The sequence below is a fragment of the Pipra filicauda genome, unplaced genomic scaffold (assembly GCF_003945595.2).
Source record: "Pipra filicauda isolate LSUMZ 115617 unplaced genomic scaffold, ASM394559v2 scaffold120_size2142806_pilon, whole genome shotgun sequence".
Lineage (NCBI taxonomy): Eukaryota > Metazoa > Chordata > Aves > Passeriformes > Pipridae > Pipra > Pipra filicauda.
Genome location: NW_024103663.1, coordinates 889,487 through 1,014,184, shown reverse-complemented (window position 1 = coordinate 1,014,184; position 124,698 = coordinate 889,487). Strand labels below are relative to the sequence as shown.

The 124,698-nt window shown below is 46.6% G+C and overlaps 6 protein-coding genes and 1 long non-coding RNA gene across 11 annotated transcripts; 4 read left to right on the top strand and 3 right to left on the bottom strand.

Moving 5' to 3' along the window:
• Positions 1-572: 572 nt before the first annotated feature.
• Positions 573-20,027, bottom strand: AKAP1 (A-kinase anchoring protein 1). 2 transcript variants are annotated; one of them, XM_039387200.1, is made up of 12 exons: positions 19,844-20,027; positions 13,388-13,784; positions 8,596-10,291; positions 6,897-7,030; positions 6,256-6,382; positions 5,552-5,682; positions 5,289-5,466; positions 4,448-4,598; positions 3,738-3,805; positions 2,690-2,763; positions 2,352-2,417; positions 573-2,199 (listed from the first exon to the last, which is right to left on the bottom strand). In XM_039387200.1, exons 3-12 carry the CDS (start codon positions 10,265-10,267, stop codon positions 2,140-2,142), a joined length of 2,661 nt encoding a protein of 886 aa, XP_039243134.1. In that variant the 5' UTR covers positions 10,268-10,291; positions 13,388-13,784; positions 19,844-20,027; the 3' UTR covers positions 573-2,139. The 2 variants fall into 2 exon arrangements, with proteins under 2 accessions (XP_039243134.1, XP_027607457.2); XM_027751656.2 differs by lacking the exon at positions 13,388-13,784.
• Positions 20,028-22,633: 2,606 nt separating this feature from the next.
• NF1 (neurofibromin 1) lies at positions 22,634-102,786 on the bottom strand. Of its 3 annotated transcripts, XM_039387169.1 has the most exons (58): positions 102,650-102,786; positions 94,993-95,136; positions 94,212-94,295; positions 91,744-91,934; positions 89,450-89,556; positions 89,127-89,194; positions 88,812-88,887; positions 88,140-88,297; positions 87,410-87,583; positions 87,109-87,231; positions 86,737-86,811; positions 85,901-86,032; positions 84,985-85,119; positions 84,305-84,418; positions 83,874-83,953; positions 82,446-82,569; positions 81,689-81,832; positions 81,033-81,279; positions 80,644-80,717; positions 80,473-80,556; positions 79,329-79,769; positions 78,781-78,920; positions 78,215-78,337; positions 77,701-77,784; positions 77,063-77,179; positions 76,370-76,551; positions 76,054-76,265; positions 75,301-75,462; positions 74,485-74,588; positions 73,497-73,632; positions 70,432-70,494; positions 68,210-68,368; positions 67,301-67,398; positions 67,024-67,170; positions 66,394-66,540; positions 65,934-66,044; positions 47,343-47,775; positions 46,798-47,138; positions 45,852-46,054; positions 44,639-44,832; positions 42,936-43,076; positions 42,430-42,709; positions 41,068-41,282; positions 40,809-40,870; positions 40,571-40,685; positions 39,633-39,734; positions 38,930-39,070; positions 38,459-38,585; positions 37,777-37,908; positions 37,148-37,283; positions 36,176-36,333; positions 35,187-35,309; positions 34,387-34,514; positions 33,557-33,657; positions 32,743-32,885; positions 32,057-32,103; positions 31,151-31,367; positions 22,634-27,112 (listed from the first exon to the last, which is right to left on the bottom strand). In XM_039387169.1, the coding sequence occupies exons 1-58, from the start codon at positions 102,707-102,709 to the stop codon at positions 26,970-26,972; spliced, it is 8,502 nt and encodes a 2,833-aa protein (XP_039243103.1). In that variant the 5' UTR covers positions 102,710-102,786; the 3' UTR covers positions 22,634-26,969. The 3 variants fall into 3 exon arrangements, with proteins under 3 accessions (XP_039243103.1, XP_039243114.1, XP_027607318.1); XM_039387180.1 differs by lacking the exon at positions 35,187-35,309; XM_027751517.2 differs by lacking the exon at positions 70,432-70,494 and having other exon boundaries at positions 26,970-27,112.
• EVI2A (ecotropic viral integration site 2A) lies at positions 49,001-52,630 on the top strand. Of its 2 annotated transcripts, XM_039387185.1 has the most exons (3): positions 49,001-49,055; positions 50,780-50,868; positions 51,139-52,630. In XM_039387185.1, exons 2-3 carry the CDS (start codon positions 50,810-50,812, stop codon positions 51,914-51,916), a joined length of 837 nt encoding a protein of 278 aa, XP_039243119.1. In that variant the 5' UTR covers positions 49,001-49,055; positions 50,780-50,809; the 3' UTR covers positions 51,917-52,630. The 2 variants fall into 2 exon arrangements, with proteins under 2 accessions (XP_039243119.1, XP_027607321.2); XM_027751520.2 differs by lacking the exon at positions 50,780-50,868 and having other exon boundaries at positions 49,039-49,055.
• EVI2B (ecotropic viral integration site 2B) lies at positions 55,875-57,159 on the top strand. Its single transcript, XM_039387195.1, has one exon. It carries the CDS (start codon positions 55,897-55,899, stop codon positions 56,701-56,703), a length of 807 nt encoding a protein of 268 aa, XP_039243129.1. The 5' UTR covers positions 55,875-55,896; the 3' UTR covers positions 56,704-57,159.
• On the top strand, positions 58,734-62,660 carry OMG (oligodendrocyte myelin glycoprotein). Its single transcript, XM_027751518.2, has 2 exons — positions 58,734-58,988; positions 59,720-62,660. Exon 2 carries the CDS (start codon positions 59,726-59,728, stop codon positions 61,028-61,030), a length of 1,305 nt encoding a protein of 434 aa, XP_027607319.1. The 5' UTR covers positions 58,734-58,988; positions 59,720-59,725; the 3' UTR covers positions 61,031-62,660.
• Positions 102,787-104,586: 1,800 nt separating the features above from the next.
• On the bottom strand, positions 104,587-115,188 carry LOC120324446. Its single transcript, XR_005565766.1, has 3 exons — positions 115,070-115,188; positions 106,931-107,042; positions 104,587-106,000 (listed from the first exon to the last, which is right to left on the bottom strand). It is a non-coding gene; the product is annotated as an uncharacterized LOC120324446 (long non-coding RNA).
• A 170-nt stretch (positions 115,189-115,358) lies between these two features.
• On the top strand, positions 115,359-124,159 carry WSB1 (WD repeat and SOCS box containing 1). Its single transcript, XM_027751679.2, has 9 exons — positions 115,359-115,465; positions 116,101-116,269; positions 117,208-117,476; positions 118,359-118,490; positions 118,890-118,990; positions 121,089-121,261; positions 121,946-122,059; positions 122,801-122,908; positions 123,380-124,159. The coding sequence occupies exons 1-9, from the start codon at positions 115,426-115,428 to the stop codon at positions 123,537-123,539; spliced, it is 1,266 nt and encodes a 421-aa protein (XP_027607480.1). The 5' UTR covers positions 115,359-115,425; the 3' UTR covers positions 123,540-124,159.
• The last annotated feature ends 539 nt before the right edge of the window (positions 124,160-124,698 follow it).

The following is a 124,698-nucleotide window of genomic DNA, read 5'->3' as shown; positions in this document are numbered from 1 at the left end:
ACTGCCCCACCTCAGAGAGGGGGAAGCAAACACAACCCCCTTGTTTTAACCTCCCCTGGTCCTTTTTTGACCTGTGTATTTTCCCCTGCTCTTTTCCAAGCAGTCCATATTCAACTCCCTCCCATCTCCACAAACCCTTTTGCTTTTGTTCACAATGCAAAAAAAACCCCAAACCTAAAATATCCCCCCCCATTAATGTGTCTCTATAGGCTGAGAGTTTTGACTTCAAGGAGAGATCTCTATTACCTGCCAACACCTCCTTATTTCGGTTCATCTCACCCTACAACGTTCTGTCTCACTAAGGCTGAAAACCAGGCAGCTCACGACACAAGCAGGGAACAGGATGTTCTTCCATACTGCAGAGCCAGAAGAAAGCAGGGGACAACACCAGGAGAGCTGCAGATTCCCAACTTTGACAACTCTCAAAGCAAGGGAAAGCACCAAAATTAAGACAAGTTAAAACTTTTTCCATGAAAAATAAGAAGCAACAAATCCATCCCCACGGGTGCAGCCCAAGGACTCCAGGGCTGCTCTAATGGAGGCAGGAAATGAAGGCTCTTAAGTCATCACAGTTTGATTAAGACGGCTTAAAATTCGAGCTTTAATTGAAATGGAAAGAAACATTCCAAAAGGATATATTTTTAATAGATCTGAGTTACCAAATTTAGTTTTCATTGGAGGTTCCTGCAAACATGAACATTAAATCACAAGTGCCAAACTGGGGAGAACTCCAAGAAAGGATATAACCCTTCCCTATCGGGGGGATTGGACCAAAGGCTTGAGTGGGCAACTGTCCAAATGTGTGATGCACTGGCATGTTAACTCATAGGGTGTCAGCACATCCTTGACTCACCTGAAACAACTTCTGAGGCCTGACTACACCAACATTTTTCTGGCAAGTATCTTCTCTACCAGCAATAAATCCCAGCTCAATCCATATCTAAAATGATACACATTAGAGGGCATGTCTTTAAGAGCATTAAGTCAGCTTAAATTACTTGAGCAAAATTTTAAATATATAATAGAAATCTAAAAAGGAGCAACAAAAAAAATTGAGAGAGAACACCACTGCAAGAGTAATGCCAAAGTTGTTACTTTTTTTTTTTTTTTAAACAGATCTGTACAGCAACATAGCAAAGGATGCAGCGATCACAATTCCAACCAGACAGCAACCTAAGGGGGACACTAATCCTGATACAGCAGAGCTGAAACACTCCCAACATTTGGATGCTCCAAATTATTTGGCTACCCTAATGCACTCCAAACCAGTTCTACCTATATAGGACATTTTGGTGTGAAAAAGTTTCTGTAAAGTTCCCTTTGTTTCCAGTGTTTTTTTCTTGTACAAAATATTACAATGATTTTTTTTTTAATATATATTTACAGACTTGCACAGCTAGAAAAATATAAACTACAATTGGGCTTGGCAAGCACTTCTTTTCTTTAAATACATGATGTTTCAGAGCAAAAAAAAAAACTGTAGTGGTAACACATCCTGCACTCCAAGCCCCTGCAGGGAGAGCAGGTCAAGCCTAAAATCCATGATTGCAGTGGGACACGGGGAGTGCAGCGGCCGCCACTCCTCCACTCCCGGCGCCAGGAAGACAAGATGGATGCTGTTTGTGCGGGCTAGTGGCACCATGTAGAAAAATCCATAACTGAACATTAAATTCCTTAATCACAATCATTAATTACAGAGGCAGAGCCCATTTAAAAAAAGGACAACCGATGTAAGTTTTGGGAAAAAGCAGACACCGAGTTCACGGGGCACGACCGAGCGGGAGCCCAACCGCGGGGACTGACTCGGGGGGCTTCGCCTCGAGCCAGCCCCAAGGCTGGAAGGGGTGTTTTCCATTCAACTTTTGAGCAGAGGCCAGGGAGGAACTTTTTGCTTTAAAGCTACAGTATCTGTCATTATGGCTTTGAACACCCCCTCTCAGGAGATGAGGTATCTGTTCTACTGAAATGGTAACAGTTGAGTAAAACATGTTTCAATGGACCACAAAACTCCACAGGCAGGGCAGGTGTAAACGGGTCTTCTCAGGGGAAGTTGCCAAACCAAATTGTAACAGTGCAAAACAAGATTTTTGTCTTTTGTTTTTCTCGGCAGAAAGAGTTGTCAAGGCATCTGGGACATCTTTAGTAGTCAAGCCACCGAGCAAACCCTCTTTCCACCAGAGTCCTGTTTATTGACACTACCTAAAGGGAGGGGAAAAAAAAACCAAAAAAAAGAGTAGATAAGTGAACAAACCACCTCAAGAAACATCGGCAAGTTCATAGTGATTAACTTGTTATCCCTGATTAGGGAGTTTTCAACAGTACTGAAAAAATAACTATGTCAGTAAACCCACCTCATCCCCCATCAGGTTCCACAGCTGGATCAGCGGCAGCCCCGTGACACTGTCGTAATTTGTGACCTGCAAACAGAAAAACCTAAGTGTGCAGCAATTCTGGTCCTAATTCACTTACATGGACACCCACAGCCACTGCCAGAAGCACCTCAGCACCCAGTCCTGGGCAGTGCTGCTGGGAGTTTTCAGCCCCAGGGTTTCCCAGGAGCCTTGCCCAGCAGCCAGGCTGATGGGGCCTGGATTTGGGTTTAATTACAACACAGAGAGTGTGCCAGGGGCAGAGAGGACACCAGCAGCAGTCCCACCAGCAATAAGACTTGCCCAGACACCTCCTGTACCTGTGCCACGAGGACGGCGCCTCTGGTCATCTCACTGACGGCGGCGTCGGCTTCCGAGGAGAAGTGATCCTCGTCTGTGGAGAGAGGAGAGGACAGATGAGACCTTCCACAGGCTTTAAAGGCCAGCAGGGACTGTTGAGCCAGTCTCCTCTGGTCCCCTACAGACCCTGGGCCAGAGAACCCCCACCCCTGGCTGAAGCCATCGGTGCTGCAGGGAAAGGACAAGGAGCTTCCTGCAGCCACCAGCTGGGACAGTGTGAACAGAAGTGGCTGATGAATTAGGAGGCTTTAAAGACAGCAAAGTACATTTCTGCAGTATCTTTGAGATGCCATTAATGTTTTGAACCTCAATAAACTAAGCTCGGGTCCCTTAGGACTTGACTGACCCTGCACTGGGAACTCAGAAGTGTTTGTACCTCCTGGTATCCTGCCAGCCACAGGTTTCCCACAGGGAAACCTGGCCCGACCCCCACTCCTACAGCCACCCCTTCCCTCCCAGAAGGGCAGCTCTCACACACCAATACAGCACCCACCTCCAACATCAGTAGAAAAGAAAAAAAAAAAAAAACAAATCAAAATGTTCCTAGGCAGTGGCTGACATTCTCCCAGGGCTTGCAGGCTTGGCTTTTGAACACAGAACTATACAAATCAGTCATTTCAGGAGGAAAATGTCAGGTATTTGTCTGCAGATTAAAAACTGAGTTTGCATTTAGAGTGACTCTGTGACAGAAGAATCAGAGCAGTTACAGCTACTGCACCTACACCCTGCCAGTCCTGCCAACTTCCTGCTTACGACAGTAATTCATTCTCCCCTCCAAGCAGGAAAAAGCCTGGACATTTATCATCTTCCCCCTGCACTCTGACAGGTTATGCCATGCTAGCACACTTCGAAGAATACCATACAATTTTTCCAATCCTTCCCCTTGTCACATCCAATTGCACTGGCAATAGGAGGGGGAAGGTTTTGACAAAATCATGGCTTGGACACAGCTGGCATCCATGGAAACCTGCAGGAGAAGTGCCAGTGGTACATCGGGAGCTCCATTACCTGAAAGTGGCACCACATTGTCTAGTAAAACTTCTGCTCCTTGGAAAGGTAGTGTTAAAAAATCAGACCTTAAAGAAAAGAGGATCAATCAGTAAGAACATGGCTTTAAGTTACTTCTGCATTCTTTGAGGTGACATTGATTAATCAATTGCTCTGACAAGAATTCAGTTTTAAATTAACGACAGTCAAATAAAAAAAAAAAATCAGACTGTTCTCCCAGCAATCTCAGAGCAGCAATAAATTGTTTGATTAACATGCCAAGTTGGATCAGGCTCCAAGCAAAACCCACGTCCACCACAGAGGCTGTGCTGCTTGTCTCCCACCTCTGGGGCATAATCAAGTATTTAATGGGCTTGTGTAAGAAAATTCTGATCCAACACAATTCTCCAAGCCAACGGGGTGGGGCACTGAGAATTGGGAGCTTATTCCTAACTCATCACTCAACTACACTCTGGGGCCTCCTGGGGGCATCCTTTTACTCAGCTTCTATACTGAAGTGGCAGAATTTGCCATTTTCTCTCCCTCTCTCTCAAAAAGCCTTACAGGAGCTTGCTGTGCTCCCAGTAACCCACACCCACTGCTGAGATAAACCTTTCCACCATTTCCCAGTTCAGCTGTGGAACAACCTATAAGAATTCAAATGATACAGATGCCTGTGATGAGGACTTGAGCCAGATGTGGCCTCAGGCCGTGGGAGAGGAGCTACAGACCTGATCTGCCTGAGTGTGTCGACCTTCACTTTGTCGTATCCTCCGTAGTCCACGTATTTGAGCTCCACTTCATCGGTCTCTTCAAAGTAGTTGATGACTTGAGCCCGGAGCCATGCCCCATCCAGGCCTGGAGCTGCACAGATAATACCAACTGCAAAACCCCAGAGCACAGAGAAAAAAGGCTCAGGATAAGGAGATTTCCAGAAATCAGCACTTCACACGTGAGCAGTGCTGCACAGTTATCCACAGAGAATCAACAGCATTTCTTGGGCTGCTCCCACCTTCCTCCAACACCACCCACCCCCCAGACCAGCCCTGCAGCTGGGACACAGGACTGGGGGATTTTATGTCAGGTCTCTTTTGCCACTACCAAGCTGCTCTGCCCAGGCACCCACTTCCCTCCCAGCCTGTGGACACTAAGAGCAAGGTCTGTCTCCACAAAGGAATAAATAACCCCTTTCCATGTGATGCTTCCTTCACTGCATGCCATGTGCAGACATGGTGACAGACATGGACACTCTGAAGGTCTGGGAGTAGTTCCACACTTTGTCAGCAGAAATACCCAGGTGCCAGGTTGACTGGAAATAACCTGAGACAGGCTTGATCTCACTCTGAATTTCAACATGCAGCCAAGTGGCTCGGGAGGTACTCCAGGGATGAGGAGGGTAAGGGAGAGCAGAGCAACATCTGTATTCTGGCAACAGCTTAAAGATGAGATGACAAGTGCACTATCACATCCTCATCCACTGGGAAACTTCCCATGACTAATTCAGGGACAACAGGCTTTGGCACGACCCTCGAAGTTTCTCAACTGAACAACTTGTGAGCATCCATTACTTGCCTTCTACCGGAGTGGGCAGGGTTGGAATTTCGGGTTGGGAATAGCAGGCAAACATCTGCTGGTCGAGGCTCCGCAGGACGTGGAAGGTGGGGTGCGTGTGCTGCTGCAGGAACATGTGCCCTGCATCGACCTGGTGTGCCACCACCACCTCCACAGTCACCCCATCGGGGAGGAACAGCTGCCAGGGGGAGGAAAGGAACTGTCAGGAGTGCTGATGGGAAGCCAGGCTGCAGTCAGAGCAGAGCCAGCACGCCGGGACTCACCCAGGCAGAGACGAGGAGGGAATGGAGCGGCACCGGCATGGGCGGAGGGAGGGTGTAGATGTTGGTGAGACACAGCTCTTTGAACTTCTTGCCAATCAGGCTCAGGGCTTTTTCTACTTGATGCGAGGTCCCTGGAAGGCGAAAACCCCACACAAAGTCTGTAGCAAGGACATGCTGAGGACACCCCCAGCCCTGTCATATGAAAAAACACAACTACCAGGAGCCTCTTGTGCTACATCAACAGTGTAAATTTTAACAGACTGGTCGTGTAACCTGGTACCAGACCAGCATGTGCAACTCGGACTGCCAGGTCTCAGTTCCAACAGCTTTAGCCTCCAGGATAAATCCAATTCACTGGCAGATATTTTTCAGGCACAATTAATCTAACACCTTCCCAGTGCAGGCTGCATTTGCTGATGCCCATCCCATAGCTCCTCCTGCAAGCCTAAAGGGATCCTGCAAGAGGGGTCAGTTAAACTGCAGCGGCCAAAGATGCTAAAATGCATTCCCAGCTCTAGGATGGAGGGTTCGTGTGCCACAGCACAGGTGACCTGGCACATACTCCTGCTGCAACAGCACCGAGCAGAGAAGTTTTGTAAAGCACTAGACTCACAAAGCCACTAAACCCACTCAAATGCCTTACCCATTTAATCAAAGCCCCCAAGCTACACATTAGACCATGAAGAGACCCACACTGCACTCACCTTCGATGTGACAGACTTGGGAGTCACGGAAGTAAGGTAGTGTTGAGACGTAAATTTTGGCACCGGACATTTGCCTCAAGTAGCTCATAAATCTCCCTTGTTTGCCAATCAAACGGCCAACTAATTCCTTTGGGAAAGGGACAAGAAAGCAACAGTCAGGAAGAGAAACGTAGATCAAACATCACTGTTCTCTCTGGCTTGTATCACCACATTCCCAATTCCTGTAGCCTAGGCAGGATAAATACAAAGCAGTGCCGGACCAGTGCAGAGTTCAGCCGGTCTGAATCCAGGTAGATACAGACCAGTAAGCACAGCTCATTTGGATAGATCCCCTACTTTTAATACCTGTGTACCCTCCAAGCCTCCTGAATGCTTTCAGAGCATGGACTCATGGACTGGGGGGAAGATGATGGGAAATAACAAGTCCAACCACCACCATTCCCCTGGGGATAGCCCTGGAATGCTGCACCTTTACAGTTGTGTACTGGCTCCTCACTCCCAAAGGGAGCTAAATGCTTCAGTCCTCCTGCATTTGCTGCTGATCTCCCTGGGATGGCACCAAGCCAGTACCAGAGAGGGAGCACCAGGAGGTGGCTGGGCAGGGCAGGGCAGGATGCACAAGCAGCCCAGCAGCCGGTTACCTTTGGGACCTCGATCTCCCAGATAACGAAGTCGGGCTTGCTGGATCCTCCTTCCAGCTTGGCATTCTGGCGAGCCACTGTCTTCCTCATGGCACAGCCACTGTCCACGAAATCCACGCTGTTTGCATCCGAACCTACAAGGCAGGCACACGTGTCAGCACTCAGACAGCCCGGCTGCCACACACTGCCACTGCCACCCCCACAGCAGGGGCTGCACAGGGACCCCAGTGCCAGGACTGCCCACTACTAGGGGGCCCAAATTCGTCATATGCTTGAAGAAACAAGGTGCAAGAGCTGAACTATTTTGTTCCTAAACCACCAGCCAATAGCAGGAACACTTCTAGTTGGGAAAGGGTCAAACTCAAACAGCCTCCTCCTGGTCAGATCCCAGATACAGTCAAGTGTCACACGAGCTTGAAGCAGAAGCATGAAGATCCTCACCTGTTTGCAAGTATTCAGACCATCCAGTTAGAGACCAAAGAGAAAAATAAACCCAGCAGCTGCTTCACATTTGCCACATCTTAAAGGGTAACACAGCAGCAAGGCTAAGAAAGGCAAAGGGTGCAGTTGTTGGCCATTGACATCCTGGGCAGGGGGGAGGATTTCAGTCTCACAGCCCGGGTGTGAAGGTCAGCTGGATGACCTGTTATCCAACACTGTCACCTTATCAGTTTTACCTGCTCTATCCCCTCTCCCCACCCTTCAGTGTCTCAGTGCAGAGCTTTCAGCCCCTGCCATCACCAGGCTCCACAACTCACTCTAGGACCTTCCTGTCACACCTGCATTCACAACTAGGCAGCACCATTCTCTTCCTGGAGTAACTCTCACTAGTGAAAATGTTCTGTGGGTTCAATCTTTAATTGTTGGCAAACTCAATCCCCATGTCTTGAAACGAGCAGCATTCCAACTGCTTTGTAGCAATTACCAGAAACATCCCCTGTCATTAAGGGCTGTTGGCACCACAGGGTTCTACAAAGGATTTTAACATCCATCCCCAAGGTCACACAGGTTAACGTTTGCTCAGACAGCTTTGCAAGTACTCTGCCAGGCACACACCATCCAGGATCTACAAGGCAAAAGCCACACAGACAGATGGGAGAACTCCATGAACATTGCCCCCTGTTGGGATTTCTTGGCATGCACCTACCCTTCTGAGCAAAAAGGCTTCAGGGTAACTGCTCTGCAACCAGATGATTTTATCACAATTCATCAGAGCTCTGCCCTGGTTCATCCAGCAGCACCTCAGAACCTGCCTCACAGCTTCCTGTCAGCAGCAGCAGCCCATAAACACAGGTAAGCACCCAGGGCTTACCAGAGGCCACCCAAGCTGAAGTAGAACCATTTGTTTGAGCAGGTCTCACAGCAGCAAGGTGCTCCCAGCCTGGCCCACATCCACACACGCTCCATTTCACTGGGCTACCCCAGCACAGGCTCAGCCTCAGACAGTAAGCGTTGTGCTGAGAGGGGCCCAGCCTGCTCACCCCCCTGCAGTGTCCCCTGAAGATCACCCAGCTAACACTGGACCCCACAGACGTGGGAATCAGGAGAGCAAACACCTGCACATGAGGGCTCAGCATTCATCCATGGTCTAAGTTAAACATGAAGAGGATTTATCTAAAGGTGCTCCAAAGCAGAGGGGTTACAGCACATAAAATGCTTGCTCACGTGTGTTTTGTAGGAGGATTTTCAAACCCCTTACCTTCTGAGTGATCTCCATCCATCCCTGCCGCACTACTACACTCCTGGCTCGAGTCTGGCCCATCCTCCTTCAGGATCCCATTGCTGTATGGCACTGAGCTGTCTCCAGGCAGCCCCAGAGCAGGAGGGCTTTCCCTTGGCACCAAGCTCTGCTCAGCAGATGTGTCTTGGGCTGCAGAAGTGCTCAGTGAGTCCGACAGCTGGTCTGACGTGACAGACAGCACCGTGTTCTGCAGCAGGTCCTCTACACTCGTCCCACCTTCGGATGTGTGTGTGCTGTACCCGGAGTCCTCCAGGGCCAAAGATGACTTTTTCAGTGGCCCTCTGTGGTTTTCCACACGAGTCCGATCAACTCCCTGGGACTCCCTGCCCTCACAGCTCTTCACCCCACAGTCTCCTGTGTCTCCCTGGCCAGGGCTGGCTGCACAGCCGTGTGCAGGACAGCTGGAGCCTGTGGCACCCTGGCCCTGCTCCTCTGCCCGTGGGGGTGTGGGCAGTGGGGTCCCCTCGGCTGCCGCTCCCTCCGCGAGCCCCCAGCCCAGGGCAGCACCACTCCCTGCCCCCAGGGCAGCACCACTCCCTGCCCCCAGAGCTGCCTCAGCCCGGCCAGCAGTGGCCTGGCACGTCCGAGGGGACGCCTGGCCTGCAGAACCTGACAGCACTTCCTCAGTTGCTGCCAAAATAACCTTGGAAATGAACTGTATTGCTACTTGCTCAATTTTCTCAACTTCCTTGTCCAAACTCACTCCTCCAATCTTCTCTCTTTCCAACTCATCTCCTTTTGGCTGCGTGTCCTCCCGACCCACTGGCACACTGGCAATGGACTCGGGCATCTCCTCGTCCCTGGACTGCTTCAAACAGGCAGGCTCCAAACTCCCTGGTAACATCTTCACTGCAGAATCCTCGTGACTTGAGACAACTTCAGCTTCCTTACTGACAAAGGCTTGTGGGGCATTGGTTTCTTTCTCCAATCCCAAGCAATGGGCTGTCACAGGGCCAGTATCCGACTGCACAATTTCTGGCATCTGCTTTTCCTCAGGGGGCTTAAACGCAGACTCATCTGACTGCTCTGCATTGCTGATCTCCACCTCGGCTCCCAAAGACTCTTGTGCCAGGGGTGCTGATGGCTGCTGATCCCGGTCTGCACTGGGGCTTGACCCCTGTGCCTGGCTCAGCTCCGCACTCTCTGGGACCCGAGGGAGGGGAGCACGAGCAGGGGCACCGCTTTCCTCTTGGGATCCTATCCTTTCTAGTTTTTCACTGTCGTCCTCGTGGGTGCTGGGCTGAACTGTCGTTCCCGACAGGTCTGGAAGGTCCTGTGAGAGATCCGGCCTCTCGTGAGTTTGGCACAGAGGAGAGGGCGTCGTCGGGCCCGCGGGCAGCAGGGGGGTCAGCAGGGGGGTCAGCAGGGGGGTCAGCAGGGGGGTCGGGGGTCTGCGCTCCGGGCATTCCTCCGGCGCCGAGTGAGGCCGCCTGCGAGGAACACACGCTTCTGGTTTGGGGGCTGAACCGCTCTCTGACACTTCTTCCTTCTTTTCCCTTCCAATGGCTATTGCTTGTTTGTCGCGATAGCTCGCGTACTTTTTCCTCCAGGAATATATCCACCAGCAGCCGAGAAGTGCCAGCACTCCGGGGATGGCGTACGGGACGAAATTGCGGAAGCGCAAAGCCATCTTACAGAGCTTCAGCAACTACACCTAGAAGGAGAAAGAAAGCATGTTAAAATAGTCACAGGGAAGGTAACAGGAAGGCTGAAGTCTCCTAAGTGCCTTGAGGTGTTGCCATTTGCATGAACAGGTTTGTTTTCCAGCCACTCTCAAAATTCCCGTCTCTGCTCTGGCAGCAGGTCACAGAACAAGATCCCGACCCAAGACTAGGGATATCTGGACATTTCTCACCATTATACTCCATGATTTCACCTCATCTCACCTTTGCACTTAATTTCCCCTTGTTTCTCCTGCCTCTCCCCTGCAGGTCAGTCCTGCCCCCAGCACAGCAGGTTTCTCCAGCACTGGGCTGGGCTCACAGCCCAGCTGTACCACAGTATTCCATGACACAGGCCTGACACATGGCAGGGCTGCCCAGCTCTCCCCTTGAAAGGCAGCATCCCATTCCCCAGAGTTCCAGAGTCTGACAACACACACTTCTCTGAAACCTTAGGAACCCAGCTCCAAAGTTTGTTCTCCAAATTCACTGCCCTGACTCCCCATGGCCAACAGTTGTCCCTTTTCCTCTAGAAAGTCTGCAACTCCTTTCCCACCTGGACACCATGGAGACTCCTGACCCAGTCCTGCTCCTCCACTTCCAAGCCTCACCTGGGCCACATGAGACAGGGCTACCAGACCATCCCTTTTCCTTAAGGAAAGTCTGCAGCTGGAATGCAAAGCTTAACAGTTACCACATCCCAAACAGCCTTGTTGCAAAGCACTTAGAGTTTATATTTTCACTGCACAGGAATTAAAGCAAAACACCACGTGTTGGAGGATGCTTATATAGGCAGACCTGAAGCCAAACAGCCCTCGAGACTCCTGCCAATGAGCAACAAAAATAAAGATTGTTTGCAGGAGATAGTGAAGTCCTAGAAATGGGAACCATGCACTGGAAAAGAGCATTATCTGGTTCCTCTTTAGAAGCATGATACTTCTATGAAAAGAGAGGACAATCAAGGCAGTTGGCCCAATGCTTAGTCTGTCTCAACCGTAAAAACCCCTTCTGTTATCAGAGCAAGTGTCCCAACTCAGCTCCCAGTGCTCCTTCGGGCCTCGATCTTCACCAGGAGCTGATTACACATTCCAGCTGAGGGACAAAACCTCCCTCGGGCTCAAACCGAGTGTCAGAGCTCAGATAATTTAATATTCACTCCGGATTTCCCACCTCCATCCCACAGGAACACTCACATAGCTTCATCCACACTACCTCAGACCCTGCCTTGCCTCCACTCTGCTTCCTGCAGAGCCCAGACACTGAGGCACACGAATGAGGGACTAGAAACTTGCTTGTTCAATCCCAAATTAAAGGTCTGCTGCAGACATGATTTAAGGAGTTCAGTAATATCCCAGTACATCACAAATGAGGCATTTATGTTGTTCTACACAGGAAACTCGAGTGTTCGTCAGACATTCGTGTGTGATTAAATAAACTGGATAACTAAGAAGTAACTAAATCCCAGTTGTTCCCAGCCAGCTGTGTGCAGCCAGGGAGCAGCACTCACTGCTCAGGGCAAGCCTTCTGTTAATGGTAACATCTGGGATTTGTAATTAAAAACCCAGCAAACCTATGTATTAGTGTGGATGTTTGGTTTTTGCAAGTGGAAAGGGTGAAGCCTGTACATCCCCGAGACAAAAGGTCCCCGTTCACGCTGCCCAGCACAATGGCACATTGTGAGCCACCACAAGGGCTCATCTGCTGCACGCTGAAGTTGTTGTAATTAATGCAGAACTGCCCTACAAGCTGTCTCACAGGCACACCACAAACCCAAATTAAAGTAGCTCACATAAGTCCATTCCCAGCAAGCATTCCCGATTAAACAGACAGCCCTATTATTATCTGATTCCCTACTAAGTTGCACCAACTGTTCAAACAATAGTCCCACACAGCTCTGCAGCACAGGGAGACAGTCACAGGATGCCCCACAGAGGGACAGGTCTGTCCCAAAGTCTGGCAGACAAAACAGTTCTAAGAGTCATTTTGAACATTATCATTTAGGATAAAGATCTTCACTCCTCTGTGATATCTGGATGAGTGGGGACTGCTGCATTAGCTGACGGCTCCTCGCGACGCTCATTTAATTCCACGTTTTTAATTTACTATTTTAGCCAGAGCTGCATCACTACCAGCAATGGTGTTAAATGAGAATTCCACATCCTCCCATCAGCTAGAGCAGGATGAAAGGCAGTGCCCTGTGTGAGGTGCCAGCAGACATCCTGGAGTGCTGGGTTGGCTGGGGAACAGCTGACACCAACAAACATCTCCTTGCACAGACGTGTCAGAAGACTCCAGTAGCTGGCTCTTGCCATGCTGGTCACGATGCCTGAGGATGGCTGACTGAACCTGCCCAGCCCTCCAGCCAGGACACGGCTTCTCCTTCGCCTGCTCCCCAGGAGAGCTCCCAGAGCCCCACAGCCACTTCCCAACTCATTCAGGAGCGACCAAGCCATCTCTCTGCTGCCAATCTGACAGCCAGTTCAGGGCTGCAGGGGCAGCGAGATCATTGGAACACATGGGGGGAAGAAAGGCTGGGATTTTCCTGCCAGCAGCAGAACAGAAAATGGCAACTTGTCAAATCACATGCCCTCAAGCACTGCCAAGTGGGAGGGAGCCTGGCCCAGCAGGCCCTGCACTCTGAGCAGGAGGAGCCAGCTGGGAAGCACAGCAGCTCCAGAGGCTTTGGACAGGAGATGAGCAGCTTTGTAGGAGGCAGAATCAACAGGAAGCATTGGATCCCCAGTACTATTCCCAACAAGCACGGCCCCATCAGTCCTGCACCAAAAATAGTGGAGCTCACACACTGTATGCATTCACCCCACCACCAGCCACTTCCACTTCCCTCTGGCACGCCGGGAATCCAGCCCAAATGTCACACCTTGGATCATGGCACGGCTGGAGAGCTGCAGCCAGCACATGAGACTTCAGCCTGCTAAATAATCCCCACAGCGGGTCAGGATGGGATTAAGACACCAAGGGGAGAGTAGGGGTCAGTCAGCTCTCCAAATCTGTGTCCTGACTTGATTTATGGAAAACTCCTGGTAAAGAGCAGGGAGATGAGGACAAGAAAGAATGCACACATTACCTACCTTAGAAAAAAAGCCAAGGACAGTCAACGTACTCTACTTGTTCACATTAGAGCAGTTCTAAGCCACCTTGTTTCCTGGCCAGGACACAGAGCCCTTCAGCACACGCAGCCTTATAAGGTTAGAAATGTTCGCAGCACGAGGTTCCCAGGGAAGTCAGATAATTCATTCTCAGGGTCCGAGAGGAGTTCAGCGAGCACTCGCTCCAGAATTTCAGGGCTTTCCACGCCCAAGGAGGTCTGTTCCGAGGGCGAGCTGCTTCGAGTCTCTACCAAGAGAGAGGCCTGGATGACTCCCAAGTGACTGAGCCCCCATTCTCTGCAGAGACCCCTCAGCGCTGCCGGTCCCGGCTCCTCCGCTTCCCTCTGCCCCAGCACTTGAGAGGCTATGCTTCCAAACCCTGAAAGCAGTGGAAATCAAGACTGGAATTAAAGCCCGTCCTGAAGGATCACAGAGCAAAGGAGCAGGCAGCTAAATTGGAAATGCAGCTTCAACAGCAAGGCCAGGACACCTCCCAGCAAACCCTATAGTTAGCGATGCAGCGCTCGGGAAATAAATACTATCTGGGTGAAAGAGAACTGGACAGGCTGGCACGGTTCAAACTAAATGGGACCACGTGGGCTTTTAAAATTTTCCATGCTAAAAATAACCAATAGCACATGCTCTGCCTTATAGGAGGCATAAGAACAGGAGTTGACAAAAACCTAAAGAACCGGAGGCCCTACTGTTAAGATTTAAAATAAGAAAAGCTCCTGCACAGAAGCAGACATAAAGCCTTACATAACCTCCCCCTGGTATGAGGCATGTTTTCATCGAAAGTTGAACTGGCATGTGGCACTGCCTTATCTAACTGCAGCTTCCCCGGGTTTCATAGAAGATGAAGGAGGCAGAACTTGCACAACGGAGGGACCTTCTGCCAGGTCCTGCTGGAGAGCACAGGGGCTTTCTCCATGCAGGGCAGCATCCCCAGGGCTGACCTTACAGAGGGAGCTGCGAAGCCACAGCAGTCTGCCAGCCCTTGCACCACACGCTGCAGATCAGGGTGTCCCTTGGCCACCAGACTTTACAGCCTTTCCACCTCTCTCCTGCCCAGCCTGATGTACCACCATCAAACCAAACATCACCCAGAGCCAGGAGCTCACACAACATGACTCAGGAGCTGAACACTCAGAGACAGGCAGGAGCCAGACCTCCGAGATCTCAAACTGTATGACACCTATTTTAAAAAGAAGCCAACAGGGAAGTCTCTGTATACTTAACTAATTAAAGGTAAGTGTTCTGCAGCAATTTCTGCTTCAAACACCAGCACTGAAAGACTAGAACAGCAAGAGATACCCCTTAAGCAACACCACCTTTTCACAGGCCAGTGAACGTGGGCTAGGAGCTCAAGAAACAGGCTGCTCTGCAAATGAAAAGCCACTAATGAAGCCACTCCACAGTCTTAAAACATTTAAGAACCAGCAGTCTCCTATTTGCAAAAGCATAAATTGTGACTTAAGTAAAAGGCTGAAAAACCTGGTTGATGTAGAGCTAAACTACTGCTCTGGAGCAAGAAACACCACCACCACCAGGCTGCCTTTTATCTCCAAGATAAAAACTGCCTTCAGTGTAGTCAGCCTCAGTGATGCTCCTGCAAGAGCTCACTGCCCCCTCACAGCTGGAGCTGCCACGTTCATTGATGGTTCTGTGTATTTTCCTAACTCAAGAGCCAAACCCTGGTCCCACACGGCTCCGGCAGCATTAAGGCCAACACAGGACTCAGAACAGTTCCTATTTATTTACACACTCAGAAGCAGAAGTTTACAATAAAAGCATCAGTGTAGGCCAACCTGTGGAGCTTTTTTAATAGATGTTTTGGAAATCACCAAGAAGTTCACAGAGACACAGACTCTGACCCCCAGCAGCCCTCACCACACTCGGCCTCACAGAGTCAGCCAAGGCCCCGAGTGCTCCTCCTGCTCTGCAATAATGAACAGTTTGTCATTAACATTAACCCTATCAGGTTATCAAGCTCCTTACTGCACTTTCTATCTTATTACCTCCCTGCTCCAGTTGTTTCATTATTTATGGTTTCCTCACCCAAGGGAGTGTGTCCCTGTGAATCCTCTACTGAGGGAGGCACGAGAGCTTTTTCCCCATTTTCCCAGGAGGGTCTCTCAGGTACTTCAGCAAACTTCAGAAATGGCTTCTGTACCACTTCACCACTACCCCCACAGTCCAGGCAAAGCAGCCGTTATTACCTTTATAACCTACCAACACATTACAAAAATCTGGGCTCGGGAAAAATTTCATCATCTTTCCTTCTTTCTGCATTGTCACACAGGTTGGAGAACATAACAAATTATTTTCCAGAATTTCAGAAAAAAATATATTCAATACTTAGCATTTTGTGTTTGCTTCTACACCAAAGAAGCCAATGCAGCCCTTGCTCTGGGCAACATAAGTGTAGTGGCCACTCCAGGTACAGCTTATAAATCAAAACTTCAAAGCAACCATCCAAGTCAAACACCTGGCGTCTTTATCAGCTTCCACAAAACAGAGACTAAACTAACCAAAGGCTTCCAATTTTCTCTGCACACAAGACAAAAAACAGACCTGCACTTTCAAGGAGACAGGACAGTGAGGTTTACATCCCAACACTGATAGTGCTGCAGGACACAGCGAGCAGAGAGCAGCACCAAGACCAAACAGGTCCCCAGGTATGTGGGGGCAGCAGTGCCCTGCTCCCAGCAAGGAGACCTTGGCAAACAGCTTCCCAAAACAAAGCTGGACCAGGCTCAGACAGAAAAGCAAAACACAGTGGAGTTTGCTTGGAAGTTGCAGAAGAAGTTTGTATCCTTCGCAGAGAGGAAGGACGGCAAACATCAGTGAGGGAGGTGCCCTGTGTCTGTGCTGGGCAGGAACTGCAAAGGTTTCACTGGGAGGCACTCAGACTGAACAGCAGGGAGATCACTTGTGTGCATGAACAAGTGCTACAAGGAGTGACTCCAGACCCAATCACAGAGACACGTTCACTCTGATCCCAGCAGTGTCCCCAGGCCCGGATCCCACCAGGGGCAGCTCTCACACACAACAGCCTCCCCTGCACTGCAAGCTGCCTCCTCTCCTCACCTTCGGCAGCCCTTTTTAAAAAGCAAAGCCAAGACACAGATCAAATGACCTTCCTACAGTCACACAGAGCTGGAGGAAACACAAGGAATGGAAAAACGGGGTTCCAGCTGGAGAGAGGGGAGCCCACCTTCTCCAGCAGGCAGCAAGCACTCCATTCAACTAGAAATACTTTAGGGAAGGGATGTGCTAATTTCTTTCCTGCACCCATGAACACCAAAGAATTCTTCCTACCCCTGCATTTCCACGAGAAAACCAAATACAAGTCCAAGCTCATAACAAAAAGAAGCTCCTCTTTAAGGAAGGGGAAACCACAGGATCACAGCCCTGAGATTTAGGGGGATACACACCGCAATCCTTATCCCAGACACTTCCAGTTCCCAATTGCCAGGGTTACCCCCATGCAAAGCTAAGGCCCCCAATACCAGAGGCTCATGCAAATCACGAGCTAACTGCTGCTATTTATACCCAGAGTCAAAAATCAGCCCCAGCACATGGCAGGTTTCTCATCTGCAGTGCCAGGTGGCAGCAGAGGTCAAAAGCAAGCAGGTCTGCAGCAGGGATTCGTTTGCTCAAGAATGATTTTAAGTGATCTTCTATGAAATATTCAGCTCTGCTAACAGTAAAGTACAGGGACCATAAATTCAGAGTCACCTTCCAGCTGACAAAGTGCAGGGACAGCAAAGCTGAACAGAATCCACGTAGTGGACAACAAAAAACCCACAGTAAAACAGCTGAAGACAGAAGGCTTGAAAAAGCAGTGAGGGACATGCAAATATGTCCCCTTCTAGCAATCCCCACAAGAAACAAATGCAAAAGCTTTAATTTCCAGGAAATATTAAACACCTGCTGAATAAAATAGCTTTTTCAGAGTATCTGAGCATGGCTGCCTGAAGTTAATCATCACTTCATGAAGTCTAACCAGCTATTTGCATTAAGAGCTCCACAGAAGCACTGCAGTTAGAAATCAGGATTTTAAAAAGGCTAATCATTAGATCTGAAACATGAAACAATTATAAGTAATTAATGCTGTACTTAATGTTTTTTATTAGTTCTAGATGTTGCTAAGGGCAACTGGGATATCAGCCTTGATCCTATTACAGTCTCCTTGGACACTAGAAATACCTTAAATCATTTTTTCGCATCAGTTAAGTGCACACGAACGGTGAGAAGCACAGATAAGTGGGGTATGTTGCTTTTAAAGCATTATGCTCTTCAGACAACTGCTACTGCAGAAGTGCACTTGCTCTGCAATCCCCCCACAGCCAGCCTGCGATGTTTTCAAAATGAACACAAGAGTCTCAACATCATAAATTAACTGTTGCTGGCTCGGAGAGCTTTGGCTGCAATCCTCCAGCAAATTCCTGTCACAGTTAACTCCCCAGGGAATCTGCAGGAGCAGATTCATGGGACTGACATACCATGGTGGGTCTGACTGCAAGTACCCTCAGCTCCCACCCTGGGCAGCGAGGGCAACTCCTGTTGTCTCACTTCAGGCACTGGGACATGTCTAGGTTAAAGCCAAGGCTTTCTAGGCAGCTGATGATTATCAGTATTAGTATTCTCAGAGCATGTCTAGAGATCTCTAAAAAGGAATATGGTTCCTAGACAGGTTTCTAAATCCAGTGTGAATAAGGAGAGCACTCCTGAGTAAGAAACAGCTACTAACACACTTGAGAACTGAGTTCCTGCAGTGCCATCCACACAGACCCTCCACCCTAATATCACTTTGCATGTCTGAGAGCAAACAGCCTGTTGTAGAAGACACTGGTGAGAGACTGACCTTCATAAACCCCACGAGAGCTCTCAGAAGTCCTTCAAGAGCTCAATAAAACACTGAAGCAGAAGCTGGGGGACTGTCAGGTGAGCAGGACCAGGACAGTGAATGTTGCAGTAAGAAGGTGGATTCCATCACACCTCAAGCACAGCTCAAGCTCTACACGATTCTCATCCCTTTTAACTTCCCTCCAGCACACTGTGCAGCACGTGCAAGCAAACCAGTGAGCTGAGAATGAGATGCACGTACTGGAGCCATGCTGCCCCTTTCCAGAATCACAGCTCCACAGGCACTACTGGAGGACAAGCAGGGTAGCTCAGCAGATGCCTGAACAGTCCTTCACCCTTTACACAAGCAGCTCATTAAAGAACGAGGAGGCTGAGTGACCTGAACGGGGTCACACAGTGACCTGGCCGAGGAGGGAGCTCGGCCCAGCTGTTCCCTCAGCTCTGGTCCAAGTGCTCCCAGGGAAGGGCTGTGGCCCCTCGGGAGCTGTGCTGCTCTCCCACATCCCACGTGCTCCCCCTGGGCTGTGCTGGTAGATCATTCACAGCCACAACGCCAACGGAGGAAAGCAGAGTTACACCAGTGCAACACCTTCCCCAGCAACCACCTTCCCTTCCACCTGAGCCAAAGTCCAGGGGCCGATAACGCTCGGCAGGTGCAGCCCTGGGAACACAGAAAGGCCCCATCTCTGCCATTCCACAGCCCCTGACTTATTTCCTACACAGACTCTGGTCAGATGCAGCTTTTGGTGCCGTTTCCTGCTGTCCCATGAAGAGGATGCCTGTCTGTTCTGTGATTGCTGCTTTATGGATTACTACAATAAACAATGTGGCCAAGCACAGAGCAGGTTGCCCAGTTCTGGAACAGGAGTAACTTAGATTTCACCTGCTTCAAGGAAGAAGAAGAAGGAAAAATAAAAGAACAAAACAAGTCGAACAACAAGGATTCTCCCAGGAAAGCAAGGCTCTCCAAACATCACTTCCTCAGTAGCAACACAATTTAATTCCTTTGCTCCTGACTGTGTTCCACGCTGGCTTACAAACAAAAGGAGTCACTGCAATGCATTAGAAGTTTGCTAATAACAGTCTTCATGGCCATTACCATAACACAGGCGAGGCTCGCCGGACCAGACACGCGGCAGACAACACAGGGCGCTTCAACACGCACGGCCCGAGCCAGCTCCGGCCTTCCAGGGCAGCCACGGAGGGGCCGGGCCGGGGGAGCCGCGGGGGTGAAACACATAAACCACGGCCCGGCTCGGCAGTGCCGCTCGCCCCCCGCACCCTGCCCCGCACAGCCCCGGCACCGCCGGGCCCCGAGCGGCGGCTCCGGCAGAGCCCGCGGCACGACCCGCCCGGCCCACGGCCCCGCCGAGCACCGCGCAGGGCCGCGGCGCTGCCCCTGGGCCGTGCGGGGCCGCTCCCGCCGCGGTGCCCGCGGGGAGCACGGGCAGGGCAGCACCGGCGGGGGGAGCGCGGCGCGGCCGCTCCCCCGAGAGGCCCCGGAGCCCCGCCGGACGCGCGGCGCGGCACTGACAGGCGGGCGGGGGGTGCCGCGGCGGTACTCACGGGCGGCCGGTGCGGTGCTCAGGCGGTCCCGGTGCGGCGCTCAGGGGTCCCGGTGCGGCGCTCAGGCGGTCCCGGTGCGGCGCTCAGGCGGTCCCGGTGCGGCGCTCAGGGGTCCCGGTGCGGTGTCGCGGCGGTCCCGGCGCTGGCCCTGCCCCACGTGCCGCCCGGCCGGGCCGCCGGCTCGGACATGCAGCGCCGCCGCCCCGCCCCGCCCCGCCCCTCTCGCGAGAGCGCCGCGTCCCGCGAGAGCCGCCCGCGCGCGCGCGGCCCCGCCCGGCCCTCAGGGAGCGGCGCCGGGCCGGGATCGGCGTCGGGAGCGGGACCGTTCCCGGGGCTGGGATCGTTCCCGGGGTTGGGATCGTTCCTGTGGCCGCGACTCGGGGCGGGTCCCTCCGTCCCGCGGTGCTCGCGGGGAGCCGGCGCTGAGGGCCCTGGTCCATCCCGGTCCCTCCGTGTCCCCCAGCCCGGGCCTCTCCCGCAGGGGGCATCCAATGGGAGCTGCAAAAGTACAGGAAAACACTTCAAGCCTCCTGCCAGCTTGAAAGCCTGGGCTTCCTTTTCATTTAAATAGATTATTCCCCACTCAGCCTCCTCCATTTCCAGCGCCCAAGTCTCGTCCCGCAGAGCCCGCTGTTCCCAGGAGCTCACCTGGCTGTGGGCAGCGCGCTCTGCACCAGGTAATGCTGCAGAAACCTGCTGGAAACGCCCTCACTGTGGGACACAGGGGAGCTTCGCTGAACTGCCCAGGCTGGCTGGGGGCAAACCTGCCAGTTGTTTATCTACACGTGTCTGCAGCAGGCGGCTGGTACGGGAGAGTGTAAATGAGTAACTTGGAGAAGTCACAGTTGTGTTTCAGTGGGATTGTCCTTCCTAAATCACTGTTTTGTCCAAGTGTTTTTCTCTGAAAAGTTTCTGATTCACCTCAGTCTTTTTGTTTGGAGCAGTCATGAATTAATAATAAATACCCTCTTAAAGACTACAAATTGCGCCACACACGAGGCGGAAAAATCCATCGGTGCTGAGACTTTGCCCTTTTAATGACATTAATTAGTTTGTCCGTTAAGAATTCCCAACTGACAGACATCGTTGGCTGTTGGAAAACTCGCTCCCAGTCAGGTCTGTCCCTGACCTACCTCTCCTGGACCTGGCCATTGCGTTTACCTGTGTCCTCACAGCCCGAGGAGGAGGAGGAGGGGGCTGGAGCAGCAGTTCTTCGGTGTATGTGCCGTGTCCTCTGCACACCCGGCTCTCCCGGGCAGACCTCGCTCTCCCAGTCCCTGACTGGGGATGGAAGCAGCAGAACAGATATTTCTAGTTTCTCTGAAGGACAGTATGCTATGAGAAAAAAAAGTAAAATGCGATTTAATAGTTCAGTGGGATTTTCTTGAGCGTATAGTCACTCCTGGCTATTTATAGTGCTGTCATTTGAATATCCCAAAAGATGCCGTCGTCAGAGGCTTTTTCATGATTCTTTTGAAGAACAAACCCATACTTGTTTGAACAAGTCACATCATGGGAGATGTTATTCTACACTCTCCACCCACACAACCCTGGGAGTGATTTTCATTTGAGAGCTTGTTAAACACAGGAGCAGTCAACTGGAGCCCCTGTTCCAAGGCACAAAGGATTCACACCTGGCAATCCTAACTCCAGCAGTGGGAAAGGCCGTGGCTGCTCTGCAAGGGACTGTTGGTAGCACTGCCCAACTGCAGGAGGTTGGCTTTGGCTGCTCTGTGACACCAGGTGTGACACTCACCACCTTAGAGATGTTTAGGGTCAGGTGTGCTGTCACCTGTCCCACACAGAGGGGCCTAAGGGGAGGACAGACAATCAAAAGCCTTCGACAATGGCAGAAGTGACCAGGGCAGCAGAGTCTGATCCTATGGTTGGGCCTAAGGGACCAGATTTCCCCCATCTCACCCGTGACAGTGCTGGGGCACCTTCAGCCATCCTGGGGTCAGCCTGGAACAGGAACACGCAGCAAGGACAGGAAAGGGCTTTAATTTTAATGTCTGTGCTTGTTTCTTTGCAGCTTTTCAGCGTGCTTAAGGAAGTCTCCTATGAAGGGAATTACAAGTTTAGTATAAATTTGGGCCCATCTAAAATATGAGAACTCGTTATTCCAAGTCAGAGGTATTTGGAAACATTTATGCCAGAGAGACAGCTTAATATTTAGCAATGAGCCACTCATATTGTGGGTCAGACTTACTGCTTGTGATGAACAACTTCCTTTCTTTTCCTCTTTATGGAGTTTTTAGCTCAAGAACAAAATTTATATCGCCACATCAATGCATTTTTACATTATTATTTTCCATTGTCAAATATTTTATCAGCAGCTGGGCAGGGATTCTGAAGCTATTTCCTTAGACAGAACTGCCTGCTCCAAGGGTGCAATTTTCCCCTAAGTATAGTTTTTCCAACTGCATAAAGACATCTCTAAAATGAAACTCTCTCCTTTCGTTCCGTCCCTGTGGCTACAGTGTATTTGTGATCTCAAGCAGCAGGGAGGCTCGGCTGGCCAGAAGAGGAACCTGAGGAATGTTTTTGACAGCAGTGGTTGAGCAGGTGCTGCTCAGGAGTCAGCTCCCACCAGAGGTCCAGCTCAGGACTAATGAAAATTTCTTCTAAAGGAAAGAAAACGTGCTCCTGAAATGGAACAGTTCCCAAACTGCTGCTCTTCCACTCGTGCAGCCCCAGCTGGCACCAGGAGCACGGCAGGAATCACCTGGCCAGGTGTCTGCAGGTCTGTCTGTCCACTCACTGTGCAGGAACAATAAGATGTCTCAGAAAAAGTCAATGCAGTCACACTTTAATGTGTCTTTACATCCTTTTACGATTCACAAAGCCAGAACATAAGTACTTATACATTTTTAATGGGAAAGTAATGTATCCCCCTAAAAGAAAAATAGGTGTGATTAATCATTTGTCATAGAAGTTGCCTGACAGCTGAAACCTCAAGCTTCTAAGCTAGAAAAGCTCAAATAGACAAATTATACTGAATTGTTCTTTAAAGACCAAGCAGCTGTTTTATTACAATATTAAATTTACATTTTAAAAAGAAATATTCTGATTTATTATTCAGTTATGATAATCTTATTGAAGTGACATGAAATTCATGACAATGGGCTTTATTCTGTCCTCAGTCACCACAGGCAATTGGGTTTGCCATTACTTAGATCTGTGCAAGTTCCCACACCCAGAGCAGCACCAGTCTGGGAAGACAAACCCCAGACACTGGATTTCAACTTGGTTCTATAATTTTCCCCAGAAAAAGTGGGGGTTTGGGTCTGGGACTGGGCTGGATCCCTTGGTTCAGCCCCAAAGAACCCACCCAAACTCACTGTCCCAACAGAGCAAGGATGTCAATGTCCACCACCTTCACCCCACAGCCCCCGGGAATGACCTTCAAACAACTGGGAGCAGGTTCAATTTACATTTTACTTCAAAAAAAAAAGGGAAAGTACATACATGAGGGGAGAGTGGGGTGAACAATAATTATCTGAAACCAGGGTTCCACCAGTGTGACCCCCAGCTCCCCCGGGCCGGGGGCTCTCGCGGGTCACACACTCAGCGCTGGGGCAGCACGGACAGGACTGGGGAGGAGGAACCCCCGAGCTGGGGGTGCAGTGAGAGCACACACGGGGCGTGTGTCCGACACAGCTTCTGGTTTAAATGACAGAACCAGCAGGGAGGAGGAGGAGTTAACAGTTACTAACACTAGAATAATCAAATTTATATGTTATACATATACAGCAACTAACTGCTTTACAAAAAAAGCAAAATAATACAATATATTGTCACATGTATTTACAGTGTAGTAAATATACTTTTCTGTCAAATTTTACACAAAAATTATTTACAGGTGAATATACTGCATAAAAAAAAAAGGTGGGACCAACACTCCGAGTGACTCTCTGTGGTTTGTTGCATAACAGTAGGACGTGCTTCATGACACTGATAAAAATTAACCTTAGAATGAAACAGAAAAAGCCCTAAAACCTACAACCCGGGTCAGAGCGAGCCCTGGCACAGGCCGGGGGCTCGGCCCACGAGACTTAGTGAAACGTTCCCTGTCTGGGGAACCTCATGCACGGTAAAGCAGAAACATCGGCATCATTACAGGTAGGTTATGCACTATTCAAATACTACTGAGTTATCTTTAAGTCAGGGAAAATATCAACACAAACAGAATGTTAATTGTCTTTACAGTACTGAGCTGTGGTCAGTGTGGGGCAGGGAACAGGCTCTGAGCCAGGGGTGTCACACACGGTCCCCGCGAGGGTGTTACATGGTCCACGTGTTCCTGTTGGGATTTTTCTGAATCTCAAGTTTTCGTGTCAAAGCACAGGGACTCCGGGGCTGCAGCTCCAGCCCTGCAGCAGGGACTGGAGCTGCAGCCACTGCCGGGGCCCGCGGGCTGCCCGGAGCGCGGCCGGCACTGGGGACGCCGGGGACCCACAGCGGCACCGGCGGCACAGCCCGAGCAGCCCGGGCTGGAACGGGGCAGGAGGGAGAGTGCTCAAACAGGGAAAGAACAAAGGAAGGAGGATGTGAGAAAGAAAAAGAGGCAAAGTCCCAGCAGTGGCTGCTGGGGGGAGCAGGAGAACGATGGAGAGACAGTAAGGCACTCGACAACTAATTACTGATTGGAGTTTAATCATTACACAAAGGCTGTGCTTCCCTGTGAGCCAAGCACGAGCTTCCCAGCAACCAGTACAAGAAAACGTTGCTGCATATTGGGGCACACAGGATGCAAATTAAACCTTGGCCATCAGCTGTCCTCACACCCCAATTCCACCCCCACTACCTGACACCCCTGCTCGGCCAGAGTCCAGGCCCTCTCACTGAACCCCTCACACAGGGGAACCTCCAACCAACTCTCTCCTTCCAGGAAAGAGGAAATTAAATTTTGTTCACTGACTTTGTGAAGAGACCAGATTTTTAGCTGGGACTGAGAGCCTGGAGTAGTTCCCCAGGGAAGGTGATTTTCATCACCGTCCCCTCTGCTCTCACATCCTCTGTGCTGCAGAGAACGCAGCAGTTCTGAAGGAGGGACACTTTGGATGTGGGTAATGCAGAACAGTGAAGGGCTTCCTCTCTGCCCAAGCAAAACTGGTTGGGCAGTTCCTCTGGAATTCCTATTCCTCTTTACAGGAAACCTGCTCATAGGAGAAACAACTGAAAACAGCAAATCACCTTTATAAGAGATTCTTGTTTTCCTCCTACCTACAAATCCTCAGGCTTCTACAATTCCTTGTCTTCAGCAGAACGGGAAGGGCTGCAACTTGCTCGATTGGGTACAACCCCGTGCAAACCACAGCCACACCAGGGGTGGTTCCTCACAATCTGAGGTGTGAGATGACAACAGTTTCTAACCTGGGGACCCCAAGGCTCAGCCTCAGGCCCCGCTCACACCCCGCTCCGTGTCCCCAGTGACCACGTTCCTGCCGCAGCACCTGCACCACCCGAGAAGGGATTGGGTTAATTGCACCACTTCATTTTCCTAACGTATTTATTCCAAGACTGCTAATCCTAAATTTTCCTCTTGTTTTGGCAAACTATTTGCATATGAAGTTTGTTTTCATAGCTTTTCCAGGACTGTAAACAAATTAAAGAAATTGTTATTTTATGAATCAATACAATAAAGGTATTTTTATTTACATAAATGTTACATTGTTACTGTGTGGATACATGGGAATTGTGTGCTATAGCAATAAAATCGGAACCCTTAATTGTACCATTCTCTAATAATTTAGCTGTGGAGTTTGATTTACTGAAAGCCATTAATGATTGCACTGGAGGATTGGCTTTTACCTAGTGGATAGTTTCTTTTCCTTTAAAGCCACCAAAGGATTGTTGATTCCTACCACAGCACAGGGATCTGCAACTGGGAAGCAGAATTGTTCCTGAGCAGGAGCTGTGTGAGCCCCCAAGGACACGGCCCCTGCCCCAGCTCCTGCCTCCTCCCTCCCCAGCACAGCAGCAGGTCCCCAGCGCTGTCACCCGACCCTGGCAGTGACCTGTGACAGCACCTTCAGTTCTTGGAACCCCTGCAGGACCCCGAACCCACCCCGGGGGGTCCCGTGGGCAGAGGGGCAGCCCCGGCCCTGCCACGGAACCGACCCAGTGTCAGTTAATTGAAATTCATGTACCTTGAGCAGAGGTGGCTGTTCCTGTCCCTGCCTGGGCAGCACAGGGGCAGCTTTGCCACACACCATCCCCCAGAGCCAGGAGTGAATCCACCCCGCTGCCCCTCCATTCCCCACTGGCTGCTGTGCCAGGAGCTCTGTCGGGAAGGGCAGAACTAAAGCGCTAAGACGTGTCAAATGGAAGGAAGAGGTGAGAAACTTCCCGCAGTGCTACAACAACAGCCCGAGGGTCAGTCCCGGGGATTTCCGCCTGTACCACCTTCCCCAGGGCAGTAAAGTACAGCAAAAAAAGAAAAAAAAATAAAGGCTTGGGGAAAAAAGCCAGTTTGTCCAGTCTGGTCCATGTACAGTCCAAGTGCGTGAAGCTTAATCTGGGGAACGAGGGACTCCTGCAGCCTCCTCTTCCTCTCCCATTTATTGCTAATTACCTGAAATTTAACCTAATCCACCACTTCTGTTAAGCTCATTGTACTGTGGCTATCGTGAGTTTCTTTTCAGTATGGTAAAAAAAAGTCCACAGCTAAAATCTTACACGTTTGGATTAAAACCAGGATTAGAGAAACTTCCCTGGCTCAGGAAGCCACTACCTTGAGGTGTGCAAACAGGGTTAAGGATCAACACTTCCCTTTAGAGCAGGAACACCCGAGGCCAGAGCAGGTGCACAGCGGGGCTGTTTCGGGAAATGGCTTTGGATTTGGACAAGACGCGGCTCTGCAGCGTCACAGGACTCCAGACCTCCCCCGGCTCCGCCGTCCCTCGGGATCCTCACGCGGTTCTGGAACACTTAAACCAAACAGAAGGGAGGGATGAAGGCGTTAACTCAGGCAATGGGTCAGGAGTTGATCATCTGGCGACGCGGCCGACGGGATGGGAACTGTACAAATCAAGTGCAGCATCACACCCGGCGCGGGGCCCTCGGCGAGGGGCCAGCGCGTCAGTCAGGTCCAGAGATAGAAAATAAAATTAAAAAGCAACAATCACACGATCTTTTTGATGCTGTGACGCTTGAAGCTGCCGGCGCTTCGCTGCTTCTGCACTTGGCTGGCGGAGCCGTGGCGCATCCTCCCGCTGTTGGCGTGGCCGGCGGTGGGCGAGAGCTCCACGTTCTCCTTGTCGATCCCTGCGGAAACACGAGGCCCGCGCTCAGTCCCGGGGGAGCCCCCAGGGCCGGGGGGACCCGCCTGCCCTGGCGACAACGGCCCGGACGAGGCGGGTCCCCCGCGGGGTCCGGCCCGCCAGGGTGTGCTGAGAAAGAATCAAACCGTGTCTGGGGCAGGGCAGGGCTGAGAGCCGCTCCCTCCCCCTGCAGCCCTTGGGGCCAGTGGAGGGGAAAGGGAGAGGAAAAGCAAGAGATCTTGTGTGTCTGATGAAAAAAAACGTCTGGTTAAGTGAGGGAAGGAGGAAGAGGCAAGGAGGTGAAGGCACCGGAGTGCTGTGAGAACACTGAGCCAGTGAGTTTGGCTCCAGTCTTGCTTTTGCATTCTCCAGGAGGAAGGGTCGCACTGCCAAACCTACAGGCTTCTTCCAGCCAAAAATCAATGGCTGCTGTGGAACAGGGGCACAGCAGGGAGAGGAAGGTTCATTTCTGAACCCACAGGATTCTACTGCAGTGGCAGAGGCTGATTCTTGCTATCAGGGAAGATTCGTGTGTATTCAGGTACCCACCCTTCCCCTCTACACTGAATCTTGGCTCACAAACAAGCTCAGTAAAAGCACATAAGGTACAAATGAGAGCTGGGAGAACTCTGTCTCACTGCCAGGAGAGCGAAGGGCTCAGCTGGCTCATGCTGCACTCAGCAGGAAGAGAACCCATGCAGAGGTTCCCCTGAACAGCTGAGTGTCAAGTGCAGACACCAACTGTAATGATTCAAACTGTCCATAAAAACAATTCACAGACTCACAGAATCGTTAAGGTTGGAAAAGACCTTTAAGGTCATTGAATCCAACCATCAAATTAACTTTTAACAAGTAAAGAAACAGTTTTCTGCGGTGGGTGTTAACAGGAAACAGGCACAGAGCAGGTGAGACTGGGACTCCTCACAAGAACTGCTGTTGCCCAAGTTCAGCCCCAGTGGTGGCAGGAAGAGGCTTGTGGGGGACAGGCTGAGGTTTGTGCCCTCTCTGAGGGCACAACTTCCATACTCACACCTGAGAGCTTCAGATGGTCTCTGCAGGACAAGGTAACTATTATGTTTTGCTCAAAGTCTCACATCAAACAAACTTCAGAAATGAACTGCTTTAGTGTAAACGTGGCACTGACATGACAACACCACCCCAAACCTGCCGTGGGAGCCATCCCTGAGCTTTGGGCACTGGCACTCGAAGCCCCAAAAGCCAAGAGCTGTGTTAGTGCAGATGTGATCCCAACCAACTGTTCCTTTTTCTGCTGCCCCTGCTGTGGGTTTATCAGCCCTGCAGCAGCAGCTCCATAGCTGTCACAGTGTGACTGAGGAGTGTTTGACACCCTCACACCCACGGCAGGTGCAGCACAGAAATGAGGAGCAGGACGGGTGGTTTTAGGCAAGAGGCTACAAGTACAATCAGCAGCAAGAATTAGGATGTCTGACAGTGAATACAAAAGTTAGAACAAAATCCTGTTACTGTGACATCTCCACAATTCCATACAGGAAAGTGATTGTCAGTGGCATTAATGGGAACAAAGAACACCCTCCACACTTGGCACAGCGACAGCGTGAGGGCTCCAGCAGAGGCTGCTGCAGGCTGAGGCTGCTGCAGGCTGCACCCTCCTCTCCCTGTGTGGGCAGCAGCACAAACCCCCCAACTACGCTGAGGACAGGAACAACCCACGGGGTGAGCAAAAACCCTCCTCTGCAGCTTTCTCTTACTTCTCCATACAAAGCAGAAATGCAGTGGTGTGGAGCTCCCCATCTCCTGCCCCTCTGCCTGCTGCTGTCAGCCCAAAGAACCCGTGTCTGCTGGTGAGTCACTGAGGTTGGAGCTGACTCCTGGTAACTCTAAAGAGCTCACACCAAACAGTGCTTCATTCGAGCTTCACACGTGCAGCACAGTGATTTCCACACCAAGCATCCACCTCTCTGTTGCCAGATTTGTTCTCGAGGCCGTGCCTGGCTCTCTCTCTGCTCTACCCTCAGATATTTTGGCATCCCCCAGGACAGGCCCCAGTGTAGCGCTCGCTGAAGCCATTCCCGTGTCAGTAACTGCTCCTCATGCCACAGCCCCACCCTAACACAGCTCAAGCAGCATTTTGTGCAAATATGATGAAAGAAGAGAGTACCTGGATGAGGCAGCTGCATGAAAACTGCAGACTTAGAGCAAGGCAGAGAAGCTTCACAGACACAGAATGAAAGAAATAAACGTAAGTGAATAATGTCCATGAGACGGGGAAGGGGAGGGAAAGGAGCAGAGATGGTGACAGACAAAACATTCATAAACAATGATCTTGCCTGGTTGTTTTCAGATGCAAGAAATGAATTTTTCATGTATTTGCAACTTAATATATTTGTAACCATAACCAAAAGCTCACTTGGCTGAAAGTGTTTCTTTGCCTCAGTGTGGTGAGGGAGCTCGGTGCTGCTTTCACTGGTGTTTTACATCTCATTTCCAAGCAAACAGTGCCCTGTGTGTGTCATCAGTGTGTCATTTCAGACTCACCACTAACCTGAACGAGTTCCCTAGTTCCCAACTCTATTTGTGGAGACTCTTAACCAGCCTTTGACAAAAGCCATGTGTTTGCACAGCACTTGGAAGGAACATTTGACAGGCTGGATTAATTCCTTCCTCTCAGTTTGCAAAGGAATAGGGAACAGAAAGTGGGGCAGAAGGAAGGAGGACATTTACACAGCAAAATGCTTCTTTCCCTCACAGAGAGTCCAATCCTGCACCATCACCTGACCCTTGGAAACGAGCTGCTGGAGCTGCCACTGATGTCCTAAACAGAAAGATGCTGCCCAGAATGTCCTTATTCCACACTGACAGCAAGGTCTGTTCCCAAAGAAATCCCCATTCCCAAATCATTCAAACAGAGCCCTGTCTTACCCCTGCTGCACCTCTGCACCCTGAACACAAACCATCCCAGTGTCCAGAGCCAGGGGAGCCTCTGGAAGGGCAGATTCCTGCACAGAGCCAAGCCCAGCCCAGCAGGGCTCAGTGCAGGGAGCAGAAACCAGGGAGGAAGAGAGTGAAAAAACCCAAAACACCTCAATCCAAGGGCTTTCTGGGCTTCCATTGGGCTTAGAAATGAAGTAGAAATAAAAAGTTGGTTGAAGCATCTATTTAGAACTGCAACAGCTAAATCATCCCTTAAGAAATATCTCACAGTGTAATTTTTATGACAAAGAAAAGATTTCCTCAGTATAAGAACCACCCCTCCAAAATCACTTCAAGAAGAGTCTTCATGCAGATTTCTTTGACATAAATTCCATCTTCTTCCTATATTTAATTTCTTCTGCCTTATGCTGCTATACTGAGTGATTTTTACTCTTCATTTATTTTCACCCTGCAAACCTTTGCTGTTAAATTTCACCTCTGCATTTCCTTACAATTCCCTTCTCCCCTTGTTTTTATCCATTTACTGCCTTGGATGACTGTTCTTTTCCCGCACACCTTCACTTTACCATCAGCATATTTCTGGCAATCCACCACTCTGAGCTGACCCTTTCTCATGTATCCACATGAACTCTTTTCTTCCTTGGAGGCAGAGTCCAACCCCTTTGCTGCTGTGTGGGCACTGGCCTTGGATCACACAGTCAGCTGGAGCTTTGTCAGCCCAGCACACTCTGCATGGCACACTTAGGGATTAGTTTTCCCAACATGTGCTACCTTGCAGTGCCCAGATCAGCATTTTCTCCTTGCAAATTACATGATTACGTGTTTATATTTATTCCTTTTCAAGCCCTCACTGCTGCACTGTTCCACATGAAGATGGAGCTGCTGTCTGTTCTGATGCCCTTAATGCTCTTCCCTTCATGTGGAGTGACCTGGGAGACAGCTTTTGTGCTGGATAGAAGCCAGTATGTGAGCTGGGGTAACAGCTCAGAACAGTTTAATATTCATTTCACTCTGGAAGGCGCCGATGTTTGGTGCACAAACACATCCAAAGAGCCAACAGTGTGTCTGGCTCCCAAACCTGGAATTCCCCCACTTCCCTCACCCAGGTGGTCCCAGAGCAGCCACTGACCTGGGGAGTGCTGGGAAGTGGCCAGTGAGGTCATGGAGTTGGAGAGGTTGAGGTTGGCAGTGATGCTGAGCTGGCTCTGCACGGCCGGGGGGTACGGAGACGTGGGGGTCAGCAGGGACTCCTCACTGGCTTCCTCATCAATTCCAGGCAAGTACGTGTCAATCAAGGCATCCAGGAACTTCACTATGAGCTCAGCATAGTCTGGGATTTGGTTTTGCTGTGGGAGATGGGTGGGGAAAAAGAAAAGATTGTTCTTTTCTTTGTACTTTCCAGTCAGTCTGAGCTCTGCTCCAGAGCTCACACTGCAATCACACTGCATTGCCTGGAAATTTTAAACAGCATTTGATGCATCTGTAAAAACTCATTTGTGGTCTTTTTCAGATCAATCTAAATGTGCACATTAAAGACCACTTGTAGGTGTAACTTCAGTGTGGGAGCCCAGGGGCAGGAAGGGGGCTGTTCCCCCAGGGACTGAGCTGCAGAGCCACCTGGCACTGCCCTGGCAGCTCTGCCCCTGGGCCACTGCCCTGCTCAGCCCCTTCCCCCTGGCATGGCTGGGCACACGGGCACTGCTCCACTGGCTCTGCTCTGACACAGAACTTAACCTTAAGGAATCATCTTTCTTATCAAATTAACCCTTTACACTGTAAGATACATGTAATAAAGTGACCCTGGGAGCAGGAAAAGGTGCCCTTACACACCTGACTGCTTTTCCCCAGTTCTGGTAGTTTATCTGAGTCTATCAAAGCCCCTGCTGCAGGCTCACAACTGGTTTTAGCCCAAGAAGTGAGCCTGACAGCTTTCTGCTTGCTTAGAGCAATCCTGTGCCTTGTTTATGTGCATCTTTCCTGCAGCACCAATGTGCCCCAGAAAGGCCAAACACTCCTGAGCACACAGAGCTCTTACCTTGGAGAAGGGGCCAGCAAACCTCCACAGCCCATTGAATCCAAAACCTGCAACAACAAATGGAACATGACCCTCAAAGCCCAGCTCTCACTGGCACAGAATGACCAGAGGGTGCTCCCTCATTTTCAAAGGTGAATTGGCCACGTGATTCCACATCTCAGTTCCAAAATTCTGTCAGCACTGAAGTTTTTCTCAACTGTCACCTGCTTCTTAGATCTTCCTGGAAAGTTTTTGACTAAGGACCATAAAAACACGTTTAGGTTTTAAGTGTCACAGTTCAAGTGAGCTTGGGCACTGAAAACCAAACATTACACTAAGGAATTTACCAGTACTTAAATCGATCCCTAATTAATGAAGATAACAAAGTTCATCATCTATCACCACTATTCACATTCTGTGTTTCTTTAAGTTGCTTGGAGGAAACACAATCCTGAGGTTCAACATCTTTTACTCATATAGATAGTGAAATACTTTTACTATTTGGTGCACAACTGCAGCAGTTCTAATATTTCATGTCAGGACTATTTTTAATCTGCAAACTCTTATTTTTCCTCGGATACCTGAAGCTGGAGAGGTGCCACACCAACCTGCCTGACTAGTCCAGGAGGGCTACAATTTGGAAACATTTTCAATAGTAAATCTAACTCAAAATACAGCAGTTTTGAAAAAAAGGGGAAAATATTTACTCTGTAGATAAGATGTTTGGTACTGGGGTGGAGATTCCTCGTGGTAGACAACACTCTGCACAATCCCATGGATTGGATTCAACAAGTTTGGATCCTGGCACAGCGATAAAAGGGTATTGATCTTGGAGTCCAATAAATTATGCCTGAAGAAAAGAGAAGTGGCTTATTTTCTGGTCATTAAATAAAATAAATCTGCAGTTCCAAACTGACTACAGTAACCAGCAGTTCAGGTGGGATTTTTACACCTCAGTGATTCCAGAACACAATTCCCAGTGTTCCATGAGGACTCTTAACGAAGGGCAGCACTTTCAATATAACCATATAAACCATCAAAGCCTTCCCCTAGCACTTTAAATTGCAAATATTTTAATTCTTTTAAAGCAAAAATTCTTCACTGGATTTGTGTTCCTGTCAGCCACAGTCCCAAAGCAGCTTTTTAAACCCGTGGAGCTCTGTCCCACTGAGCTGCCTGCAGGTCTCTGCCACGCTGGGGGTTTTAAGGCAAATGCCAGTTACTGACAATCGTGGTTTCAGTAACTCACAGAACTTGGGTGGGCTTTGACCACGACTTTATAAAGCCAGAACAAGGCAGCATTCCTTTAAATGGTGCTCATCTGCTCACCTTAATTTCTGACAGTTGGGCTTCCTTTACACGTATTTGCTCCAGCAAAACTACAACAGATATCTAAAGAAATACACCCAGAGTATCTGTGAAAGGCTTTAAATCAGTTTTGAAACACACCTGGGGGGCAAATCAAAACCAACCAGCCATGGCCAGCCTGCAGTTCATAACCCACACGTGAGAGGTACTCACACAACAGGAAAGACCTTCGGGAAGACAACACTGGCTTCTGCTAAATACTCGTAGAGGATGCGCTGGTCGAACTCGTCCGTGGTGTACTTCACCAGCGTGGCCTGCACAGGGAGAGACCCCATCACTGCCTGCCACTTTGCACAGGGAGAGACCCCATCACTGCCTGGCACTTTGCACAGGGAGAGACCCCATCACTGCCTGCCACTTTGCACAGGGAGAGACCCCATCACTGCCTGCCACTTTGCACAGGGAGAGACCCCATCACTGCCTGCCACTTTGCACAGGGAGAGACCCCATCACTGCCTGCCACTTTGCACAGGGAGAGACCCCATCACTGCCTGGCACTTTGCACAGGGAGAAGAGACTCCATCAGCTCACTGACAGCCCTGACTGTGCTGTGGGTAAGGGCTTGACAATTCTGACTAGCACAAAGCAGCATTACAGAAGATTCACTTATGCCTGTACTAGGAAACAACTAAACCGGTTGGTAACAGCCTCTATTTTGGCAATAACTTCATCTAGTTGGGTTTGGACACAAGTGTCCAACTGAGTCTCTCTGAATTGTCTGTGTCCTGGGAACTGCATTGGCACAGCTGAAGGAAGGTCTATCAGACTGTACCACATTACTGTCTAATGACTTTTAAACTGAACTATGCTGAGATTCCAACAATTTTCATTTCTTTTAACCTATAAGATATTAATAATCTTTTAATATATAAAATTAGTTTATGATAAAACTCAGCCAGGAAAGACTCCAATTAACACGTTTGCTTCACTGGGAGCTGGAAGGACATCAGAAAATAGCAGACAATACACAGAAGAAAGCTTACAAGAACTGTAAGCAGCAGAGCTTGAATTTTTGGGTCAGTCAGAACCTCTTCATCCAGGAGGACGTTTGACTCAGAAACGGAAACTTTCCGGAGATGTGGGTGTTGCTGTGGTGATATTCTCTGGGTTTCTGCCAGATAAAAAAGAGCAAAATAAACCCAAAGCAAGACAGGATCAGCTCCTGCACAACAGATTCAGTCATGTGCAAACCTCAGAGTTCACCAGCCTCTTCAGCGAGGTGACAGCAACGACTGTGCTGGAACAGAGCAGCACTGGACCAGTCCATGGGATGTGGTATCGGATGGCAAACAAAAACCCCAATTTCCTTGTCAGTGAAATACAGGCCCAGGGGTGTAAGTACCAAATTCAGGGTCAGGCAGATACAAGAGAAGAACCCTGGTCTTGCATTGCAATGGGGGGTGGGGGCACAGGAAGCAGATGGGGGAGAAGATGAAGAGAGGCATTCCAGGCATCAGGTCACATTCCATCTCCTGCAGGAATCTGCAGCTGGGGCTTATTAACTTATAACAAGCCAAATGTTGTTTATTTGCTTGCACTCCTATATGCAGGACTTTGGGGCTGCCCTGATTCTGCACCTGTAAACTGAGCAGCTCCAATTCCAGCCTCAGCTGCCAGTGATAGGAAGGCTGCACCCTGCAGAAGCACTGCTAAGAAAGGTGCTTCTCCCTTACCTTGGAGTAACCTTGGTAAATAAACGCTCAATTTAGAAATAATCCTTTGTATAGATATACAAAGTGTTCATAATTAATATTATTCTTAAAATGTTAGTCCTGTTTCTCACCCATTTCATAATCATTTTCGGCTACTCTCCTCATTTTGGGAGGCGTTGTGATTCCAGATTCCATGTCTTGCCTTTTAGGAGCCTTTGTGTCCGATATCAAATGGTCAAAACTTTTCCTTGTACCTAAAAACAATTTATCAGGCAATTAAAAACATTAAACCTGAATCCATTTTCTAACTTTTTCTGATTTTCTGGCCAAGCTACTCCCCTCTCTACCGTGTACTGCCAGGAATCTGGGGACATTCTCCCGTTCTCCGGGACGGGACAGACAGGACGGTCACACCATGCCGCTCTCCATCACAGTTTCCAAAGTGCTTCACAACACACATGAGGAGAACATGCAGTTAGTCAGGTGGGCATGCCATGGACCCCTGGGCACCACACCACACTGAGACACATGCCACAAGGTGGGTACTGAAAAGGAAGCAGGAACAGGGCTGCAATGAAGGAAATGCCCCTCTTCTGCCACCTGGGTAAGGCCAAAGGGCTCCCGCAAGTTCTGCAGAGCAACTCAGCTCGTTCCTCTGATAAAAGACTTGGTTTGGAAACACGATGCCCTGAGAAGCCATGAACACAAATCAGATTGCTTATAAAACATCTCCAGTGTTCTGGGACCATCTCTAGCACAAACCAGAGCAGCTGAGCTAAGTATTCACTTCTTGGGTTTGCTGGATAGGGCTGGTAGCAGAAAATTGGCACGAGGAATCTTTAGTGACTGGAATATATTTTTTTCTTCCTTTTCTCCCTTTTCCACTTCACATGCACATTTTGAGTGTCACTCTTGCTCCCTCCCTTCATGACCAAAAGAACTGAGTCCTCTTTAACTGTCCAGTGTCCTGCAATTTGTATTTTGCAGAAACTGTACATATTCCTCTGAATCAGGACTAAGCCCTTAAAGTCAGAACCAATACAAGAGAATAATTTTTCTCCAGTAATGCTTCCCAGGGTATTCTGTAGAAAAAATCAACAACTTAGTTATCTTAAATAACCTAGAAGCTTTTTAGTGTTGGCTTGTGAAGGCTGCCCCATGTCCAGGCTCATGGATTTCCGGGTGCGGGGGCTGATCTGTCCCACGGTCGGGTAGTTGGCAGCCAGGTGTCTGTCTGACCCCTTGGGGGATGACCAGGGCTGGTTCTCCTTTAGTGTCCTGCAAGTGCAAAGAAATTAAATTAAGGAAATCTTTAAAACTCTGCACATTCAGGCCTAAGTTTCTCAAGTAGCCAAACTATCCTTTATTAAACCCATCTTTCCCACCAAGTTAATTTACCCTAAACACATATTAAGACATAGTAATTACTTTGCTTGCAAAAATGTCTGAGCTAGTGAAACCAAACAATCTGATGTGAATGTAAAGCTGAGGAGATAAAAAATAATGAAAAGAACACAAGCAAATCAGCCTATGGGGCAAGAAGAAACATATTTAATATGCAGCTACTCCATGCTCAATGCTAAAAATAGAGATCCTGAGCAAGGTGCTCCCTGTTGAGAGACACAGGCTCTCCATGGCACTTCCAGGTTGATTCCCTGGCTGATGTCTCTGGTTGCACACAGACAGGCTGTAATAAGGTGTCAGGGTTTTCCAGCGGCACAGACAAGTACATGCCTTGGAGCTCTTAAAAGCACAAACACAACTTTCTTCTAAAATATAAATAAGATTAAATCAGGTTTGTAGAAAGATGCTAGCAAAAAGTATTACAGCCTCCAGAGCAGTTAAACTCTGAAATAGTTTTATGGATTTGAAAATTGAAAATTAAATCTGTGTGAATTCCAGGTCCAAATTTGTCTTTGACTCCTGATCACAGTGGAAGCAGCAAATTGGTCAGGAACCAGTCACAGCCCAGGAACTCAGCGCTGTCAGTGGGGGTTCAGCCCTTATTATACCACAGGTTATCTCCAGGTCACTTCCTAAAGGAAACAGATATTGCCATTTGGATAACTTATCTGGAAGTCAGACAACCAACCTATAGCTAGTGTCACTGTGATGTATGGGATATGTATCCATAGGAACATTTTCCATTGACACGTCTGTCAACAAGAGAGACTTCCTATGCTTTAGGCTGCAGCGGCTCCGAACCTCCTCAGACACTGTCAGCAGAGCTGGAAATGCATTGAACAATATAAACAATATGCCATCAATTTACAGTTTTTACTGAGCCCAAAGAAGACCACTGAGCTGTATTTACACCTTATGAAATATACAGATTAAAAGCAGGTCATTTAAGAAGAATTATCCTCCCCATCCAGTTACAATGACAAGATTTACACATTGGCCCTCACATGTCACAATTTCTATTTCTAGACCACTAGAAATTTGAATGCTCTAAGACACACCCTTTAGTATTTACACCAAGAAACCTTCAGCCTCCCTGAAGGATTTCCAAAGCTGCAGAGCAGGTGCTGTGCTGGCAAAGCCCTCAGTCCCCAAACAGCTTTCCTTGATGAACCCACCCTGCCCGCACTCCTGTCCACCTCCAGTTACAAGATTCCTTTATGCTGGTACAATTCCAACAACCTAAACCTGAAGGAATTCCCAAATAATCCACTCCTTTCCCATCAGCACAGATTGAAAAGGCAGTTTGGTCCATTTTACCTGCCAGGTAAGCCACGCTCTGGGTGTTCACCTCGAACTTGTCACAGTTCCTGTGTTTGTTAACCAGAGCGAGGAGTGTGTGCAAAATCCTCACTGTCCTTGCTACAGTGGTAGGAGAAGGATGCCTGTACCCTAAGAAACAAAATATTGCATTTAATTCTTGAACCCATATTTCTGAAGCGTTAATATTTTGAAAATACTTATGAAGATTTTCCAGCAGGTTCTCAGGACACTCTGTCTCAAGGGTAAGGAAGCACAGCGCTGACAGAAATTGCATATTCAAGACTAGTTCTTTCTGTCCCATCCCTCAAAACCACATAATTTCAAATGTTTGTGCATGCATTGTATCTATTGCCCCACAAATCAGTCTTCTAAAAGGAACAGTGAGCCTGATTGCAGGCAAACACACAGAGAGACACTGGAGGAAGAAGTAAAGAACTGCAGCAAATGAAGCCCCATGTCCTGTGACAGTTTAGAATTTACAGCATGAAAGACCTTTCTAGGACATGTATAAAGGAAACCTGGCAAAGTCCTTTAGTCAAAGAACATTTAATTCTGCATCTACTCTGTAATCCAAGTTACTTAAAATCCACCACCCTGTTTGTGCCCTTTATGCTTGGACTTGCTTTTATTTCCAAATTAAGAGTGTTCATCTAAAAGGAACAGCAGTATACACTCTTACCTTTCAGGAGATGTCCCACTAGTGCAAAGTTAAAGTTGGAATTGAAATTTAGCCCAACAAAATGATCCATTTGCTTGCAGTGCCATTCAAGTGGTCTCCTGATCTCCATGAACACCTCTTCTGGGCTCTGACCCAAAAGAAATAAAATAAAAGAGTACCTCACTGGAAGTTACTTTTTTTAAGTGACAAAACAGTTCCTTTAAGAGGTCACAGGAAAATATCAGACACTTTCTCACAGATCACATCTGGACATTTCTGTTCCAGTTTCACACAGAGCAATAAGAGCTTCATCTCCACATCTTAGTTCTGCTGTTGATATCACTCAAGTGAAACAATTTCTAAAGCAAATTTCAGGTTTAGTTGCTTAAGCAGTGCCCATAAGGACAAAGTTGGGTTTTTTTCCCCTTCTTTAACAGCTCTGACCGCTGACATCACTGAAGGGTCAGCCAGAGCTGAGTGCTGCCAGCTCACCTTGTCATTGAACACCCGCAGGCTGTCCAGGGTGTGCAGGTTCTGCTCCAGCAGTGCTGTTCCTGCCGAGTACAGGTTCACCTCATCCAGCTGCAGCACTGCCATGGCCACCCAGAAGAGAGCCTTGTGCATAGGAGAGTCCTGGAGGGGAGAGAAAGAGCCACCAGTTCACTTCCAAGTCAGTTCCTGTAGATGAACAACAACCAGGACCCACGGGGGGGTTTGTCCTCCTCGTAGCAGGTTTTGTCCTCAGCCACATCCATTCCAACAAAACAGATGCTCCTCCTTGTACCTGTTGGTTTGCTGCTCAAACAGGGCACCTGACAGTACCCTCAGCTGGGCGAACTCCCAGCAAACCAGGCCCTGCCATTTCCTCCAGCCTGACGTGGAAGGGCCGTACCAGCAATGACACCCGAAAGGCAGGGCTGGAAATGTTGTGGAAAGCAAGCCTGGGAACAGCCTTTGCCCACATGGCCATGGCCCAGTTTGGGGAAGCAGAACAGAACATCCTGCAGCATTTCCAAAGCCTTTGCACAGGTCCCACAGACAATCTGCCACATGTCCCATATGTGGTACTTCCAAGCATGAGTCACAGCAGTGAAGTGGGAACTTCAGATACCCCAACACTTATCTGAGATTATACCCACAATTAGAACTTTAATTTATAAAATTCTCTGTTTACTCTACAAAGCCAGTTATTTACCTTGTTAAGAAGAGGCTGCAGCTTGGTGAGGGCTATAACTGTGGCTTCTATTAGAACTTGGCTATTGTAATTATCAGGGCCTTTTAAACAGCTCTCAAGTCCCTTTTTGTAAGAAAAGAGAATAATTAAAAATACAACCATAATTACATTTTGCTTTGTAAAAAGAAGATCAAAGCTCTACACAATAATTGCAGCTCTCAATCATTTACAAAGCCTGAGCTCATTTTACACCAATTCTCAAGAACTTTTCCAAATGGAGATTTACACAGCAGTGATATATGTACTGCTGAGAGCAGCTGCACAACAGGCACCAGAACAGCCAGGGAGCAGAGCAGGGTGTAAGAGCTGGAGAGAAGCTCTTTTATCATTTAGATGCCATTCAATTAAAGTTTATGTCCATAAAACTCGAATAAAATGCTTAAAGGACACATATTTAGCACACTGCTCACTTGCTATGGAACACAACCTTCTTCAGAAAAAGGGAACATCACTGTCAGTCCAGGCAGCCTGTTTCGATTTTTTCTGATATAAATGTCCTGCTCTTTACTGTATTTACTTACAACACATGAGGTTATGCACTTCCTTTAGGAGAAAAGAAGTTGTGAATCATGTGTATGCAGGTAAATGCCTTAACAGAAAATTTCTCATTTATTTAAATAACTGACTGCTGAATCCACCTTTGTCTCAAATGTTAAACTCAATATCGAGCCCTATTGTTACTCTACAAGTCACAGCAGTGACAGAACTTATTGCCACCAAATCAATTCAAAATAAAAGGCCTGGCCTACAGAAAGCGTATTTCCAATCAGTTCTATACAAAAATACGCTTGAAAAATATATTTATCCTCAAATTATGCCAAGTTCTATATTTGATGGGAAGATAGAACTAAAATTAGCTACTTTATGAGTTACAAAGAAAAACAGACAGCCCCATATACCTTGCTGAGAATTCGGATGATTTGTTTTATTTGTCCATGAGACACACGTTTACTTATACAGCCAAAAACAACCAGTGCTCTTGGCTGCAGGGAGGGGTTATACTGGAATGCAAACCTATGAAGAAACAGAGGACACTGCATTAAACAACATATATACAACAACAAAAAAAATATATATAACAAAAAGCTGAGAATTTGGGGTGTGCTACACAGGCAGGGTGTGACATCTACCACGTACTTTTGAGCTAGTTCAGTCCACTGGTCCAGCCACTTGCACGTTGGAATATCCCTCATACAGGCCTAAAAAGAATTAGACTGTTTGAATGCATGTGACATTAAGTAGAAGTACTTTGTAAATTCAGTGTGCAGCAGTTTACTCTCAGGAGTCAGCTCTTGGTATCTCTAACCACCCCAGGGGTGATGTCCCTGCACTCTCAGCCTGCAGCCCGGGCAGCAGTGCCCCTCTCCCTCAGGGCCCTTCCCTGAGGCCCCCGTACCTCCATGATCTCCAGCAAGGCCTCGGTGACGGTCTCCAGCGAGGTCAGAGCGAAGGTCTCCCTCTCGTAGGAGCCGGGCGAGAAGGACCTGTCGCGGTAGCTGGAGCGGAACGCGATGACCGCGGCCGACTTCACCTTGCTGATCCCAAACAGCAAATAAAACTTGGGCAGGGAGAACTCAGTCAAGCTCAGCCTTAAAACTTGCTTGGTCTCCTCTGTTGAATAAAGATTTACATATTAGATTTATACCTTGGAAGTTCCAATCCACATTTTAACGCTCTGAGGCCTCGCCCTCCCAACAGCAGAGCAGATAAGCAGCCTGCAGGTCACTGCACATTCCAACACTGTTCCCTTTTGCTGCTGCTCCCTAAATACACCACAACAGCTGGGCCCCCCTGCACTGATTGTTGAAACCAGGCACAAGGAAGAGGGATTCTAAAAACAGGTACAAAGCAACTTTCTCAAAGATGTGGTTCTGTGACTTCTCTTCACACTGATTCAGGAAATGGAAACCCAGAGCGTTCCTGTTCTGAAATACCAACAGAACTGGAGGTTCAAACTGCAGCAAACTCTGCTTTTGGCTCTGGCACTGACATGAAGAAAGCCACTTAAAGCAGAAGAAAATGATGGCCTGTTCCTAGCACTGACTATTTTCACAGTTCTGTCCTTGCAGGTTATCTCGGTGCACTCCAACCCCCCGTGCAAGCAGGAGGGCTCAGGGAGGCTCCCTGTGCCAAAGCACAGCCTCTCTATGTGTGTGTGTGCACCCACTCACCCCTTCCATATATACAGACATAACTTGAGCTTTCAGATACTTAAAAAAGGACAAGATTACAGAAACTTGGAAATTTTTTTTCTGCACAAAATCCAGCCTGTGCTTCTGTGGCAAGAAGCGGCTAATTGCTAATACCTGTTATTTAGGACTGCTAAAATACAACAGGAGATAAAATACCTGTTTTACACTATAGCTTCACAATTCCCTTAGGTAATTGATATTTTTGTTACCATGTTATGCAACCCTTCACAAGATGCACATCAGCCAGTTTTAGCACAGATTGTATTTTCTCCTTTGCCTCACCAGAAACTCACTGGTACTTTCTTCTCTCTTTCTAAAACCCATTATACAATGGGTTTTAGAAAATTATACAAACAATTTGCATTATGCGCCTGCTCTAAACGAGATATTTTTAATTCCATACTCATTTCTTGTTGATCATATCTTCCTTCTGATTTGTATTCAAGCTGAGCTACAAAGCTCTATTTTCAAACTCTCAGAATAGTTTGCAGAGAGAATGACAACTCAAATATTTGCTAAACAAATTAAGGAGCAATCATCTTCACTGAAACTCCAAAAAAACTCACCACTGAAGTGAAGCTGTGAACAAGTGCACAGAGAGTGAATGATGTTGATGACGAGACCGTGAGTGGAAGCTCTGAGGGAAAGGGGGCCCGTGGCCACCAGCAGAGTGACCACGTGGAAGAGGTAGGGGAGGTGTGCAGCCACATCCAGGGAGTTGTTGAAGGACAGCATGAGCATGTAGCGGGCCAGGATAGCAATGTCATCCCACATCAGGTGCTGCTCCAGCGTGGGAGTGGGGGACAGACAAGTCTTGTCGATGATTTTGCACATCCTCCCAATCACCTGCAAAGAGAGCAACCATCCTGTTGTGCTCAAACGAGGAGCCCAGCTCAAAATCCAGTAATAACCACCACAGTTCAACACTGGAATGATTCTGTTGCTTGGAAGCTATTTTGTCATGGTTTCTGCATCATTGCCTGCACTGAGATCAGAAAGCATCTCAGTGTCACATTAGCAGATAAGTTGAAATTATTATATAAAAGGAAATTAAGGCAAAGAGGGAACTCACTTTGCTTGACACGAGTTTGACGTTGCCAGAAGCCAGTGCCACAGCCGTGTCTGCCATCACCTCAGCTTTGATGGAGCCCAAGCCCCCCGTGGCACTGGTTTTGATGAAACTGTCCAGCACCACATCCAGGAGATCTGTTATCTGAGACAGCAAAGAAATCCTCTCTTACCAGTCAGCTTAACTTTGGTTTCCCACAGTGAAGCACCACCGAAATCAGCAATTGTACATTTCTTTAGCTGAAGATGCAAAACTATCACAAACTGAAGCATCAGTTTTAGTCACTCATTATTCTTTTGGCAAAAAGCCTCATGTAAATTTTAGAACCATAAAGCTGAATTCCATCAGGTTTTACTCGAAATGCTTCAGTACTGTGGAGAAACTATAATTTATTTTGCACTATTTTTATTTTGGTTTCCACTTTAAAAGCATAACTATTTATAAAATGCTGAACACAGTAAGAAGGAACTGGATTTGAAGCAGAAAAAAACGTACTTCCAAGAAAATAAGCAAGATCTATCTGTCACAGTTCTTGCTTAGAGCACAGTCGTGTGTGAATATGGCTGCCAGTAAAACAACTTTCTTCTCATGTTAAATAAAAAGACATTTAATATATATGCAGGTAAGAAGCTGATCTGTCCGAGAGCACAGAACCCTCAAACTCTAGAGGTAACACACAGGCAAACACTGATGCTATTTCAGTACTGGTTCAAACTCAGCTCTCATCACTTCATCACAAGTGGTTGCAACTCTGGTCAGGTCAATTCAGTCAATGACAAAACTTCCACCGACTGCTGTGAAATATTTCATCTCTTTTGTTCTCCATATTTACCTGCTGACTGCCTCTGATACTGGACATAACAGTCATACTGCTTTCAGTGTGATTTAAGCTTTCAAAATAAGCTGTTTTTTTTGTTTTGTTTTGGGGTGTTTTGTTGGGTGTTTTTTGCCAATGGAACAAGGAAGAAATCCCACTCATGCATCCATTTGTCAGGTCTCCCACATTCTCCAAGAGCAGCTCTTTGATGCTGGGCTACAGCAATTTGGATGGCAGTTAGAAAAAAAAAAATCACATCCATTTGTCAGGTCTCCCACATTCTCCAAGAGCAGCTCTTTGATGCTGGGCTACAGCAATTTGGATGGCAGTTAGAAAAAAAAAAATCACTAAAATAGTGTGCCAAGGAGGAAGTCGATGCAAGTCTCGTGGGGGAGCCTGGCCACAGGAAGCACATTTGCCCAGACACCTTCCCCTTGAATGGCATGTGTGACGTCAGCTTTACTCTTCTCATGTTGATGATTAAGCTAATCATCAACAGGATGGGAATCAAAATGCCTCTGTTTCAAAAGTGCAAACAGAAAAAAATGTGTTTGTTCAATGCCATGGGCCTCATACCCCTCAGTGTCAGTGCTCTCCTCTTTCCATCCAGACCCTCCACCCTGGGGTTCTGATCAACTCATTACTACTGTTACCAACAGCTCGTAATTTTCAATTCTCAGTAAGGGCCAGGAACACATTTCTAGAAGCCAGAGTTCAGTAATGATTTTATGAAGCATTTTACAGAGTGGAAACTTCAGAAGAACCTGCTCACTGCTCTCCGTGCGGCTCACACACCGGGGCTGTGTTAGGAACCATTTTATTCTTCTGCATTAACATTTAAGTGGTTAAAAACTCTATAATCTGTTTACAAATGGTGCAGAATCTGTACCTGTCCAAGACTTCCCCATATCTTAGCTTGAATGGAAGGATACATCTGTTTCTCATTTATTGTCATTGTGATGAGCTTATCCAGAATAGCAGTGACTCGCTGGCGCTTGGCATCGTCGTTGTGCTTGCAGAACCTGACCAGGTTGGACAGCCAGGGAGTCATGTACTCCAGACACAGGTGTTTCAGCTCAATGCCTGAAAGAGAAATGCACCTTGGAACACAGAACCAGCACTGGCCTCTGTTCATAAATCATTCTTTGTGAGCACTTTTCCTTTCAGTTTTGCTGTCTAAAATACTGTCAGAGCTGAGCAAAGAACACTGGGCAAACAGAGAAGCTTCAAAAAGAAACACTAATAACTCCAATAATGACACCCAAGAAACATCTGTAGGCATCTGGCAAGGAGATGGTGACATTTTAATATCTTATTACAAGATGTGACATAAAAATGTGCACATTCAATGTTAGGCAAGACTACTTAAGTTAATGTGTTTTTAATCTTTGGAAAATATTCTAAACAGCTCCCAGCAGTAAAGTCAGAGCTGTGTTATGCCCGGAAAAAAGAGATGGCACAAGGAGGGCAACAGAGCCAGATGTACAACAGAGAGAGAGGATCCTTGGAGAAGATCAGCTCTGATATGACCAAAGAACCTCTAACTCTTCTGTGCATGTGTATTCCAGAGTTCAAACCTTCACTATCATGGACCTCAAATTTAGGCTTTTGTTCTGTAATATTCTCCACTTCTGGTGCATTAATAACAGCCCAACAGAAATCTACCCAAAGTAATCACTGTACAAACTATCACAGGGATATGAAAGGAACTGTTTGTACTGTGATCTCTCTGAATGCACTGAACTCTCTCAATGAATGAGATGTCTAGCAAAACTTGTTTTAACATTAATTTCAAAGTTTAAAAAAAAAAAAGGCAGTTGCCTTTTAATCTGCTTCAGGAGAAAGGAGAAGGCACATTCAAATATGAAAAGTTTTGTTCCAAGAGCTGCCATCCAGTCTGGGAAACTGCCTGCCCTGAGGGTGTTACACCGCTGGGCTCCAGGGACACAGACAGGAACGGATCATCTGCAAACCAGCCCCAAGGAGAATTTGCAATTTAAACTGACTGTAACTCAGTAAGCTTAACTGACTAAGCCAGACAGCTACTAACCTAAATCCTGTCCCATTCAGGGTGAGCATTAAGACACACCAGAGTTACTCACTGGATTTGCTAAATCCTGAAATACACTCCTCCAAGAACTCCAAGGTGAGATGTGGCTCGTTTGCTGCAAGAGTCTTACTGATAGATACAATAAATAGTGTGTTGTTGGCAGGAATACACAGACCTGAAGTTTCCAGTAACTGGCCCTCAATCTTTAAATTAAAGGTACAGGTTAAGGCACATAGGAGATTATAGGCAGCAGACCTGTAACAAAGCAAACAACATGATTTGTAGGAGTTTTCTTGTACATTTGAAAATATACACATTGTTCATCACAGTAGCAGTATTGACATTTTAAAAACCAAATCTATTTTAAAACCCAAATCTATAGTAGAAATCACATCTAAATCCTGAACTTTTCCCCTGCACCAGTTACAATTCAGAGACAAACACACTTGCCTTGGAGAAACAGAAGAAATTATTCTTCCACTTGCTCTGAACAATTTCTGCTGAGGGTACAGAGTGTGCTTGAAGGGCTTTGTATGGGACTTCTCAGAATGGCTTGTAGTTCCAGGAAATCCTAAATCATTCCAGGTGCACCTGAGCTGCTGGACAGAGCCTGCCCAGGGCCCAGAGGTGCCCCTGGCCAGCACACAGCCCAGAGGAGCCCATTCAGACATGGATCATGAGCCTGCTCTAAAGGGTACAGCTCCCACATTATTAAACAACAGGTTCAACACCGTGGAAATCCAATGTACCTAATAAACATACAGTGCAAAGCAGAAGTATTTCTCCTTATAAAGAGAAATTAAGCTTCCTACATGACTTCAGTTCCTCTCACAGTGTATGCCTTTCTTCACCTATAGAAACCCAATCTTCCTTTATTAGAAATTACTCTTTATGGAGCTGTGGTGGCAGAAAAACGATTAGATTTTCTAAACTAAGGAAGCCTTGGAGAGAATTCTCACATTTTGACCAAAGCTGGTATTGATTTCAAAGCTCTGTACCTCAGACTGGGGTCTGAGCTCCCCAGGTTGAGCAGTGCTATGTTCAGCAGCGTTCCAGGGACATCCTTGGGACGGATTTTGGTGTGCTGAGGGATGGAGTCCGGCTGGGACAGCTCCCACCGCGTCCGGATGTGGATGATGGACCTCACGATGGCTTCACACTCCTGGTGCATGAAGGTGAGTGGTGTGCCTTGGTTGGCAATGGTCAGGGTGAACTGATTCTCATCAACAAGACAGATTTCCTCAATCTCAGAGGCGTAGTAGATGTCATTCAAAAACACTGTCTGGCCCAGGACTCGTGTTCGCTCTGCCGATGTCACCTGCACAGCTGTCGACCCAACCTTAGAAAGAGAACAGAGAATTGGCTCAGCACCTACTGTTAATCATACAAAGAGAAAAGTCTGACACTCCTAATTTTATAAAAGATAAACGTATGAAATTTTATACTTCTTAAAGGGGCATACTAGAAATTGTGATTTCTCCTCAAAATGGAAGGAGAACTAAGAGACAGAAAAATCACCAGGAACAGCACTAAAAGCACTTACTTTAATAGAAACTTTGGTGTCTTTATGAGCCAGCTTGAGAGCATTGTGAAACACTTTCAAGTCCTCCTCCAAAGCCAAGGTAGCTGCTGGGAGCTTCTGCTGGTCGTGTTCAATGTGCTCTGCCAGCTTCCCTGGAGAGTCTATGAAAACAAGCCTTTTGCTTCCTTTCAAACCTGTCAAGAGTCTTTCATGGTATTTGGTGTATTCTCTGACCCAAGAGTTACAGTTATAAATAAAAACTGCTGCGACATTTTCATAAGCAAAGCCTGGAAAAACTACAAACCATTTAGAAAGAAAGTCTGTTTTAAAGCGATTACTGGGGCCAGCGTGGGTGAGGTCCACCACGATTTCATATGGCTTTGCATAGTATGGCTTCAGGGTCAGCAGCACGTGGTAGATGAGCAGATCACCATTGATCTGGCCAGTCTTGAACCTGTGGGACGAGACAGACATGGCTGGGTTACATCTGAGAGCCACAGCACAGAGCCTGGGCCTCAGGCCACGGACACGAGCCAGGCTGAGCCTCCACACCCCGGAGCCACCTCAGGGGCACCACAGTGGCCCCTGCCACTGCTCCCCAAGGGTTACAGCCCAACTCTGTTTAGTGCCCAGTGTGCTGGAGCTCGACTCGGGATTCAACTCAACCTCATCTTGAAGTGCCCCACGACCTCCCACAGCCAAGTGACCTCCAGGAGGTTTGTTCAACTAAGAGAAAAATCCAAGCCATGCTGGAGCAGCAGTGCAGCTGGATTGCATGGAAACAGCTCAAGAGCTTCTTTAAAAATAAAAGTGCCTCTAACTTTGCTACCACTTTAGAGATTCAAATTATATCTATTTTTGTATGTGGAAAAATATACTTATCTCAGGAGTTTTAATTAAGAATAAATAAACATCCCCACACCAACTTTTTCGAATCAGACCCATTCCATTTGCTATATACTGCAACACTCTAATGCTTGGGGGAGTGTTTCCAAGAATGGTCAGTCCTCTGAGGACTACAGAGGATTTGTCTACAAAAATAACTCTTTCTGGAAAAACATTCACATAATTAAGAATAATTTTTCTCATTTAAAGATTCTGCGAATTTTGAGACTGGGCAACACATCTGCCTAAATCACATCTCCAGAGTTCACACGGCAGACAGAATTCCACTGGGAAGAATTAATTAAAGATAAATACATCAGTAGCTCATGAAAATTTAAGGTACTTTTAAATCCCTGCCACTGTTCCCAGCTGTCATTAACTCAACTCTTTCAAGCGAACAACAGGATACAGGCAGAGCTGCTAAATGCTGTAGGCACAGCTACAGCTTTGAGGGTACCAGGGCACCTCTCCCGGTAACACCCGAGGGCAGGACACCTGAGGAGATGTCCTGGACACAGAACATCTGTCTGCCCAAGAGCCTTTTCTCCCGTCCTTCCTGCTGCTCTGAGAGCTGAGCTGGGCAGGTCGGTGTTTTCCCCCTCCAACTGTCTCGGTGGCCGTTACCAAAAGGAAGTGTGTCATCACTGTGGTTTGAGTTCCCCACTCAGAGCAAACGACACGTCATTTCAGTTCCAGATTTGCCTAAAAAATACCAGCATTGCCCAAAACTCCTTGCTGCACACTGATGGTTGTTTGCATCCTAAGAGCAAATATATGCACAAAGAAATCTTATTGTTAAAGGACTAAATATCTGAAACACCCATTTTCTGTTGATTACATCTTGGCAAGGTAAGTACCCATTTTCCTTCTTCTATTTTAAGTAGCACTCCAAAGTTTCTTACATTTTGTAGAAAATAATATGCAAAAGTATTTTTAAAGAAGTTCAAGTAACTCAAAAATAGTAACAAACTGTAGAAATATTATCTCAACTGAATCAAGGAAGCTGATAAACTGTTATTTTCAGTCCTGTTAAAGGTTATTCGTGATCAGACTCCAAGGAATTAGCAGTGACAGTCACTACTTAGCTCTGTTGTTCCTGCACTGCAGATCTCAGTGGGTACTGAGACTCTGTCAATACCCAGACACAAAGGGTTGAACTCAAAAGAAAAACAGCTCTTTAAAGATCAGTTCCTTTGCTCTGGTGATTTTAAGCGGAGCCCTTCACGCCATCAGCCTGTTGATTTTTAAGAAAGGCCATCTGGTGTGGGCCACTACAATGAACAGTGGGCTCAGTGTGCTGGGGCAGCAGGAGGAGCTGCTCCCTGGGCACTGCCCAGTGTGTCTGTGCCCGTCCTGCCCGGCCGGAGCCTCGGCCCCAGCGGGCTCAACAAAACAGGCTTGGCTTTCTAGTTCCCCTTGGTAAAGTGTGCTACAAAGGATCATTCAGGTGACTCCTACCAGGAACAGATAAAAACTCCCACTGAGCTGGAGCTGATTACTAAGATGGTTGGAATATTTTGGAGAATTATTTTATAGTATGGGTGAACTGCAAAGTTAAAGACACAGATCTTCTGCTGCTCTTTTGCCATGTAAGGAGGGACCTCCTCACACAGGTGTGTCACTGCTTTCCCCTCCCCTGGTCACACACCAGGCACGTCACTTCTCTCCTCTTCCCAGAGTCCCTCAGCAATTCCAAGTGCTGCCATCTGGATTTTGCAAGATAGGAAGTTCACCCCTCTGGTTTCTGGGAGTGAACAGATCCCATTCTTTGGTAGGTGTGCAAGCTTCTGACTATGAGAAAAGCAAACACTGTCTGGAGTATTTCAGAATTACCAAATTTTACACACACAGACAGATACACTTTGTTACCTTTAAAAACAAATTTGTTCAAGAACAAATATAAAATTAACACTGTTCCTTTTGGTCATTCTCTGTAGTATTTATATCTGAAACCAATAGAGTCTGTAACATTCAAAGGAAATATTCTGATGTGTTACTAGAGGCCCTGGATGGGACACCAGCCTTAATCTCTGAACGTCTCGGGTGCAGCCTGGCCCAAGCAGCAGCAGTGGGTGGGTCACAGCTTGGCTGATTCCTCGCTGCTATTTTGAGGGTTTTATCTCAATATCAGACCCATCAGTATCAGAAACTATCAGTTTCCTGCCCTGCAGACAAATTCAACAAGTACAAATTTGAATACCACACAAATGTGAAACAGAATATATTAATGGTTAATCTCATTGGCATAATTATCTGAGACATTTTAAAGAAAATGTCACAATCTGTAGCATGTTTGGAAGAAAAATGCAAGTACGTTTATGGTAAATAGCTTTTTGTACAAAAAGGCAGAAAAATTGGAGAACAAAGATTTTCCTGGGCATTTTAAAGTACTCCAGACAGCTGTGCTAGAAAATAGAAACAGTTCACAAAAGCTACTGCTGTCACAGGAACGTTTTGGGTGGAAGTTTTCCCCTTGCCCATCCCTACCAGCATGGTTCCATTGCCCATGCCCAGGGCAATGCAGGGGGGAGGGAAGCAGTAAATTTGATGTGGTTTCTCCATCCCCTGTGCAGAAGTGAGGAGTGAGGAGCTCAGAGTGTAACATGGCCAGCACCGGAGAGGAGGAACTGCCAGAGGCTGCCCCGACACCACCGGGCAGGGGGTAGGAAACACTTTCCTTTCTCTCTTTGCCCCATGTTCTTTTTTAATATTCATATATTTTCTATAAGCCCCAAACTGTCAGAAGTTGGAGACAACTGATCCTTTCACAAAACTGAGTGCCTGAACTCACGTGCCACATCCACTAAAACTGAGGCCAACTTACACACACTGCCCATCAAAAGGCTGCTCCCCGCTGTGCCCTCAGAAGTCTGGTCCAAACCCCTGAGAACCAGCACTTGCTCAACTAACACCACCATCTGTATTTTTGCAGGGGACTAACTAGGAAGATGAAGACAAAGAGATGCACTAACCCACGCTTGGCCTTCCCTGTCACGATGATCTTCTCCCTGTGTTTGCAAACGAGCGCGAACCACAACGGTTCCCTTCGGGTTAGAGAGGAAACCTGGAATCCCATCAGCCAGAACCTCAGTGGGAGCCAGAACAGAACAGAAGCCAATACAAATTCTCCTCTGAGCATCAGTTTCAGCAGCAAAATTACTACCTTTGAAATGCAGAGTACCCTGCAGTCCTTCTCCTCCACAATGGCCCAAAATCCAACATCTTCCCCTGCCACAAGTGCAGTTTCTGCCACTGCAGGACCCAGGAATACCAGCAAACCCAAGAGTCCAGTGACCAAAGAAACATGTGAAGACAGTAAGTCTCTTGTACTGATCTGCTTCATTATCATTGCAGTACTTGTGCTTATCTGCACCTTCCTGTTTCTGTCAACAGTGGTAATAGCAAATAAACTGTCCTATCTCAAAAAAACTCAGCAGGGGAAACGCAGGCCCAGGAGCAACGGGGACATTGTGGCCACCAGCAGCTTATGGCCAATGGCAGCAGGAACGTGGCAGAGGATGCCCAGGGAGACAGCTGGAACTGAGCTGACAATGCAGGACTTGCTCTCAGGGAGGGACACAGGGAACAGAAGGAAAACTGAAGATGAAACTACTGAGAAACTCACTACAGCAACAGACAATGCACAGGAAAACAAAGAGCCATCCCAGTCACACAAACCCATTTTAACCAATTTTGTAGTTGAGATTTAATTCACACTCCAGTAAAAATTCATCTTCTGCCCTTTTTATGTCATTAATGTAAGGCAAAACCTCAGCTTTTAAGAAACAACATGAATTTTTCCCCCGGGAAAGCTGAATTCAGATTTTAGTTTTTTTTCTTTATGCCAGTGGGAATGCTGGAGCCACGTGTGGATCTAGAAAGGAATAAGACTGTGTTAAACAGCTTTCTGTACTGAGTGTCACGGCTGGTTTTACTCCTTGGACCAGAAATCCCTGTGACAGGAGCTGAAGGGGATAAAACAAAGGGACAGAATCTGCCCGTGCTCAGGGCAGAAAGGAACAGACTGTTAGTCTGATAAATGCACCCAAGCATGAGACACTGCACAGGTATAACCAAGTAGCTTTTTTAAGAAAACCATACATCAGTCACAACTTCAACCACTGAATCAGGATCTAGTCCCTCTCAACATGTCCTTTTGGGTTTTTCCATCAAGAACTTCTTAAACCAGCTTAATTTCTTTGGAACCAGACTGAGATTCAAACCATATCTATTGTGTTTCCATGCTGTGTATGAAGAGATGAAGTTTTTGCTATTTGTTAGAATATGAGAACTGTTTCAATTTATCCCAATAAACTTGCAACATCCATTTTTAAATAACTTGACTTATGCGATACTATTTCTCTAAGTCAAAATATTAGAAAAAAATAGGACACCAGGCATTTTGGAATTTCCTGTAACATTAGCTGAGCTAGGTAAAGGTCTCTGATGACTCGCTGTGATTTCTTGCATCACAGAAACACACTCTACTTTCTCCTAACACCAATTAAAACATGCCAAAAATTTATTAAAACCACAAGAACTTTCAGTTTCTTTATTCTCAGAGAGATCTGATTTCTCCATAATTCCAGGCAGATGCCTCTGTCTGGTCTCCCTGCAGCAGAGCTTTGCTGTTTTAAGGAAACACGAGAAGCTTTTCACAGGCTACTTCTTGGAAGAAGATCTGTTGCCCCACGGTTACAAGTGCTGAGCCTGCACGGTGTCAAAGCTCCAAACAGCCTGGGCAGCTGTGACAGTTCTGACACATGAGATGGTTGTATGCATTTGAAAGAACCAGGACGTGACCAAATCCCCAACCCCGCTCCCTCAGATCACCAGAAACTCAGGTGGAGGAGCAGCAGAGAGGCAGCACCACAGCACATGGAGCCAGGAGAGAGCTCAGAGAATGCAACTGCCCAGCTCAAAGAGGGTTGTACAGAAAGGAAAATGAACTTAGCCTAGAACTGGGAGTCATTAGAAAATAAGTTCATTGGACATGGGAAGAAAAAACATCCATAGGGCAAAGTCCCACAAATCTCCCTAAACCACAAATTCAGACCCAAGAGCTCCAAGAGAGGAGTCCAGCCACAAGTGGAATGGGAGGGCACAGGATTATGTCAGGCAACTCCAAAACATGAGGAGAAAGGCCAGGAGAAGAATAAGGGGACAGAGACAGATCAGTGATGACAACCTAGGACCCAGAGGACAAACAGAACATCCCACAGGGGTGACAAAGAGCTGAAGGGCAGGGCTGGGGATGCTGCACTGCAGTCACAGGTGGCAGCAGCAGAGGCTGTGCAAGGACTAAAAAAAGACTGAGACAGCCAATGTGAGAATCTGCCCTGGAGTAAAACTGCTCCCATCCAGGAAGGCAAGAGAACTGACCCAGGAGAACAGATCCATACGAGGCAGCCAAGAACACAGGAACAGCCAGGGCAGATGGGGAGGGACTGAAAAGAATGGGATGAGACAAGGGAATCAGACAGGAAACACTGAGTTACAGTGTGGGCATGGGATCAGGATGTGTGTTTGCTGCAGAAACAGGGACAGCCTCAAAAAGAGAAGCAGTGCAATCAGAAGGGAGGTACAACAGGAAAGGCAGGAGGAGATGAAGAAGCTGTGGAGCAATCCGTCAGCAGCCACTGGAGGAACACACTTGCAAAATGTCATGACGACATATTTGGTGTGGGCTTCTTTTCACCAGGCAGCCTTTCCAGGCAAAAATGGTCAAGGAGACAAAAGAAAATACTTCAAGTTACACTCCATGGTATGGACAACAAGAGAGTGGGAAGCAGCTGCTCAGAGCACAGCCCCCCATTAATGATGGCAGCAGGTACCAACATGGTCCAGGCAGAAAACTAACAGAGTGGGGGACAGGCCGAGAGTGACTCTGGAGTTCATCTGCCTCCAAATACAACCACACAACTGAAAATGTGTAAGCAGCCAGCACCCCATGATCAGACAGTGTTCCATGACTCACTGCCCAAGGCTGGCTTTCCACCAATAATCCCGAGGGCACCAAACCCACCACTGAAACTACATCAGTGACTCCAACTCAGCCCAAATTTGCATAGGGTTTGACTCACACCGAAGAAACTGTAACTATTTTCTACAAAGACAGGCAAACGAGTATTTATGAATTTCCACATACGTGGCCAAAGCCACTGACACATCCTGCAGCAGTCCAGAGCAGCAGAGCAGAGCGGTTTGCTCGTGGCACACGCGATCTCTGCAATAAGACCCTGCGAGCTCCCCGCTCCCGACGCTTCCTGCGGCGAGGGTTGGCCAACTTCCTCTCAGCTGCACCAGCCCCAGCCTGAAAGGGGCCATTTTCAGCAGCTCAGCGCTGAGCACGCTCTCTGTCCTCCTGAGGCTTCAAACAACACAGTAAGATGATGCTTGTTTGAGAGAAGATAAAGGTACAGGTAAGGATCGACTTCAGCAGGGAAAAGCTCAGTATTTGTATTATTTGGGTAGAAATGGAGCTGCACCGTGCCCAGCACCGTGCCCAGCACCGTGCACATCCCAGCTCCAGGGTGTGTGCACAGCTCTTGTTGAATGTCTGTATCTTAAAAGCATGAGGGTTTCAAATATGTTGTTTGGGGATGTTACTATGAATTACCATGAAGTCTACATCTAACTATAATTTGTCTCTCTTTTAAAAAGAGGTGAGCAGAATAAAAATTCAATTGAACCATTTTAACCTGTAACAAACCTGACAGAGTTCAGATCCTGATGTTCTCAAGATGCATTAACTACTCATGTGTGTTTACACTGCTGCATCTAAAATTCAATTTTGCATATTTGTAAACCCATAAAGACTCATGCATATTCATTTCCCAGAAATAGCTTCACAGGACTAGCACTATTGTAGCTAATGAATTAGCTCAAATTGCATGAAAGTAACTTCAGAAGGAAAAGTTCTGTGTAGGGGATGGATTTTATAGCATTTATTTCATAAGGAGATGTTCAGAGATCTGAACTCTAATCAGTACAGGAAAAAAAATCTGTCTCATGCCAACAGCTGAACATTTGTACAATCTCCTCCACTGCCCTGTGCAGGAATCTATTTATAAAACAGTTTACCATTAGAATGCTGTTCCATTACAGCACCAGTACTTGGGAAACTTTTAAAATATTTTGCTATGCTGAAGAGATGTGAGAACAGGAAATAAAAGACCTGTGATTTAAGAGATCTGTGAAGAGCCTTTTACTTTGGTCTCATATTATATTCATCACAACAAACCGTTTCTTCACTCCTGACAACACTGTGTGTCAACCCTGCTGCCAGTGCTGCAGAGTGTGTTCCAGGGCCATGACCAGCTCCATGACTGACAAAGGTTATTTTGAAACCCTGTCAGGATTGCTCTGCTGATACCTTTTTCTGATAAGGTGAAATAAGATAATAACAATCAAGACATTTTCTTCTGAAAAGTCACTTAATTACAATAATCAATAATGTTGAAAATCTGCTGTTATTTGTAAAGTCAGTGGCAAACCTGCTGATCATGCAGATGGGAATAGGTTTGAAATTTGAAACATTGGGTCAAGTGTTATTTCACTACAATGGTATTGATGCAAAACTGCCTGGAGGTAGCAAAGTGTAACCATACAACAAATGCAGTTTTCAAGTTACAATGTTCTGTTTCTTCCCTGCATTAGGAGAGGACACATTTAAAGAGGCTGGAGGGAAATGGCCAGCAACCAGGTCATCCTGGTTCTCTTCTGTGGAGAAATCTGGAAGTCCCTTTCCACAGCAGCACCTGGCCCCAGTTTACCCCCATCTGGCCCAGCACTGGCTGTTACAACACCTCGGGTGCCCACAGGAGAGGAAGAGGCTGGCGATGGCAGCTGGGTAGCAGGACTGCTAATTGGCATTGTTCTGCTGGGTATGATATTGGCAATTATGGTGATTCTCCTGTGGAAATGCTGCCTGAGGCCTGGGCCTGCTCTGGCCAATTCCCACTGGGCAGGCCGGTCTCCCTTCGCAGATGGAGACACTCCAGACCTCTTCCTGGACTCTGACCAGGACAACAAACGGTCATCAGTTCTATTCATGCTGCCTTGGAAACTGAAACAAGGCCCAAACTTACAGCTGGATCCCACTGGATCAGAGAACCCATCCCAGCACACTACCAGCAATGAGAATGGGCAGCTGCCTCCCCTGGCTGGAACAGCAGCTCCCAGCACAGACCCACCTCCAGCTCCCTCCTCGGAAACAGGGAGCGCTGCAGGTGACTCCTGTCCTCACCCAGACGCTCCACCTGAGTCTCACGACCTGCCACCTCCACCTGACTGGCTCCAGGAACCCCCCGAGGATCCCAGCTCGGATCCCAGCTCGGATCCCAGCAAGCACTCGGCATTTCACTCGGAAGCAGAGGAACCACTGCCCCCACCACCTGAGCTCCTTCTTCAGGAGACTGGTGAACCACTGCCCCAGCCAGAACACCCTTTGGAGACTGCCAAAAGTCATTTACAGAATACTCCACATTCTTCTTAAACTAAGTATTTTTCAAATAAGTGAAAAAAAGAGAAGTTGACGCAGGCAAGAACAGTGAGGCCACGGCACAGGCATTTCCCCGGTGTTTCCCAACTTCAACTTTCACAAGAGGGAACAACCTGCTTCTGCCTGAAGCAAATAATTTCCAAATACAATACAAATCGTGCCCACTCGTTACCTGTAGCTGGAGATTCCCGAGGTGGGAGACTCCAGAAGCCAGAGTGCCCACTGCTGGGTGTGCCAGGATAGACAGATCCCTGGAAGGCACACATGGAGATGCAGCTCTGAGACAGCCCAGCTTCAGAGGGACTCAGGGGTTCTGAGCAGGGTTTGCTGCACTGGGCTGTGTAAGTGAATGCAAGGAATTCCAGTTCATTTTAATAAAGCTTTCTAACTCAAAGATGGTTTGGTCACTTAAAGCCCAACCGAGTATTTGCTCAGATACAGAGCTTTGAATTCAAAACAAAGTCTAAACCATCTGCCATCCCTGGAAGTTTTCAAGGCCAGGTTGGATGGGGTTTGGAGGAACCCCATGTTTTGGAAGGTGTCCCTGCCCATGGCAGGGGTGGAACGAGATGAGCTCTAAGGTCCCTTCCAACCCAAACCATTCTGGCATTCCTATAAAGGCCTGTTTTCTGCCTGTCACAGGGTAACAACTTGGTACCTGTGGATTACAGGTACCAACCAAATCCTCCCAACAGCCAGTGGTTGTTCTTTACCACTAGGAATGAGATTTCCTTTAGGTCAAATATGAGCAAAGAGCTGACTGGTGTAAAAGCTCCAGTCCCTTCCCACTACAGCCTGGTAAAGCAGAGAACAGTATGAGGGAACAGTTAATACCATGGTCACTAAAAAAGCTCAAATCACTCCAAACACCTGAAGAACAGCTACAAAAAGGCTTTCTTGTACCTAGAGCCTTTGGATTGTTGTGCATAAACCGGAAAGTTTGCAGCACACTCGGGCAGATGATAAGCAGAACCAGTTGTACACATTCACTGATTTCTTCCTCTGAAGCAGTACTTTCTGAAAGCTTTCAATTATTAATACAGACTTTAAAAATTCATTTAATGTTTCATGGATACCAGATCCCTTTGAACTCAAGGTGTCCAAGTGCTACTCTGGGCCTTGAGTACCAGCAAGGCTCACCCCCCTAACACCAGTTAAGCTAATTTCTGGGTGGGAAGAAGCAGGATGGTCTCAGAAGTAAATTAATGTTTATTTTTTTTTTACCTGTCTTGAATATTCATATTTATAGAAACAAGCTGCTAGATGCTGAAGTTAACTTTCCATGACGGCTCTGCAAAATGGCACAGAGTTTGGAGTTTTGAGTTGGCTTGAGGAGGGAACAGATTTGTGGATGTAGCACAGGGCACAGGTTTACACACAATAAACTTCAAAATCTTTAAACTACCACCAATAAAGAGAGCAGTACGTTATGCAAGTGCAACTCCTGGCTGCTGTGCATTTAACAGCCATAGGAAAATATATTTATAATTTTTTCTTACAGTTTACATAAGCTGTATGACAGGGTATGCCTAAAGAATAGCATTACAACTATACAAAGATTAAGGCTTATTATAACCTGTTAGAATTTATAGTGTTATAAACTACAAACACTCTTACCATATTGCTTGAAGAAATTCAGATAGAGATTTCCTGTAGGAATCTGTACAATCCTACAAGCTGAGCTACATTATACCTGACAATACAGTGACACCTGATCTGAGGAGCAGAAAGGGATTTTCAAATTATGAAAATATATTATGGCACTGTAGCTTAAAAAGCTTAAGATAGGAAGCCTAAATTAACATTAACCTCTATTACAGGAGGAGAGCTTAATCAAAGGTGAAAAAGAACACAACTAACCTGACTTTTCCCACAGAAACACTAAATGGAACAATCACAGCTCAGGCTCCAACAGCCTCCAGACATTCCCCTCGGTGCCGCTCCTGCAGGCACTGCCGCGTGTCTGGAGCACTGACAGCCTGCACTGGAGCTGGGGAGCAGCTCTGCTTGGAGCACTCCCAGCCTGCTCTAGAGCTGTGGAGCAGTTCCCTGGCTGCTCCCAAAGCCCGGGGAGTTCCTGGATGTGCTCTGCTGTGCACCAGCCCCACGGCTCTGCAGTGCCGCGGATCAGGTGGTTGCGGAGCCGCGCGCAGGAACAGGATGCAGCTGAGGAGACAAGCACAGCCCCCGGCAGCCTCTGGAGCTGCTCTCCAGAACAAGGCGACCTCTAAGCTCCCATCCATCACGGAAACGATGTGCTGATACTGCAGGAGACCACGGTAAGTTTGTGGTTTTTTGTTTTTAATCACAAAAACCTACTACGGAATCAGAGACGGAAACGGGAGCGGAATTAGGAGTTGCTGACAGATGCTTGCACCAGAAATTTGCTGCAGTGTCAGAGATTTCTTACTAACAGCAATTCGGGCTCTGGACATGTGTTACCAGCTTTGAGAATGTGATTAACACTGTAAGGAGGGGAAAAATACTAACGTGCATGTGAGCATGAACGTGGAATTTGCGTTTCAAACTACATTCCTAAGATGTATTTTAACCAATTTACTTAAGCAAACAGCATCCCTGGATGGGGGGGACTGCTACACTACTGCAGAGATTTGTGAAGCAGATCCAGTTGACAGCCATTTTTTCATCCTCTATAAAAGAACACATTATTCCAAACATAATATAGGCTTGAAATCACTAAAAACAAGAAGCAGACATTGTATAACGTTTGGAAGAGACTTGCATTTTCGGAAGAAAGCCCTCATTTGAGCTGGAGGGGGAAAGGGAGATGAAAAAACAAGTCTCATTCTGCCAGACAACATGACAGGCTGAAGGGATGCTTTGTGAAGTCTCTCTTGAACAATTCTAAAAAGGACCGTGCCTCAAAGGGGGTTATTGATATTTTTACTTAATTTCTCCTGCAAGTGGCCATTGCCCAGACAACCCTTATACAGAGATAAAATGTATTATATGGGTTTAAAGGGTGTCATTTTGGTATATTTATTTCCAGGCAACAATGGAATACCAGATATCGAATACATCTACCTGTCTGCTGGTCCTTCTGGTTTTCCTACCCACTGGTTTGGGTATCTGTCCTTCTAGCTGTACATGCTCAGGAAACGACAGGAATGTGGACTGTTCAGGCAGAAACTTAACTGTACTGCCCCAGGGACTTCAGGACAACCTTACATATTTAAATCTGTCCTTTAACCAGTTTGTAGATCTCGATCATCAGCTAACGAGGTTCACCAATCTGAGGACCCTTGATATTTCAAATAATTGGCTCAAGAATGTTCCTGCTCATCTGCCTAAATCCTTATGGGAATTATATGCCACAAACAACAACATTAAAGTTCTTCAGAAACTTGATACAGCTTACCAGTGGAATCTTCGAGTGCTCGATGTTTCCAGGAATATGGTGGAAAGAGCTGTCCTGATCAACAACACACTGAGCAGTCTCAAGTTTCTCAATCTCAGCAGCAACAAACTTTGGACAGTTCCAACCAATATCCCCTACAACATAGAGACTGTGGATCTATCCAATAACTTCTTGTCCCAGATACTCCCAGGAACACTGGTGAGACTTCAACACCTCACAAGCCTCTACCTGCACAACAACAAGTTCTCGTACATTCCTGACAAAGCTTTTGACCAGCTCCTTCAGCTGCAGGTAGTAACTCTATACAACAACCCCTGGGCCTGCAGCGACAAACAGAACATCCCCTACGTGCTGCAGTGGGTGCAGGGCACAGCTGCCCGTGTCCTGGGGGCTCCCTGTGCCCACCAGGCCAGGCTCTGGGCCAGCGCCGCGCCCGCCTCGGCCGCGCCCAAGGCCGGGGACTCCAGCCCCCCGACCAAGGGGGTGCAGGCAGCAGACAGAGCCACCTCTCCCGAGGCAGCCGAACCCACCCAAGTGACCAAAACGCACAAACAACTGAAAGCCAAGGAAGTCACTCCCCTGGCCACCCAGAGCCACCCGGTTCTGTTCCCCAGCACGGAGCAGCCCCTGCTCCGCCACCCCGACGGCCTGACCTGGAGGGACGGCGGCTCCTGGGACGCAGGAGCCACACACACGATCCACGCCACGGGTCCAACCGAGGGCAACTCCACGGGATCACCCACCACTCCCATGACTTTAAGCATCACCAGTGGAATGCCAACAAACTACTCCAAGATGCCTCACAGCACAACCACTACCTTAAGGAAAGAGGAGGCCGCGACCGGCGCTCCCAACACGCGCGTGCCCTCCCGAGCCAGCACCTGGGAGCTCTCCCTGGTGTCTGTGCTCGTGCTGCACGCAGTGACCGTGTTTGCTGACTGAGGGCTGGTACCCTGGGGAACTCACCGAGTGCACTCCTGTGACACACAGCTGGAGTTGAGACCTCCAGTTAAAATAACGAATCAAAACAAGAAATTCAGAGTTCTGACTCTGGTCTAAAGAAAATAACAGTTCTTAAAGACGTGCACACTAATGTCTTGATACTAAGCTGCTACTTATTTTCATATGTCTTAATTGAGTACAACTAACCTATTCTTCTGTTTTTAAAAATGTGCTTATTTTGTATTTAAATTTTTCATTTTACTTGCACAGAATAAACACATCAGAATTTTAAGTACTGATTTTATGTATGATTTTGTCATTGAACAACTGGAAAAAAACAGAAGGCCTGTATCATATCTGCATTGTCTTGCTTGACTTGCCAGTGAGCAATTCCTGTAATATAGCAGCACAGATGCTCTGTAAGTTATGACAACATGCAAAAGGAAGGGAAAAAATAAAGGAACTAAACTGAGCTGTTTCACTAATAAGAAGTTATTCCTGAGCAAAATTGCTAGCATGTGTATCTATGTTTGCTTCATATGTACTAGGATATTTTAAATATGAAGAACAACAGTCTTGAATTTAGGAATTAAATATGACAACGCCATGATATCTGCTAAGAGGGTGTAAACTGAGAAGGCAACATGGTCCAACTTCAGCATGGGAAAGTGGTAGGGGCCAGTATCCTTCTGCTCTGTCTCCACGTAGAGACTGCAGGCAACTTATTGCTCTCTCCATAGCAAAAAAAAAAAAAGAAAAAAAAAAAGAAAAAAAAAAGATGACTAGAGGAAAATGCCAGATGTTCAGTGCCATGACACGCTCCAACACCAGGGAGTTATCTACCCAAATTAACGACATGGAACTCCTTAACTTTACGTCAAGTGACATCCTGAAGTGTTAATATATTCTGCTTAAAAGAGTATCTCAAATCAGCCAGAATGTAGCAAACTACAACCAGTAAAATGAAATACCAGCCAACTTCTAACACAAGTCATGTAACAAATCAATTAAGCAATTAGTTGGCGAGCTGTCATTGAAACAATCCTGACTCTTGTGGCTTCACAGAGAATTACTTCAGTCCCTGGCACTGAACTGCCCAACCCCTGCTTTCCAAGGGCGAGCATGGGTGCTCTTCTCCCTGCCATCTGCACCTCAGCCAGTAGAAATAGTTGCACGCATGGTTCTGCCCACTCTAGGAAAACTAGTTAAATTATGGCAAAGGTACCTGATATACTACAGATGAAGTTTTGCAAACAGCATGAAATGAAAAACGAAGAACAAGTTAATTGAAAAAGTATTACTCACTTAATATTACAGATCTTATACAATGTTTTCCATTCATTCCAGGCCATTTAATTTCCAGTTATTGTAGCATGAAGGTGCTACAAAACCCAGAAAACCTCGCAACTGAGACTGGAGTCCTCTACCTGTTTCTCCTAAGGTGTCAGTGGGGGCTGTAAACCATTTACAACTACTGGTATCAGAGAAATCACAACTTTCCAACTGTGAACAGTATTTCTATAACCGGAAATGTGTTTTAATTTCTAACAGTAAATGTTACACAATGGATTTGTACAGTTATTTCATTGGCATTTAAGTAAAAATAAAGTTATGTTTGTATTGAACTGAATTAGTGTCAGTGCTTCTTTTCAAATAAGCAGAGTAATACCACTGAATAGTTAACATTTTACTATACAAACCTGTTTCAAGCAGACATTTGGCTCCCTCTTCATGTCTCATGGGGGAAAATTACAGTTAAATTATATTATTTTGATACTGATGTATCCCTAATGTTGTACAGTAATAAGCTGATGATATGATCATAACATTGGGACTATCCTTCCCTGTCCTACCCTTTAGAACTTGCAAATCCCTAGAATGTCCCTGCCTGCCTCTCTCTCTCTGGGCAGTCCATGTGTTTGCTAAGTGCTGACTGACTGTAACACAGCCCCAACCTACTTATGGTGCTCAGAACTCAGTATTCCCAGAGCTCTCCCATTCATATGGCTTCATCCCACACAGTGGGAGCAGCTTGGCTTGCAGGCAGGACAGATCCCAGAACAAGGGCTGTGACTAAACTGCCTGATTTGAGGAAATGACATGAAATACTCCACGTGTCTTTGCTGCAGAATCAATACAGGATGCCAAATTCCACTGCATTAAAAAAACCTCCACGGAACCGACTTTAAACACTCAGAATGCTTCACCCACAACGAGACCATTCAGTGAAGAGCAACAGGAAAACATTGTTTTCCAGAAGTTATTTGGGGCAAATTGCAAGCCCCCACCCTGAAGGACTTGCTACCCAGACTTCAGAGTCTTCAGCATGCTAATAAAAGCCTGGAAGTGGGAGTGGGACTGGGGGCTTCTCCATATCCATGTGCAGGACTGGGAAGCTGGGACACAAACCTGCAGCTGGGGATGGAGTGAGCCGGCCCTGCCACGTGCCAGGGCTGTGCTCCTGCCCAAACCCTGCCAGGGGCAAGCACCAGGGCTTCTCACTCAGCCTGCTTTCAATAAAGCAGACTGGAATTTAGGCTTGCCTGTATTTTTCTGGAATACGAATGAGCCGATAAGGGAGCTGGAGGAGGCAGCAGTGTGGCAGCCGAGCACTTGTTGCTGGGCAACTGTGCAGTCACACTGAGCTAAACCCAGGGCCTGGTTTGTAAACATGCTGCTCGCTCAGAGCACCAGAAATATCAAATAACCTGTTCTCAGTGAAATTATCTTCCAAAACAACCAGGTAGCATTTCAGGGCAATACTCAAAATACCCAAAAATGCTCTGGCACACCTTTAATAGCTCTGTGCTGGCTCTCAAAAGGGTAAAATTGCTGTGGGACTGATGTGCTCTGCAGCAATAACTCAGAGGTTTGTATTCCTATTAATTAGTTTGGGAGCAGCTTTAAAACCTAATGGCAGTAGTTCAGGATCAATATTTGTTGATTTATGGATCATTTTAGTAAAAGGATAGGGCTTAAAAACAGAAGAGCACTGGCTCCAGGAGCCGGGCTGTTGCCCAGGAAACAAAATGTGAAGATAGATGACAGAAGGAATTAAATTTCACAGCACAAGAACGACATAAACTGATCCAGATATATCAGTAAAATGACTCAACAATGCCCTAGCAACAAGATCACAAACTACCAAAAAAAAAAAAAAGGAAAAAACAACCCCAAAAAAAACCCAGCCTGCTGCAAGCCCTCAAACATACTGGCAGCTCTAATCTAAAATCTAAACAGTTTTTCCACATTTCACACCTTAAAAACACAACATCTGGCTCAGAACCAGACAACAAACACCCCAAATAAGCCCCACTTAGCCACATCCCCACGACAAGAGAAGATGCCAGGGCATCATCCCAGAGCAAAGCCTGTCCTGCTGGGTTTGACAAGAGGCCTTGCCAGGAGAACTGCACGTGCAGCTGCTCCAGGGAAATGGAACAAAATAGGGAATAAAAACATGGCAAGCAGAGAATTTTTTTAAGAGAATTCCAAAGACTGCCTTCACTTCTAACTCTGTGTGTGGAAGGCACTTAAACATTAGGGATCTTGCTAAAAAAAAAAATTAAAGGGGGAGAAAAAGGTATCCAAACTTCTCTTGGGGACAATCCCTTCTGTCAGCACACAAGCAGGTTCATGGACTGTTGTGTGGCTTTTGAAGACAGAAAATCAGGACAGAAGATAAGTGATGCTACTCATCTTGTGTTCTTCCACTCTATCCAATGAGTCAAGGGCATTGAAAATGCAGAAAAGTTAAAGGAAGGCAATTTCCCCAGTCAAAGGGGGTTTGTAACTCAACCTACAGAGTAAAAAGCACTACTGAAAACAATGAAAAATTTAATAAAATTAAGGATCTACAATTTTCATTAATTGAAAAGATCCTACATGCCTGTTGAGCATTACTTTCATTAGAAACATGCAATTTGAAGAATTACTTGCTTGCAAGCATGTGTTGATCATTTATTTAAACTGCTGGATACAAACAGAAGATGCTGCTAAGAAAGTGGCTTCCTCTGCTTCTTTCCATGTTTTCACAGGAACTCCCAAGGCTCTGCAGAAGGTTCACCACTGATGACATCCCCTCTCATGACAATGCCAGAACTGGCACCAGCAGTGCCACTGTCACCACCGGCACACCACGAGCAGCAGTGCCACAGCCAGCACGGAGCACCCTATGGATCAACACTGGCACCACCCTATGGATCAACACTGGCACCACCATCCAAAGCTCTTCCCACCTCACCCCGACAGGCAGCTCAGACAGGAGTCCCCAGGGAGCACAGCCACTCCTGCCATGACACAGCTCAGCACAGCAGCAGCGAGGCAGCGCAGCCAGCACCCGCCGGCACCACACACCGGGAGCACCAGGAAGAGTTCACACAGCAACATCTGCTTCTCTCATTACCTTTGTGCTGTTTCCACAGATCCCAATCATTTCAAAAAACTTAGACCATGATGGTCAAACTGAAGCAACATCACAGCCACGCTTGTGTGTGAAGCTTCTAAGTACTTGTATTACTCCTTAAAATGAGATACCACTTTGAGGGACCACTTTGAGAAATTTTATCCCATGTTTTAGCTCGTTACTCATTTAATACTTCAGAAAATGAAAATGATAAAATCACCAATAAAGGGTTAACAGCAATGTGGTGTAGATGTAGTTTACTTGAGACAGTGAAAATTAATAAAGTGCATTTAAAATATTAGGTGTTTTTCCACAGGTATTGACATACTCCTGGGCTGAAAAACTATGACAGTTTTGATTTAGGAAACAACTCAAAAATACTGTCAACAACTAAGCTATTTTCAGATTCTTGTCTGTTACAAAGTTGGTGTCTCTTATACACACTTGATACTTTTGATTTACAGTTATTTCAGACTGGGAAGGTGAAAGGTTTCTTACCGCCGAGCGATGTAGTAGAAAACAGGATTGCCAACTTTGGATGTCCCAGCTTGGTAGAAAATATTTAACGTTTTCAGTGCTTTGAACTCCTCCTTTTCATGTACCTGATGCCTAAAAAGCAATATATGGACATCAACTTTCACAACTACCTTTCAAAAAAGTAAAATAATAAAAAATAAAAACCAACCAAATCCTCTTTACTTGCACCTTTAAACAAAAATATTAAGTTCACATAATCTTAAGCCTTCGTTAAATCACAAATGTTAATACCATCTCCAGTGCCCAGTTTAGTCTTTTTCATTAAAATCTACTCAGAACTCTAAAAGTTTTACACAGACTCGGCTTCTTAAACTCCCCTTCGAAACAACAGCAGGAGCCTCAATAACTGCTCACAGCCCCACACATGGTAAAGTCTAGAATCCCCCACCACTGCATGTCCCCACCACAACACTCTCATTACCTCGTCATAAACTCTTCAAATTTGGAACTGGTGAGATTTAAACTGGACCAATGTGTATCTGCCACAGGTTTGTGCTCAGGAGGCCCCAGGTAGGCAAGAAGAGTGGCCATCTTGTCAAAAGGTCGTCGTCCAACAGCCTTGTGGTCCCTGCAAACAGCAGATTCCTTGTAAGAAAAGTGCTTTACTCAGCAATTCCTACTTTTTTTGCCTACCAACAGGCTGGAGCTGGCTGGATTTTCTTTTTTCAAAAAAAATACAAAGAGCATTCAACGAAGACTGATATCCTTCTCAGTAATAATAACAGAAGCATAGGAGAGTATTTCCAAATATTAACAGCTTTAAGCTGAGGAGGCTAAATTTAGACTGGATATTAGGAATAACTTCTTCCCTGTGAGGGTGGTGGGATACTGGCACAGGTTTCCCAGAGAAGCTGTGGCTGCCCTATCCCTGGAAGTGTCCGAGGCCAGGCTGGACGGGGCTTGGAGCAACCTGGGCTAGTGGAAGGTGTCCCTGCCCATGGCAGGGGTGAAGTGAGATGAGCTCTAAGGTCTTTTCCAACCCAAACCAGTCCATGATTCCATGATACATTTCCCATCAGCAACTCCCCTCCTCCCCCCTCTGAAGCCTCACCTGTTGCTGGACAGGTACTGGCCGATCTTCTCCTGGTTGTTCCACAGCAGCCGGTGCAGGGCCAGGACGTTGCCGTCGCTGATGAAGGACAGGCTGTGGTTGACGGTGTCACTCGCTGGGCAGTCAGACGCGATGTCAAGGAAAAACCTGGAATTCACACCCAGGAACAGCCATCAGTGTGTGAGAGAAACCTCCCAAGGAGACTCCAGGTAAATGATGGGCTGTGAAGGCACTCTCAGCTCCCTCTGCACACTCTGGGAGTGCCCCCAGGCCTCACCTTCGTGCTGCATCAAAGTTGCTTTTCACAAAATCATTAAAAGGCCGCATATGCTCTTCTTTTGTAAACAGGACGTGGTTGGCAATACTCTGAAGTATCTAAAGAATAAAAAGACAGCAAAGACACAAAGGTTTAATGTAGTAACTGTTACGATAATTAACAGTTAAATTGTTTCTGCCAGACAACAAAAAGGCCAATAAGCCAATTAATTTAAAACACATTCACTTTCAAAGTCTTTTCTTTCTCCTACTTTTAAATACTAGAAAACCACTTCACTTATTTATGAATTTTACTCAAGTTAAATCGGGAAAATAAATCATCTTTCAAACCACCATTTATTAAATGTTAACTATTTTTCCTAGAAGTTAGACAGGCAAGTCAAATCAATAGCACATACCTATTTTAAGAAAAATATAACTCCTCAACATTTAAAATGGATAATATGCACAAGGCAAAGAATTTGTGTGCCATCACTAAACCTTTTTTTCGTTTTTACAAGAAATATGACCAAATGAGATTAAAGACAGGAAAAATCCTTTCTTTAGCAGTGGTATGAACTCAGTCAGTGCCGGCTGTTCCCCTCACTGTGCTCACAGCAACACCAGTCACTTGTTTGTTTTCAAGTGAGAAGTTCAAGTGGAGGGCTGGAATCCTGCTCTCTTCTCCACCACTTTGGCGAGGTGCTTTTCCCCTCACAGGTGTTTTTCCCCACATAGCCTGCTGCTGAACCTCCTTACCCTGCTGGGAGCTCTAACATCAACGCCACGGTGTTTAAATGCGCCTTCAACAAACATGATGGTCGCTACAAAAAACTACAAGTTTTCCTACGTTTTCACATACCCATCAGAGAACAGAACTGAAGCAGGCAGAAAGTAAAACATGGGCACGTAAAAACACCCCCGGGCTCACCTTTGACATGAGCTTCAGGCCCCTCTCGATCCTGGGCGGGGGCTTCTTGTCCAGGATGCCGGCCTCGTACGGGGACACGATGGTGGGGTTGATGAAGCGCAGGAACATGGCGCTGCCCACGGCGCTGATGCTGTTCTGAGGGAAGCGCTGGCTCACCACCTGCGGGTGAGGCACAGAGAACAGCTGCCGTGAGGGCAGGGAGGGCTGCTGGCAAAGCCTGCACGGTAAGCCAAGCCTAAGCATTCCTTCCACACCAGCCATGCTCAGAACATTCGAGTGAGCTCTGCTGCACCGCAGAGGATCAGAACAGAGGGGAAGGACTGAGGGGCAGGGGGGTCTCACACCAGCTGCCTTCACCTCAGCTGCTGCACAGCCTTCCCTGACAGGGAAACGGCTACGACAGCTCCTGCACAGTGTCTGGGAGCTGCTATCCCAGGCCTTGACAGACTCTGGGAGCTGCTGCCCCTCCATCCCATGCCCTGCCAGACTCTGGGAGCTGCTGCCCCTCCACCCCATGCCCTGCCAGTATCTGAGAGCTGCTGCCCCTCCACCCCATGCCCTGCCAGACTCTGGGAGCTGCTGCCCCTCCATCCCAGGCCCTGCCAGTATCTGAGAGCTGCTCCATCCCGGGCCCTGCCAAGGGCTGTATGTTCACCCTCAGGTGTGCACAGCCTTCCACCAAACACACACAACGCTCTTGGGATTAGTGGGTCTTTTATCTGTGTACTTATAATGGCACAATAGAGCACAAGAGCCTCTCCAGCTATGTGCTGTCTCCACTTGTGTTGTGAAGTTTCAGTAGTAATTTTAAATTTGTGAAGAGGAGATATTTGCAGAAAAACTCTTCAGAACTATCACAGAAAGACAATGAGCCAGAGCTGAGTAGCCAGTGCACTTCTCTGCCTACCCACACACTGTCCAAAACCACTGAGCAGGAATTTGCTACAACTACATATTTAAAATATGGTTCTTTTCTATCAAGGGAAAACAATAATTCTGAATTTGTGGTAAGAAAAAAGAAATCTCTTTGCTTTTAGGAAATCAGCTACGCATTACTAAGAGGAGAGTTATTGTCTAGGTATCTTTCACTTGACTTTGAACAGTTAAAGACAAAGCTTCCTGACAAAAATAAAGTTCTCAGATATGCAACATGTGGTCCTATAAAGCATCAATATCTGTGTGTGTTTTAATGAGTAACAATGGTTAATCAAAACGAGTCAGATTCTACCTTTTCACAGAATAAAATTAGCAAGCTTGGTATTATAAGGTACAGCTTGAAAGAAATAAAAAAAACCCAAACAAATCCAATTTTAGTAAAATGCTTCAAAACATAACTAGTGCAATCTCAAATCATGCTGCTTAAACCAGACAAAGCCATTAGTACAAAATACACCAAGAATCACTTTGGCTCAATAGCAACTCCAGTCCGTTACCTTGGGATGCAATTACTGATATTTTCTTGTAAAATACTGGTTTGCCCACAGATTTTGCATTTTAAACACAATTACTATTCTGCTCAGTTACAGCAAAAATAAGAGAGTATTTATTAAAAGTCTAAATTCCCATTCTGCCTGGTTTATTCATACTTTATATTTTTAGGTTACTGCCAAAGAAAAGGATAAATCTGAACTTTTAATGACACCAATCTAAAGCAACCCACAGATCTAAATTCTAACACAGCAAGTTACTTAAAATGGGAAATCTCCTTTTCTCAGAAAATAAATACTAGTGCTAAGTTCATTTTTTTTTGCTTAGCCACAAAGCAAACAAAAGAAAATGTATCAGAAGCACGTCCCATGATGCTTTTTTCAGTGCCCCACAACTATTAATTGTTCTTTGCCCATGATGCAAGCTCAGGTTATCTGCCAGAGTGTTAAAGCAGCTCAACAGACTCAGACTTTTCTCAAAAACAAAGAAAACATTTTCCTTCCGCATTTTTTTTTTAATTTGAAGACGGTGGCAAGGCTAGAAGAGTCAGAGTATTAAACACTAAGCAGTAAGGTTAAAAATGTCTTTTGTTTACTCAAATAGGCACACAGAGAATATTTTAAATATAACTTAATTCCAGTGTTAATTGAAATGAAAGCTATTTTGTGCCAGAATTAGTAGAATGATTTTACAGTGAGGTCAAATAGACTGAAGTGAAGATATTTTGAACAAACAGCAAAAGATTTCTGTTGTGCTTTGAAAGAAATGGCTAATAAAAAGGTCTCCAAACTTACTGATTTTTTGTTTTCCTTTTTTTCTTTTACGGTAGCTTTATTCAGTAGAGAGTGGCAAGTTGCCTACAGAACAGAGATGAGCACAAACAAGTCACAGCACCAACTACATACAGCAACAAAAAAACCAATGTTGACTTGTACACAAATTACACAGTAAAATGTAACAAACATAACCAACAGAAAATGAAATATATAAACTAAAGACTGATGATGGAGTTTTTATTTCACAGTTTTATTACATCTTATTTACAAAGCACTAAATACAAAACAAGCAAATGTTGAATTTCAATCATTTCTACTATTTCTGGCTAGATTAAAAGTCAAACCACATCAATGTGCTCGTCATATACAATATTGGGCCTTAAATGGTATATTCAGCTTTCAAATGTATTTCACCATCCCCAAATAATTTCAGTAGTAAAAATAGGAGTGTTATACCTTTGAAATACATATGACTTTTAACATTAAATTTAGAGTTTTAAATCTTCCCAATGTTTCTCTGTGTGTCCTTCAATTTAGTTAGACCTGTAAACCACCCGGGTTATTCCCACTGGGAGAACTAACACTGCCATAAACACTCTGTGGACAAAGGAAGAAAAAAAGCCAGCAGGTCTGTGTTAATATTAGAGATTTCCAGATCAAGAGATCTGACTTGATTGTGCTTATTTCTGCACTTCACTGAGATGCAAAGGGACCCACCGAGAACCATCAAATTCTGTGCTCTTTCCAGCAGGACTTGAGCAAAGCCAGAGCACCTCAGCCTCGTGCACTGCTCCCTGGGCAGAGGCACCTCCTGCAGCTCAATCCTACAGCCTTCCTGCCAGCTGGAACGGGGCAGAGCAGCCCTGGGGAGCCCTACAGCCACCCCTGGAGCTGGATCCACAGCCAGCCTGCAGCCCTCAGCACTGGAGAGCAAACACACACTCACCTTCAAACCCTCTCTAAGGGTCACACTGGAACTGGGACAGAATTCCTACAACTTGACAATGTAACAGAGTAAAAAGCAAAAACCCCAAACCAAAGCAGGCAGTAAAAGCTACTGTGCTCACCAAGCTGAACTGAAGTTGTGCAGGACCTATTAATATTTAACCAGTGGCACCTCTGCCAACCTTCTCTGTGCAATTCCCACAGAGTGGCTTCTGAAGCAGTTGGACACACTCTGCTCACCCAGCCACTGCCATACAGGACATTTCCACCCCTCTTTAGGGAGAAAAATCATGTATGTGGGGATTTTCTGAAATAGCCAGCACAAATTCCCTGCAGGAGTTACTTTGATCAGCCCACTCCTGAACACACATTACCTGGAAGGAGCCAGGCGACTCTGTCACAGGAGCCAGTTATTGATGTTTCCAAAGGAAAACACTTACTGGGCTCTGTTCCCAAAACAGAAACACCAGCCAGCATAGAAACCAACATCCAACTAAAGATGTTTCTGTGATGTTGCTACATTGATTAAAATTAGTTATTAATCATTTAAAGAACACACCTGCTGAGTACTCTTTGCACACACAGCTACTTTAAAACTCTAAGAACTAAAACACCCCACAAAATTCAGTCTCATTTACTTTCACACTAGTGCTTGGCACGGAACACATTCACCTTATTAAAAGTGAAGTTATCTATAAAAGTCTTGTTTTTTATGATAAAAATGGATTAATACTCCCAAATCAGATCTTGACTGTACTTTCTTTCAGATAAAGGCCAGACTCTTCAGAACTCCTGGGAATTTTAAGTACAGAATGAATTACTACGTTATTTGTGATGAATGAACACTTGTACAAGGATATAGGTGTTACCACAAACAGCTAAAGTAGTAAACATTGAAGCTGAGTATCAGTGTATATCACTTGTATATTTGCCAGTAAATCATCTCTTTCGGGAACAAATTACCCTTATTACCAAATGCAGTAAAGGCAAGAATAAAGCCAACAGACTTGGAAAGGCTTCCATAGAAAAATCTCTGGGAATGCCCACTGGTAAGCACATTTTAGAAATTCCATTTCAAGTAGGGATCACAAATGGTCTGCACAGAGATAATTTCTAATATTGTACCACTGAAATGGTAATAATCATGATACCTCCTGGAAACAGCATATAAACCTAATTCCAGGATCAGCTGTGGGGAAATGTAACATCCAATAACAGGAGAAACAACCAAAGCTGTTGTGGGACTTTTTCAGCAACACTCAAATATTCTCCCACTGATATCTGAGACTGTGGCCATGAAGGAAACCAACCTGCCCACTCCATTTCCTGATTTCAGCAACCAAACACAGCAAAAAAACCCCCAAACCACCCCCCCCAACCCAAACACAGCCACTGTCAGGAGGAGAAAGCAATGGCTTTAGAAGCCACTCAGCTGTCAGAGCAACACAAGGCACAGCATTTGCAGGCCTGATTCACTGCAGGAGCTCACAGAACAGCCCAGACCACAACAGTCACAACAGAAACTCACTGCTCCTCTCTCCCAAGCTCTGGGAATCGCAGCAGTTGCCCTGGTTAATCCAGAATTAGTTCATCATTAGTTCACATAGCTCATAAAATCTATTTTCTTTGCTTTAGACCTGAGATACACTCTGTGGCCCAAGGGCCAAAAGTAGCTCTTCCAGAGCACTTCACTGAGACCACAGCTCCAATATTCCACCAGGCACAGCATTCCACAGTCCTCCAACAGGACTGGAAACTCTTGCTGATGAGCACTGCGGGGATCCCTACTGGGATTTTTAGCAGCAGCTAAATCCATCAGAATCACACAGAGTAAGAGAGACCCAGCAGGACCCTGGGCTCAGCCTGCTGAGCTGCTGCAGGGACACAGGACAGAGCAGAGGACTGGGGATGGAGCTCAGGGAATGGGGTACCTAAAAAACCAACATCGAGTCACCTCCTCATTGCCAACCCAAATCTTCAAACACCATTCAGCCCCTGCATTTAGATTTGTGGTTTTGATCAAGTGCCTGAGAAGAGTCTTTAAGAGATGTCCACTGTGTACTGCCCCAAGCTCCAAAGTGCTGGAATTTTACAAACCAACCCCAAAGCTCAGGGGCAGGCAACCACTGCAGGCATACCTGGTATAAACAATGGCACACACTGCGCAGCTGGGGTGGGAACTCCGAGGAAGAATTAATGATTGCCTGAAAAAACTTGTCTGTCATTTGCAAGAGGCTCCGCTGGTTCTCCTCCAGGCTCTCTGTGGGCTCCAGCCTGCAACACACCCACACACGTATGACCAGCAGTGGCACACAGGACACAAACTGCACTCACGTGCTCGGCAGAATCTCACTGCCTCAGTTTTCTTATGGAAATACTTATGAACTTTTACACAACAGTTTCCATCGCTATTTTAAACCACATAAGATGCAAATAAAAGGTCACATAAAACCCAGCAATGAACAGGCTGTAGGTGGGATCCTCTCAGACCATTCCATACAAAGGCATGCACACACAATTCCAACTGATAAATGCACTATCAGTTTCATGATGGTTTATCTGAAATGAACACCTGAGGTAGACACAGGTATTTTAGGGTTAAGCTATAAATAAGAAGGCCTATCCTTTGGGTAAGCTACTTAAGAGATGAATACTTATAATCTTTGTAAGAGTTAGAGATAATTCAAAGCAGTAGAGCAACAGCTACTAAATCCAGGTCTTGAAGTGATAAGAGAAATTAAAGCAAAAACTACACATGCCATGCACACATTATCTTGCTTCTGCAGTCACTGACCTATAGGTGCTTTCTGGTTCTGCTGGAAACACCCTTATTAGTGGCCTACATAAAAGCATGAAATAGCAAGTAGGAGAAGAGGTCCTGCAAGGGCTCTCTCTCTTCCTTGCTTTCTCAGGGCTCAGAGGACATGCAGCAAACCCTCTGTACAACCCTCTCTGGGCATGAGGGCAGCAGAGACAAGTAAGGTGTCTGGAAAAGTGAGGAGTGGAACAGTATGAAAGTATGAGAAACATATTTGCAACAAGGAAAAAGGAACCCTGTTATATTTACAATGCCAGGGAATCATGTTTACAGATAAATACATTTGCTCCTCCCCTTGAATCTCAAACCTTGTTGGATCCACCTCAAAGCTAACATGCTGCCACTCAGGAGATGTGATCACAGTCCTCAATAAAGGTTCCAAAAGCTTCTGCAAGTACGTAGCACCATATACCTGTGTCCAAGAAAAACAAGAACAGGAGGCCAGATTAACACAGCAATCCACAGGAACACTGCAAAGTTCTGTAAGTGTTACAAGAGCCTGAAAACACTTGATTTGTTTTGGCATAAGCCAGATTCCTGTAAAATTGGAGTTTGCATATTATAGTCTCACCCTTGGAACACAACTGAGATCAATATCTACAAGTATTTTAATTCATTTCCACTGTGGAGAAAACTACAGGTCACTAACAACCACAATACCCAGCAGGGATTCTTTCCTAGAGCAGTGATTCCACACTTTATCTGTTTGTACACAGCTTTTTAAATGGAAAGGGGAGTACAAACAACACCTCAGACTTTGTCTCCCATCTTTAAACAACCAGGAACAGTCTTGCAGCTGTACTGGCCCAGAATCACTCCTATAACTGAACTAGTCAGAAAGGAAAAGGGGCAGTTCCAGGAGGATGTCTCTTTTGAAGTTGTGCCTGTGCATATCTTATCTACAAGATTCAGTTCATCAACCATTAAAACACAAAAAGAAAACCCCCTAAACTTCACAGATGTGAGAGCTGAAATTACCAGGAGCCCAAAGGCACCTCTGTACTGTTCCCACCTGATCCCATTACCCACATGCTTAACCCCACAGCCTGGCAGCTTTGTGTTTTCAGATTGCTAAATTCCTGTTATCAAAGTGACCTGCAGGAGACATAGATGAGATAATGTACCTTAAAACAGAAAGTCATTATTTTACTGGCTAAGCTGTTTCCTCGGAAGAGTGTCTGCATGGAATCTGCCAGTTCAACCTCCTTTGAGAACATATTCCAGAGGAGCTGGTAGAGCAAGTGCCGGGAATCAAAGAGTGTGACCAGGACACGAGCCAGCTCGTCCTTAGAAGAAGGAAATGTTAATTTGACTCACAGTGAACCAAGGCAAGTATAAAAAAAAAAGTACTGTGAAAAAACCACCAAGCAGTTTGCACTAATGCTTTATGTTTGCTATGGGGTCTGGCAGGTAAATATCAAACTACACATGCACAATGTTTCTGTAAATGTTCCCCATGCTACTACTTGTCTAAAAATCTGCCTCATGATATCCAGTCATACAATTCATATTATCCAGACAAATAAGCAGTTACTCTGCTGTATAACAAAGCCCAATTCAATCTTGCTAAAATCTAGAAGAGCAAATAGAATCGTGTGTCTGCATTACAGCACACACCATTTATTATAATAACTATATAAAAAAATAACTCCTAGACATTTAACTAGAAATTTACTACAAAAATGCAGTTTATCACCAAGATCTGAATTTAGATTCAGTGCAATTTTTATGAACACCCTAAGAAGGGCTAGCTATCACCAGTGGCAGCTCTATTCTCTGTACCAGACTGTTGTCATACCCTTAATGTTTGATTAGTTTTTATTTCAAGTCTTACAATTTTAAAAAATGTAGGAAATAAAATGCGTGAATCAACTTACCCACTGAGAACAAGGCACCACATTGGCTAAAGCCATAGCAATAGGAAGCTCCCCCTGATCACCCATCATTGTAACCAACTCCACCAATCTCTCAAACCGATCCGCTAGCACTGTTTCTGCTAACGTATCAAATTCTGTCCCCTGCTGCAGAATTTTGGTGAGGACTTCCATAAACGTGGCTCTTGTTTGGAGGTCTTTATGATAGCCCAAGCCTGATTAAAAGAACCCAGAACTACTAAGGAAGATGTAAAAAGAAATCAAATACCAATGTGTCAACGAGGCACTGGGGTGTGCCCGGCCAGCCCCGCCGCCTCACCTATGGAGTGCATGAGGCCGCTGTCGACGTTGGCGTTGAGCAGGTTGGACATGGCCAGCACGGTGCAGTGCCGCAGCGAGGCCAGCCTGCGCGACATCCCGCGCTTGCGCCCGCCCGCCTGCGCCCCCTCGTCCTCCACCTCGCTGCAGTCGTTCAGCAGGTTCATGAACAGCGTGAAGTACCTGGGGACAGAGCCCTGGATGGCAAAGCACGGCCTGCAGACCCGCTGCCCACGAGGGGCTGCACCCCCAGTGAACCTCCCCAGGCAATCCCAGCCCCGCCTCATCACAGCCCAGACTCCAGACGTGCTGCAACAACCCCCACCACCGAACTGGGGTGCACATCTCCTCCAACAAGGGCATTCCACAGCTGTGCCCTTCCCAAGAGATGCCCTCAGAGTGATGAGGTGGCACAGATACAAATACAGTAGCAAAGCAGGCTAACCCCTGCCACGAATGAAGCACACTTCTGCATTAAGCAAAAACAAAGCCAAATTTTCTAATCATTTTCTAAATGAAAATGTTTCCATAAACCCAGAAGGCAGAGATTTGTGAAATGGGACATAGAAGAGGTAATTCCTGATGGAATAATACAATTATTTCCACTGAAGAAAAACACAGTTTGTAACAGAAGTCATACAGTGCTTCTATTTAGAGTCATCATATCAAAAAGTAGTTAAAAATCACTACTTACTTAAGAAATAATTGAGATTTTGCTTCCATCAACTCAACACCATCTCCTTCCTCAGGCTGGAGTGGGAGCCCAGCAAGAAGAGAAACCACTGCCTCCATACTCGCCTGGTCCAAATCTCTGAAAAATAAAATTTAATAAAATAAAACGAAAAATCCTTTTTTGTTATAGATCTAACTGCAGGTGAAAAAGACACTTTTTAATTAAAAAAAAAAGATATCTTAGTAAAGTTCTGTCCACCATGAAAACATCTCTTACATTTTGTGGTACAGGTTCAAGCACTGTATCTCCTAAGGACAACAACTGCAATCCAGTTTGTCACTAAAAAACCATTCAGGTACAAATTCAACACTAATATTTGATGATTTTACTCTTCAGAATGCACCACAAAGATAAAGCTCTAGATAACAAAATGGTCAATCCTAATGCTAAATCAGAAAAAGTATTAAAAGGAGCCATGTCAGTTAAGACTAAACATTTAATATAATTCTGCTCACCAAAACTTCAGTTACAATTTTTTCTTTTCCTTAACATTACTTCTGCTAAAGGCAGCCCAAGGAGCCAGCTCATGCATGGATACCAAATGCCACCTGGAATACTGACAGCAACTTCCCAAACGGGTGAAGAGTGTTCTTTCTTACCTTGTCAAGCATTTCACATCCTCATCTGTTGCTTGATTAGATGTTCCCATAACCCAGTCGGTCAAATATTCCACCATTTTGTTCCTGTTACATATAAATATGTTTCTTTAGCTTTATTGGGTTTTTTTATTGTGGTTTTGTTTAGTTTTGGGGTGGTTGTTTTTAAACACACTTACTACTGCTGGTATCATTCTTAATTATTACAAACTCAGTGTAAGAACTATTTGAAGCACCACACACCGAAGATGAACTGAACTAATTTTGTCAGACCAAGCAATGCCCCGATCTGTATGACCAGCTGAATTGTTACATGTGTCTAGTATCACCACAATCAAACCAAAATTCTAATGCAGCACCAGGCTCTGAATAATTCTGAAGACAAAGATGACAGAACTATCCCTATACCAGGAATACTGGTGTGACAGGTTTTTTTGTTTCCTTTTTTAACCATATAACCAAACAAAATTACACCTGCCCACAGTTCATCACCCCAGGTGTTACATGTCATCCTTACCTAAATTTCATTTCTTGACAAAATGAAAGGTCATCTCTCCTTTCCATCATTACTTCTACCAACTGACAGAGCTTCGTTTTTATTTGAATGGCATGCACCAAATTTCCAAGCACACGCACATACCTGAAGAAAAAAGCAAAAATACTAATTAAACACTTAATGCTACTTCATATTTCAACCCTGCTCCTGCATCAGCTGAAGATCAATAGCAAATTTCTTCTGGTCAAAGGAGTTTTCTGTCAGTATAAAACTGAACCCAAATCTGCCCTTCAGCTGGTTTTTAACCATTAACATCAACGTACAAGAAAGAAACCAGGAAAGCTGACAGGAATAGGGCCAAGCTATGGAATGGTCAGCTCTTTAAAGAATAAAAGTCACTCTCCACCAATGCACTTGATGCTACACAAATGATCTCCATGATTACTGAAGTTGTCAGAACCACAAGGAGGATCAGAAAAATCAGCTGCTGCTTCTCCATGGATGTAAGAAAAGATACAAACTAGAAGGCTCTAACTCACTTCTTAAACATAATTACTGTGTATAGGAAGGTCAAGAGGATTCCTTACCTAACCAGATTTAGCATCATTGTCTCAATACTCGCTTGTCCAAGATGTTCTGAGCTCCCTTCTGTGTGATTGTCGAGCAAATTCTTCATTATAGCAATGGTCTGCTCTACAAATTGTGTGTTGGTGTCAGTTAGCAAAACCTACAGGAAGAAAATTCCTGGTCTTAACTCTTTATGCACAAAACCAAAAAGAGGGATAATACACTGGAGCATTTCAAAAATCTCCTGGACAAGTACTTTTCTAGTTATCACCAAGCCAAAAGAATTCCAATACATTCCAGATTCAATATATCAGTACTGCAGCCACAAGGATTCTGCAAATATTCTCACAGATTCTGTACCCAAGAGTTCACTAAGAAGTCAAGGATGTTTTCAATTATTTGATGTTAAATACAGCCTGGACTCACACACACAATGCTCACTAACACGTTCTGTGATGATCACACTGCTTACAGGGGGGGTTTGCACAGAACACAAACAGGGACCCATCTCAATCACCGGGTGAAGGACACAACTGACAGAAATGTGAATAATATATCACCACTGTACCTGTCCTTGAGAGTCAAAGAACTTGCTGATGGTATTCTTCAGCTTGTTGAAGAGCATTGGATAGAGTGCTGGGCTCAGCTCCAAGCCCACCAGATCTTTGATGTTGGTGCGGATCTGCAGCCCCACCTTCTCGTGGTTGCAGACCATGAGGGTCAGGAGCCGGTCGATGAACTTGCTGACGGGCGTCTCGACGCTGCCCTCGGTGGACACCATGGAGATCATGGAGCCCTTGCGCTCGCTGATGGGGCCCATGGGGGGGCTGTAGGTGGCCAGCCCGGTGTTGCTGCGGTGCTGCAGGCACACCCCCCCCAGGGCACACAGGAACCCTGTCATGTTGATCCACTCCTGCAGCGAGTCCGTGTCCGACAGGTCGATGGAGCCGCCCCCGCTGACGTGGGACATGCGCCTCTTCACAATCGTCTTGTGCAGACTCTCCGTGACCTGCAACAGAGGGGCTGGCGCTCAAACCTCACCGTTAAACACACGGGGAGAGATCAGGACTGCTCTGGAACACAGCCTGCCACTCACAGTTCCAAAAATTCACCTCTGACAGCCTCCATCTGCCACAGTGTTCACCCTTCTGTGACAGCAGGAACAGAAATCTGTACAGAGGCTGCTCCCAGGGAGGTTGAGAAGCAAGGCTAGAGAGGACTGAAGGGGGTTGCCAGTCAATCCCTTGCTCTGCCACCAAGATAAAGCACATTTAAATCATGGCAGCCAGCGGCTTGTTTAAAAACTTCCAGTGAAAGGGATTTCAGAGTTTCTCTAGCACTATTCCACAGTTTTCCCTACTCTTTGTTTCGATTTATTTTTAATTTTTAAGCTCAGCTTCATTCTCCTCCACAGCAATTTAAGTCAAATTACTTCTTGGTCTCTGGTAAGGTTTGGAGACTTGGCAGGGAGCCAGCTTCAAACCATATCATCTTATCTGGTGCCCGGGGAGGGCCATCTCAAACCATGACAGTCTCTTAGCAAACAAAGCAGACAACTGATTACCATTAATTTTCTGGAATACTTTCACAGAGTTTCTGTCTGCCTACAAAACTCATTTTCTAGATTAAAATTCAGATTCCTTAAAATATATAAGCCTAAAGAGTTATTTTGAATTTCTACAGGTTGAAACTATGGAAGAGTTCATAGTCACCTGCCCATCTTCCATTTTGGTCTTTGGATAGTTGAGGATTAGTTTTGTAGCTTGTTCCCATTTTGCATGTGTATCCTCCCAGGCCTGAAAGAAGATATATCAAGATTTAATTTCAAAACCACTTGTGGCAATATGCATGCAAGGAGTGGATGAACTGAGAAGGAAGTTCACCTCTGTGTTGCCTGCAGTTGGGTGCTCGATGCGCCTCAGTAACGCCATCACTCTCTTCTGAAGAGCTGCTCTCCCTACAAAGGGCACAGAACAATTTTCTGAAAACCCACCTACATCAAATCTGTGATCTTTGAAAGCAATTATTGAACTAAGAGGAACACATCCCCTTAAAGTGTTTAGAAAAGGCAGCTTCTTGTTACACTGTAAAATCCTCATGAACTCAGTCACCCAAATTCTTTACACTTTCTAGCAATTCTAGAAATTGAGATATTTCAGAAAAAGCCAGAGCAGAATCAAATCAAGAATCTCAACCTGTTTGAAGAACTCAAACACAAAGAACAGTCTTATCATCCAGGTAGAAAGGTGCTTAACTGACTCCTGATCCTCACCTGTTGACATCATGTTGCTGACAGATGCAAACTCCATGAAAGTGTTGTAGTTGGGCAGGAAATTGTGCACCGAGACTTCATCCACCCCACACCTGATGTCGGCCTCCTCGCAGAGGTGCCGGAAGCAGGACATGGCCACCAGCACTGCCTCGATATCTGGGCTCCACAGGAACATGTATAAGGCCACTTCCAGTTTGGTTTGGGCTTGGCGACAGATGGGTGTTCCGCTGCACCCCGCCGTGCTTTCCTTGGGAAACACAGAATTCCCCGTTTGGGAACACTGCTGATTAACAAGGCAGTTTTATCAAGATTCAGCCTCAGCCAAACCGTGTTTAAACTGCCTTTATGCCAGTAAGAACAAGCAATCCTACACAGGCTCAGAGCTCTCTATGCTGCCACGAGGGATGCCGTGTGCATTCCTAAGGAGGACACACTCATCAGCATCTCAGCTGAAGAAGGTGTGACTTTGTAAAGTCTGAAACATCATTATTAACCAGCATATTAAATACATATATTATTTAGGATACAGATGTCTTCTCCTCCTTAGAAATACTTAATTCTATTTTTAAAATTACTCCCAAAGTAATTTAATTTCTACGTGCACATAGGGTTTTTTCCCCAAGTGCTAAAATTAACTATTATCATGTACTACTTACCATGGAAGAATTCCCTTTCCCCTTCCTGAGGGTAGCTCCTGGTGCACAGCGTATCATTTCTTCATGGTCAAGAGAAATTTGGCTAGTTCCACTTCCAGAGACATCATAAAGGAAGAGGAAGTGGCAGGAACTCCTATCTGACTGCTATGAAAAGAGGGAAGAAAAACAATATATCAACATAGTTTTAAAAAGATTTGAGGAAGGTAAAAGGATCCTCAACATTTACACGGTACTTTTTCCACTGCTGCTCTCAGGGTTTTATAAAGTTACCCACATTAATGGTATCTTAGAATGGTATTTCCCTTAAGAAATACACTATTTGATATTTTAAGATTATCAGAAAGAAGCAAATCAGAATTCTGAGACTCAGAGGAACCTGAGATCAAAAAGGAAACTTTTATTTTATCCATGTAGGTCTACATTTTACCACAACTACTTTCCCTTTTTCTCACTTTGGGGACTGGTTCTCTTTGTATTAGGGCATAAGGCATAGGTTTCTGTGAAACACATTTTCCAGGCAAGTAAAACAACCTATATAGCTAAAGTAAAAAAAGAAAATAAAATCCCAAACCTAACTGTGGTTAACTTTTCTAACTGAGGTGCCTCACAAAGCAGAGAGGAAATCAGAGAACAGAAAGTGTAGGTGTAGCTATTAAATTTCTTCCAATCGTAAGAATAGTGTGGTAAATAAAGGAAGTGACAAAGCAGAGAACAACGTGTGTTGATGATCCTAACAGAGATGGCAACACTCACTTACTTTGTTTTTTAGAAGAAATTTATTCCTACAGATGAGAATCTCTCGCAGCCACTTGAGGATTTCCGTGCTGCTCAGCATCTGATGGCTCGTGAGCTTCTTGCAGATATAAAAAAGCATTTGTGAACTGCAGCAAAACGAAGTTCAGCGTTAGCCTCAGCTGTGGGACCACCGGGGTGAAGGTGCTGCACTGCATTCCCATGGGAACAGGTGCATGAACACCCTGTGCAGGGCTAACACTGGCTCTTGGAATGTCCCACAGAGAGCAGAGTGTGCACTGCGAACACCCAGCTCCCCTGGGGCCCTGCCCACCCCCAACAGCCTGCTCAGCTCCTGAGGCCCTGCAGCCATGGGGTCCTGTCCCACATGGGGTCCTGTCCCACATGGGGTCCTGTCCCACATGGGGTCCTGTCCCAGCCCACACTCGGGGCCGTGGGCTCGGGGCGTCCAGCTCTCCCCAGACAGATACAGCACAGACAGGGCAGGACAAGGTTACCTACACTGCTCTGACAACGCCTCAACTCTGCTCTGGAAGGAACACATCTAGGGATGTTCCTTCTTCATATCCATTCAGGCCTCACACTCTCTGTTAAAACTGCCAAAGGGTCCAAATTAGTGTCAGTTGGGATGGGTTTTCCCCCAGCCCGAACAGAGCACAAACCCGTTGCTGTTCCTACAAACTACAGCCCTGGGTGTCAGTTCCTGCCTGCCCAGGGGGGTCAGCCCAGGCTTCCTCCTACACTGCTGTTCCCTCCTCCACCAAACATCAGCACCAATTCACAGTAAAGCACCAAATACTATTGGGTTTATTATTTAGCTCATGCAATTCTTACAATTCCGAGTTTACAGATTCCTATTTTTTGGTTTAGCATTTTGTGTAATTTTGACTTTTTTGGAACTTCATTTCCCTTAATATTCTCCAAGAAATCAACCACAACAGCTGCTGTGAACTTATAAAGGCAAGATGATTTTAATTAATTAAATTTTCTCATAAATATACAGGAAAGACCAATGGAGACTGCAGGTCAGGCCAAGCTATCACCTTCTTTAGGGGAGGGCTTCAGAGTCAGGATTAGCAAACCCACACTTCTGGAATTGCTCAGCATTAACCTCCCCTTAGTCCCAAAAGGATGAAATAGAATTTAAAAAGTAGTGATCATTTGAATGGGGGGGGAAATCTCCAACTTTTCAAACTAATAATCATTTCTACACCTCAACATCTGCTGAAGAGTGTCATTAAGGGAGCCAGTAAAATGTTTGTTATATTTTTATTAAATTTGTATAGTGTAAGGAAGATACAACTTCTCCATGACAATTCTGACTGCAGATTCCTGCTGTTGTTGCAAAGCTTTCCCGAAATACTCACAGCTATTTAAAAGAAGACAAACCATAACAGCTATTTCTCTCATTTATAGAAGTTAATTTACATACCTGATTTCCCAGAATGTTTCTATAGGAGCATCAGGATTCCACAAGTCAATGCTGTCCAGCTGGTGCAGAACCAGCAAGGCCTAAAGTCAAACCAGAGAGTCTTGCTTAAAGACAGCAATTCACAGAGTGCACGAGCACAGGCAGAGAAATAGCTGCAGGCACACATCCACTACATTGTTTTGAACATAAGATGTAAAAAGCATGACAGAAGGATTATACAGAAGAACAAGAGTTCATTGTTAGTCCACATCAGAAGTACTTCATTTCAGAGTCTTTATCCACATTTGTACTCCAAACCTAGAGGTTTTCCCCTGTATTTCCACACAAAGCCATCCCAGGCACACAGACACAATGTTTGTAAAAGACAGGTTCTGGCTTTAACATTACCAATGTCCAGCTGTGAAAATGCCAGTGCCTGCCCCAGTGCTCACCTCCATGGCCTCCTGGGCTATGTCTGGCATGCTGGACTGTGGCACCAGCTGGACAAGGCCTGTGATCAGCTCTGCCGTGCTCCCCTGGGTCTCAGGGCCCTGCTTCCTGGGATTCTGAACAGCAACAAGGGAAGCAAATTTAAGCTGGAGAACTTTTTAATGCCTGCCCACGTTACTGACTGCTACAGCAGCATTCCTCTGGTTGAACCAGGTGGATTTGGGGATTTTAGGAGAGTCTGTCATTTTATTTTTAATCCATGGAAACCCCTTGCATGTCATGTCTTTGACAGAACTGAAATATGTTTAAATTAAACAATGACAGATCTGAGAAAATGGAAGATCTAAGACTGTATGTCTTTCTACTCATTGAAATTATGACTAATTTCCAACCTCCTTATTTTAATTTTCTTCTATTCCCCTCTCCTTCCCCCATCTTCCCCTTCAGAGTCACAGAACTTTATGCTCCTTCTCATTGTGTTGCTCTGATTCTACAAAATCCATTACAGTTTCTTTTTTGTTCTATCTTTTCCCTTTAAAAGCACAGGAGCATCATAACCAGAGACAAGGATGAGTAGGACGTGTCCTAGATGCCAGCTGTATGTTTTTAATCTTTATTCATTTAGCAGCTTCAAAAGTAAACTCCACCACAAATGAACAGTGCGAGAGTGGGACATACTTACACACAGCAAGAGCTTTGGATCTGCATGGATCAGTTTTACCAAGGACAACAGCAGGAACTTGTAGCTTCTGGTTTCCAAATCAGTAGGTTTTTCTTTAAATTTAAGGCTTGTCATTTTCTCCTTAAATGTAAGACTCTGATGGAAGGAAAAACAGTCACAGTCCTTGTCAGGAAGGTAGTCAAACATAACAGTTACAATTAAACATCTTATGAAATGTATTGCTTTTATAACCTATAACTCAAGACAAAGTTTAGAAGTATACAAAATTCAAGTATAGTTGCACAGCCTTCTACTTCAAAATCCCCCTCTCCCACAGGCAATCCCTTCATTGAACCTTTGAAGTTCCTGTAAGAATTGTTTCAGTGAGCTGTACGTGGACATAAAAGTTTTTGCATAAGAAACTATGGCAAAATCTCAATTTACTCAAGACTTTTTCCAAGACAGTCAAGAATACTGACTTTATTTCATAATGCTTGAAAAATCTTTATTTTATTGCTGTCACCAAGACCAAACAGTCAACTTGCTCAACAGAAAGCAAGACAAATGAAGACCTACTCGTGCCAACCGTGGTTAAAGCACTGCAGTTTTCAACAATTATCTTTACATACAGAATGCTTTTGTTTTTCAGATTAAGCAAGAATGGATGTGTTACCCTGCTGTTCACACAGCCAGAAAGCTTAAAATGGACAGTTAGCCACAGAAGACAGAAGAAATACTTCTACATTGCCAGTTTAAAAGCAGCAGGAAACTGGAGAAACATCGAACCAGAGTCACTCCCCCAACACCTGCAGGGTCACAGAGCACGTGTGGCTCTCTGCTGCTTTGTGTTCTTCCCTCTCTAGGCTGCAGTGTAAAGCCAACGGCTGGAGCCATGCCCAGGAGGAGGAGTGTGCTGGGGCAGCCCCAGCAGCCTTACCGGGGTCATGCGGATGGCGGGGTGGGCCCCGCAGCCCTGGATGGCCTTGTGCAGGGTCTCGCTGAACATGCTGCGCAGCTCCACCGAGTGGCAATACACGGCATCGATCCGGGGCCACCAGTCCAGCGCCGACTGCAGGGGACAGCCAGGCTGTTACACTGCTGCTGCAGCACCCCCACCCTGCTGTGCACCCCCCAGCTTACACCTGGGTGACACAGTGCTACCCACACCTCTGCGTTCTCATCGTGAAACTCATAGTACACAAACGAGTTGCAACAGAAGAGCTAATTCCAACTTGGCTGCTCACTACATCACTCTCCTACCTGAACAAACTGAAACCAGAAGTGCAGAAGGGTGTGGTAGATGAACAACTGCACAAACTTTCTAAATATTTTCATCTCTCAGCACTTACCCTTATTTCACACTACTTAAATCCCCAAAGAAAACCACGAGGCCAGCTCTACCCCAGGTCAACAGACTGCAAGTAGCAGAAGGTGGTACAACTGTGCATGTCCTGAGAGTGGTTTTCAGGTATCAATATTTATCATAAAACCACAGATCATGAGATTTATTTGTCATCCTACATCAGAGGGATATGCACATCTCTGCACTGAAGTGTTATAGATGTTATACTGGAATCTGGGCTCTCACACTGGGAATCCACTGGTGGGAAGCGCAGGCAGATTTGCACGCTCTTCCTTATTAGCAAGCAACTCCTGCTGCATGGACACGAGCAACAAGATTTGGTCTACTCCCCAAACTGCATTTACTAAGCAGATATTGATCTGAATAGAAGCCCCAGATCCCTGGGCTGATGAAATACTGCCAGAACTTACATTTGTGATAATTCGGTGGAGCGAATTTACCAGCACATAATGAAATGTTGATGGGGAATTCTGTGCCAAGCAGATCTACAATAAAAATACATAAAAGCCACTTAGGAACATCTTTGTCTTTCCCATCTTTCTTATCACACTGAATAACATCTCGAAGCCTTTTTATTAAATTGACAAAGCTGTCAAATCTGAACAAGGGAAGCCTAATCAGCCGGGGAAAGTTTTATAATAACATGCAGGGATTTATTACTAAGGGATATTTATACAGCTGAACTCATTTATGAGCTTCCAGCTGCTGCTAGCACAGCTTTTGTAACTGACAGGTCGTCAATGGCATGCAGAGAATGACTTCCCAGTAAGTGCTGTTCTCACCTTAAAGTGTTGGTTGTTGTGAGGATTTATGCGGAAGCAGGAAACCAAGCAGTCAATCATCAGGTCTACATCTGCATTCTGATTGCCTCTTGAGAAAGGTTTGCTTGGGTTAAACAGCAGGTTCTATTTATTTCAGAAAAATGCAAACATGTAAATAAGGTACCAAGATTAATCCCATCTACTTTCAATATAAAATTTTCCAGTGAAAACCACTGGTAATCAATTAAGGAGAAATTGAAACTGTATTTCTGTATTTTAAAACTCAAATTTCTCACTGCAATTAGGAAACAGACATTTTTACCTTAAGATCTAGTACCATGGACTGCACCAGCAGGAAAATGACAGAATTATCCTCCCAGTTGATGTAGGTAGATGCTTTGCACAGTTTAACACAAGCAATAGCAGCACTTTCAGTCAGCTGCCTGCTCCCACTGTGGCCTGCAAGGGCCTTCCTGAGATTGTCCAGGAACAGCTTCTGCAGAATTCAAACCAGGAACAGTTATAACCAGATACTGGGATGATAAAAAACAACTTGATGCAGCCCTCTGGGGAAATTCTGTATTTATTAATGCCATTCCCTTTGGTGGGTCTGGGGCAATCAGATTGGCACAGAGGTGGTTGTTCCCTCTCAGCCACGTTTGCAGCCACATCAAACTCGACACCAGCTGCAGGTGCAGCAGCCATGGAGCACAGAGCACACCCTGCAGGCCCCACAACTCCTCAGCACAGCCAAACACCAGCAAGGCTCCCATTGCTGCTGCTGGAGGCAGAGGAAATGACAGCACAGAGGGTCAAATCTCCAAGGAGATGGAGAAGTTCTGAAATAACACTGTTTGGGATATACTATCCATATGAATTACTGACAGTGAAAGAAGATATGTGAGAACTCAAAAGGGGTGCATAAATTTACATAGGGAACTGCAATGTGCTCTTTAGGCAGGAAAGACAAAATTAAATATACCTGAAATATAGAATCAGCAAAAGCAAGCATCCTCCAGAAACCAGAGCCAGAATTCAGCTACCTGTCTTACCTTGTTCATTTTAGTCTCCTCTACCACGTCCTTTGCTATATCTTGGATTATCTCTGGACACAGGACCAGGAGGATGATCTGCAGTGGCCACACTGCTGCTTTACGCTTCGTGCTTTCAGCAAAGCCATCCACCAAGTCAAACAACTTCTCAGCACAATCTGCAGAAAACATAAGCCCAAGTTCAATACCAGTTTTAATTCCAGAGACAAAGAATAGGTGTAAAAGAGCAGAGGGATCTGCTCTTTCCATCTACACAGAAGAAAGGTTCTCTTTTGCACATTACTGGCATGCTACTGGGGATAACATGGTCTCAACCCAGTTAAAAACACGGTTTATCCAAAAATATAAATTTTCCTCTCTTTGTCACTAGAGAAAAATAAAGGTGATGTTGTCTAAGTTTTTGTCCTGTATTGAGATGAAAAATATACATTCAAAGAGTCTCCATCTTTTGGGGTTTATTTCTTTGTGTTGTGAAGCACAATAATAATCTCTAATAGGGGAGTCAGGAAAGAAGAGAGATGGTAACATAACCTTACCTGCCCTGGCAAAGGTGACAGAAATTTGTTTATTTGCAGGCTGCACAAGGAGCAAAGAGGGCACAAAATGCAAGTGAATGCATATGGGGATGTCTGAGAGACCAGCCTTTGAACACTGTCATGTGTGATGCCTTACCAGCCATGTCAGTCTGGGGTGTTTGGTACAGCTTTGTGAATTCATCAGGATAGTTTTCCACCCAGTTCCAAAATGCCTGCAGATAATGCAAAACACCTTTTCATTCCAGAGCTTTCAAACAGTTTTTCTGAATTATGTATTTAAATGAAGCGAGATTTTATTCTTAATTCTAATCACATAAAATTTCTTACAAAACATATTTGCATCAAAGGGAGGCAACCACTTATATTTTATAGTAAATCACTGAATTGCAACTATTCCTAAACTAGAGGAAGTCTGCAAATAACCAATGAAAGACAAGCATTGAAACCTTACCTTTTCCAGACTGTTGATAACAGCTAACTGAGCTACTTTCTTAAGGGCTTTAAACTTGAATACAGTCTCTGTAAAGATAAAACATTTCTGCACTTAGAACAGAAACTTGGATCTAAAAAGCAACACAGGTTATAAAAGACATTTGAAGTGCAAAGCAGTTTTCAAACCGATGTTTTTATGCTACTTAACTATTTTAAAATATTTTGGTAAATATATGACTGTTTGGAGTAAAACAGGGCAATAAAAGATATATCAATTGCAGTGTCATCTCTGACTAACCAGACTGAAAAAGAAGTATTTCAAAACACAGGCTCAAATCATACCTTGCAAGAGTCGCTTGAGTTTGGAACAATCCACACTGATGTACTGTAAAAGTTCAATATCGTGAACATCAGCATTATCTTCTGAGCAAACAGTCAGTTCCTGCAACCTAAAAATAAGCAAAGCAAATTAAATCCATCATATCATGTCAGACAGGTATGAACACACCTAGGATTCTACACATTTCAGTAGCAGGGAACATTCTGTGACTTCCTCATAAACTACCATCTCCTCAGATAAACTTTTCCACTTTTAGAAATAAAAGATGGATCTTGCATGATTAAGAGTTAATACTATAGTCTTATTACACCCTCATACCAAAAATGGAGCTAGAAATACCAGTGGTGAGCCTTACAAAATGCCAATACCTTCTGGTGTTTGTGCCCAAGATTTGCCTAAATCCTTGTGTTACCCACCCTACTGTAGCAGTAACCTTGTCATCTTTTCAACTAAACATCAGATGAATGGAATCATGACACCTTTAGGCTACTGCTCCTTAGCAGCAAGTCCTGCCCCAGCTAAGTTCTCAGAGTAAAGCAGAGACTGATGATCCTTGGTATCACTGGACTGAGCTACAACCATTCTTGGTGCACAGTTCTGTGGCCTGAGCAAACAGGATGAAGTTTAATCACACCAGTTTAAACACAATGGTATCTTTTCACACTTGTGTATCAGATAATTTACTCAACATCTCACAGACACCAGGCCACTAACAACTAGAGCATATGTTCCCACAAACTCAGACTGCCCTGGCTCGTTCCAAAGCTACAGATGTGTTTCAGACATGGAATGTGATTTCTAGTACTAGACACAAAAGCAGTTCTTCATTTCTCCAACGCCAGGAGACTTAACAGCCCTCACTGGGAATGGGAAGGTCCCCACTGCTGTGCTTTTCATGCCAAAACTCCCCCAGCTGCTGTGCAAGGCCCAGAAATATTCCTAAACAGGAAACCCAGGTCAGAGATCAGCAGTGCTGACTGGTGGAGTGACCCCTGTGGAGACCAGAGAGCTGGTCAAACATTTAACTATTGCTGTGCAAGCCATGTGAAGGGAAAAACAGCTCAGGGGAAAGCACTCTGCTCTGGCTCAAAGGGGTGGGAAGGAGGGTTTTGGAGCTTGGGAACAAACCGTGCTACAAATACATGCAGATCCACAGACTGGATTCACAGGCTCAAAAAATTGTAACTGAAAAATACTTCCTATAAAGGGAGCAAAAGAAATTTTTTCCATTTCCATAAGCAACAAAACACAATCAACCTATTGAGTAAAACCACATCCTTCATGCTAGCTGCCAAGTCTATCTTGAAATAAAAGTTATTAAAGGTTCTGTAAAAACTCTGAAAATAGTTCAGAATTAAAATTAATCATTCTAGACTGATTTCTAAAACGCAAATATTTTCCAAAAGAATAGATAAATACATAATGAAAATATAAATCTTCGTTTCCATTAAATTGGCTCACTCACTGCTGTGTGACCACAGAAGGCTGCCTGAGCTCCACTTCTATTACAGAATGATCTCAGCTGTTATATACTGTGTGACAAGAGCTAAGCTGCTTCAAACACCTTTCAAGAAACATCAAAGTATTTCAGGAATAAAAAGCTTAACACCACTGTAGTGGACTGACAAATGCTGAAGCATCAGAAGGATCTGGAACAGGGCAAAACCAGCAAAGAATAGATGGAAATTTTGTGCTTGTCTCCTTTCTCACTCAGAAAAGCAGAAAACCCAGTTATTTTTACAGTAAATGTGCTGTGAAACTCAAGTCAGTCAGAAGACAAATGGGTCTTTTCCCACAATTAACAAACAGCCCAGCTGTTTGTCCCCTTCAGGCATAAGACAGATTTAACATAAAAGCCTCCTAGCTGGAAAAATTAGACAGGAAAAACAGCCTGGGGGCTCCAGTAGAGCTGTAGACAATCTCCAATTTTCCCTCTAAATTTGTAAGTAAAGGGATACAACCCTTTAGCTTCAGCATTCTTTTATTTCCAAGACACCTTGCACCCAGAACTCTACTCAACTTACTCAGCTGAATTATTTTCATTCTTTATTTTCACCTGTACTTTTGAAAGCAGATTAAAAAAGCAATAAATGCAGCTCACAGGAAGCATGTCAGCAGTAACCCAGAACAGGCAGGGAACAGGTTCAGTTTGTAACCTGGAACTCAAGGGAAATGTTGACAGGAGCCCCACTGGAGAAGGACCTTGTCAAACCGCACTTTGCAGTGTGTGCACAGGCAGCCCCAGGCAGCGGGCAGGGGGTGCTCCCAGCCCCAGGAGGTGCTGCCAGCCCCGTACCTGGTGGAGATGCGGCTGAAGACGGCGTTGAAGTTGTTGCAGCTGAGGGAGAAGAGCACCCCCGAGGCGGAGCTGCGCAGCTCGGCCGCGTGCTGGTTGCCCTCGCGGTACGTGTGGATGAAGTGGCAGATCTCGGGCAGCAGCTGCTTCACCAGCATCGTCTCGTCCAGCCTCATGGTGTCCTTTGGTTGCTAAAAATAAACAAGTGCTCCACTGAATTCTGGTTTGGAGGCAAAAAACCTGGAGCATCTGCCACGAGCAGGCCCAGGGCCTGGGTCTGCCCTCCCGATCTGCCCCAGGTTCCACCGAGCGCAGCCCAGGGGGCTGCACAGAACGGCTGCTCTCCATCCCAGCAACATCCCAGAAACATCCCAGCGTGGCCAAACCACCCCACACTCCCAGCTAAGGCTCCGAAAGAGGGAGGACACGAGGCTGATCAACATCACCAAGTATGAAGCCTTCAAAGCCTACAAAAATCTAGTGAAGCTTCATAACCACCTCTAATCCTTGGTTGGGGTTTGTGTCTCCCCTTACTCCAGTTCATACATGACTGAGTAGAGTTGTCCAGTTGTCTGCAATTCCTTTTATCAAGCTATTAAACAAAAAACCATTACTTATAACTCTACAAATTTGTTGAGTGGCAGAACCGGCAATGTCAAATGTTTACTAGAATCTATTTAGCAGAAAAAATGTCACTAATGTGGTTTTTGAAGTAACCCACCCTTTGTTCTGATGAAGGCACCCTGGAAGCTGCTCTGAGTCAAGGATCAGCAGAGCACGAAGGCTAAAGGGCAAAGATTCACCCTCACATCTCTTTTGGGTAAGATCTTGGTCACTACATTTTGACAGCGAGTATTTTATACTAAAAAATGAAGCAAAAAAGAGGTGTTTCTCCCTGGTTCTTGCTGCAGGTTTCTCTATATGAGTCAAAAATGGCTTAACTTCCCTGCAACAGAAAAAAATCTAATTTTTGCCAATGTGCACAGTGTGAGACATAAGGAAACTATTTACAAAAGAATTCAAAGTGAAACTTTGCTCTACTAAGAGCAAGTTTTAACAGAAGGGTCAGCATTAAAGCTTTCTAAAATTTTACCAGTGAATTTTCCATAGGGAATTGGGAAGTTTCAGAGACTCCCACTTAGTTGACCTGAGTCCTGTTGCCATGAGAACTTGATGAAACATTGAGCAAGAAATACATCTGAAGATACCACAGAACACAACACGCTTTGTACAGACCTTTGGCTCACTCTTATTTAACATATTCTGCCTCAAACCGCTCTCATTTGAACTGAGGGAGCAAGAAATATTCAGCACAAATTTAGGCTGTTTAAATGGAAAATGTATTTACCAGGATCTTTTGTGATTTTAGAAGAGTCCACAACTATTCAGACCGGTTTAGTACTGTAAGATGGGTCGCTTGACAGGTCTAACCATAGTAAGGTCATTACCTTACACAGAAAGAACCTTCAAAAATGGTGCAGGGAAACAGCAAAGAGCTCAGATGATTTCAGGACATTCCTCCAGGAATACAGCTTTAAAAAGCAAATCCCTTCTTGTTGGAGGAATACAGCACTGCAAGTGCTGCTCCCAGTGCAGTCTGGCTCTGCAGTCCCAGCCCAGCACAGCCCGTGTCCAGCCAGCACCGCTGTCACCCACGGGGACCAGCAAAGTGCCTCTCACAGCTCTGACTGCAGGGCTTGGACAGGGCCAGCAATGCAATCTAGGAAACACCTGCAGAAGTCATCTGCACAGCAGTGCCAGCAAAGGTTCTGCTGCACAGAAACGTACGTGGAAAAGGACTTCGACGAACGACAGCTTCAAGAAATGCAAAGAAAACTCAGCACTGTCTGCAGAGAACTCAGCAGCAGGAAACAAATACTTGTACTGAATTATCTGCTACTTTGAACATGATTTACTATCACGTTACTTTTTCTGTTTAAATGGATGGAAATGTTTCAATGTATCTGCTCAGGAAATACTGAGCAGGATACCCCACGAGCCTTCAAAGCCTACAAAAATCTAGTGAAGCTTCATAACCACCTCTAATCTTTGACTGGGGTTTGTGTCTCCCCTTACTCCAGTTCATACATGACTGAGTAGAGTTGTCCACTTGTCTACAAATCCTTTTATCAAGTTATTAAATGAAAAACCATTACTTATAACTCTACAAATTTGTTGAGTGGCAGAACCGGCAATATCAAAAGTTTACTAGAATCTATTTAGCAGAAAAAATGTCACTAATTCTAGGCAAAAAAAAAGCACCCCCCAAATCTTTAATATATCAATTATCTCAACTACATGTATTTATAGGAAGCTTTATTATTTTTTAAATGGCATTAATCCTACTTTGCTATAGATTTGATCAGTTTTAACTTTAGTACCAGTAATAACAGACACACAAGCATTTGACTTGTACTCTCCAACCCATTTGATTCCAACTTAGCAATTGCTTATGCAAGCCTACTCACCCCTGCCAGACATTTTTCCAGTGTATCCAAGATAATCAGCTGAGATAGATACAAATTCTTTTCAGCAGTTTCTCCAAATATTCTCTAGAAGTAGAAAGGATATGGATTCATCTGAGACACAGAAATTTGACTTGCAATGCACTAAAGTAAAGTAGCAAAGTGGCTACATAAGCTATAAAAACCATAAGAAGAAGCACTGCCAGAGCCTGGCCAGTTGTGTTACCTGTCTGGGGAGAGTCCACACGATCACAGATCACGTGGCTCCAAAACTCAGTGAGCTTTTGTCGTGATAAATCCAAACCCAGGCTTTCCATTGAAAAAACAAAACACCCAACTGGATCTTTCTCAGCAGCTCCTTTGCCCTGCTGCACTCCTGCCCTTCAGATGCTCCTTGCACTGCTGTCCTGGACACCTGAAGCACCTTCCCATGGCAAACCTCCTCCCCTGAGGCAGCACAGCCTCTGCTCCGAGCCCCGGGGCAGTGTCAGGTACCTTCTGCACCCCAGAGCTCCAACCTCACACCCGCCCAGCTGCAGACCCCACACTAACAGAGGATTCCCCTTAGCCACCCCCTGCCTTTGGATTTCTCTGCCCCAGCTCCCACTGCCTTTCTGTGGCTCCAAGAGATGCTGCTGGTGAACTTCAGAACAGAAAAAATTAAGTGTACAAGGCAAGCAACAGTTTGACTAAATTTCAAGTAATTCTCTGCAGATTGTACAACACAAATAAATAGCAACCACTTGAATAAAATCACCAAAAAATGCAAAATTAGAAAACTTACCATGTTATTAACATTTTTTAAGATAGTAGTGAGACCACTGATGACCAGGGAAAACTTGTACTTGGAAATGTTGATGAGACATTCCTTGTTGTGCTCCGTACTGACTTTGGTGTGGGTATTCTGCTGGCAAACCTTGATTGGAAGCTACAAGAGAAAACTGTTATAAGCTTTTTCAGAGCTTTAAAGATGAGTTAAAAATTTGTGACACACTAGAAACAACCTTGAAAAACATTCTACAAGAGACAACTGCAAATATGTTTTTATTTTCTCTACATTCATTTTTCCATTAGTTATCTATAAAACAAAATGCTGAAGTTCACCTGTTCCTTTCTCTGAATTGAAACTAAACCTCTATTTTATGATAAATTTTCTACAAACTGAATGTCAAAGCAATCCAAAAGAACAGAAAAATGTAAGACAGAATTCTAAGAAAAGATTGTTTATTTCAAAAATTAGCTCATTAAAGAACAAAAATCTCTAAGGCTAATACATGCAAGAAAAAAAAAAAAAAAGCCTTTTGGGCCCTGAGAGGAGGTAAAATGCCAGGAGCTCCCAGAGCAGGCTGGGAGGCAGCAGCAGTGGCTCCACGTGTGCTCCCTGCTCTGGCACAGGACAGAACTGGCCAAGAGGCACCACCAAGGCCTGGGAGGAACCAGCACTGACCCTGCAGCCCCCAAGGACGTGGTGACTCAGGGGTTTCCCACAAACACTCCCAGGAGATGCATCTCAGCTTCCAACACACCTCAAGCACCTGTGAGCCCCATGTTACCTGTCCCTGCCCAACACCCAGTGGGACAAACCAGACCTGAAATATATCTTTTCCAGGCAGGAGAAGATTCAGAGCGACTGCACAAGCCCGAGATGTTCCTCTTGCTGTGTGAACAGTGGGCACTTTTTTTCCTGCCGTACCCAAATTCTTCAGGGGTCACAAACAAGTCACTTCCCAGGCACCCACCCACTGCCCCTGCCCACCCAAATGCCCCGAGAACATCAGAGAGGCGACTCTTCAGAAAAACATCTCACTGAGGGTTTACAGTGTTTAAAAGCAAACAAATGCAGCAGAGTTTGTGCTGTTTGTGTTTTGAAGTGTGACCTTGGAATTCCCTATTCATAGAAACTCGAATTGCTACTACAAGTTTTAACAGATTTTGGCTAGAACTGTGGCTAAACCTGTATTCTGAACGACACCGACAGCTCCGTGGAAATGCCACGGTGCAGTATTTGTGCTTTGGGAAGATTACCAGAGAGAGAGAACTTGAGAGGGTAAAAGAAGGATTCCAAGGAATTACAATCAGCTTTACAGCTGCAAAATGCTTAAAGAGCCACCTGCCAGGCTGGGGGCTCTGGGGAGGGCACCCTCCCCACCAGCAGCCCCCAACACCTCTGCAAGCCCCTGACACCCCTGGCTGTGATGGGAGAGGCTGAAACGCCTGTGTTTAGAATGCAAGGTGAGTCAAAGAACCCAGCTTGGAACACTTTTGCTCAACAGTTCTGAGTGCACGTCCTGGGGCTGGGAAATGGGCCTCCACCACACTGATGCCCAGGGGGGATTCCTCTCTGTACAAGCCGAGCTTTGGTTTGGGTTTAAGTTCAGCTCTTTTGGTACCAGGGACTAGGGTCACTCTGGAGACTGGCTGTCTTTCCTAAGAGTGACTGTTCATCCAAAGAAGTGGCAAGTGGCAGGTTAGGAGAGCCCAAACCCCCGGAGCACTGGCAGCTCCCTGAGGGAGGCGGGCTCTGGACGGGACAGGGGCTGCCTCCAGGAACACCCTGAGGGCTGTTCCTCCAGGAGAGGGTCCGACACCCTCACCTGCACACCCTCCCACAGCACCACAGGGCAATCCAGGTAATCTCCACTGAAATCTGGGATTCCCTGAGCGATGATTTACAGCAGCACAGGGCGCTTCCATGTGCTCATTTTAACCCCAGAAAAGCAGAATAAACACCACTTTTGACTCAAGCTTTGTTTTCACTGTTAGATGCTATTTTACAACACATTTTTGGAAGTCATTGGTGGATGACAGATATATTTAATTTGAAATTTCACCATTACTAGTACTTCTTATTTGAATTTTCAAGTCTCTGTGCTGACAGCAGCAGCAAAGCTCAACACCACTGAGTGCTAAAACACTTCAGAAGAGCCTCTCAAAGAAATTGTGTCATAGATCTAGTTCTGTGTGCTCCCATGCCAGAGGAAAAAAATCACATTACACACTTCTGGAGCTTCCTGCCACAACAGCCACTACAACAAGGTCATCTAGAAGTAACACTGCTTTTTATACTATCTTTTAAAATAGGAAACTATATAAAAAGGAAATATTAGCACTGTTATTTTGGGGTTTTTATTTCTCAGCTATTTCCTTTGTGCACTCTGACGCTAAAGCATTTCATTTCCCCTCACAGAAGGCAGTGCCAGTGCTGAGTGACCAAAGAGAATCTACTTCACTCCTCTAGAAATACCTAGTAATCTAAACACTGGGGGGAAAAAGGTTGAAATTTTACTGTCATTGCCTTTGATTTTATTTTCGAAAAAAGAAATACTGACAAATAGTTTCCTGTAGAGCTATTTGAATTAGAAACAGAATTTAAAGCACAGAGCTTAAATATAACTGGGGCTTCAAACCCTGAACACATCCCGTTCTGAGCTCAGCCCAGGTTAGCAAAGGGACAGTCACTGCTCCAGCTCTTTTCACTCTGAAATAGGGAGCAACAGCCAAAGAGCTGGGACTGCCCTGGGGCAGTACAACCCACTGAGGTGGGCTCCACAGCCCCTACCCCTCCCTGACCCAGCCTGACCACTCCTCACGCTGTCAAAAAGGGCTCAGGCAACAACAGCATTTCCGTCTAAAATTGGCCTTATGTCATGCAGTGGACAAACACAGAAGAGATGAAATCTGGAGCCTTCCCAGCCACCAAATTTTAAATCTTTGAGAGGGAAAAAAGAAAAAAGAGATTTACTGGGCACTCTTTAAAGGCAAATTATAAATCTGGCTTTGAAAGGCTTCAGTAATGCCACTAGAGAAATGCAAAGCTGTAGAGAAGTGCCAACACTGTGGTACCTGATGGCTCGCCTGTCACAGCACTGGAAGGGGCCTCAGTTTAGAGACTGATGCACTGACACCCAAAAATGTTCTGTTAAGGAATCCTCCCTTGGTTAGAGATGCTAATTATTAAGAAAAACGGGTGGTTTTCCTGCCTGTGAAGTGATGAGCACCTATTTCAGGTACCCTCAAGTCTGCAGGAAGGTCCAATCTCTTGCTAAATGCCCGTGGACATTGGTTTGAAACTACCACCACTACCAGGCCTGAATGTCTGTGAGATGTGCACTCAGGCTCTTGGGAAGGGCTACACTGAGCCATGGGTTTTGCTTTAAAACTTGTAAAAAATGAGCACAAAGTTAAATCATCTCTATTTAGTAAAAAATTTGTATTTAATGTTATTTTCAGAGGTTATGGAGCAAGTTCTAAGTGCTTTCTCACTTCAAACAAAGTTACTATTTCAACTTTTTTGTGCAAGACACAACTTTGGAAGAACATTAAAGACTCAGAGTCTGACAGATAACCCTTGTGTGCTGTGGGATCTGGAATGACACTGCTAAAATCACTGTCCTGCCAAACCCAGGGACAGACAGCACCCACCAGCACAGGTATCCAGGGAACAGGCAGCACCCACCAGCACAGGTATCCAGGGACAGGCAGCACCCACCAGCACAGGTATCCAGGGACAGGCAGCACCCACCAGCACAGGTATCCTGCCATTCAGCACATCCAAGACCCAAGCTCCCCGGGGTGGCAGCACACAGAGCCCTCTCGCTGTCCCCGCTACCCCAACCTCATGAAAATCCCCTTGGAGAGGGGAAGGTGGGAGACACATCCCAGGGGACTCATGTCAGGGAAGGAAATTCTCTCCTCATTTTCACTAAGCAGCTTGAGGTGGCTGAATGCATCTGAGCCTTGGGCCTTTGATTCCAACTCTGGAGAAAGCAACAAATGTAACACCCAGGAAAAAATCCCTAGTGCTGTCCTTAACAGCCCCGAAATCCACTTAGGTTCATCCTTCCAAACAATTTCTTAGAACTCCCCCAGCAGACCAGAACACACACATGTACTGGTGACAGAAAATCCCCACAGCACCACTCCCTCCTCAGCATCAGCACTGTCAGAGCCAGGTATCCCTCAGGTATCTTCCTCCCCTCACCTGCTAAAGAGGCATCATCCAGCACAAGAACCTCCCAGCTCAGCCTTCCCGAGAACACGGAATTCTGAAGAGTTTTTATATGGGTTGCTCTAAAACTCAAACCTTTTCAGAAGGTTCACTAGAAGCTGGGGCTGTGACCAAACATGTCTTTACCCATCCTGTGAACACAAACTCCGAGTCAAACGAGGAAGGGCCATGGAATCACCGGGATGCTTTTGAGAGCTCCTTCCTGCACTCAGGTGGCACAGGGTGCACTGGGCCCTTCCCTTCTCTGCCCTCTGTGTGCAGAGCAGCACTTCTGAAACACACTGCACACTGTGGGAGAGCAATCCCATCAAAGCTGCTCCAGCTGTATGTGGAGTGCAGGATAAAGCAGCACACCTTGTGCTCCAGAGCCCTGTGGGAATGTGCCTCATCACAGCAGCTGTGGGAAGAGCTGCCCCCTGTGCCCAGCCCAGGGACATCCCCGGGAGCACAGCACGGGACACACCTCACAACACACCCCCTTATCCTGGGGATTTCCTACCCACAGCACTGGGACCCGCAGCCACTGCTTTGGCAGGGCTCTGATTCCGCACAGATTTCAAACGCTGCAGAGAAAAACCAAGAGGAGGAGGGAATATTTGATTTAATTTAATGCCTCTTAATTAAAGGAAGAATGGAACATTCCTACTGACTTTCAGTTTTTACGAAAATTTTCTTAACTGAAAGCCATCTTACCTCATGAACTACAGACAGGGAGCCTGAACCATAATCCACAGAATGAAGGGCTTCTTTCTTGAAAGCATATCAGAATCACAGAATCACTGAGGTTGGAAAAGACCTCTGAGATCATCAAGTCCAACCTTTGACCCATCCCCACCTTGTCACCCAGCCCAGAGCACTGAGTGCCACGTCCAGTCGTTCCCTGGACACTTCCAGGGACGGGGACTCCACCACTTTAATCACTTTAGTTGCCACAAGTTTATACAGGATTAATACCTGTTATTACATCTGATAGTTTTAAACCAGTCTACATGTCAATGGTTTGGGCAGTCAGGCTCCCCCAGCTGAGCTCACAACTACTGCACTGCTGTATCAGCCTTCCTGTGATTTCAGCTCATAACACAAACTGCTATAAAAATACAGCACATAAAACTGGAAGTGAACATTTCCACCGGAAAAAAAGAGATGATTTTATTTTACAAAGACCTGGCTATGGCTGAAATCACAGGGAAATGTACTAATTTCCAGGCTCTTTGTGCTACTGCAACCTCAGTCTCCCCTGATCATCCCAAGTTTTGCAAAATACAATAAGCAGTACAGCACAGAGACTCTGCCCACAGCCTTCCTTTGGGTGTTCTGTTATCACTGTGGTCTGGCCTCACAGGTACCAGCAGCAGCTCCTCCTGCCCCAGGAGCCCTCCGTGGGCTCAGAGCACAGCGAGGGCAGCACTGGCACAACCCCAGGGATCTGCTCCCTGAGCAGCCACTGCTTAATTCACAAACTCTGCTTGCCAGGCATTCTGGGCCCACAGAACTGTACACACAAAAGCAGATTTTGGTTAAAGCAGCATTCATAACAATAAACAAGAGCAGGCCAGAGCAGACTGGCTAGCACTGATTTCCCTTGTTTTCAATACAGATTAGCATCCTCTCAGCTTGTGTTTCATCTTCCCTAAAATTAATTCAAGCTCTCAGCAAATGAATGAAAAGCCTGCCTACATCTATAAATTTTGGGGGAAAGATGGTTACATTTTCCTTCTATGCAAAGGCAGGAAGAAACCCTGGAAAAGTTTGTCTTCTCTTGCACAGAAAAGCCAAACCTAAACAACCCACGGCTGACACCAGCTGCCCTTCTCCCCCTCCTCACTCAAACACTGATGACAGGACAGGCAGTGGCTCCCTTGGTGCTGAATCCAGGGGTCCTGCATTTAGGGCAGACACGGGATGCAAAACCTCAAACCTGCGTTATCACCTCTGAAATAATGTGCAGATATTCAGTATATTCTGATATCATTCCATGACACTGACTGTCTAGATATTTGATGTGCATTATCACTGCAACCCCAGTATTTCAGCACCTGAAAAATAAGAACAGCTTTCTTTCTACCCAGAGGGGATTCCTCCCCTACATCTATCTGTAATCATCCCAGAAAAGGTACAGAAAAATAATTCTGGTTTAAGAAGTTTGTAACTCCTAACAGATTTTGGCAAGCCCAATTCCACACTATACATAACAAAGCAGAGGAGAAAGACCAGGGCCTTTTAACACCAGTACACAAAGAAACGTTTTCTTGCATTATTAGAAGCATAATCAGTCCCATGTTTTTTAAGCTTATGGAAAAAATGATCTATGACTCAAGATAAGGGGGGGAATAAGGTAACTGTGCAAATATTCCCACAGCGTATTCAAAAAAATCTGCCTTGTTTTAATGCCAAAGTTTTTCCTTTTCAAAATGAACTTCATTTACAGCAGCTTTAACATAAACGTACAAAGGACCAGCTTGTTTTCCTCGCCCCAGGCCCCATGTTGGTGCAGGGTGGGTGCCCAGAGCACTGAGGGACAGGAGCAGCACGGGAACAGGGCTCAGTGGGGAGAAGCAGCTCCCTGGGTTTGAGGGATTTACACCGAGCAGGGTCTCCCAGAGCTGGGCCTGGTGACACACAAAGGCTGCACTCACAGGGTGGCAAAACGAGACAGACAGCACAGGAACTGAGGGCTCAGCCTTAACAGGGTTCCCACAGGTCGGGAAAGCAGCTTGGGAGTGGGAATGCCGTGTGCAGGCACCGGGCTGAGCCCCATCAGGAGTCAACCCCTAATCCCAGTAAGGAGTTCCTGCTGGTGGATAAGGGAAATATAAAGTCTAAGGTCAACAAATCCCTCTTCTTTCCATTCACAACATCTTTCCCCAGACCACTAGAACTGACTTTTGCAAAGAGAATTAACTGCCCATCACTGCGATAGCCCTGGCTGGAACGCCCTGCTCGTCCCGCTGAGCCTGGCACGGGGCTGGGGTTCCACACCGACATTCCCTGGGGCAGAGGGGAACGGGCAGAGCCGCCGCGGCAGCGCCTGAGCCCCCCGGGACCTGCCTCTCGGGGCTTCCCCCCTCCCTGAGGGGCCACACAGCGCAAGTGTCACAGGACTGTCTGGAAAGCAGAGACACCCGGGGAGGGGGAAGCCGGGCCACCCCTCCGGGCACCCCGGGCACAGGGACGGCCGCGCCGCCCCGGAGCCGCCGGGGCCGGGCCGGGCCGGGCCCCCCGTGCGGCAGGAGGTGCTGAGGGGCAGCGCCGGCCCCGCCCGGCCCGCCCGGCACAAAGGGCGCGGGGCCGCGCGGCCCCGGGCCCGGCACGGCCGGGAGGCGGCAGGACCGGCGCTGCCCCGCCGCCCCCGGCCCGGGAGCGGGGCCGCTCCCCCGCCGCCCGCCCCCGGCCCGCTCGGCCCTGCCCGCGGCCCCGGCGCCGCCCCCGCTACCTGCTCGTCGAAGCGGTTCACCACGGCCTGCACCCACTCCACGGGCTTGTGCGCCGCCATGTCCCGCCGCGCCCGCCCGGGGAGCGGCGGGTCCGGCGGGCGGGGTCGGGGTCGGGCCCTCAGCGCGCGGGGCCCGCCATGACACCTCACCGGAAGCGGGAGCGCGCGCCGCCCCCGCCGCCGCGCCCGGGGCACTCCGAGCGCGCTCTGCGCCTGCGCACCGCCCCCGCCCGAGTCCGCCCGGCCCTGCGCCTGCGCAGCGCCTGCGCCGCGGGAGGGGCAGGGCGGGAGGCGGGGGCCAGAGGGCGGGCCCTGCGAGGGGCGGGGCTTGTTTTGTGAGGGGCGGGGCTGTCCGTGAGGGCAGCGGGGGGTCCCCTGGCACTGACCGCCCGTGACCGCCCCGCACACGGGAACGGGGTCCTAAAGTGTCCCCTGAAATCACCTACCCAGCAACCCCCGCACACCCCGCTTCTGTCCCCTGTCCCGGGTGTCCGGGAGTGCCTCACCTCCCCACACCCACCCTGACCCAGCCTTTCGGCTCAGCCCGAACCGCTGTGCTCGGCAGATCATCCACAGTTCTTCTGCCACAGGCTGCAAGGTACAGTTGTGTTTTACCTTCTAAACATTAAAAAGGCCATTTCTATAAATCAGCTTATTTCAGTGTTCCGCTCCAAGGCAGCGGAGCCCGGGCAGTGACTCCAAGCTGAGCGTCCCCAGCCCGGTCGCACCGCTCCGTGTTCGCTCCGTGACTCACAAAGTAGGAGACACGGATAACACACAAATAAACATCCACTTTCCTTCTTGGGAATGTTAATTTGTTTTCCTTCTGGGTAGACAGAAGCACAAAATAATGTTCTTTCCGGCTACAGTCACATTGAAGTCCTGGCGATATAAATAAAGATGCAGCTCAAGGTGAGGGCTCTGGATTTAAAATTGGCAAATGCGCAGTGAAGAACTGGAGGAGAAAATGGACTTTCTGTTTCCTCACTCAACCAGGGCCTCGATGTGACTTGCAGACTCTTGCTGTTACTGTAGAACATATAAATTATTACCAGCAATAGCCATATCAAACATATTCTGAGTTAACTTTCCCTGTAAATAAAGAGCAATGAAATTCCTGTAATTCGGATTTAAAGGATGAGCATCCAGGAACTTGAGTCACAGCGAATATTCAAAGAAAAGGTGTTTTATAAAAAGATGAAAATAAATTGCAAACATTTTATTTAAGAAAAAGCCCAATTAACTGGTCGAAGAATAAACAGTAGCCTCTGCCTGCGCAGCGTGTGGTTCTGTGTGTCAGGAAATGCAGAGCACCCTGACAGACACAGTGCTCTGGGGTCTGTACCATCCATTTGCTGGGGGCAGTGCTGGCTGTGGTGTAAAGCTATCGATCCCTCTGCCTCCCAGGGCAGTGGAATGGCCAGCACTAATATGTTTCAAAAAGGGTTTTAAAGCTAAATGTTGCCTTGTGTTCTAGAAAAGACCCCTCTGTGCTGATTATCCATCCTCGTACCCAAACCAGACCTGCATGGCCTGTGTAGGTACCTGGTTCATTGTCAGAATCTCCCCTGGGGTGGCTGTGGGTGAAGCTTCCCCTGGGAACATTTCCTGCCCGTGTCTGTGTCTGGCACAGGGAAAGGCTCCACCAAGCACTGGCATCACCTCACGGTTCATGAGCACTTGTTACACTCCCCAACATCGCCCCTGAGCAGGTGAACGGTTCCCTCAAACTCTGGAACACAGGATGGGCCCAGGGCTCTGTTCCCCAAGAGCTCCTGCAGGTTTTTCTGGAGGGCACCTGGGGCAGGGCCAGCACCAGCTGTGTCCCTGGGATCAGAGTCAAGGCTTTGTCACAGGAGTGTAAAGGCAGCGAGGAACACAAACCACAAACACAGAACACACAGAGATGAACACAAAACACCCAGCGGGTTCAGGGCAGCAAAGATCTCACCCGGGATTGTTTATTATTATTAAACCCGAGGGCTGGGTCTCCCTGCTGGAGGCAGAACTGCCCTGCTGAGCCCTTCCGCCATGGACTTGTCACATCTCCTTTCTCAGCTGTTTATATATTTCCCATCAATACCCCACAGAAATCAAGCAGGAATAAACTCCATGGAGGCAATTCAGCCACAATCTTCAGAAGGATCTCTATGTTCTGCCAAAATCCAAACAATAATAATTCATGCAGGGGCAGGAAAGGGCTTCAGCTGACTGATATAGTCACGAAAAACATGTCCCAAAATGCCAGAAAGAAATCAGGGTGATAAGATTAGATCAGAGAGAAGCGTCCTGGAAACTCCTGCCTGAGGTAGAAAAGGACAGGCCATTTCTTCCCTTCAGAACTTACTAAACAAAACCAGCAGTGCTTCTTCCCGTTTCTGGTAGTGTTTTTCCCAAAACGAATCTGTTCCCTAAAAGCAAACATGACTTGCTGTAGTATTCCCAGATTTTAGATGGGGGGAAAACTTCAGGGGCTGAGTGGTGATTTTGGAAATTCTCATGTTTCCCCAAACTCTTTGGAAAATTCCAGCCAGTATTTGGATCAGAGACCCAATATCCCAGAAGTGATCTGCTGTCCTAAAAACTCCACAATATCTCTGCTATTAATTTTTGTGCCAGACCCTGCCTGTGGGTACATGAAATCCCCCCTGATTCTGCCCTCCCACAGGCAGAGATGGGACAGTCTGTAACAGCCAGTCAGGTATTGTTGGAAGATAAACCACTCCAAGTTCCTGGCTCCAGATAACTCCCAGATGCGGCACCATTTCTTTAGCAGCTCCTGATAATCCCATGCTTCTTGGTTATTTGGGTGGATTTTTTAAAGACACTTTGGCAAGAGCTTCTTAATGCACTTCCTCAAGCTCCTATGTGAACTAAAATAAGAAATTACAGCCCAAGGTCTCCACACAGTGTTGTCAGGCTTTGGTGTGAATGCCCATGGCTTGTCCTTGCTAAAAATTTCCCGTTGTAGCTGTCGAAGTGGCACGAGTGGCAGGAGTCACGTGGCAGAGGGAAGTCCCTGCCATGTCTCTGCTCCCTCTCAGCAGAGGTTTAGAGCCACAGAAGTGTGAGCTGGAAATGTATCTGTGTGGGAAGAGTCCCCCGTGGGAAGTTTCCAGCCACCAGGGTTTCTAGTCAAAGCCAAAGGTGCCCCTTGAATCACTTCCTTGGAGGTGTTCTGGTGCTTCTGCTTTTTGCCTGAGTAAGAGGACGAGGAAGCTGATGAGAAGGTCAAGGCACACAGAGGGAAGGATTGGGCCAGGTCTGCAGGAAAACCCACAGGAATTCTCAGCTCATACTTTGTCCTTGGCTCCAGAGTGAAGGTGCTGGTCCTGTGTCCAATAAAGTCTCCTTCAAAGGTAGAAGCCCTTAAGCATTTCCTGCCTTTCTGATGCATTTTACCCTTTCAAATTCAGGTAATTTCGGGACATCACCTACAATGTACCCAGGAGGTCTGGGCCCCTCTGCTATTACACCTGAACTGGCTCTCTGAGGTAACACTTCTCTTGGCTTCTTTATAGAGAATATGGATTTTCCCCCTCCCACATCTTTATCATCTGCATTTTTCTACTTTGTGTTTTCAACTCAAATTATTTATTAACCCATCTTTTTTTCCTCCCACTCCCTGAAGCCTCTGTTTCATCCCTCGATTTCTCCTCTCCATTCCCCCCATCCTGCTTTCTCGTTTTCACCGGCATTTCTCAAACACTCCAGCAGTGGCTCAAATATGCTGAGTGATACTTTTTAATTTCTGTGTACCAGCCTTGGTCCAGAAACCTCCCATCCCTTCTGGAGGCATTCCTCTGCAAGGCACAGGTTTGACCCGAGTTCCTGACGAACCGGGTGTCATTCTGCAGGAACTGGGATCAGGGTCAAAAATATTTTCCTACTGTTCTTAAGAGAAGCTAAACAAACAAACTTAAATAAATGAGGAAGGAAGGGAGGAAGGAAAGGATCTGCCAAGTGTTTGGTAAGAGGTGACTTAATACTTCTAAACTACAAACGCCTTAAATCTAATCTGGGAGCGGGCAGGCTCCCGAGGGAAGCTGCGGGGCCTCCCTGGCAGCGCTGCAGCTCTTCCTGCACTGAGACATTGGAGCGTTTCCCCCCTTCTGCAAGGGCTCCGAGGACATCGCTCCATGGATTTGTCCATCAGAGGGCAATAGAGCCCGCTAAAATCCCTCATGTTCGAACCACTAGAGAAAACAGCCCGCATTTCTTTTTGTTCCATAAATGAGTGGTGGCTTTGTGTTCTTTCTCTGACGTGTCTCACTGACTTACCCGGCACGTGCTGGGGACATTTGAAATGGGAAGAAACTTTTCCTTGAACAGTAAGCCACAGGTTCTCTCTCATGTTCTCTGCTTCCCAATTCCTCCCTGATTGCAACAGGAGCTGTCAAACAAGAACAGAGCAAGCAAATTATCTGACTAAATTAATGGTAATCACAGAATGATGGATTATACTTCAGAGAAATTACAGATTCCATACAAAATACTCACACTGGAACTTCTATCCCAGAAAGTCCAATCATCAAAGGATCATTCAAATTGTAGCACGTTTTTTCATACAATCAATTCTAAATGCAAATATTTCTGTTCCAGCAGAAATCTCATTTGGATGCAAAACACCAGGAGTTTAATCCCTGATACTTGATCTGATTTAAAAAATAGTCCGTTATCAAGGCCTCAGAAGAGCTCAGATATTCTAATTGCACTTAATGGAACAGAGGATTTTCAGAAACAAGAGGCTGATGCCGTGCACTGGAAAGGGACACAGCCCCATCAGTGCCTTGGAGCTGTAAACGAGCTCTTTGTCAAGCCCCAGCTGAAGTTTGTTTGATCACAATCACTCCCAGTGTACCTGTGCATGTTCTAAAGGCTTCAGAGGAATGACATCACTTTGTGTATCTACTTTTCCCTTCCCCAGTGAGCAATGCCTTCCCCACATACTACAGTCATTGCAGTGGTTAAGTTACTTAATTATTATAAAGCAGTATTTTAATTGTTCTGGATGAGTAATCAGCTCAGCCTAGATTAGAACATTGCCCCAGAGGATAATTCGAGGTTATCGCTTCCTCTCCCTGACATTCTGGTTCCTTGCTCGTTTATCACACAACAGGGTCAGCAAGAGGAGCTCTCAGCCTGCTCCCAGTCCCCCCTCCCTTGCATCCTGCAGTGTTTCCACTGGAAGCAATGCAGGATTCTCCATAAAACCCCATTATACTTGTTTGAGTGCTTGTCTCCAGTGCCTCGTGATCAGCTCCCAAAGGCCACTCCCCCCCAAACAGACCTACCCAACAAGCAGCAGTGAATGCCCATCCCTCAGGTGACCTGTGGAATTAAAACCAGTCACAACTTGCACAATACAGGACTGATACTTTTTTCCCTGACACAGTTCCCATTAACTTCAGTGGAATTATTTCTCAGTTAGATCAGCTGATTTTAGATTACAACCACATGGCCTCAGAGCCAGGATTTGGGGTCAGTGCCATCAGCACATCCATCAAGTATGTCTTTTGTTGAGTGTCCAAAGGCCTAAGCCCTGCTGACAGCACAGCATTCATCCTGCACCCTGCTAATTCAGCACTGACCAAATGGCTGGGGCAGAAACAGCATTTACCGACTGAGTCACTTGTTAGCACAGACCTGCAACATCCACAGGTGGAGCATCTAGACTGGTCTTTTAGCTTGCTTTGAACACAGTTGCTGTGCAGAGGGCAGAAATGCCACTGGATGAGCGTGGGCACCAGAGATCACCTTTTTTTGTGCCTCTGTCTTCCTAAAAACTCAGGTGTAGGACAGGGACTGAGGAGGGAGAGGGAAGTATCTGATGGAAATGTGAGTCTTTAAGAACAGGGAGAATGTCAAGAACAGAACTGAGCTTTCTGCTTCTTAAACAGCCTCTCTGTAAGCCTCGTGTCAGCCCGTATGAATTTAGGAACATAAAGACTCTTTGTTACTGAACAGTGTTCCCCAACTGCAGCTCTGTTTCCTCCCCATGACTCATGCCATTAGCTTATGCTGCCCTATTGAACTGCAACTGCTGCCTAAGCCCACTCAGGCTTTTCTAAAACAAAATTTTCAAAAAGCTCATTTGCAGTAGACACCCAGTGGTTTGAATGGATGGTCCCTGGCAGTGTCCTGGGGATAAAACTTGTGCTGGTTTGCTGGGCTTCCAAATAATGCTGAGCAGCACAGAGCCCTCAGCTGGTATCCAAACATAGATCCAGTCTTTCCTGTTTATTTATTTTTTAAATTATCTAGCCACATGGGCAATAACAATGTTGGAGAACTAAACTCCTGGCCACTAATAGCTCTTCTTGCCCTAAACTTGAACCTAACCCTTTAAGGACCTGGGCACTCACTAACCTGCTTTGCATTTTTGGACTCCTTTTTCATTGTGCTGTAATTTTGCTGTGCTGCAGGTCCACAGATTTCCTAAACATCACCATGTGACTTAAAAGCAGCAGTGCAACAAAGACACCACCTCTGCCTTACTCACAGTCCTAACAGAGATTGAGAAACAGCAAAAATGCATTCCAGAGCTGCCAAGGGCAGGGAAAACTGCCAAGCTCTGTCAGAGTATGCAGTGTGACAGGAAAAGCCAGCTCCAACAGAAAGGAGGCAAGAGGGCAACGCTTCCAGGCTCAGTAAGAAAGGAAAAGGTTACAGCTGTGAAGCACACGAGCTTCCTGCAGCTTAATCCTGTAATGGAGTTGCACTTAAAATATTTGCTTATGTTGGACTGGCAGGATTGAAGTGGTCAATTCATCTTTTCCTTCCATATATGAATCTCAATTTAAATTTAAAAAAATACACCCTTTCTTGACACAGTCATGGCAAGACAACCTTCAAAAACAGCCCAAAAAAGGGCCTTGATTGAGCCATGTGGGAGCTGGAAGGCTTTAACCCAGGAGCATGGAAGAGACTCAATTGCAGTGTAAAGATTAGAAGCTGCACAGCCGTGGATGAGTGGGAGTGAGTCTGCCCGGCCTCCACGTGGAGGATTTATCACCTTCCACCCAAGCTGTGTAACCCAGCCCTCACTACACCATGTGCTGTTTGCATTGCAGGCACTTGTGAGGGCTCCCCCTGCACCCAGATCCTTTGGATCAGTGCTGCACAAGCAGGTGAAGAAGCTACCCCTTCCCTGCCCCTGAAACAAGGAGCCAGGCAGAGGTGCAGGCAGGGCACAGCCCTGGTGCCACCCCCAGCACCAACCCTGCCACAGCAGCTCTGGGACAGTCTGCTGAGGGAACAGCAGGATCTACAGCCCAAGTTCCACAGTGCACACCTGCAATGTCCCCAGTGGTGCTGAATTAGGAGATGTCTGGGTACTGGCTTACACTTCAGGTCTTGCAGGAATGTACTCTCTGTTCTTTGTTTTTACTTCCCAGTGGCCTTTCCCGTTTGGACTCTGGTGACCAGAGTGTTCCCAGAGCCATTCCCAGCCTGCAGCTGCCATGAGACACCATGTTCAGTCACCATTCCCTTTGCCCTGCAGCTGATCCACGTGTCCATAGGTCTGAGCACATCAGCTCATCCCCCCGTTTATGACATCTGGCAGAAAAGTTAATTATGCTCCCCCCAAATCCTGCTCTGCTTTAGTAGGGAACCTACTGCCATTGTCAAGGCTTATTTGTTACACGTTTTGTGTGCAATCTGTGCCTTCAGGAGAGCTACAGTGAGGGTGTAACCAGAAATCCCGCCAGGCTCTTTCAGGAAACATTTGTGAACAGCACAGAGCAGGCTCCAGAGAACCCCAAGTCCTGCCTGTGTGCACAGAGCCCACGCAGGGCAGTTGTGAGCTACCCACGGGGGCATTTCCAGGGCTAGTGGCAACACCGAGCTTTTACTTTCTGTGCTCCAGCGGCTGCCGGGATAATGGAGCCCATAATTACATCCAGCTGCTGGTTAAGGCTCAAATTACAAAACCGGATTTCTGTGCCAGACCTTCAGGAAGCAAAGCCATGCAAGGAATCTCACAAATAACCTGCAATTACGTTAATGCAGAGGGCAGGGCCTTCCCTTAAGAGCTCTCAGACTCACTGAGTGACCCCCCGGCTGATCAGAGCCAGACGTGATGCTGGGGTGGAGAGGAAGGTGAGGCAGGAGGTGAATTACAGCAGGCACGGCTCTGGTGCTCTGTACCCAGGGCTGTTTAGGAACAGACAGAAGGAAACAAAGCCTGTGGCGTGGGGCAGTCAAACAGCACAGTGGGCTCTGTGCTGCTGAAGCTCCTTTACACCAGCCTCACTCTCCCATGGGGCAAACACGGCTGCACATCCTCAGTGTAACACAGAGGGGAGTTCCTGAGTTCTCCCCTCACCTATTTCCAGCATTTTTACAGCCCAACAAGATGGGGCTAGGCAGGATCTTTAGAAATTCTCTTGTCCAACCTCCACCTTCAAAGAACCTCCATTTCTCAGATTCTTCACCTTCTCTGTAGCCCTCTGCACGTGTTTGCTGTAGCAACAGGTCTACATACAAGCCACCCAAATATTTTGAAGCTCAGTTCCACGCCAGCTCAGGCCCATTTCTGATCTGTGAGCAAACACTCTTTATCTATAAACAACCTGCTCTTTCCCAACTCCCTGCAGCAGGAATGCAGCCCTGGCTGTTTCCAGGCAGAAGCTGCCACACACAGCCCGTAATTCCCCGACATGTCGCCTTCCTCTGTTCTGATCATTTCATTGATCTGCTCTACGGAATGCAGGGAGTCTGTCTCAGTCATTGTTCCTGTTAAACTCAACTTGCTTTTCTATAAATTGAATTTATAGATGATTTATTGGCATTTACAATGACACCCTCCGTGCCATTGGTTTTCCCTCTGTTCACACCATCCTTTGGTACATTTTGAACCCTGGTTATAATGACAGACTTAGGGTCTTGCACCTTTGTAAATATTCAGATGTAATTACAGAGCAGAGTGAGGGAACTGAAGCCAAAGGAACACAGACCAGCTCAGTACCAATTTTCACTGCCCAGTGGAAAAGGAAGTCCCTTCCCACTGCAGGGAACAGCTGAGGTGCTGGAGCATCCTGGCACAGGGCCTGGACACCTTCCCTGGCAGCTGAGCTCAGAGGAAACACAGGCTGAAGAGGAACACACAAACCCAGTAAGTATTAGAAAGGATTTTTTAGAGAAGAAGTGAAGTAGCTGTGTGGATATTGGAGGTTATGCTGGCATACATTGGGGTGTGGGTACAGTGAGCTCAAGGGAGCCTGACCTGCTTCCTCTGTAACACAGGGAACCTTCTCTACTGCCCTTGCTTAGGACAGCTTGAAGCTCTGAGTGTGACCTTCAGCCATTTGAGATAAGACCTCTTGTACCCTCAGTGGGTAAATTTAGCACAGATGTTTCTAGAAGCAGCTCCCTTACAAGGCATCCATGGCTGGCTTATAGAGAAGGAATGGTTTGAACCTAAAAGGAATAACCTCAAACTTCTCTCTCCCTTATTCTAGTGCAGCTACTCATCATGGAAGCTCTCAATTCCCCACACACACTGAGCCATCTGCTCTATTTATTATACCCAAAGACATGCTCCAAAAATTATAAAATCCCAACGAGACCAAAAGAATGTGGAGACAAAATTCCATAGTCTCTCTGATATTCCATCTGCAGCTTTTCCACAGTACACTCTTTTAGCAGACCTTTACAGATTAACCCCTGAGGTACCAGATGTACATCAATTTATGACCATCTAAAAATTTTCACAAGAAACAACGGTGAATAAGTTACAGAGCAACAGGGAAAAGGGGAGAGAGAAATGGCAGCTCAGAATTCCAGCAAGGGAGGGAACCTCAGCTCCTGGTGCATGAGGTGCCTATGGGAAGATCAGACAGTTCTGCTCCTGGCTGCTCCAGGATGACCCTGAGAAAGTGGCCTCATCCCCCCGCTCCTCCTCCCAAGAGCTGTTTGTCTATTTGACTGCAAACCCCAGGGTCACTGTCCCACACTCGGCAGCTGAAACGGGGCCGAGACTGCTGGGAGGGACCCCACAAACAACACCACCTACGAAATGAGGCAGCAGCTGAAACGGGGCCATCCCTGCAGCACCTCAGGGCAAGGAGGAACTGCAGCAAGGGGGGCAGAGACACTGAGGGGCAAAGACTGCTCAGGATCTTGAAAGCACGTTTACAGCCTGTGAAATGGCAAAGCCCACTGCGCAAGGCCCCGTCCTTTAACAGCTCCTTGCAGGGCTGGGGTGTTGCTTTATTTGTATGTCAGGGTTTTCTAACCTTTCACCCTGGGGGGGCTGTCACTTGGACCTCCTCAGAATCATGGAATAACAGAATATCCTAAGCTGGAAGGGACCTACAAGGGTCACTGAAGTCCAACTCCTGACAGCACTTCTCTAGTTTCTCTGCTGCTCATCATTCTCCTCACTGCAATCCCTTTTCCTCTTCAACCTCTTTGCCCTCTCTTTCTTTCTTCCATTCTTGTTTTTCTTTTCACCTTCTCTTTTGCCTCCACAAACTCAGGCTGAACTTTCTCCATCTCAAGAAGGTTCTCAAAACAAACAGGAGCTTGTGAATTATTAACAGTGTAGACTAAAAATAGCATAATTTTTAATGACAGCCAGACCTCCGAGATGCAGGTACTATTGCACAGATCACCTACCTTGGACTTGGTGTGACTGGCCCTAACTGTTCCTAATTTGTCAGGAGTGCTTTATAGAATGACAGCTGTGAGGAGGAGGAACATAACTTGTGGGCCTTAGAGAGCCCCATGGGCTTTCCTAGTCCTTTTCTGTGTTTTACACTCACTGTGCTGATCAGACTCCCGGAGGTTTGTCTGTACAACCCACACCAGGACAGCAAACAGAACCCGACAGACTCGGTTGGATCCCAGTGTTGTAAAAAGGCTGGAAATCCTCACTGTTTGAAGGTGTGTGAAATTAGATTAAAATATATTCCTCTGTATAAAAAGCAGACTAAATGACCTAATCACCTCTTCTGGCCTTAAATTTACTGTGCTAATGTGCAGAATGCACACTGGGGAAGAAACACCAACTGTTGGGCAGTACTTACAGGAACACAGAGACATAAAGAAATAATAAATTGCAAAATACTTTTCTTAAAAAAAAAAGCAAGGAAGGCAGCAAGCTGGTAACACCCCTGCAAAGCTCTGGTTCTCTGGCTGTAACAGCCCCAAGGTCAGCAAACAGAACTCAGCCTTGTGCTGGCTCTGTGGGAGGCTCAGACCCTCAGGAGAAACCTCTGTGAGCCCCCTCAGCCAGGGGCTGGCCTGGCTCAAACACTCCCAGCTCAGAAGCAACTCCCAGCAGCATTTCACAATATTCACTGGCTACAAATCTGCCTTGTGCCAAGAGATGAGGTGCTCAGAGCCGCTCAGGGCTCTTCCCTCTGCGGGCAGAGGAGGATGGATAGAGCAGGAACAGGGTTGTACTGTGTCAAACTAATGCTACGATGGGCTAAGGGAGTTTATACAAACCCCTGTTAATCCGTGCTAGTGTTTGAATCACCGGAAATATTCCAGACTTCTTCCTGCTCCTTTCTTTGACATTGTGTCACTACCCGGGTTAAAAAAAGCTTCACTGGCCTTGCTCAGCCAGGGGTGATTCCTGGCTGTTGCTGAATAGCTCATCCCGATGGCTATTGCAGCGTCTGCCAGCGAGGCCACTGCTCTGGAATGAAATCACAGTCATTATCTGCAGTTAATTATCCTGCTGGGTGCTTCTCTGAAGTCTAGACAGAGCAAGGAAGAGTCACTTTTTCTAGAAGAGGGGCAGAACTTAGATATGCAAAAGGAGAAAAAAAGGAAGGAGAAAGCAGAGGACAGAGACCGAGGTGACCTCAGCGTCTCTTTCTCCAAGTTGTTTGTGGACAACATTAAAAGCAAATTCAAAATTTTATCATAAACAAGCTCTTGCTGGATGTAGATGCTGAACTATAAAGAAATATCAAAGGGTAGGAAAGTCCTGAGACTCTTCCAGCCCCTGGTTAGGGCAGATGAAATTAAGTGTTCACATCTCTGTCCTACACACATTCCACAACGAAGTCGTATAAGTGTTTGCATATTTTTTGGTTTACGTGTCATCCTGCAGTCCCGTGGTCAAACAGACATCAGGGATGTCACAACCTGCCTTAAAAGATAGTGTAGACAATCTCTCTCTGTGCTAGGAACATTCTCTGCTGCTGGTCTGGCATTTAGGCAAGAAGAACACTTCTTATCCCATTTGAGGAGTCGGTAGCCTCTGAACACAACCCCCTCAGTACATCCCCACTACAGCAGCTAGAAACCACCTTTTGATTGCAATATGGGGGGGTGTTCACTGTGGTTCTTTGCTGTACTCTGAACCTCCACGTTTTGGGGGAGCCAGGTCACTACAGATTTAGTCCCTTGCGTCGTTTAAATGTGACTCCTCTGTTGGCGCGGGCGGGGCTGGGGCTGTACCTGCGGGTGCCGCTGCCGCGGACAGGAGGGACGGGGGTGCGGGCGGCACGTCCCGGGGCTGCTGGGGGGGTCACACCGGGAACCGGGACAGCGGCACGGCCGGGCCGGGCACAGAACTGCGGGGCAGGGCCGGGCGGGCAGAGCCGGGTCCGGACGGGCAGAGCCGGGCGGGCAGAGCCGGGTCCGGGCAGGCAGAGTCGGGCGGGCAGAGCCGCTGCCCGCAGCCCCAGCCCGGCCCCGGGCGGAGCGTCCCCGGCCCGGCCCCCGCCCCGCCCCGCCGCCTCCCCGCCGCCATCTTCGCCGCCGCCGAGCCGCCGGTCCCGCCGCAGCGCCGCCGCCCCGCAGGCCGCCCGTCCATGGCCAGCTTTCCCCCGAGTGTCAACGAGAAGCTCATCGGTGAGCGGGCCGGGGGTGCGGGGGCAGCGCGGCCCGGCCCGGGCTCGGGCGGGGCTCACACGGCGCTGCCCGCCGGGGACGGGCGGGATCGCGGCACATGGAGCCTTTCCCGGCCCGGCCGTGGGAGCGCGCGGGGGCGGCGGGGCCGACTCGGGGGTGCGGTGCCGATGATCCGGGATGCGGTGCCGATGATCCCGGGATGCGGTGCCGATGATCCCGGGATGCGGTGCCGATGATCCCGGGATGCGGTGCCGATGATCCCGGGATGCGGTGCCGATGATCCCGGGATGCGGTGCCGATGATCCCGGGATGCGGTACCGCCGATCCCAGGATGCGGTGCCGATGATCCCGGGATGCGGTGCCGATGATCCCGGGATGCGGTGCCGATGACCCCGGCGTGCGGCATCACCCGCAGCACAAGCAGGCGTCCAACGCCCCGTGTTTGTCCCCAGTGACTCGATGGCTTTGGCAGCCCGGGCTCAGCCCTGGGATCGGTTCCTCAGTGACATAAGCCCCGGCTCTCGATGACTTTAAATGGCGTGCAGCAGAAGCGGGCTGAGGCACTGCAGGGTTCCGGTGTCGCCGCTGTAACGCGCTGCCTTTTTCTCAACTGCCTTTCCCCTTTGTTCCCCCAGCACGGTCCCGCACGGTAGGAGAGCTCCTCGCCCCCACGGCTCCCTTCGACAAGAAGTGTGGGCGGGAGAACTGGACGGTCGCGTTCGCTCCCGATGGCTCGTACCTGGCGTGGTCGCAGGGACACCGCATAGTGAAGCTGGTCCCCTGGGCACAGTGCCTCAGTAACTTGTAAGGCAAACCTCCGTGGCTTCTAATGCACCTGAAAAACAGAACAATTTAAAAACAGGACATGGGTTTCAATGGATTAAAATGCATAGACTGGCTTTTTAGGCTTTGGCACCTTGGGGAAAAGCTACTTCCTTAAAGTAACAGCTGTTATTTCATCTCTTCCTCTGTGGCCAGCAAGAGCATCAACTATTGCAGCCTCACAAAGTCTGTGGAGGAGGGATTTATTAGTAGTTTCAGATGCCCTAAAGTAAGAGGAAGTTTGAATGAAAAGGGAAGTTATAGACCTGGGCAGATCTGGCCCTTTAAATTTCCTATCACAAAGCTGTTTGGTTTTACCTTTTAGGAATTTACTAAAAGGCAGACCTCTTTCCTTATCACCTGTGTAAGAATGCAGGTGAAGTTCCAAAACACAGTTCACTGGCACTTGCAGGTTGCATTTCAGTGAAGTTGGTAACCAACCACTACAGTTCTGTAGCTGGTTACATTTTCCTGACCCTTTTCCACCCACTTTCTTGGGGTGGTTAATATTTTCCATGTCCTGACCTCAGTATCTCTTCCCAGGTTTTAACACATACAAGGGAATTGCAGGGAACTTGCTCATTTAGCAGAAAGTCTTAGAAATTTTTGTGACTCATTTTTCTATAAATGCTTTAAACCTGTTAGCTTTCACAGTTAATTAAGTTAATATCTTGCTCTCGACAGAGATAAAAATGAGTACAAAATATTAGTATTATATTATGTAGGAAGATTTCCAGGTGCTGGTAATTTTTCACACTTATAAGAAAAAAACCTGCATTTATAATTTTAAAGTAAAAATGCCCCATTATGGGTCTCAGAGATGTACATTATGACAGCTCAGAGGTTTCATTACATCTTTTAAGAAACGTTTGCCATTCAGGATAACTTCTGCTGTATTTCTGTATTTTCTGTGTGTTCAGTTTGCTGCACGGCACAAAGAATGGTGCAAACCCTGCCAGCACCAGGCTCCCGAGGCAGAACAGTGAGAGTGGGCAGAAGAACAAGCCCTGCGAGCACATCCTCGACTGCGGGGACATCGTGTGGAGCTTGGCCTTCGGCTCCTCGGTGCCGGAGAAGCGGAGCCGCTGCGTCAACATCGAGTGGCACCGCTTCAAGTTTGGGCAGGACCAGCTGCTCCTGGCCACGGGCCTCAACAACGGCCGCATCAAGATCTGGGATGTCTACACAGGTGGGTGTGCAGTCAGGACAGCCCGAGCTGGAAGGGACACACGAGGATCATGGAGTCCAGCTCCTGGCCAGGCACAGAACGCCCAGACAATCCCACCGTGTCCCAGAGAGCATTTTCCAAGCACTCCTCATCACACTGAAGTGCCAGCACACACTTGGTGTAACGCCGTTAATCCACAGAAGGAATCGGTTACAGAATTGTACTTGGGAAATGAAACTTGAGTACAAGTTAAATAATCTAAAAAAAGCATGAGCTCCTGCAACCAAAAGTAATCAAAACCTGCCAGAGGAACAAGAGATGCGGGTCATGCTTTGAGATGTGAGTGGTGGAAGATGCAAAATGGTTAAATGTGTGCATACATACATTGGTTGGTTACTCTAAAATCTTCCTAGTTTTACCATACTTTCGAAGGAAACTTTCAAAGCATGAAGTTGCTGCTTTATGGTGATGAGGACCTTTTACTTTTCTAAAAAGTTAATAATCGTTCAACTCAAAAAGACTGCATCTGAACGTAGGGACTCTCAGCTTCGCTGGCAGCACAGCTGCTAAGCTGGAGGGAACTCCTCAGCTTTAAAAAAATTCATGACTATTGAGTAATTTGCCGTTATCTTGTAAACTGAAGCTTAGAACTGGAATGTCTGTCAAGAGCCAAGTCTTGCCTTATTTCTGAGGTTCTAGTGTACAGATCTTCTGGCTTTTCAGGGAGTTGCCTCTTGATCCAGGGGAGTGAAGGGATTCACATGCTGCTCACTGTAGGGAGTATTTCTGCAATGAAAATTGTCTTCATGTGCTGTAATTTTGTATTCAGTGTTTGTATCCATAAAGCATTTGATCTGAGGAAAAGTACAGTCCGTGTTAAATTGTGGTGTTCTCATGTAACAGGAAAACTCCTCCTGAACCTGATGGACCACACGGAAGTTGTCAGAGATTTAACCTTTGCCCCTGATGGCAGCCTGATTTTAGTGTCTGCATCCAGAGACAAAACCCTGCGGGTGTGGGACCTGAAAGATGATGGTTTGTGCTCAGTTTATCTGCTCTAAAACCCGGGAGAAATATCTGTGTACTTGCCTCTTTTATTGCTGTAAACTCAGTTTGGTCAGGATTGCTTAAATAATGAGTGTAGCTCTGTTAGTCACCCACTCTACACTCTCTTGGAATTCTTTATCTGTGTGTACCCTGAAGGGAGAATCGGGGACTGGGCTAAGTTAAGAGTGCATGAAGTGACTTTCTGAACAGGGACATGGGATTTAGAGGCTGCATCACAGGATTCTTGTTTCTGTGTACAATGACTCTGCAAGATGTTTGGAAAAACAGTACAAAATTTTACAAAGGAATAACTAATTTGGAAAAGCTTTTCAATCTGAATTTTTTGTAATATTAAACCAATTCTTACAGCAGCGTCTTTCTTTTTAGGAAATATGATGAAGGTGTTGAGAGGCCATCAGAACTGGGTGTATGGCTGTGCATTCTCGCCAGACTCCTCCATCCTCTGCTCTGTTGGAGCTAGTAAGGCAGTATGTGTCAGAGTTTCTTGTTCCTTAAATCTCCTGAATTGTGTGCATAATCATTTGAAATCTAAATAACATTAAGCTTGTGCTCGGTGTCATGAACTTCTAATGTTTGACGATGATGTAAAAGTGCATGAAATTAGACTGGCAAATGGTGCACTGAGACCCTGATTTGTGAATGAAACTTGCACTGCTTTTAGTAGAAGAGGCTGTAAGTGTTCTTTGAGAAATAGGTCTGCACATCTGCATGGGGTCATGGCATAGACCAAAGACAGCTAAAGCTGCCAGTGTTAAAAGATACTTAGATTAATGCATAAAACTATTTTGATTTGATTTGATGCTTTCTATTTCCTGCTCAATAAGGACTTTTCAAAGTCTGAGCCAGTCAGGGTATCTCCTGCCCAACAAAAGTGTTTCTCCCTGTTTTCCCATACCAATGGCACAAGAGTTAGAAGGAGGAGCAGCACACTAGTTTTGTTTCCATCCCACCCTAATGCCCTGCCAGAGAACCGAAAGCAGTGCAGTTGTGCCATGAGCTACTCTTGGCACCCAAGAATTAGGGCAAACAAGAAAGGGGGATTCCTGGTTCCAGGGGCTCTGTAGGTAGTTCAGTGGAGTGAAAGGCCCAACCCACTTGTCCAGATGAGCGCTCAGATGTGTTCCATCCCTCGAGTTCCCAGTGCAGATCTGCTGGAGAACAGCTGAGCTCTGGGGTTTGGCTCTGTAGCTGGAGCAGAGGGGGGGTGGACATTGCTGTCTGTAGGCTGTGTGTTTTCCATAAGCTTCTTGCTTTCCCTGTCACAGGTGGTGGCAGCAATATTGGTGTGATTGAGTTAAGCTGCCCCTCTGGGAGCACAGTGCTGTTAGAGAGGGGCATGCCCATGCCTGGCCGCCAGCCCGGGCCGGGACCGTAGGACGAAGTAACCTTGCCCTCGGCTGCAAGGGGTCCTGTACGTACGCAGGTGCTGGTCCATGTCCACTGTCTGCTTGCTTGCTTGCTTTCCTTTTTTTTTTTTTTTTTGATAATTTTCACAGCAGTGAAACACACTGACTCCTCAAACCTAGTTCCCAGTGTTGTGGAATGTTGGGGGCTCCTCGGAAAAATCGGTCAACACGTTTATGACCGACTGTAAAACGGTTCAGTTTTAGGAAGTGTGGGAGGCACTAAGGCTGTGTTTGCTTTGGTCAAACGTAAATTTATCCAAGATGTCAGAATTTAATCTGTGTGGTAAAACTGTTGGGGGGAGGGGGAAATCAGGGTCCCTGAAATGAGCTCTTAGAGGGACATAACAGCTTTTGTTAAAGACTTACATTCCTATAAAATCTCGCTGCAGTACATGGATAGTTCCTATTAAGTAATTCTGCACAGTCTCTATTCTGATCATATATAATGTACAACTGCATGTAAAATCCCAGAATACTGTAATATTTTATCAATTCTTATAATACACTGTGCAATTAGCTGGGTAAATTGTAATATCAATGTTGTTTGTTGCTGTTGATTTAAAATGCCTAAATTCTTTCTAATAATGTGGTTAGACTTCCCTGTTGTTTTGCCAAAGACATAATTTTTGGCTGTGAAAATTCTTTTTGCTTGCAGTATCTGTTTCTCTTCCTAGGCTGACGTTGGTGATCCAAGCAATTGTAAACAAGTGATCTTAAAGGGATGCCACTGGAGTAACAATATGTTAACCTTACATTTTCTGTCTGTATATTTCTTAAAATTTTGGTAGTTACTGAAAAGAGGGGACTGTAGAGTTTAACCCTATTTATTTCTGCATATTTTAATAAAATAGTTTTGTAATACATGAATTTCAGTAAGCTACATGGTTAAATTGTGTTGCCTTTATCTTATATTTTGGCTTATTTTGATAATAACATTTAACAAACTTGAGTTAGAACTTGCATGTCTGCTTTAATTATTTTTTAAAAAAACCCCTTGATTTTAATCTGAGTATGACACTGAGCATATTTCTTAATTGTAGTAATTCATAATACCTGATTTTAATATAATCCTAAATAAGATTAGTTATACTTAAAAAACAAATTAAATGCTGCCTTGCCTCTCTGAGCAGAGCTATAACATCAGCTTATTTAATTGCAGGTTTTCCTCTGGGATATGGATAAATACTCCATGTTACGGAAACTTGAAGGACATCACAATGATGTTGTAGCTTGTGAGTTCTCTCCTGATGGAGCATTACTGGCTACTGCATCTTATGATACTCGAGTCTATGTCTGGGATCCACATATTGGAGTTATTCTCATGGAATTTGGGTGAGTAAAGCAGTCAAACCTGGAAACTTTCTCCCAGAGTGTAGATGAAAACCAATGGGTTTCCATATGTAACTGATGATTGGACTTGGGAAAGAGCAGGGGCTGATGGAAACCCTGAAGTGGCAGAGACTGGAGGTTGTTCTTCCATCTGAGAGAGAATTTACAGCACTGGTACTTCCAGTGCACTAACTCAGGCACCTTCAACAAAGCTGAGTGCTGAGAGCTGTGACAGACACAGAGTTCAGTCTCCACTCCTGAATTCCCAGTTCAGTAGTTTAGTAGCTACATGTTCCACCCATTTCTCTCCCTGCTGTGGCTGAGGGGACCCTGCCCTGTGTCTCTGTCCCCAGGCACCTGTTCCTGCTCCCACCCCCCAGCTGTGTCTCTCTCTGTCCCCAGGCACCTGTTCCCTGCTCCCCCCCCCCAGCTGTGTCTCTCTCTGTCCCCAGGCACCTGTTCCTGCTCCCACCCCCCAGCTGTGTCTCTCTCTGTCCCCAGGCACCTGTTCCCTGCTCCCCCCCCAGCTGTGTCTCTCTCTGTCCCCAGGCACCTGTTCCCTGCTCCCACTCCCCCAGCTGTGTCTCTCTCTGTCCCCAGGCACCTGCTCCCACTCCCCCAGCTGTGTCTCTCTCTGTCCCCAGGCACCTGTTCCCACCCCCCAGCTGTGTCTCTCTCTGTCCCCAGGCACCTGTTCCCTGCTCCCACGCCGATCTTCGCGGGCGGTGCCAACGACCGCTGGGTGCGCTCGGTGTCCTTCAGCCCCGACGGGCTGCACGTGGCCAGCCTGGCCGACGACAGGTGAGTGTGGGGAGGGCTCGGTCAGACCCCGGGCTCTGCACTCTGAACACGGGCAGGGCTGGGCTTCTTCAACTGAGAAGTGACTTCTGGCGCTCTCGGTAAAAGCAGACGAGTTGTCTGGTGTGTGGTAACACTGATTTTGAGTGTAGAAGTCATTAGTTGGGTACAGAGTAGATGATCTGAACAACTTCAGTGTGCAACAGCTGAAAACAACTAAGAGGGATTGTAAATGGAGTTGTTAATGCGGACAAGTCTTGTGGACAGAAGTAAATTCCAAAGCAAAGGGAAAAGTGTCCTGTGATTTGGATTCAGCTCTGTGACCATCATGAGTGGTATCCTGAAGGACTGTGTTTTAAGAATGTGAGCTGCATTCTCAACATGACAGCAAGGGTATTCAACTATCTTCAGGAGGGTTTATTTTTTTAATTGACAAGCATTGTTGGGAATTCCTAGCGTACGTGACACTTGAGAAATTGTCTAAATCTGTAGTTCAGGTATTGCTTTCTGTTACTGAAGGCAGTCTTTTTTTTAATTGAAAAAGTACAGAACAAGGTATTTATCAGGAAAGAAGAAATCAGAGCATTTCAGGCCAGACCTGAAACACTGTGTATGCCTATTAAAATATTCATAAAAATTCCCTGAGCTGTGCTTCAGACTAGTTTCTTGTGCAGCATCAGAGATAATATCAAACAGAATTAAATACCTACTCCAGTAACTTCCTACCTTGTCCCTCCCTCTCAGAATGGTGAGGTTCTGGAGAATTGATGAAGAATACCCTGTACAAGTTGCACCTCTGAACAACGGGCTCTGCTGTACTTTCTCTACTGATGGCAGTGTTCTCGCTGCAGGGCAAGTATAGACTTTGGTTTCCTTTCTAAAATAATAAGATAACACAAAGGGTTGAAAGCAGTGGCCAAGTGTTCTAAAACTCTTCAGTCGTGACTTGCAGCTCGGTGCTTCTGACTGGTACTATTTTTTTAAGCATGCCTGGAATAGCAGTAAAATCAATAAGCTGATAAACTCCTTTCTTATCTTTGAAAATAAATACGAGAGAGACCCAAAACATGTGGGCTGGAAGAAGCCATCAGATAGCCAGGGGCAGGAACTGCTGGGAGATCTGTGCAGGCCTGTTGCATAGACAAGTTGCTTATTGTGCTGCTGTAGCTTAAAATAAGAGCTGGCATTTGGTGTAAATGGGAGTGGAACAGCTGGAACGGAGTAACAGCAAGTGCCCTACCTAGAAATGCGTGTGAGGGTGGGTGCTGGGGCGAGCCCATTCTGAGGAGTAATGGCTGTGGGGTTTGTGCTGTGTTTGTGCAGGACCCAGGATGGCAGCCTGCACTTCTGGGCCACGCCCTGGCAGGTGCCCAGCCTGCAGCACCTCTGCCGCGTGGCCATCCGCAGGGTCATGCCCACCCGCCACGTCACCAGCCTGCCCATCCCACCCAAGGTGCTGGAGTTCCTTTGCTACCAGATTTGATTTTTTGGAAAAGAAGAAAAAAACTCCAATTCCAGCTGGCAGGTGGCCCAGCTGCTGAAACTGGCTACAAACACTTCACAGAATCCTCAAACTGTACAGCCTTTAAGCTTAAAACTCTACAGGTTTTCAAGAGCTATTTAAAGTGATAACCTAAATACTATTTTATCAAAATGCCTGACAGGTAATTTTTTTTACTATTTATAGAAAACACAGTAGAAGTATTCCTGGTGTTCTCAATTTTCTAAAATATAACTGTGAAAACATGTACATATATAGACATAAGCTGCTACATGTTATCATTGTACCTTTAAAAATTGCTTCTCTGATGTTTCATGTCTCATGTATATATTGCTTTGGTAGAGCCATGATGCATCTGTGCTGTAAGTGGAAGGAAAACTGTTATTCTGGGACATCGAGGTAGGAAAATACTGACTTACAGAGCAGTTAAGGTTCCTTTTGTACATTGGTTGGGGTTCAGGAAGCTGAGCCCCAGGTCAGACTTTGTGCTAGTTTCTTTGTGAGGAGGTACAGCTTGGCTTTGTAGAGCAGTGTGTGTGTGCTGGTTTAAAAGGAAACCTGTGGGAGAAATGAACCCAGCTCAAGAAGGATTACAAGTCAGAGTTACAATTTACTAGAAAGATTACAATAAATAAAATGGTTTTAACCCACAAAGAGAGGTGTGTAACCCAGCACCCTGGGACAAGAACAGAATGGTGTTTGATGGCCCCTGTGCTGAGCACCACAGGGCCCCCTGGGAGCAAAGTAAAAGGAAAGGAAACCTGTTGGTCGGATGATGGTCACAGTCCTGCTGAGAGTGGCAGCTGCAGTCCTGTTGGAGTTCTGGTCCTCCTCTGCATCCGAGGAGTGGTGCCAGAAGTCCCAAAACCCAAAGTCTGTACATGCTCAGGTTCAGGTGGGAATGCCCAGTGCCTCCCCCACCCAGGGAAGTTCACAATGGGGGATTTAACTCTGTCAGTCAGGGGATGGTTCTGGCCTCTTTGATGGTCTGGGTGTTGCAGCTGCCTGTTATGCCAGTCCAGTATGTCCCAGTAGCAGAGCTGACCCCTCAGGCTGGGTCTGGAGGGGGGTTGTCACAGCTGGTTGTTGGAGTGAAGACAAAGAAACACTCCCCTGCCTCACAGGGTTTCTTTAACACCCA

Coding starts and splice junctions, on each gene's coding strand:
- AKAP1 (XM_039387200.1), bottom strand. CDS start 10,267: ATGGCTTTGCGCTTCCGCAATTTCGTCCCGTACGCCATCCCCGGAGTG. Junction 6,383..6,896: donor GGGAGATCGAGGTCCCAAAG/GTAACCGGCTGC, acceptor CCTTTCCCAAAG/GAATTAGTTGGCCGTTTGAT. Junction 5,467..5,551: donor CCCTCCTCGTCTCTGCCTGG/GTGAGTCCCGGC, acceptor TCCCCCTGGCAG/CTGTTCCTCCCCGATGGGGT.
- EVI2A (XM_039387185.1), top strand. CDS start 50,810: ATGGCCAGCACCGGAGAGGAGGAACTGCCAGAGGCTGCCCCGACACCA. Junction 50,869..51,138: donor CCGACACCACCGGGCAGGGG/GTAGGAAACACT, acceptor GTATTTTTGCAG/GGGACTAACTAGGAAGATGA.
- EVI2B (XM_039387195.1), top strand. CDS start 55,897: ATGGCCAGCAACCAGGTCATCCTGGTTCTCTTCTGTGGAGAAATCTGG.
- OMG (XM_027751518.2), top strand. CDS start 59,726: ATGGAATACCAGATATCGAATACATCTACCTGTCTGCTGGTCCTTCTG.
- NF1 (XM_039387169.1), bottom strand. CDS start 102,709: ATGGCGGCGCACAAGCCCGTGGAGTGGGTGCAGGCCGTGGTGAACCGC. Junction 82,570..83,873: donor GAAACATTCTGGGAAATCAG/GTATGTAAATTA, acceptor GTTTTGCTGCAG/TTCACAAATGCTTTTTTATA. Junction 47,139..47,342: donor ACACCAAAGTTTCTATTAAA/GTAAGTGCTTTT, acceptor TCTCTTTCTAAG/GTTGGGTCGACAGCTGTGCA.
- WSB1 (XM_027751679.2), top strand. CDS start 115,426: ATGGCCAGCTTTCCCCCGAGTGTCAACGAGAAGCTCATCG. Junction 117,477..118,358: donor GATCTGGGATGTCTACACAG/GTGGGTGTGCAG, acceptor CTCATGTAACAG/GAAAACTCCTCCTGAACCTG. Junction 122,909..123,379: donor GGCAGTGTTCTCGCTGCAGG/GCAAGTATAGAC, acceptor GTGTTTGTGCAG/GACCCAGGATGGCAGCCTGC.